The sequence below is a fragment of the Phyllobates terribilis genome, unplaced genomic scaffold, assembly GCF_046119375.1.
Source record: "Phyllobates terribilis strain yellow unplaced genomic scaffold, ASM4611937v1 Scaffold_4__5_contigs__length_816908805, whole genome shotgun sequence".
NCBI classification, from domain to species: Eukaryota; Metazoa; Chordata; class Amphibia; order Anura; family Dendrobatidae; genus Phyllobates; species Phyllobates terribilis.
The window spans coordinates 171,167,902-171,287,871 of record NW_027362764.1 but is presented as its reverse complement, the minus strand read 5'-3'; the positions used below and the strand labels follow the sequence as shown (position 1 = coordinate 171,287,871).

Below are 119,970 nucleotides of genomic sequence, written 5' to 3'. Positions count from 1 at the left end.
TCCTGGAGTACATCGAGCACCAGGTTGAGATCCCAGGGCTCTACTGAGGGTCAATAGGGAGAAATGGAATGAGCGACTCCTTGAATGAAGGTCTTGATTTGTCGATGAGAAGCAAGATTCCGTTGGAAGAGAATCGAAAGAGCAGATACTTGTCCCTTAATAGAACTAAGAGACAGTCCTGATTCCAGACCCGACTGCAAAAAGGACAAAATGAATGGTAGATGAAAAACCATTGGAGTGGTCCATTTAGAGTCGCACCAACAGAAAAAGGTTTTCCAGACACGGTGGTAAATGCTAGAAGAAGGTTTTCTTGCCTTGATCATGGTCTGAACGACCTGATGAGAAAAACCAGCAGCCTTCAGAACCGCGGCTTCAACAGCCATGCCGTTAAATTGAGCCACTGAGAATTCTGGTGGAAGAGGGGCCCCTGTGACAAAAGGTCTGGAAGATCCGGGAGTTTCCATGGAGTGTCCGCGAGGAGGTTGATTACCTCTGCGTACCGAGGTCTTCTGAGCCAGTCCGGAGCGATGAGTATGACGGGAACTCCCTCCGCTTTGATTTTTTTGACTACCCTGGGAATCAGCGGTAGTAGTGGAAACACATATGGTAGCGAGAACTGTGCCCAGGGAATTACTAGTGCATCCGACTCAATTACTAGGGGGTCGCGGGATCTGGATACAAACTGAGTAACCTTGTGGTTCAGTCTGGATGCCATGAGGTCAACGTCTGGGGTTCCCCATCTGAGACAAATCTCTTAGAAGACTGATTGGTTCAGTGACCATTCGCCGGTGGCGAGGCCTTCTCAGCTGAGAAAGTCTGCGGCCCCAATTGTCCCCTCCTGGGATGTGCACGGCTGAGATTGTTGGAACATTCTACTCGGCCCATGACAGAATCCGAGCTACTTCTAACATAACTGCTCGACTTCGGGTTCCCCCTTGGTGAATGACATATGCCACCGCTATGGCGTTGTCGGACTGGACTCGAATCGGATAACCGCAGAGGAAGTTCTGCCAGTGGAGAAGAGCCAGAAAGATTGCCCTGAGCTCCAAAATGTTGATTGGAAAGGATCACTCCTGAGCAGTCCACCGGCCCTGGACTTGAAAAACTGCTCCCCAGCCGATTAGGCTGGCATTCATTGTAACAATCTTACAACGAGTAGGAAGAAATTACCTCCCAAAATGAATTAGGGAGGAAAACTTCCACCATTCCAGGGACCTCTTTATTTGCGGGGGAACTGTGACCAGCCAATGCGGAGAGCGGATTGACCTGTCCCATCTCGTTAGGAGAAACAGTTGAAGAGGACGTGTATAGAATTAGGCAAATGGAACCGTTCCATAGAGGCGACCATCTTGCCCAGTACGCTCATGCAGAAACGGAGGGAACAAGGTGAGGAGCCTCTGTTAGAACGAATCCCTCGCACTAGAGTGAAGTACTTTTCCTCAAAGAGCAAAGCTTACGCTCGAGCGGTGTCGAATAGCATTCCTTGGAAAACAATGCATTGGAACGGGGTCAGAGACGACTTTGCGGTGTTGATGATCCAGCCCAGACAAGAGAGGGTGTGCAGGGAAATCTGTAGACTCTCGAGACAAGCTGAGGGGGACGCAGCTTTGATGAGTATGTCGTCTAGATAGGGCGTGACAAAGATGACCCTGCTGCGGAGAATGGCCATAACAGTTGCCATTATTTTCGTGAATATCCTGGGTGTGGTGGCTAACCCAAAGAAAGTGCCGTGAACTGGAAGTGAGATTCTTGGATCGCGAAGTGAAGGAATCTCTGATGTGAGGGAAAAATGGGTATGTGCAGATAGGCATCCTGAATATCCACGAAACAAAGGAATTTTTCAGGTTCCATGCAGGTTATCACTGACTGAAGGGACTCCATTCTGAAGTGATGCAGACGGACATGCTTTTCAATAATTTGTGGTCCAGCATGGGACGAACCGAGCCATCCTTCTTTGGGACAACAAACAGGTTTGAATAAAAACCTGAAAAGCGTTCTGAAGGAGAGACGGGAACGATTACGCCTGCCTTGGAGAGCGAGTCGATGGCCCTGAAAAACCCGGAAATGAGAGAAGCTTTCTTTGGTGGGCGGGACTGGAAAAAATGAGAATGAGAATGTGGAGAATTCTATTTTGTAACCGTAGGATACGACATCTCTGACCCAGGCGTCGTCGACTACTGAGAACCACTCGTCTCGGAAATGAAGAAGACGTCCTCCCACCCTGGAAGGCTCCCCGGGTGGGAGCGGCCCGTCACATTGAGGAAAATCTGTTGGAACCGGTTCTTGTAGCCCGGTGCTGGTGTGATTTGGGCAGCCAGTAAGGAGCTGGTTTGAAAGAAGGTCTTTTCTTCTGATGATGGACTAGGGACTTGTCCTGTCTGTTGCTGTTGTGGGGCTGGAACCTACGAAAGGGATGAAACTGAAAAGATTGACGTCTAGGAGGAAGACGTTTAGGTTTCTGTTGGGGAAGGGAAGTACTCTTACCCCCTGTGGCGTTTGAAATTATTTTATCTAGCTCTTTGCCGAAGAGACGAGAGCCCTGGAAAAGGAGGCCGGTAACTGACTTTTTGGATGCCGAGTCCGCGTTCCAAGCTTTGAGCCATAAAACCCTTCAGATATTGATGCTGTTGCCGGCTGCTCATGCCGAGCAGGAGGCAGCATCAAGGGAAGTTGAGAGAAGGTACTTCCCAGCATGACCAATTTGATCTGCCAGATCCGCCAATTCAGAGGAAGGAGCGTCCGAAAGGATGCCCTGACGGAGGTGTTTTGCCCAGGCAATAATCGATTTGGCCACCCATGTAGCTGCAAATGACGGGCAGAGAGATGAGCCTGTGGCTTCAAAGGTTGATTTAGCTAGAGCTTCAATCTGTCTGTCGGAAGGCTCCTTTAGGGAGGATCCGTCAGAGAGAGGAAGAATAGTGTTAGTGGAAAGACGGGAGACAGGGGGTTCAACCGAAGGAGACTCTGCCCATTTCTGAAGTAGATCTGATGCAAAAGGATACAGGATGTCCATGCGATTTTTCCTCTGGAAGCGCTTGTCTGGATGCTTCCATTCTTAGTGAAGATTTTGCTGAACTCATCGTGGTTGGAGAAGCTTGGGGGAGAATGCTTTGTCCTTCTGAAGTAGATTGTCTTCTCTGTGGGAGAGGTCTCTGCATCCTTAATGCTAAGGGTCTGGTTGATGGCCACGATCAGACTTTCCACCATTTGCCTTAGTTTGGAAAACTGTTCTGTGTCCAGATCAGAATCTGACTCGGAATGTGAGTCTGATTCCAGAGCCACTGGAACGTCTGATTGAGGAGAGAGGGAGAGAGCTGGAATCCTGGAGGACGGAGATGGTGATGGGGAGCTAAAGGATGAGCTGGTACGGGCACGCTTTTTAGAATTCCTAGCGCTTCTTTGAAGGGTACTCTTATGGATTTTGGAGACTGAGGGATCCGAAATGCATGGGGAAGTTAGCGGGGCCCCAGTGACTGTGACAGAGTTGGGTAGCCGTTCTAATACAGAGACCAAGGTGTGGGACACTTTGGTTAGGTCAGCTACTGACTGGGAGAGAGATGTAGCCCACTCAGGGGGTGAGACACTCTCACTGCGGACAGTGGGGGGCTCCTGGGGAGGGGCATATTAGATGGATCGCAGGTAGGGCAGAGGGACGAGGTCTGACCAGAGGGGAACTTTTTACTACAGGAGGAACATGGAAAGTGGAGAACAATAGGTGGGGGTTGGGAGTGAGGCTCCCTGGGGTTAGGCATAGATGCATATAGAGAAAGAGAGAAACAGAAGTGCCAAGGTGTACTGCTGCTGTGGGATAAGAGCTGTTTTCCCAGTGGCAGAGTTTACTGTAACCCTGGGTCCTGGAGCTGCAAGTCTGCTGGAGTGTGGAGACAGGAGCGAAAGGCTGCACTGCAGGGAGCGTGGCGCTGCTGCGGTGATCAGGGTCCGGAGAGGAAGGTGGTGCCGTGCGGGGTGGGAGGGTTCTGTAAAGGGCGCGCAGAGTTCCCTCTCGCTGAGGCCGACAAGGAGGCAGAGTAGTCAGGAAAAGGCGCGCAGTGTTCTCCTCGTTGTGGGAGAAAGGAGCTCTAGGAAAGGCCCAGGCCGAAGCCAGGGGCTAAATTTGTGCACTAAGTCCGCAGGGGGATGAAGGGGAGCGCGAAAGTTGTCTCAGGGCACAGAATAAAGAGGGATTTATACCCGATGGAGAGATAAACACTAATTTAACTCTCCTATGGGAGGATTAACTACCCTTACTGTTATTTTGTTATTTTATGCATTATTTTATATAAATATATATATTATAATTATATATATATATATATATATATATATATATATATATATAATTTTTTTTTAATGGAGCCCCCTTCATTGCCATGGTTACCTGTCCCGAAGATACAGAATCCCTGTTCACAGACTGACCATGGAAGACGGACATCACAAGGCCCTGGATGCTGACCTTCAAATGGCTGGTATCGGGGACATAGGCACCTGGACTGTGAGTCGCTGGCCGGTGACGGGTCCGTCTTCACTCCCTGGACGATTGGCTCTGGAAGGCGAGTGGGTCAGGGTGCAGTGGCAAGGACCAGTCCGCATATTCTTCTGTGCGGATGCCCCAAACACTCTTGATGTGTTAGGGGCATAGGGTCCTGCCTGATAGACACAAGAGGATACAGTGGTGAGCAGTCCCACACTGTGCTCCCGATCTCTAGGGGGGAGATTGGAGTGACAACCAGTCCGTCACCCAGAATCACAAGTTGTATCTGAAAAAGAAAAATCATTAATAAAAAACAACAAAACCTAAGGTAGAAACGGGGCAGAAGGCAGCCCAGTGTCCACCTCCTGCTGACACTAAGCTAAAACTGATTAGCTTTGTGCCAGTTGGTGGGTATATACTGCTGGGAGGAGCGAGTTTTTTTGCATATTGTCAACCTCCTGGTGGCAGCAGCATACACCCATGGTTTCCTGTGTCCCCCAATGAAGCGATGAGAGAAAGTAATGATGATAAAATAATCTACAAGGATATGCCATCGCTTTATGAACATTTGGGGTTGACCCCTGGTACATAATGCTGGTGTAGTGCCGTATTTTCGTCTAAATTTTCCCTACACAATGGCAATATCAGCCATTGGGTTGTACAAGACACTGCAGCTGGCCCCAATGAGTTAAATGGGGTCATGCTGAAACTTCCTGCACAGGTTGGAGGGGCAGGGGGCTGATGTGCAAGGGTAAGGGGGGGTGCAGCACTGGCATCTCCTTCATTATATGTATCGATTGGCATCCGATCGATAAAGTGATGGTATACCATAGTGATTTCCTATTACTTTGAGATGGGGAACAAATTTAATTTTAGAAAGTTCACACATTTTACATTAGTTATTCTACTCAATAAATATTCAAAATGTATGTTTAATCGGTTTTTATTAAGTTTTTGAAAATATGAACAAACCTTTATTGGACACGCAGGAATATTAGGACCTATACACAAATAAAACAAGAACATAGGTTATGTCCCAGTACAGTTACAAATCAAATAATTTATACAAAAGTCGTTGCATGTTTAAACCTACAAAATAAGAAAAGAAGGTGGGACAACAATGGAAGTTAAGAAAGGGGAAAAGAGAGGAAGAAGAAAAAAACGGGGTTGGGTGTGGAACAATAGCGCATATCAAATCTAATTTTAAGAAAAAAAAATGTGAAAATTATCAGAATCTTTAAATTCCTCCCGTGGATGTCATATCTGCCAAAATTTCTCATAATCACAAGGGGTTCTCAGCCGATAGCTTTTCCATCCCATAGATAAAAGACATTTCTTGCTGCCATTCCAACATTGAGGGAATATTAGTGTTGCACCAGTGACTAATACAGAGGGTGAATACTGGTAAATTGCTCACCTGATAAAGGTTTAGTGTGACACAACCACTATTATTGCACAATTGTCAGCTGCTGCATAATCCATGGATGTGTGAAGGATATACCATGTGGTTGTCCTGAGGGAGGAGTCAGTTTGACTTTTGAAACGCGTTGACAATAAACCACTATTCTTCAAAATCTCGTCTTTGGATCCTCTTAGAAATCAGCAGCGCATATGAAATCCGCATCTGCTGTTTTATGGTATATTTTTCTAAGCCTTAATAGAGCCTGGGAGGATGGAAAGTAGGGCAATTTTGGGAGTTTTTGGAACTTTCTGACCACTAAGAGATTCTAACCTGAAAAACCCTATTCCAAAAAGGCTGAATTCTAGTGCGGCGCCACCAATTGTGAGACCTTGCCCCTATGTCAGTTCCACAGGGCCAACACATCTCAGATACATTAGGGAAAATCATGTGTAATCTTGAGTGGCATAAATACCATCTAGTGAGTTAAATATCCAAAATTATTAAATGTCATTTATGTGTTTTTCTAAAGATAAGCAATCACATTGAATACTATATCTCTGGAAGAAAGAGGTTTGTGAATGTGTTGTATGTAATATTCATACTCATCATATACAGGTGCTTCTCACAAAATTAGACTGTCATCAAAAAGTTAATTTATTTCAGTTCTTCAATACAAAAAGTGAAACTCATATATTATATAGAGTCATTACAGAGTGATCTATTTCTAGTGTTTATTTCTGTTAATGTTGATGATTATGGCTTACAGCCAATGAAAACACAAAAGTCATTATCTCAGTAAATTAGAATACTTTATAACAACAGCTTGAAAAATTATTTGCTGGCCAATCAAGCACAGTGATACTGTTGTTTTTAAACCATGTATTGGTACTTTTGGCAGTGTGGACAGGTGCTGTTGGAGAATGAAATTTCCTTTTCCAAAAAGCTTGTCGGCAGAGGGAAGCATGAAGTGCTCTAAAATTTCCTGGTAGACGGCTGCGCTGACTTTGGTCTTGATAAAACACAGTGGACCTACACCAGCAGATGACATGGCTCCCCAAACCATCACTGATTGTGGAAACTTCACACTAGACCTCAAGCAGCTTGGATTGTGGCCTCTCCACTCTTCCTACAGATATTTAAACCAGCTCCACCTTGGAGCTGATGCCTGAGCTACTCTATCATTCAGTGTGCTCCTTGACTCTGAATGTGCCAGGTCCTGTTCTGTTTCTCCTGCCTGTCCGCCTTCCTGGAGGCTGTATTTCCAGGCCTGTCTGAACACGCTCCTAGCCTGTTCGTCCCGCCTTCTAGGGGCCGCATACCTAGATCTGTTATCTATGTTTTCTTGCCTGTCTGTCCGCCTTCCTGGAGGCTGTATTTCCAGGCCTGTCTGAACACGCTCCTAGCCTGTTCGTCCCGCCTTCTAGGGGCCGCATACCCAGACTCGCTCCTGTATCTCGCTGCAGTGTCAGTTCCTGTCTGAACGCTCAGTTCCTGTCTGAACACTCTCCTAGCCTGTTACCTGTTTTTCTCTATGTCCGTACCTTCCCTTTTTCTGCAGAGTCTGAACCTGCACCTAACTCCTACTCGTTGTCGCTGTACTTCCGTTTGTGAGTTTAGAGTCCACTCGCTACTTCATTGCAAGTATCTTGTGTGTATCTGGTTCTGCCTTTCCCTTCCAGTCTGTTCCGTGTGAACAGAGCCCTGTCCCCTCTGTTCTGCCTTGCTCACCGCTCCGGCGGTTTCTGCCCGCTCTGTCTTGCTCACCGCTCCGGCGGTTTATCTCTGCTCTGCCTTGCTCACCGCTCCGGCGGTTTCTGCCCACTCTGCCTTGCTCACCGCTCCGGCGGTTTCTGCCCGCTCTGCCTTGCTCAGCGCTCCGGCGGTTTCTGCCCGCTCTGTCTTGCTCACCGCTCCGGCGGTTCCTGCCTGCTCTGTCTTGCTCACCGCTCCGGCGGTTCCTGCCTGCTCTGTCTTGCTCACCGCTCCAGCGGTTCCTGCCTGCTCTGTCTTGCTCACCGCTCCGGCGGTTCCTGCCTGCTCTGTCTTGCTCACCGCTCCGGCGGTTCCTGCCTGCTCTGCTTGGTCACCACTCCGGTGGTTCCTCTCTGCTCTGCTTGTCTACCGCATCTGCGGTTCTGTTCCTGAATCCCAGTCTGTACTGGACCCTATCCAGCCTGTGCTCCAACCTGCTAGTACCTCTCCGTCTGCACGCCAGCCATACTTGTCAGTACCCTCCTGTCTGCATACCAGCCGTGCCTGCCAGTATCCTCCTGTCTGCACTCCAGCCGTGCCTGCCAATACCCACCTGACTGTGTGCCAGCCTAACCTGCCTGTTCCTGTATTCCCCGGTGTGGGTCAACAGCCGTGTCCGGGGTCTGGCCTGGAGTAGCACCTGGTCCCTCTGCTCGGTTCCTCCCTGGTGCACAGGCGTCGTTAGCCGTCGTGCGATCTTGGTCGGATCGGGTAGATACTTAGTTACGCCCCTCCAGGCACTCTCCAGTTCATGGCACAGTGGAATCACTAAATCACGCACACGCCAGTCAGCCCGGGCGTGTGCATAACATAATGACTCTATATAATATATGAGTTTCACTTTTTGGATTGAAGAACTGAAATAAATTAACTTTTTGATATTCTAATTTTGTGAGAAGCACCTGTAAATGTAGGCTTTTTTTGGGGGGGGCTGGGTGGTCTGGTCTGTTGTCTTACCGTAGGACCTGTACATTTTAGATACTTAATTTCTTTTACATGGTGCTTAGTACAATCCTAGTATTACTTGGTTCATAAATTATGGTGATTGCTAATAGTATAGACCAGTATCAAAGACTGTTTTCATAGAAACTACCCTGTGATCTGGGACTTTCAGACTGTAAACATGGACATGGTGTTTTATCTGTTATTATATCTGAAAAGTAACCTAAATTAGCTGATAAACTGGACCCCAAAGGACCAGATGTATCTTCTTTTTTAACATGTCTGTTTGCTGTTGGAAGCTGGAAAATCAGTCTTCACATGTGAGCGTGTGCTACATCTATCCAGTCTGGATGGTGAACCCCCCGCATTCTAGGTTCCCACATTTCAGCTAAGCTCACACATGATAGCAAATTATCAGGACAGGAGAAGGGCTTGTGCTGCTGCAGGGTTAGTGTGCTCTCCAATTCAACAACAGCCAGCGGAGATGTGGAAAATGTTGAACTAAAGGACAAGATCACTGTTTTTCATGTTGGTCTTGTTGAGATGTACTGGAGTCAGATGGTGTTGATTTATTAAGAAACAAATGCCTCTTAATAAATCTGGCACATCTGAAAAGTGGTGTGCGACTTTGGGGACTGGCGTAAGATTGGTGGTGTAAGGAATGCGGCCACTTGTCATGGATTTGGCGAGCGTGGTTGCCATAAGTAGCAAAATTTTATTGCAGCCCCTCGTAGTGTCAAAATTTGGCAACTTTATAAGCTTTTTACGCGAGAATTGTAACGTAAAACCTTTGATGAATCGGGGCCTAAGTATATTAGAAAGTTGCACATTTACAGCAGCTCAGTTCTCATACTTCCATACGTTGAATTGACTTCAGCTTCCAAGAAGAAGTTGTGCTTGTTCAGCTCCTTAGTGCTCAGAGTGCGCAAGATTAGCAGATGGTATTGAGCTTTTCATACTAAAATAATATCTGTGTGAATCAAGGATCAGTAATCTTCCAAATACAGTATCTTTAGATATTTTAGTATCTTTTTTTTCTGAATTGTGTATTAGACTGTTGGTTATTTAATAAAGCCTTACTCACATCATTCAAAACCTCTCCACACCTACATCTGGTTCTTCCATGTGGACACTGACATTTCCAAACAGCATAGGAACTCTCTTGGTTGATAATGCTGGTAGTAGACTTTAGCCGCCTGAAAGTGAACTCAGAGACATTTTTAAAGGGATTGTTCCCTACCCAAATATTGATGGTCTAGCCCAGGGGTGGGGAATCTTTTTTTTCTGCCAAGGGCCATTTGGATATTTATACCATTCCTCGTGGGCCATACAAATTCTGCGCTGATTCCGCCCACAAAGTACATCATAACGCTAACACTGGTGTCAGGGTGTAATCTTTTATTGCACGCGCCTCAGCGTTCAGTAGTGAACACTGTGTGCATGTGCTCATAGAGTGAGAAGAAATTAATCGGCTAGCAGCTGTCAAAATATAGCAGCCAGCCCAAGCACTGCGGTCCCCAGGAATCTGCCCGGGGGCTGGATAAAAGGTCATCGAGGGCAGTAAACGGCCCGCGGGCCTGAGGTTCCCCACCCCTGCTCTAGCCTACACTACACAGTATCCCTGCTCAGTACTAGGTTTACCTCTGGCCGGAGCAGCAAACTGCTGATCGGTGGCGGGTGTTGGGTGTTGGACCTCTATCCTAACCGATAAACTATTAGAATGTGTATAATAGTGTACGGTCTGTTTAGGAATAAGTTTCTAACCTAGTGGCAGCATCAATGATAAATACTAAAAAAACAAAAAAAGAATAATTTCCTGGCGTAGAGCCTTCATCTCTTATTTCTGTCAGCTATATGTCCATCGAGTCATTTGATCAGCAAATGAAGGATTAATGTGTAAATGATACAGCACATGACAGTGCATTGTACTGAAGTGTTACAATTTATTATTAAAAACCATTATAGTTACATACGGATTTATGACAATGGAAATTGGGATTTTTAGGAAACAATTTACAAAACCATACACAACGGAGTAACCAGGTTCCAGGTTTTACTAATTTACCTGATCATTATATTCTTGTTTTCATTTATCAGACATTATCTAAGAAAAAAATGTACTTTTTAACAAATAGTTGGATGATACAAGATTTCTTCTGGTAAAAAATGTAATGGACAGTGACTAAAAAAAAAGATCTAGCATTGCTTAAGCTGCATTTACATTTTCCAACCACAGCCGTTAAATGACCTCATATTGGCTATATACAAGCGAGACGCCGACCAGATCTCCTCTTACATAGGACGATGTGATGGTGAAAATGAAAACTATTTTAATGCCAGCATTAATGTTCCAATCACATGGTGAACAAACGTGATTACCTGCATGTTTACACAAATTGGTTCCTTCTCGATTATTGGCTCTTTAATGGTTCTCTCATATTGTAGAAGACAAACAATAAAACAAGGCTATGTGTCCCAGAGTTTCTCCTACTCTGACTTCAAAGGTTAGATTCCCATGAAGCTTCATTCCAGTTTAGCCAGTCTGTAGACCAAGGATCCCCAACCTGTGGCTCGGTAGCCATATGTGGCTCGCGGACCCATGATGTGAGGCTCATGGCTGTTTTCCAGCTTGGTGCATTAGCATCAGGTTTAGCAAGCGGCTATGAAGAGCGAATAGCATAACAAATCCAGCACTCAAAAGGTAAGTATGTTGAAAAAAGTTGACTTTAATAATGTGGTCCACAGAACAGTATGTATAGACCTGTGATGTTTCGGTGAAAACAAACCATTATCAACCATACACATGTGGGAAAGACCACCTGAGAAAAGGTACAGGGGAGGCTGCGCTTGGTGAGACGCGACTAGACCCGTCTCCCTAAGTGAGGCCTCTCCACGCCGAAGTCCTCTCTATCATGTGCTCATGTGGCTTGCCAGCCCCACCCGCCACTGATTAATATCTATCTCCTTCTGTATAGTCTAGGGAGAAAACTGTCAATCATGTATAGTAGGATTTTAGAAAAAAAAAAGATTGGACATGACAGAAAATGTATTTAATGCTAGGCTTACATCATGTTTTCAGTCTTTGCTTGATGAATATGTTGGGAAAACCTATAGGGTTACCTATAACAGTATACATATTTTATTGTGTATCTATGTATGTATGAAATAGCCTAGCCTACTATTCTTGCAGATCTATTGGGCGCATTGAGCCCTATGGATGCCTCTTGGCATACACACTAAGGCCACAGCCCCACTATCAGTATTTGGTCAGTATTTTGTCTCAGGAGTGGGAGCTAAAATCAGGTGAGGAACAATCAGAGAAAAGGTATAATAGAAACAAGTCACCAATTCTGCATTTATCACCTACTCCTGGTTTTGGCTCCCACTCCTGAGAAAAAATACTGACCGAATACTGACCAAATACTGATAGTGGGGCCGTGGCCTAAGGGTCCCAATTCATCACTGCATTTTCGCCAGTTTTTTGGCATGAATAGTTCTCAATTAGTGACTTTTTGATCTGCAACAAATTCCTGAATTATTTATGCCTTTTTTGCAAGTTGTCTTTTGTGGTTTAGTTTGCTTTCTGATTCTTATGTCAGTGTGGATTTTGCAGATGATTTAGACAGATACATGAAACGTGACTTTTTTTTTTTTTTTTTTTTTAAGTCACAAAATTTGGTGCAACCCTTCTCCAATATCCCCGGAGTGATTTTATGTACGCCAAGTATTTTGGCGCAATTTTTTTTACATTTTGTGAAACACATGACTTTTTCAGCTAAAGGGTTGCAGAAGAACCAGTTAAAGACAGGAAAAAAAGAAACAATTTTGGGTTTTCTGCAAAATTCATGAATCGTGTGTGCCATTTTAATTAATTTGCCATAAAATCAGTGAAAACCACAAGTTAAAAAAGAAAAGCAACTTGAAAAAAAACCTGCAAATGATGAATCGGGCCCTAAGTGCGGATCGATAACGTAATGTGAACAGGACCCAAGCAAATTGATGTCACTGTGAATTTGGAACCTATAGTAACTACATCATCAGATATCAATTACTGGGAAAGCCAGGTGATCAAACATATGATTTTTGGTACAATCATAATAATATTTCATTGATAAATCTGATCATAGACACAAATTTACAGCAATAAATAACAAACATTATTTATGTGGGAAAAATATCACAACGTCAAAAACAAGCTTCATGCAGACGATGCCCTGGTGACTGCCACCATAATAATGGGGTTCTCTAAAATAATAATTGTGGTTCAGCTCCATTTACTTGAATTGAGATGACCTGCAATACTTGACACAACCATGCACAGTCATGGTGCTATTTCTGACTGATTAGTCCGAGGAAAAAAATAGCAACATACAAGAGTTGCATGTGATTATCGGATCGCACTTGGCCACTCATGTCTGTGGGTCCGTGGAAAAAATCAGACTGCACTCAGATATCGATTTGATTTTTACGGACTGACACAATGGAGAAGTTGGAGAATTTTTTTTATGCTTCATCTCCCAGAAAATCGGATCACACTCAATGGGATCAGAGTATGATTAGCATAATCAGACCTATCTTTCTTGGATGAGAGAAAAATGATCTTGTGACCCTAGCCTAATAGAGATATAATACAGGAGGGTCAGCAAACACTGGATGTCCACTCACATTACATGGGGTAGTCTCAGAACTTTTCCTTCTCAAGGAGCAATGTAATAATGTAATAATAATGATAATGTAATAATCATACATAGAAGACAAAGCCCCTGATTAATCAAGCACAGCATCTTTCACGCCGGACTTGACAAGGGGGCGTGGTGGAGTGCAAAGCTCCTGATTCATTAAAGAGGTTGTCCACTACTTTTACATTGATGGCCTATCGTTAGGATAGGTCATCAATGCCTGAACAGCCGGGGTCCGACACCCTGCACTCCTGCCAATCAGCTGTTATCGGTGATGGTGGCCGCTGGCCGGAAGTACTCACTTGCCAAGCTGCTCCGTCTACTCGTAGAGGCTGCCGCAGGGTACTACACATCCGCCTCCTATTGATTTGAATAAGATGTGCAGTACCAAGCCTCGGCCACTACAAGTAGATGGAGCAGCTCGGCACGTGAGTACATCCGGCCACTGGCTGCTGCCACTGATAATAGCTGATCGGCAGAGATGCCGAGTGTTGGACCCCAGCCGATCAGCCATTGATGTAAAAGTAGTGGACAACCCCTTTAAGAAGCGCATGCCTTTTAATGAATACGGCAAAGCGATTAAATGGCGTGCTCGCCATAATCTTACTTCAGTCGGGGACTGAAGAATGAGTTGTGACGTAGAGAATGCTGCTGCTCATCATGAATTTGATAAGCGGGTGTCGTCATACTCCGCAGAGGAGCTGGGCAAAACTTAGCCTCAAAAATTGCTAAATTTTTTGCACAACTCCGTTTTGCACAAAAACTTTGTGACTTTTCAAACCAATTTATGGTAAAAGAATTGATGAGTCTGGCCCAAAGTGTTCACAGTGAATTCATTAACAAGGCACTCGTCTCATTGTTAACCCTCACGAACATATAATGCTCTAGAATAAGTCACATCCATATGATATACATGACATAGGCAGCGTCACAGTGATGTTGATGTCCCATTGAAATGAACTGGCGGATACATTTTCGTCCAGTCTATACAGATTTCTTGATTGTAGCTTTCAAAAAATACATAAATATTGTCTACTCTGTGCTTTATGTACATGTATAACATTTATTTTCAGGAAAGCGTCGATCTTCAGTAAGTCTTCTTGTGCTTCAGTTGTAATGAAGATGTTCTCATCTCATCTGTGGAAACTGGAGCTTCGGTGCTGAGGGAGCTAACAAGATATAAAATGTAATATTAAGACTTAAAGGGATGATATGAGAACTGCTAGACACATGTCATAGACAAGAATAGTGCTGCTTTTGCAATCTTAAAAGTTTGTACTAAAGCAAAACAATTGCCGTTTTCATTTTGTTTTAAGTGTACATCCAATTACACAGAAAAAGGATTGTATTATAGAAGTGTGCTCAATACTTGTATTTCTGAATCACTTGCATTAATCAGTGCTGATATTGACCTATTCTCTGTTATAATGAAGACAGGAGAAGCATATAACTAATCCTCTCCTGTACTGAAGCTGCTCGCTACACTTCAGGGTGAAGGAAGCAGTGGTTGCAGTCAGGAGGCAATGATGAGAGGGGGGCCGCCACTGTACGGTGACCCCCTCATAGTCAGTGTGCATGCACAGCGCCGCAGTTAGGCTTTGGGTAGTGCTCGCTCTGACCAAGAGAGCGCTGTCAGAGTCAGGGAACTGCTCGGTATGCAAAGCGAGGGACAGTAAAGTGCACTGAGGTCTTGTCCACGCCAAGGGTGCACTGAAACCTCCTAGTTTGCATATGGAATAAAGTAAGTTTTAAAAGAATTTACGCAATGATATATATAGAGCATATGATTTGTATAGGAGCTAAGCCACTATGTAACTGTTTAATTAGTTTAATTTGCATTTAGAGGGAGAACAAACTCCCATTAAGGGCTCGCTCACACCAGCGTATACATCGGATGAGGGCTATCTGAATTTTATCGGATAGCACTCGGCCCAATGTTATTCAATGGGGCAGTGCACGATGCAAAATCGCAGCATGCTACAAAGTGAAATCAGATGCCACTCACCCATTCAAGTCTATAGTGACATCTGAGTGCAGTCCGATTTCCGTGGGCTCATAGAATGGAGAAGATGGAGAAATGTTGTTCTCCATCTTCTCCTCCCAGTGTGCTATGATTTTCTCAGCCGAGATAATCTGATCACGTTAAGATGACACTTGGATCAAACTTTGATCAGAGTGTAATTTGCATAATCGGCCCAATTATCTTGAATGAGAGAGACTACGGCCATCTTACTGTAGCCTAAAACTAATAAAAAAAACAATATTTAAAAGACGCTTGGGGGACCTGGCAGGTTCCCTTTAAAATATATGGTGACCAAACTACAGCAAGGAAACATCACAATGTTGCACTATTTGTTTTGGTAAAATAATGGACATACATGTAGTCCAACTGCAGTTAGCATCTGATATATAATGAATCCGTCCTCTGCATTAATTCCAATTCTGTTCCTAGAACGCGGCTTGGAAACTGAATTCAACAATAAAGGTGTGAACAGGGTCTTATAAGGAGGGTACAATAAGCTTCAATACAGATACGAAACGCAAGACACATGAAGTTTCATTTTCACTACCACCAAACTAGAATTCAGATGTACGCTGGGTTCATAAGTAGTAAGACATGTACAATAATTAATTGCCTCTATTCTGCAATGTATATTTGCAGTGAAGGACGCACCGTAATTACATTTGCTGGGGTAAACCCTTTCAAATGGTTCATACACCTCTGGTGGTGGCAAGTCTTCCACTGAATGAAAGGTGAATTTAGATTCAAAGTCATCTGCAAAAAAGAGAAGACGAGTCACAGATTGCAGAAGATAGGATTCTCTATTAATCATTACTGACCTAACTATGACTGTAGTATTACCAGAGCAGCGCTCTTGTCTATGTGGCGGTGTCTGGTCACTGTAATATGGCTGAGCTGCAGTACCAGGCACAGATACACAGCACTATGGCGGACACTGCAGTGAATGGTCCCGTCTTTATCTTAAAGGGGTTTTCCGGCGAACAAAGTATATTTTAGTCAATGGATCTTGGGATAACAATAAGTTCCACAATTGGATGTGTTTAAATAAAATGTTCCTGTGCTGAGATAATCTTATAAATGTGCCCGCGCTGTGTACTGTGTAATGGCTGTGTCTGACCGTGCAGGAACATGGTCTGATCATACCACAGTAGGGGGAACACAAAGAGAGTATACAGACAGGACAGCAGGGGGATTGCAGCTGCTGCTTTCTGTGAGGTAAAACATTGCCTAAAAACTAGCAGAAAAATGTTTTACCTCACAGAAAGAATCAGCTGTGATCCCCTGCTGTAATGTCTGTATACTCTTTTGCTTCCTCCCTGCCCAGGAGCTGTGTTATGATCAGACCATCTTCCTATACGGTCAGACACAGCCATTACACAGCACCCAGCAGGGGCATATTTATAATATTATCTCAGCACAGGAACATTTTTTTGTAACACATCCAATTGTAGAACTTATTTTTATTCCAAGATCTATTAATTAAAATGTACTTTGTTCATGGGTAAACCCCCTTTAAGTAGTAGATCCCACTGTCAAATTCAGGAAAAGCTTCAACCTGTGGGGAACTCGCATGGCATGTTGCTCTTATACATCAGGTTCAAATCATGAAAACGAGCCAGCTCAACCATGTACGTGCCCCAATAAAACAACTCCTCACCAATAAAATTGTCTATTGGGTCTGATTGTTTTATAGTAACCTATAGCAAAAGGGTTTTGTGTCTGGCATAAATATTTTATACAATTAAAGAGTAAAGGCCTAATTTACCAAAACTGTCTAGTAGGAAAACTTGAATATGTTGCCCACAATAACCAATCAGAGCTCAGCTTTTATTTTCTAACCTGCTCTGGGAAAATGTAAGTTGCGTTTTAATTGGTTGCTATGGGCAACAAGGACACATTTTCTGCTAGTTTTGATAAATTAGGCCTTAAATGTGAAAACATTACCTAATGCGTGCACATTTCTAGGACTAGGAGGGCGATATCCCGGCTGTGCTGGGCTTCTGTTTGGAGTTTGTTGCCTGCTGGAAAGCTCTGTAGATGGTGATCGTGCAGGAGGCGGAGGTGGAGGAGCCAATCGGCTTCCATTGTTCCCTGAGTGAAAAAAAAAAGTTAATCTGCATTAAGATGCTGCTATATTTTATTTATATATATATATATATATATATATATATATATATATATATATATATATTTTTTTTAATTTTTATTATTAAAATCATTTTCATTGCTAGGATTCTTAATTGATGAAATATTTAAAGAGGTTGTCCAGGCTCGGAGTTCATAGAGACAGTGACATGGGAGACATGATGTGAACCCCATGGTTAAAGGGGTTGTCCAGGCTTGGGGCTTAAGTCTGCAGTCACTTCATGTGCTCGCTGTCAGGATTCTCTGGTGCCGGGAGTGGGCGGGTGTGTGATTGCGAGTATGTGATTTGCATACATGCAGCCACGTGCCGACTAGACAAGTGCGGCCTCGCCCAATAAAAGTGAATTGAGCAAAATGTTTTCGGAAGTACTAATAGTAATAATCTTTTTATTTATATAGCGACAACATATTCTGCAGCGCTTTACAATTCAGACAATTTTCAGACATTATCGGCACTGTCCCCATTGGGGCTCACAATATACATTCCCTATCAGTATGTCTTTGGAGTGTGGAAGGAAACCAGAGAACCCGGAGGAAACCCAACAAACACGGGGAAAACCTACAAACTCCTTGCAGGTGTTGTCCTTGGTGGGATTTGAACCCAGGACTCCAGTGCTGCAAAGCTACAGTGCTAACCACTGAGCCACCGTGCTGCCCTAATGGTCAAAAAAATAAACATCACATTTTGCAAATATAATGCAATTATAAAAGAATACATGGCACATTATATCATATGGGAGTATACACATGGCAAAGCATCATTTATATATGAGGGATATTTATAATAAAGGAATAATGACTATGATAGCCAATGTATTAAATCAACCAAAGCTTGTCATACAAATCAAATCTTACCAGCAGGTTTGTTAGGCCTTGCATGTACAGGTACTTGTGGAACCGCAGGTCGTCCAGGAGGCCCCTTTAGTGGTCGTGGTGGAACATTACTGTAGTCAGTACCAAAGACCGGTGGAGGTGGCAATGGCTCAGATAATCTTCGCTTGGTAGACATTGACATTGGATGAAGAGGAGGTGGTGGAGGTGGAGGAAGATCCCTGATATCTGGTGGTGGTGGGATGAAATCTTCTAGCCTAGATGGCATAGAGGGTAAAGGAGGGGCTGGAAGTCCTGAATGATCCCTGCCATCTAGTACTGTAGGGGAAGGGCTTCTCCTACCAGGATAGCCTGGTGGTAATGTAGGTGGAGGATAAGGAGGAAGTGGTGGTGGAGTAGATGGAAAAAAATGGGATTGAGGTCTTTGAAGTTTAGACTTGTCTTGAGAATTCACAGGCGATGGTGGACCACTTGATCCTGTTGTTGGTTTTGCAGGTCTCTCTTTAAAAGCAGAGGGAATAGGGGAAGATGGCATCAGCTGAGGTTTGCTGCTTGATGGTGGTATTGGAGGAGGCACTTGAGGTACTGGAGGAGGTACTTGTGGTATTGGAGGAGGCACTGATGATAAATGGCCAAGGATAGTTGGACGTGGTGGAGGAGGTCTAGCTGCCACTGTGTGTGGAATAGGCTTTGGTTGATCAGTTTTAGTGGGTACTTGATCTGGTAGTTTAGGAACACTTCCTTTCATTCCTGGAAGCTGTGGAGCAGTTTTGTTTCCTGAAAGTACAACAGTGTAAACATCTGAGCTATTCCAGTAAATAAGTCACACTTAGGGTCCGTTTACATAGACTGAAAGGTGATTCGATACAGCGGTTGATTGCTACATTTTTATCAAATTGGCGGTTGTATATCTTTTTACACAAGTAGACCAAATTAAACGATGAGCACCAAGCAATTTATACTAGATTTATACATAGTTCTCAACAGTGCGGTGTTTACAGAGCACAATGCACTGTTGTAGTGTAAATGCAGTTGCATTTCCCTTTTTTCATTTGCACAGAGACCTCAAAATATGCTGTCTGCAACCTGCTCCTAATTGACTTTTCTTGTCTGGATGCGTACCTCCTAATAAGATATGCTTGATGTAAGGTCTGTGTGTCATTACTGTATTGATTTTTGCTTTTATGTCCCATAAGTGAAAGGGACTTTCTTCTACTAAAAAGCAATGATGCTGAATACTGATATGTGATTCCCTCTCCCTTCTTTACCAAAGTCAAGTACTCTCCTGATAACCTGCACAGATACCCCTGCAGACTTCCTATATACACTGTGTTCCAAATTATTATGCAAATAATATTTTCTCAGATTTTCCCAAATTACCTATATGAATTGCAGTCATTGTAATTTTCCAGTCAAATAACTATTAGAGTACAATTGAAAGGTTTTTGTACAAACTGCCTATGATAACAGTATATTTTTTAAAAAATAAAAAACTCAAACTGCACTCAAAATGCATGTTCCAAATTATTATGCACAGCAGAGTTTTCAACCTTTTCATTTTAATAAAGAACAAAAAAATGGTCATTTTTTAAATTATAAGCATTAGCAGGTTATTACAAACTGAAATCAGTTTTCAACTCAAAACTTTATTCTAGGTGATGTTACATTTGCACATAGGACCCCTTGTTCGAAAGGAGCTTCTGAACTCTCTCGTCCATTGAATTTGTCAGGTTTTGGATGGTTTCTGCTACAATTGTTTTGCATGAGGACAGAATACCCTCTCAGAGCTGTTGCTTAGATGTGAACTGCCTCCAGCCATCATAGACACTCCTTTTGATGATGCTCCAGAGGTTCTCAATGGGGTTGAGGTCAGGGGAGCATGGGTGCCACACCATAAGTTTGTCCCCTCTTATGCCCATAGCAGCCAGAGATGCAGATGTGTTATGTGCAGCATGAGACTGGGCATTATCACGCATGAAAATGATCTTGCTGCGGAATGCACGGTTCTTCTTCTTGAACCATGGCAGGAAGTGCTGTTTGAGAAACTCAACATACATTATGGAGTTCATCTTTACCCCTTCAGGGATCCTAAAAGGGCCGACAATCTCTCTCCCCATGATTCCAGCCCAAAACATTACTTCACCTCCTCGTTGCTAGCGCCGTGGCCGTGTTTGCATGGGGTGTCCATCAACCAGCCATCCTCCACTCCATCCATCTGGACCATCAAGATCATTTCATGCATGATAATGCCCCGTCTCATGCTGCACATAACACATCTGCATCTCTGGCTGCTATGGGCATAAAAGGGGACAAACTTATGGTGTGGCACCCATTCTCCCCTGACCTCAACCCCATTGAGAACCTCTGGAGCATCATCAAAAGGAGTGTCTATGATGGCGGGAGGCAGTTCACATCTAAGCAACAGCTCTGGGAGGGTATTCTGTCCTCATGCAAAACAATTAAAGCAGAAACCATCCAAAACCTGACAAATTCAATGGACGAGAGAGTTCAGAAGCTCCTTTCGAACAAGGGGTCCTATGTGCAAATGTAACATCACCTAGAATAAAGTTTTGAGTTGAAAACTGTTTGATTTCAGTTTGTAATAACCTGCTAATGCTTATAATTTCAAAAATGACCATTTTTTTGTTCTTTATTAAAATGAAAAGGTTGAAAACTCTGCTGTGCATAATAATTTGGAACATGCATTTTGAGTGCAGTTTGAGTTTTTTATTTTTTTAAAAATATACTGTTATCATAGGCAGTTTGTACAAAAACCTTTCAATTGTACTCTAATAGTTATTTGACTGGAAAATTACAATGACTGCAATTCATATAGGTAATTTGGGAAAATCTGAGAAAATATTATTTGCATAATAATTTGGAACACAGTGTAGATTTCTAAAGTTCAGTTTGTGTGATCTTTTACACCTGAGGTTTTTCCATGCTTTCCCTCTCTGTTATTTACAACCTTCTTCTCCATGGTGATATCTTTAATACTAAATCTATGTCACATGTAGCAGGATAACCAGTTATGTGAAGGAGTTGTACAGAGCCTACAATAGAAAAATTGTAGGAAATTGTTAATGAAGACTACTAAGAAAGGTGCTTAAGTTTACATATAACTTAATATATAAAAAAACACAACATTTTCAGTGCAAAGATGGTCATAGCCCTTAAAGGGAACCTGTCAGCATGTTTTCCCAACATGAACTAAAAGCAGGAAGGCCGGCTATTATGGCGACAGTGAAGGCGCCAAGAACAGTCTAGCGACGCCCATTGGACTGAAATCCATCAACTGGCATACAACGCAGGAGAAATATATAATTCTTCTTTGATGTGCAGGGTTGCTGTTGGTCTGCTATATAAAAGGGATTACAGGTGGTTCTTTTAGTTTAGTGAAAAGCTGGAGACAGGTTTCCTTTAACAAAGTAAATATTTTCAAAAGAGGACAACACCTAAGTTAGGCTAATATTATATATTTGTCTGTTACCTGTTGCATCCCTTTGGTTTGAAGGCTTAAGAACTGGAAATCCTCCAGCAAAAAGACCGCCAGCAGGTGGAGCCACAGCACTCCTACTGTTTCCCGTGCCACCATTTTTCTTGGCATCTGTACAACAAAGCAATATAGAAAATACAATGAAATATTCATAACCGCACTATGTGAATTAGATTGTTCCCAAGCAGATAATATTGCTCTCATGCAGTGTTATATTATTACACCAGATCACTTGATATTGCAAAATGTAAGTTCAATAATCCGAGGACGAGTCAAAAATTATCCGTACCCTGGCTGTGGAATTTATTTTACTCAGCTTTCAGAAAAGACAAATACATAATTTTTCGACATAATCTCTATTCTTTTAAATACAATTTGTCCATCTGTCACCAAACTTTGGTATTCCCTCAGTAAAGACTAATTTAGGTTGAGCTGCGAACCACAAATGCACCGCTGTCTTCACCTCTATCAGACACGGTTGGCTGAAACTCACATTGATTTTAATCCCAAATGTCTATCTATTTAATGTAATAATCTCAACCTCTGTCCCTATCCTGAAATTAAGCTTGTGTCCCAGCTCTACTGAGCATGCGTTCGTTGTGAATTCCAAAGTATGGTCAGTACCAGCTCCTTTGTCACTGTGCGGTACAGAACCGGGCGAGCAGGAAAAGCAGAGACCAGTCCTGCCCCCGAAAGTGATGTTACTTTCAGTGGTGGGCTGCTCTCTGCTCTCCTTACAATGCTCATTACTTCTCAGCAGAGTCGGCGAGGGAGCGCACCGTCACTGTGCACTGAAAAGGATATTGCAGAGTAACAATGAAGCTTGTACTGAGCATACGTCGGAATTGATAACCAACACATGCTCAGTAGAGCAGGGGACTAGCCCAGCCCCAGAAACGGATGTCAATGATGACGCTTCATTTCAGGGTGACGACACAGGCGATGACATCTTGTCTGAGTGTCCCAGCACTCACTGTGGATTCTCAAACAAAATGTCATCATACTAGACGCTAGTGAAGAAAAAATAAATAAAGCAGTTACACAGAGTAGAGAGGGAACGGTAGGGACTTTTAATCAAGGTATATTAGAAAAGCTATTAGATTATTACATTAAATAGATAATTTAAGATGAAATCAATGTTCGTTTCAGACCACCCCTTTGACATAAGATAAAGATATTTTGCAGTTTAGTAGACCCGGTTTAAAATTTCTGAATTCTGATTTTATAAAGTATTTCCTCGTTTGGACCAGACAGAATCTCCCTGTATTGTCCTCATGCCTGTATTACTGTGATGTCTTACTCAAATAATCCATGTACTAACCACCATCATGTTTTCACTTTAATCAGCTTTTTATTCACGACTATAATAAAAGTTTTAGAGTTTTTTTCTTTCCCATCATAATAAACAAAAGTAAATATTTTACAGATCAGATGTATTTGCTCGGCCATGCTATAACAATGCTATAAACCCTGCCCTCTGTAGCTGAAATCCAGATTTTCAAGTAAAGCAGCTTTTAGCAAAGCGTATTAGCTAATTTTGGCCAGATAAGAGGCACATTGTGCTGATCTGATAGATAGGAGAGTACATTAGCGATACATAAAAACTAAAATCCTCTGCCTCTCCCATAATGGAGTGGGATGAAAGCACTCACTCTCTATTACTGGAGCACTCCGGTCATTGACTTCTGTGACTTTCTTTAAGCGCGCCCCTTTCTGAATGTCTGATAGCAATGCAGATCTCCCTCCTCCTCCTGACTCCTGTTTCAGTTTTGGAGGTGCTGATCGGCCCTGTGATAAAATCAAATCAAATCACAAAAGTAAAATATACGATTATGCTTATTTTTAGTAACAATGAAAAATTAACTTATCACATCTTGTTTTCAGTAGTTTATAACAATAAATGGGACAGAACTATCTGATATCCTCTTCTTTGATTCTGTTCTGACCCGTATTGTAACCCACCTCAATTCTCCTTGCCCCAGCTTACACAAACCGTTCAACGTTTACTAAGCAGTTCATATACATTTTTGGCATCAACAGTGCTGATAAAAGTCACAGTATTTTTCTGCACTTGACAAAACTGAAAAGTGGCAAGGTCTGTAAGACGAAGTTTTAGTCGCATTTATTAAGGAAAAAACTGAAAATGATGAAAATATATAGATGCTCAGAGCAGGTGTAAATGTGATGTTCTTACTATTAGTTCATATGGTCCACATTAGAAGGAGTGTGCGACTTTTAATAAATTTGGCAGAAGTCAGTATTTTTATTTAGATTGGCATTAGATCTGTTGGTCTTAGTATATATGTGAGTCTGCTTTCTTTGCAGTGGGAAACCATATGAAAAAGCTCTTTGTCTGAACCCTAGTAAGTTCTCAAAATGGATGGGATCAGTGAAAACTGCTTTTATCAGATTTTTAAGAAGTTTAAAGCTGGCCATACACATTAGATGGCTGTCGGGCAAACGGTGCTTCAGCCGATCATTCCGCCGCCAGCCATCTCAGCCAATTCCTCCATACACAGGAGTGTATTGGAGCAGGGGCACGACATACCTTGCCCAACAAATTCATCACATTTTATGCCATTGGTGTAAATAATGCCAAAAATAAATGACAGCCTCTTACTTAAATAACAGAGGAGAGTGGCAGATGTAACATGCGCCTAAGAGGTGTGCGCCACCTAATGAAGTCAGCGCATCTTTCTCCAGCGCTTACCACATTAACCCTCAACTGGTGATGTGGGGTTTCCTATACCCCAGTGTTTAGAAACCTCTTATTTTTACAGAAAATGTAAAGATCACGTTTGTTTTAATAGTTTTCTTATTGGCGATTGATTACACATGAGTATAACCAATTTTTGACACCCACAAATGGATGGAAGCTAGTGAGACACGTATCCTCATACCAGCATTTTTCAAAGAATGGCAGCCGAACAAAAATTTCATGGGGTGTGGCAAACCCCACCTCACCAGTTGAGGGTTAAGACTGGCAAGCACAACACCAGTCTAAATGAATTGGGCCCTGTGTGTTTACCACATGACCGCTGCAGCCAATCACTGGCCTCAGTTGTTATGGTAACATGGTCAGCACATAACCAGTGATTGGCTGCAGCAGTCACATACACATGGACATGACATCATTGCTACCATCCTGGCTAATAAAAACCTATTTCAAACAAATCCTGACAGATCCAGAAATGCCTTAGTTTGGCATTAAGTAGTTCAGTATATAATGCTGTTTCTACTTACCGCCGCTCAAGTGATTGCTTACTGGCTCTAGCAGGGACATCACATCAACCAGCCAATCACTGGGCTCAGCATTTTGTGTCGTCTATCACAGAGCCCAGTGATTGGCTGCAGTGCTGTTTCAGGTAAACAATCACCGAAGTAGATGAGGAGATACAAAGCTGGACCTCGGAGGGTGAGTACCCGCTGATTTAATTATTTTTAACACAGCCACAATGAATTAGTAAAAAGATGACTGTGGAAAACCCCTTTTAATTCTAAAATAATCTAAAAAGCACAGAAATACATAAAATAAGTAGATTGCACAGAATTCTATTTACTAAATGACTTAATTCGTCCACAAGATGGCAGTACTGAACACTATGAAAGGTGCTTCATAGATAGTACTATATGATAGGTAATCTTAAAGGGTGTCTGTCCACCCCACCCCACCTGCCCCATCAGAGTCAGGGGGATGCTCAGTATGCAAATTGACGGTAGCGTAACGGTGCACTGAGCTCGTGGCCACGCCAAGCATGCACCAAAGCCCCCTCATCTGCATATCTTATATAAAGAGTTTTCACACTAATCACAACAGCGAAATGTATACTGCTGATATGATTTTCATAGGAAATGTATATTGCTGATATGATTTCTATAGGGGCTAAGTCCCCTACATAACTGTAATTAGTTCAGTTTGCAATTCAGGGGTCACCGATTCACTTTAACTTTTTTTGTAACTGAGATCTTCACAATCTCATTACTCTGTACCTGGCCATAAAGGCTTTTTTTTTAGTTCAGGCAATATATTCCATAATTTTGATAGTAGTTTTTGCCAAGATTCGTTGTCTGCTATGTCTCCTGTCACTCAATTCACTGAAAATAGTTTTGCCTTGTGGGATGACTTGTATTTTTCAATAGCAGCATTTTGGGTCACATATGTTATTATTAGCTTTTATTAATATTTTGGGGGTGGATGGGTAGGAATGCAACAATAACTCACCATTCACCCACTGTGCCCAGAATTTTTATTATGCCATTTACTGTGTTTTCTATTTTTTTTTAAGTTTTTACTTTTACACAATTAAAACAGGTTTTATGGAACAAAAAGTAATATATCAGAGAAAAGAGCGTTGTCGGACCACTTGGCACGTGGGCACCTAGTCCTTCAGTGATAATTTCCAGATGATAAAACATTAATTGTATGGAAACAATAGCAAGTAACCTTATAAGTGACACATCGCTGAAATCAGTGTCTCAGCCCCTACCTCATGCTGTCCTCAGATTACATAGCAAAAACCTGCTGACAGACTCCCTTTAAATGAGCAACGGCTGACCAATTATATTGTCAATTGTCAGAAATTTGCAAATGTAAATGGGTCTGTGTACATCACATGAGGATGTCCTGTGGTCATACACATGGAAGCTGCCGTCCTCGCACGCGTACACGGCCGATGTTAGCAAATACAACCTGTGGCCTGAGTCTGCATACACAGTAGTGTGTGTACAGTGATTGAAATAATTATTTGATCCCTTGCTGTTTTTGTAAGTTTGCCCACTGACAATTTATCTAACTTATACAATGTTATGTTCTTGATTTTTGGGGGGGATATTCTATCTCTCAATGTTAAAATTAACCTACCCTTAAAATTATAGACTGTTCATGTCTTTGTCAGTGGGCAAACTTACAAAAACAGCAAAGGATCAAATACTTATTTCCTTCACTGTATATAGGTACCTCATACTCTGGATGTATAAAATTATAAAAACTTACTGGAAAAAAAGCTATGTGTTGTGTGGAACTACAAGAGAGTAGAAACTAGCAGTCTTACAGCAGATAACCATCTTCTCATATACTATAATATTATTATTGTTTGCTGAGAATTGCACACGTCCAGTAATGTGAGGATATGAGTACATTCCCCTTTAAGGACTGGCGGTTTTCATGGCAGCATGTATGTGTTATGAGGGACGGTGCCAGCACATTTCCGCTGACAAAGACTGGGGGCATGGCAAGGAATGTCAACTGAGAACGGTGGGAGGAAAGAGAAGAACAGTCTGATTACACAGCTCATGTTCTGCGCGGAAACAGATCCAGAAATAAATAATACATGTCACCTGCTATATCTCCTGGTATATGTGCGGCACTGTACACACAAGGAGGTGACTAATGTGCTCCGATGTAACTAACCTGCATCAGGGACCAAAGGGGAACACAGACGCCTTATGATTCAGATGGGTGGGGGGACATAATCGCTGTGCTATCAATAAGACACACACTTAAAGGAGATGTCTGGGCTTCTGTCTTTATGATCTTCTGGGCCACCGCCAATGCAGCTGCAGTTCAGCCTGTACATTGCCTCCCTCTTATATCTCTGCACATTCTGTACAGCGACACCACCTTGTCATATGTATAAGTAGTATTACTAAAACTATTACTGCTAGTTGCCAAGTGACCTCCTGCGGTACGGAGGCAGAAGAGGACTAAATACATGGGCTGAGCAGAGGTTGCATTATTTACATGGGACAGACAAAACATGTAAGGCCACGTTCACACATTCTGTGTGACGCTCGCAGCCCTGCCCTGGGAAGATGGAGGGGGGTACTCGGAGCTGGGTCAGATGTCGAGGGGATGTAGCCGTGGCCTGGACCCGTTCCGTGCCCAGGGCCGTCACATTCAAAATTATGGGCTATCGGTGTTGGTGCGGACGAGTGGTGGAATTGAGACTACGCCACCTGCGCTGTCTGCTGATGAGCCACCAGCGCTGCTAGCAGTCCTCCGAGACGGGATGTTATGGCAGCTTGAGATGTCATGACTCCCCACAGGCGGAGCAGGGCCTCAGGGCAGGGGAGCAGGAGGATGGAAGGAGTAGTTATAGGAATACCCTGGTGCTGTGTGGTGCGGTGCAGAATAAAGAGTCCGGAGGCCTTAAGGGTGGTCTTCCAGGTCTTTTACACATGTTATTGTAAGCAGCAGCAAGGCTTCTCCCTGCTCCTCACGGATTACTGCGGTCACCAGAGACGAGGGCCCAGCGCACCCAGGATATTCAGGCACTTCGATCAGGACCCTCCGAGTGTTCCTAAACTGTCCTTTCAACCTTCTCCTGTCCACGTACGTGTAAAGGCTGGGCCTCCCTCTGGACTATGCACAGATTTGGGGCACGGAGGTAATTGCTGTTCCGTCCGTCCCGCAACGGGATCCACTGTAGCCTTCCGGGCTTCTCTGGCAGAGACGTGAAGTGGCAAAGTCAGATGTCGGGGGCCGGTACCCCTCTTGCAGCAGGAATCCCTCTGGCTGGGCCAGAGTGGAGAGTACAGGTGGCGTACACCGCTCCGTCCGTACTCCCTGGGATCCTTTTGCTTGTGGAGCTGTTTCACTATAGCTCCCGACCCTCTTAAGCAAGGGAACTTGACCGGGTTAGAGACTCTGTTAATTCATACCCGCTCCTCGTGTCAAGGTCAGAGCACGAGGACCGTGAATCTACAACACGCTGCAGGCTCCAACACATGGCCGCTGCCAGCTGTGAAGATCACACTCCATCAGTAGGAACTAAGAATCGAGAACGGAACCAAGAAATTATGTGTGTACACTAAAACTGTGTTCTACCCTTCACCCACTACATGGTTCCCCCAAATTTTGGGTCCCCTCACTTGTGATCCTGCTGAGGCAGCACTATGGTGCATACTTGCCTCCCATAGGTCAGGAGTGTGTAGTGTTGAATGTAGATTAGGGTTCTGACCAGTGCACCTTCCTTACCTGGGTGAGGAGACACTACACCTGCTAACAGGCTGCAGTATCCCCCCTTGTGGCGACCGAACCCTCAGGGGCGCCACAATTCAGTATTCGGTCAGTATTTTACATCAGTATTTGTAAACCAAGACCAGGAGTGGAACAATCAGAGGAAAAGTAGAATAGAAACACGTCACCACTTCAGTATTTATCACCCACTCCTGGTTTAGGCTTACAAATACTGATGGAAAATACTGACCAAATACTGAACGTGTGAACATGGCTTAAATACATTACTCACGTAATTTAGGCTGTGGTCACTTTTTTTTTTTAAATACATCTGGTGTATACACTGAACATACCCATAGCACCCTATGCACCTGATGATTGGCCATTGACGCATAAGGCTGGGGCTACACATTACCTTTAGCCACGATACAGGTTGTTGCCATTGCTACATCGCAGCATGCTGCAAGTGAATGGGGTCACATTGGAACAAGCAAGGTGCCGCAATAAGCAAGTTGCAAAATATTGGAACATGTTGTATTTGTTGTGACTTGCTTGTTGCAGTACCCTGTGGGTCACAATGGGATACCAGTCACTTACACCATGCCGCAATATAATCTTTGGCCACACGATCTGTGTCATGGCCAAAGTTGTCATGTAACCCCAACATGTTTTTTTTATTACTTTACAGAAAATGGTAGTCTGCTTTTTTTTTATTATATACAGGAGCCTACATTATAAAATGGACCCATAAGTCCGATAAGATAAAAATAGAAAAATAAAGCAGCACTCCAATTCAAAGGTACAAAGGTGGCGCTGTCTTTATTAGCTCCTGTAGCAACGTTTCAATTCCACAGTAGAACCTTTCTGCCGTGGAACCAGAACGTTGCCACATGGCCGAGTAAAGAGTCCTCCACATTTTGCACACTTCAGTTGCTTTTCTTTCTAATATATACATATATACACTGCTCAAAAAAATAAAGGGAACACTCAAATAACACATCCTAGATCTGAATAAATGAAATATTCTCATTGAATACTTTGTTCTGTACAAAGTTGAATGTGCTGACAACAAAATCACACAAAAATATCAATGGAAATCAAATTTATTAACCAATGGAGGCCTGGATTTGGAGTCAACCCCAAAATTAAAGTCGAAAAACACACTACAGGCTGATCCAACTTTGATGTAAGGTCCTTAAAACAAGTCAAAATGAGGCTCAGTATTGTGTGTGGCCTCCTCGTGCCTGTATGACCTCCCTACAATGCCTGAGCATGCTCCTGATGAGGTTGTGGATGGTCTCCTGTGGGATCTCCTCCCAGACCTGGACTAAAGCATCCGCCAACTCCTGGACAGTCTGTGGTGCAACGTGATGTTGGTGGATGTAGCGAGACATGATGTCCCAGATGTGCTCAATCGGATTCAGGTCTGGGGAACGGGCGGGCCAGTCCATAGCTTCAATGCCTTCATCTTGCAGGAACTGCTGACACACTTCAGCCACATGAGGTCTGGCATTGTCATGCATTTGGAGGAACCCAGGGCCAACTGCACCAGCATATGGTCTCACAAGAGGTCTGAGGATCTCATCTCGGTACCTAATGGCAGTCAGGCTACCTCTGGCGAGCACATGGAGGGCTGTGCGGCCCTCTAAAGAAATTCCACCCCACACCATTACTGACCCACTGCCAAACCGGTCATGCTGAAGGATGTTGTAGGCAGCAGATCGCTCTCCACGGCGTCTCCAGACTCTGTCACGTCTGTCACATGTGCTCAGTGTGAACCTGCTTTCATCTGTGAAGAGCACAGGGCGCCAGTGGCGACTTTGCCAATCCTGGTGTTCTGTGGCAAATGCCAAGCATCCTGCACGGTGTTGGGCTGTGAGCACAACCCCCTTCTGTGGACGTCGGGCCCTCATACCACCCTCATGGAGTCAGTTTCTAACCGTTTGTGCAGACACATGCACATTTGTGGTCTGCTGGAGGTCATTTTGCAGGGCTCTGGCAGTGCTCCTCCTGTTCCTCCTTGTACAAAGGCGGAGGTAGCGGTCCTGCTGCTGGGTTGTTGCCCTCCTATGGCCCCCTCCAAGACTCCTGGTGTACTGGCCTGTCTCCTGGTAGCGCCTCCAGCCTCGGGACACTATGCTGACAGACACAGCAAACCTTCTTGCCACAGCTCGCATTGATGCGCCATCCTGGATGAGCTGCACTACCTGAACAAATTCTGTGGGTTGTAGAGTCCATCTCATGCTACCATGAGTGTGAAAGCACAACCAACATTCAAAAGTGACCAAAACATCAGCCAGAAAGCATTGGTACTGAGATGTGGTCTGTGGTCCCCACCTGCAGAACCACTTCCTTAATGAGGGTGCCTTGATAATTGCCAATAATTTCCATCTATTGTCTATTCCATTTGCACAACAGCATGTGAAATTGATTGTCAATCAGTGTTGCTTCCTAAGTGGACAGTTTGATTTCACAGAAGTTTGATTTACTTGGAGTTATTATATTCTGTTGTTTAAGTGTTCCCTTTATTTTTTTGAGCAGTGTATATATATATATATTCATACACACATTATACTGGGTGGGCCATTTATATGGATACACCTAAATTAAATGGGAATGGTTGGTGATATCAACTTCTTGTTTGTGGCACATTAGTATATGGGAGGGGGAAAACTTTTCCAGATGGGTGGAGATGCTGCACATCTCGTATCTTGATGGTATGGTGTGGTATATGGGGTACAAAGATCGTGGGGCCATTCTTCATCAATGGAAACCTCAATGCCACTGGATATCTGAAATTTCTACATGATGATGTGTTGCCCTCTTTACGCACTGAAGATGGCACATTCCCTGAGTTTTTCCAACAAGATGGTGCACCACCACATTATGGGTGTCAGATCCGAGCATTCCTGTTAGAACCCTCCTGTTTGTTTTTTCCATCTTGTGTTTTGCAGTCACGTGACCATCTGCCTTTATATTCCAGCTCCGCCCTTTTGGCTATGCTGGACTTCAGTGTTTGACTGTTTTTCTAGCCAGGTGCTTCTGTGCCTTTCTCTGTCAGTTCGTTTGGTCCTTCTGGGACCTCTAGTACTTTTTTGTCTGTTTTGTCTTTTTGTGTTCTGCAACAACTTCTCTGTTTAAGAGGTGTCCCATTTTTGTCCCAGTCCTTAGTTCTTTTAGGGACCCCTCCCTTTATGCTATAGGTCTTCGTTCAGACTAGCGGAGGACTAAGGCGGGTCTGTTCGCTAGGAACAGGCAGCCTGCTACATCATAGGGATTCAGCTTAGTTTTACTGTAGGGACAGTTTTCCCTTATCTTTCCTTAGTACATGTTGCATATCATAACATTAAGTCCAGCCCAAAAAAAAAAAAAACTAAAAGGAAAGAAATTCGGGGATCAGTATGGTTTCCGTCCAGTATTTGGCTCTACGCCTGCAGGGATTGTCACTGGAGGTGGCCGAGCTCCAGCAACACATGAGTAGCTGTTCTGAAGCGCATTTTGTGGAACCCAAGGTAGGACTGCCTGATGTTTTTTATGTTAAACAGCAAGATTTTTTTTTCTTTAAAAATGCTTGTTTGTTATATTTTCGTTTGAGACCAAGGTCCTCTGGGAATGAATCACAGCGCATTGGTTTTATTATGTCACTTTTGCGCAAAGAACCACAGGTGTGGGCCTTTTCTCTCCAACCTAATGATCCATGTTTAAGGTCTGTATAAGAATTTTTTTCTGCTATGGGGCTATTATATGACAATCCTGATCGAATCTCATCTGCTGAGGCAGAACTCAGGCGTTTGAATCAGGGGTCAGGTGATGTTGAAAATTATTGCACACACTTCAGAAGATGGGCCTCAGAAGTTAAATGGAATGATTCAGCTCTGAAATGTCTATTTCTTGCTGGTCTGAGTGAAAGGCTTAAGGATTTGCTAATTGCATTCCCAGCACCTGAGACTCTGCAGGATGCCATGCAATTAGCTGTTCGTGTGGATAGGAGACTGAGATTTAGACAGAATGAGGTAAAGACTCCTGTAATGCCAGGTCCTAGTCCCCAGAAAATCTGCTCTGACGGCGGAGAACCGATGGAGGTTGGGGCGAAGTCGCTCCCCTCTCAGGAAAGAGACCGGAGGTTCGCCGAGGGATTGTGTCTTTATTGTGGCAAAGCTGACCATTTGATTAAGTGTTGTGAGCTTCGTTTAAGTAAAGAAAAAAAAAGGTCAGTTACGCCCGTATAGCTTGTTTACGCTCTGCAGGAGTATTTCTTTCTGGGAGTACTACATTGCAGGAAAATTTGATTGAATTTCAGGTATTTGTGGATCGTGGTTCAACACTTAATGTGATTGATAAAGGGTTTTTGTAAAACCTTAAATTGAAATCCAAACCTTTGTCATCACCTATTTCTGTGATTGCAATTGATAACACTCCCTTGAAATGTATTAGGTTACTGCATTTCCCCTCACTATCAATGGAGTTCACCAAGAAATTTTGGACTTGGTTGTATTAGATAATTTACCCTCTCTGGTCGTTCTAGGATTGACTTGGTTAAAACTGCACAATCCTTTGCTGGACTGGTCTACTAATGTGATTAAGTCTTGGAGTCCGAAGTGCTATGATAAATGTTGTAATGGTCGCAGTGCGGCTGTGGAAAAAAGGGGAATTACCTGTACCTATTCAAGATTTTTGGAGGTTTTTTTCAGAGGAGGAGTCGCAAGTTTTACCTCCTCATAGGGATTATGATTGCGCCATTGAGTTTGTTCCTGGAGCTACTCTTCCCAAGAGTCGCTTATTTAATCTGACTATCCCTGAAAGAAAGGCCTTGGAGGAGTACATACAGACTAGCCTGGCTGCTGGTCACATTAGACTTTCTAAGTCGCCTGTGGCAGTTGGATTTTTCTTTGTTAAAAAAAAGGACAGGGGTTTACGTCCATGTCTGGATTTTCGTGAAATTAATAAGATTACCGTATGCAATTCCTACCCATTGCTGTTAATTCCTGACTTGTTTAACCAGTTGGTGGGGGCCAAGTGGTTCTCTAAAATTGATCTCCGGGGGGCATACAATTTGCTACGAGTGAAGGAGGGTGTTGAATGGAAAACTGCTTTTAACACTCCGGTAGGTCATTTTGAGAATCTGGTGATGCCTTTTGGTCTTACCAATGCACCTGCATTTTTTCAGAACCTTATTAATGACATCCTGAGACCTTTGATTGGTAAGAATGTGGTTGTGTATTTGGATGAGATTTTGATTTATTCACCAAATCTAGAGTCCCATTGGCAGAGTGTACGTGAAGTTTTGCAGTTATTGAGTGATAATTCACTCTTTGCTAAGCTGGAGAAATGTGAGTTCACAGTGCAGAAAATTAGTTTTTTGGGCTACATTGTCTCCAGCGAGGGCTTTGAGATGGACCCGGTGAAGGTTCAGGCTGTGCAGGAATGGCTTAGGCCTATTGGTTTGAAATCTATACAGAGATTTTTGGGTTTTGCCAATTATTACAGGAAAATCATTAAGAATTTTTCTGTAATTGTTAAGCCTCTGACCGATCTCACCAGGAAAGGTGCGAATACGGTCCAGTGGACTACTGAGGACATTGAAGAGTTTCAGTATCTCAAAGAGAGGTTCAGTTCTGCCCCTATCCTTATGCAGCCTGATGAGACCAAGCCTTTTTGGGTCGAGGTCGATACTTCATCAGTGGGGGTCAGAGCAGTTTTGTCTCAGGAGAACAGGGATGGAGTACATCCTTGTGCCTTCTTTTCGAAAATAATTTCGGAAACCGAACTCAATTATGATGTTGGAAATCGGGAGTTGCTGGTTATTAAACTCGCATTTGAACATTGGCGTCATTTTTTGGAAGGCGCTAGATTTCCTATTCAAGTTTTCACAGATCATAAGAATTTGATCTATCTGGATGCTGCCAAGCGCTTGAATGCCTGTCAAGCTAGGTGGGCACTTTTTTTTCCTCGGTTTCATTTTTCTGTTACCTATATCCCTGGTACAGAAAATGTTAAAGCAGATGCTTTATCTCGCAGCTTCTCTCCTACGGTCGGTGCCGAGGAGGAGAGCATTTTACAGAAAGGTGGCGGCATTGGACTCCGTTTTGGAGAATGGGATTCTGAAAGCTCAAGATGATGCTCCATCTAGCACTCCCCATGGGAGGTTGTTTGTGCCTAGAGCCTTTAGGAGAGATTTGTTTGTGGAGTGTCATGAGTCTCGGTTGGCAGGTCATCCAGGAATTTCGGAGACTAAGAGACTTATCAGTCGCAGTTTTTGGTGGCCTGGATGGCAGAAGGAAGTCATCAAGTGGGTGCGTCAATGTACTGTGTGTGCTAGGTCAAAGGCTTCACATACTCCTGCTGCGGGGTTGCTTTGCCCTCTGGAGGTTCCTGGTGCGCCTTGGACACATCTCACAATGGATTTTATTACTGATCTTCCTGTGTCCGAGGGTTTTACTGTCATCTGGGTGGTCGTGGACCGTTTTAGTAAGATGTGTCATTTGGTTCCATTCATTAAGTTGCCCTGCGCCAAGACACTCGCTAAGGCGCTTGTTAAGGTGATTGTCAGGCTCCATGGCGTTCCCATGGATATTGTTTCTGATAGAGGACCTCAGTTTGTGGATCGCTTTTGGCGTGCTTTTTGTGACAGGTTGGGAGTCCATTTGTCATTTTCGTCTGGGTATCATCCTGAGTCTAATGGACAGACTGAAAGAAAGAACCAGGATGTTGAACATTTTTTGTGTTGTTTTGTGGCGGACAATCAAGAGGTGTGGTCTGAGTTTCTGCCTCTAGCAGAATTTGCTCTTAACAATCATACATCCTCCTCTGCTAGGTGTTCTCCTTTTTTTTGTTGTACTGGGAGACATCCGTCTTTTGGTTCGTTCTCCAAATTGGGGTCGGCGGTGCCAGAGGAGGAGAATTTTTCTCGTGATTTGGAGAGAGTTTGGACTAATGTACGTTGCAACCTTCAAGAGGCTAACAAGAAGTCCAAGAAGTATTTTGACAGGAAACGTAAGGAGTTTTTTTTTTTACTGTGGGTGACATGGTTTCGTTGTCCTCAAAGAACCGGCGGTTGAGGATTCCCTCTAAAAAACTGGGTCCTAAGTTTGTGGGTCCATTTAAAGTGCTTCAGGTTGTTAACCCGTCGGCTGTTAGGTTGGATGTCCCTACTTCCTGGAAGATTAATCCTGTGTTTCATGTTTCCTTTTTGAAAAAGGCTGATGGATCAGATAGGGATTCCACTGTCACAGTTCCTCCTGTGGTGGAAGACGGCGAATATGAAATTTCTCGTATCTTGAATTCTAGATGGTATAGAGGGAGATTACAGTATCTTGTCTCCTGGAAGGGTTTCGATCCCGAAGACAACTCCTGGGTAAGGACGGCTGATGTCTCTGCTCCTAGGCTTGTTAAAGCTTTCCACAAGAGGTTTCCGGATAGAACTGGGCCTGGAGGATCCTCATAAAAGAGGGGGTACTGTTAGAACCCTCCTGTTTCTTTTTTCCATCTTGTGTTTTGCTGTCATGTGACCATCTGCCTTTATATTCCAGCTCCGCCCTTTTGGATGTGCTGGACTTCAGTGTTTGACTGTTTCTCTAGCCAGGTGCTTCTGTGCCTTTCTCTGTCAGTTCGTTTGGTCCTTCTGGGACCTCTAGTACTTTTTTGTCTCTTTGTCTTTTTGTGTTCTGCAGCAACTTCTCTGTTTAGGAGGTGTCCCATTTTTGTCCCAGTCCTTAGTTCTTTTAGGGACCCCTCCCTTTATGCTATATGTCTTCGTTCAGACTAGCCGAGGACTAAGGCGGGTCTGTTCACTAGGAACAGGCAGCCTGCTACATCGTAGGGATTCAGCTTAGTTTTACTGTAGGGACAGTTTTCCCTTATCTTTCCTTAGTACATGTTGCAGATCATAACAATTCCTACATGAACAGTTTCCTGGAAAGTGGATTGGTCGTCGTGGGCCAGTTGAATGGCCACCAAGGTCTCCCGATCTGACCCCCTTAGACTTTTATCTTTGGGGTCATCTGAAGGCAATGGTCTATGCTGTGAAGATACGATATTTGCAGCATCTGAAACAATGGATACTGGAAGCCTGTGCTAGCATTTCTTCTGCGGTGTTGCTATCAGTGTGTCAAGAGTGGGAGAAGAGGGTTGCATTGACAATCCAACACAATGGGCAGAACTTTGAACACATTTTATAAGTGGTCATAAACGTGTAAATAACTCATGAAAGAATAAAGTTACGTTAAAACCAAGCACACCATTGTTTTTCTTATGAAATTCTCAATAAGTGTGATGTGTCACATGACCCTCTTCCCATTGAAAAAAATAAAGTTGGATCCAAAATGGTCGACTTCAAAATGGCCACAATGGTCACCACTCATCTGGAAAAGTTTTTCCCCCTCCCATATACTAATGTGCCACAAACATGAAGTTGATATCACCAACCATTCCCATTTAATTTAGGTGTATCCATATAAATGGTTGACTCCAATCCAGGCCTCCATTGTTTAATAAATTTGATTTCCATTGATGATTTTTGTGTGATTTTGTTGTCAGCACATTCAACTTTGTGCAGAACAACATTCATTCAGATCTAGGATGTGTTATTTGAGTGTTCCCTTTATTTTTTTGAGCAGTGTATACATATATATATATACACACACACACACACTACCGTTCAAAAGTTTGGGGTCATTTACAAATGTCATTATTTTTGAAAGAAAAGCACATTTTTTTCAATGAAGCTAACATTAAATGAATCAGAAATACACTCTATACATTGTTAATGTGGTAAATGACTATTCTAGCTGCAAACGTCTTGTTTTTATTGCAATATCTACATAGGTGTATAGAGGCCCATTTCCAACAACCACCACTCCAGTGTTTTAATGGTATATTGTGCTTGCTAACTGTGTAAGAAGGCTAATGGATGTTTAGAAAACCCTAGAAAACCATTGCACAAGTATGTTAGCTGAAAATGGTTTGGCTGATTTGAGAAGCTTTAAAATTGACCTTTGTTTGAGCTAGTTGAGAATCTGGAGCATTACATTTGTTTGTTCTATAAAATTCTCAAAATGGCCAGAAAAAGAGAACTTTCATGTGAAACTCAACAGTCTATTCTTGTTCACAGAAATGAAGGCTATTCCATGAGAGAAATTGCTAAGAAACTGAAGATTTTCTACAACGGTGTGTACTACTCCCTTCAGAGGAGAGCACAAACAGGCTCTAACCAGAGTAGAAAGAGAAGTGGGAGGCCCCGCTGCACAACTGAGCAACAAGACAAGTACATTAGAGTCTCTAGTGTGAGAAATCAATGCCTCACAGCTCCTCAACTGGCAGCTTCATTAAATAGTACACGCAAAACGCCAGTGTCAACGTCTACAGTGAAGACGCGACTCCGGGATGCTGGCCTTCAGGGCAAAGTGGCATAGAAAAAGCCATATCTGAGACTGGCTAATAAAAGGAAAAGATTAATATGGGCAAAAGAACACAGACTTTGGACAGAGGAAGATTGGAAAAAAGTTTTATGGACAGACGAATCAAAGTTTGAGGTGTTTGAATCACAGAGAAGAACATTTGTGAGACGCAGAACAACTGAAAAGATGCTGGAAGAGTGCCTGACACCATCTGTCAAGCATGGTGGAGGTAATGTGTGTTAGAACCTTGCTCTTAGGTTTTTTCCTTTGCTGGTCACATGACCTTGTTGGCCTATTTAATCCTGCTCCGCCCTTCTGGCTTTGCTGGACTTCATTGTATAACTACTTTCTAGCTAGCCTGTGCTCTGTATCTAACTCTGTTAGTTTGCTTGGTCTACGGACCTCAGTGTTCTATATATTTTGTTTGTTTGTCTGTCTGCTACTATTTCTGTTAGGAGGTGTCCCATTTTCCTCCCAGTCCTTAGTACTTGTAGGGATTCCTTCCCCACATCTATAGGTCTCCGTACAGACTAGCTTAGGACTTTAGCAGGTCTGATCGCAGGTCTGATCCCCTGTTACATCGTAGGGATAAAGCTGAGTTCTATCGTAGGGACAGATCTCCTCTCTTTCCTTAGCTCTGGTAGCAGAACATAACAGTAACAGTAAGTCCAGCCTGCAAATTCTCTAAGGAAAGATTTTTCTGTTCCATCATGGTGTCGGTTCAGGATTTGGCTCATCGCCTGCAGGGACTCTCTCTGGAGGTGGCCGAGCTCCGTCAGCACGTGAGTAACTGTCCTGGAGCACATTTCTTGGAGCCTAAGGTATGTTTGCCGGATTTATTTTTTGGTGAACACCGAGAATTTTTTTCATTTAAAAATGCTTGCTTATTGTATTTTCGTTTGAGACCCAAGTCCTCTGGGGATGAATCCCAGCGCATAGGGTTCATAATGTCACTTTTGCGCAAAGAGCCTCAGGAGTGGGCCTTTTCTTTGCAACCTAGTGATACATGCTTCAGATCAGTGGATAGTTTTTTTTCTGCTTTGGGGCTATTATATGATGATCCTGACCGTGTCGCATCAGCTGAGACTGAGTTAAGACGTTTGAGACAGGGATCAGGTAATGTGGAAAAATATTGTACTCATTTCCGTCGATGGTCTACTCAAACAGGGTGGAACGATTCTGCTCTGAAAAGTCTATTTCTTGCTGGGCTCAATGAAAGGGTTAAAGACCTGCTAATTGCTTATCCTACACCTGAAGATTTGCAACAGGCTATGCAATTAGCTATACGGGTGGATAGGAGACTGCGTGCAAGGGTTAATGAGAGCAAATCCTCTGCTATGTCAGTTTCTGGTTATGAGAATGTGTGTACTAACAGTGGTGAACCGATGGAGATTGGATCGGTGGCACCTCGCTCTCAAGAAAAAGACCGTAGATTTTTTGAAGGCTTGTGTTTCTATTGCGGAAAATCTGGTCATTTGATTAAAGGCTGTGAGCTTCGTATGAAGAAAGAAAAAAAAATGGTCAGTCATGCCCGTATTGCCTGTTTAAATTCCAAGGGTGTATTTTTAGCTGCTTCCACGATTGCTCAGGAAAAATTAATGGAATTTCGGGTGTTTGTCGATTGTGGGTCTACTCTGAATGTAATTGATGGGGGATTCTTGGAAAGACTCAATTTAAAACCCGAACCTTTATCATCCCCCATTGCTGTGGTTTCTGTGGATGGTTCCCCTTTGAAGAATATTACTCTCAAGGTCTGTGAATTTCCTCTCACTATTAATGGTGTTCACCATGAGAAATTGGATTTGGTAGTTTTGAATAACTTGCCTTCTCCAGTAATATTGGGATTGCCCTGGTTAAAATTTCACAATCCTGTACTGGATTGGTCTACCAGTGAAATTAAATCCTGGAGCCATAAATGTTATGACAAGTGTTGTAACGGGCGTATTGCAGCTTTGGATAGGGGAGAATTGCCTGTTCCTATTCAGGATTTTTGGAGAGTTTTTTCTGAGAAGGAATCGCAGGTTTTGCCTCCCCATAGAGACTATGATTGTTCTATTGAATTTGTCCCTGGAGCGACTCTTCCTAAAAGTCGTTTATTTAACCTTACTATTCCTGAGAGGAAGGCTTTGGAGGAATACATACAGACAAGTTTGGCCGCCGGTCACATTAGGCCTTCTAAGTCTCCTGTGGCGGTTGGATTTTTTTTTGTAAAAAAAAAGGACGGCGGTTTACGTCCTTGTCTGGATTTTTGTGAGATTAACAAAATTACTGTACACAATCCTTACCCACTGCCATTGATTCCTGATTTATTTAACCAGTTAATGGGGGCCAAGTGGTTCTCTAAAATTGACCTTAAGGGGGCATACAATCTGTTGCGCATGAAGGAGGGTGACGAATGGAAGACTGCTTTTAACACTCCTGTGGGTCATTTTGAGAATCTGGTTATGCCTTTTGGTCTTACTAATGCTCCTGCATTTTTTCAGAATCTTATTAATGACATCCTTAGACCTTTGATCGGCAAAAATGTGGTTGTGTATTTGGATGACATTTTGATTTATTCGCCGGATCTGGAGTCTCATTGGCGGAGCGTACGTGAGGTATTACAGTTGTTAATGGACAATTCGCTTTTTGCTAAGCTGGAGAAATGTGAGTTCGCTGTACAGAGAATTAGTTTTTTGGGTTACATTATCTCCAGCGAAGGTTTTGAGATGGACCCGGTTAAAGTTCAAGCTGTACAGGAATGGCCTAGGCCTATTGGTTTGAAATCGATACAGAGGTTTTTAGGTTTCGCCAATTATTACAGAAAATTCATAAAAAATTTTTCTAGTATTGTCAAACCTCTGACCGATCTCCCCAGGAAAGGTGCTGATGCGGTTCAGTGGTCTTCTGAGGCTATTGAAGCTTTTGTGTATCTCAAGGAGAGGTTCACCTCTGCTCCCATCCTTATGCAGCCTGATGTGACTAAGCCGTTTTTGGTTGAGGTTGATGCTTCCTCTGTGGGGGTTGGCGCAGTATTGTCTCAGGATCACGGGGATGGATTACATCCCTGTGCCTTTTTTTCAAAAAATTTTTCGGAGACTGAACTGAATTACGATATTGGTAATCGGGAATTATTGGCTATTAAACTCGCATTTGAACACTGGCGCCACTTCTTGGAAGGTGCGGAATTTCCCGTTCAGGTTCTTACGGATCATAAAAATCTGATATATCTTGATGCTGCCAAGCGCCTGAATGCCCGTCAGGCTAGGTGGGCACTGTTTTTCTCGCGGTTTAATTTCTCCGTTACTTACATCCCTGGTACTAAGAATGTTAAGGCGGATGCCTTGTCTCGCAGTTTTTCTCCCATAGTCGGTGCTGAGAAAGAGGAGAACATTTTACAAGAAGGTGTTGTGATAGCTGCTTTGGACTCCGTTTTGGAAGATGAGATTCTTAAAGCACAGGAGAATGCCCCATCTAACACTCCTCATGGGAGGTTGTTTGTGTCTGGGACCTTTAGGAGAGATTTGTTTGTTGAGTGTCACGAATCTCGGTTGGCAGGTCATCCCGGAATCTCTGAGACCAAGAGACTGGTGGGTCGCAGTTTTTGGTGGCCTGGATGGCAGAAGGAAGTCATTAAGTGGGTGCGTCAATGTACTATATGTGCTAGATCTAAGTCCTCATATACTCCTGCTGCGCGGTTGCTTTGTCCTTTGGAGGTTCCCAGTGCTCCTTGGACACATTTGGCTATGGACTTTATAACTGACCTTCCCCCCTCTGAGGGTTTTACTGTCATCTGGGTGGTCGTGGACCGTTTTAGCAAGATGTGTCACTTGGTTCCCTTCGTCAAACTGCCCTGCGCTAAAACTCTCGCTAAGGCCTTTGTCAAGGAAATTGTCAGACTTCATGGCGTTCCTACTGACATTGTTTCTGATAGGGGTCCTCAGTTCGTGGCTCGTTTTTGGCGTGCCTTTTGTGACAGGTTGGGAGTTCATTTATCGTTCTCGTCCGGATATCATCCTGAATCTAATGGCCAGACAGAAAGGAAAAACCAGGATGTTGAGCAGTTCTTGCGTTGTTTTGTGGCAGACAATCAAGAGGGGTGGTCTGAGTTTCTGCCACTTGCTGAATTTGCTCTGAACAATCATACATCTTCTTCTGCTGGTTGTTCGCCTTTTTTTTTGTTGTTCTGGGAGACATCCGTCGTTTGGGTCGTTCTCCAAGTTGGGATCTGCCGTGCCTGAGGAGGAGAATTTTTCCGGTGATTTGGAGAGAGTTTGGACGGATGTGCGTGGTAATCTTCAGGAGGCCAACAGAAAATCTAAAGACTACTTTGATAGGAAACGACAGGAGGTTTTGTTCGCTGTTGGTGACATGGTTTGGTTGTCCTCTAGGAATCTGCGGTTGAGGATTCCTTCTAAGAAATTGGGTCCCAAGTTTGTAGGGCCCTTTAAGGTGCTTCAGGTTGTCAACCAATCTGCTGTTAGGTTGGAGGTTCCTACCTCCTGGAGAATTAATCCGGTATTTCATGTCTCTCTGTTAAAAAAAGCTGTTGTGTCGGATGGTGACGCCTCTGCCTCTGTTCCTCCGGTGGTGGAGGACGGGGAATATGAAATTTCTCGCATCCTTAACTGTATAGAGGTAGTTTGCAGTATCTTGTGGCCTGGAAAGGTTTCGGACCCGAGGATAACTCTTGGGTGAGGTCAGATGATGTTTCCGCGTCCAGACTTATCAGAGCGTTTCACAGGAGATTTCCTGATAAGCCTGGTCCTAGGGGATCCGGAGGATCCTCTTAGAAGGGGGGGTACTGTTAGAACCTTGCTCTTAGGTTTTTTCCTTTGCTGGTCACATGACCTTGTTGGCCTATTTAATCCTGCTCCGCCCTTCTGGCTTTGCTGGACTTCATTGTATAACTACTTTCTAGCTAGCCTGTGCTCTGTATCTAACTCTGTTAGTTTGCTTGGTCTACGGACCTCAGTGTTCTATATATTTTGTTTGTTTGTCTGTCTGCTACTATTTCTGTTAGGAGGTGTCCCATTTTCCTCCCAGTCCTTAGTACTTGTAGGGATTCCTTCCCCACATCTATAGGTCTCCGTACAGACTAGCTTAGGACTTTAGCAGGTCTGATCGCAGGATCAGGTCCCCTGTTACATCGTAGGGATAAAGCTGAGTTCTATCGTAGGGACAGATCTCCTCTCTTTCCTTAGCTCTGGTAGCAGAACATAACAATGTGATGGTCTGGGGTTGCTTTGGTGCTAGTAAAGTGGGAGATTTGTACAAGGTAAATGGGATTTTGAATAAGGAAGGCTATCACTCCATTTTGCAACGTCATGCTATACCTTGTGGACAGCGCTTGATTGGAGCCAATTTCACCCTACAACAGGACAATGACTCAAAGCAAACCTCCAAATTATGCATGAACTATTTAGGGAAGAAGCAGGCAGCTGGTATTCTATCTGTAATGGAGTGGCCAGTGCAGTCACCAGATCTCAACCCCACTGAGCTGTTGTGGGAGCAGCTTGACCGTATGGTACGCAAAAAGTGCCCATGAAGCCAATCCAACTTGTGTGAGGGGCTTCAGGAAGCATGGGGTGAAATTTCTCAAGATTACTTCAGAAAATTAACAGCGAGAATGCCAAAGGTCTGCAATGCGGTAATTGCTGCAAAGGGGGCATTCTGTGACGAAAGCAAAGTTTCAAGGAGAAAATTATTCTTTCAAATAAAAATCATTATTTCTAACCTTGTCAATGTCTGGACTATATTTTCTATTCATTTTGCAACTCATGTGATAAATAAGAGTATGAGTTTTCATGGAAAACACAAAATTGTCCGGGTGAACCCAAACTTTTGAACGGTAGTGTATATGTGTATGTATATGTATATATATATATATATATATATATATATATATATATATATATATATATATATATAGGTTTTCTTTTTAATGGGGCTCGGCATTAGGAGCACTCAGGCCTGCACGTTAAGGAATAATTAACACTGCACACTAAGGTGTGTTTTATTGTTGCAGATATGCTGACAACATGATGAGAGGGTAAACTCTGAACTGGTATTGTTATACTGTGTACAGATAAATGATATGCGGAAAATAAGCATGGAAAAAACATCAGAATTTGCCCTTTTCACACTTTGGACTTCCCCATCGTCCCTTCTTTGTGAGCATACTGCTTAGCAATAGATTCCATTATTATACTGTTAGACCGTCACTCTTCCTCTTCCCTTGCTGTTCCCGGAGAGATAAGCACTGCATGGCTATCATGGGACAAAGCCTTTGCCAGTTCTTGTTCCAAAAATAGTACTTTTGTTTTGACCGTAAAGCAAGTGCATTTCCAAATAGAAACCCAGGATAAATCAATGCTTGTTATTGATCAGTAAGTGAAAAATGATAAATGAGGTGATGTATAAAATCAGAGGCTTCTCCTGCAAAAACAGGATCACTAGACCAAAGCTTGATTTGTCAGATGCGAATCCAGTACTAGTATAATCATCAGAAAAAAACTAAAACTTTACATTCTATGATTTTACTTATCAGAACATAATTTAAAAAAATATCTGGTCCTTACAAAATCTTAAAATCAGGTAACCACAACCTCAGGTGAATAACCAGACAAATTACACCGTGTCATCATTTATTTAACAAGAAGTAGGCCAAAATGCAGAATACCGGTCTGGAACATTCAGGTGTGTGCTAACATACTGCCAAGGAGCAATGATCTTATGCAATTTTTGATCCCCATCAATCTATCAAGGGTAATAAAGCTATTTCCAAACAATTCAGAGTTCATCATTCTACTGCGAGAAAGTGAAAAACCTTTAAGAGAGTTGATCATTTTCCCAAGAGTGGACATGCCAGCAAATTCACCCCAGAGTCGAACCCTGCAATGCTCAGAGAAATTGCAAAAAACTCAAGAGGTACAGCTCAGACTCAAAAGGCCTCAATTAGCATGGCAAATGCTAAAGTTTATGGGAGTATAATTAGAAAAACTCTTAACAAGTATGGCTTGTTTGGAAAGGTTGCTAGGATAAAACCTTTTGTGTCTAAAATAAACATGGAAGCACGATTAAAGCTTGCAAAGTTTCATCTGAACAAATGACAAGACTTATGGGACAATGTCCTTTGGACAGATGAGGCCAAAGTGGAGATGTTTGGCCACAATGACATGCACCACATTTGGATGAAAACCAAATACAGCATATCAGCACAAACACCGCTCACCAACTACCCAGCATGGTGGTTGGGGGAGATGATTTGAGCTTGTTTTGCAGCCACATGACCTTGGCACCTTGCAGTTATTGAGTCGGGGATGAACTCCTCTTTATACCAAAGTACTCCAGATGCAAAAGTAATGCCATACAGCCATACACTAAAGCTTGTCTAAAAATGGGTCATGTAACTGGATAACGATTGCAAGCACACCAGCAAATCTATACCAGAATAACTAAAAAAGAGCAGAAGCAAGGTGCAACGGTTTATTCCAGACCTCAGCCCTATTAAAATGTTGTGTCGGGGAGAGCTGTGCATAGCCAAAAGCCCACAAACCTCAGTAAACTTAAGCAACATTGTAAAGACGAGTGGGAAAAAATCCTCTGGAATGACGTGAGAGACTGATAAAATCATAAAGAAAATGATTACTTCAACTTATTGCTGCTAAAGGTGGTTCTACAGGCTTTGATTCATGGGGTGTACTTAATTTTTCACTTATTTTTTCTGCATTTCGTCCCACTTTTTGATAATAAATGACGGTGTAATTTCTCATGTGTTGTTCTTCTGAGGTTGTTTTAAGTTTGCTCTTATTTTATTATATCCTGATACGTGAAACCACAGAATTCAAAGAGGGTGTACTTAGTTACTCTCATGACATCCTAGTCAATCTAAAACAAAAAGCAATAGTGAATAAAAGTCTATAAATGGGCTAAATTAAAAGCCAAGCTCCTCTAAAATGAAATCCAGCAGCGGTTCATTTTAATAACCAATGATATCCAGATGCCATAACAAGACATCCAGATAAAGGCTGCCACAATGAGACAACTCTTTACAGGAGTTAGACGGGCTGCACATCTTTAGGCCAAATTGCCACAAGACTGCTGAGGTCAGGGATTGACTGCGGCGGTCATGTATTGTATACGGGAAGTTACTACTGCAGCCCTGCCAATAAGGAACTCCATGGGAGCAGTTAGGAGGTGGCACGGACTTCCACAGATACACCATAATTAGTTTATTACTTAAAAGCATTGTCGAGTTATGGGCCAGTGTGGCCCGAAGAAGTACAGTACAGACCAAAAGTTTGGACACACCTTCTCATTTAAAGATTTTTCTGTATTTTCATGACTATGAAAATTGTACATTCACACTGAAGGCATCAAAACTATGAATTAACACATGTCGAATTATATACTTAACAAAAAAGTGTGAAACAACTGAAAATATGTCTTATATTCTAGGTTCTTCAAAGTAGCCACCTTTTGCTTTGATGACTGCTTTGCACACTCTTGGCATTCTCTTGATGAGCTTCAAAGGTAGTCACCGGGAATGGTTTTCACTTCACAGGTGTGCCCTGTCAGGTTTAATAAGTGGGATTTCTTGCCTTATAAATGGGGTTGGGACCATCAGTCGTGTTGTGCAGAAGTCAGGTGGATACACAGCTGATAATCCTACTGACTAGACTGTTAGAATTTGTATTATGGCAAGAAAAAAGCAGTTAAGTAAAGAAAAACAAGTGGCCATCATTACTTTACGAAATTAAGGTCAGTCAGTCAGAAAAATTGGGAAAACTTTGAAAGTGCAAGTGCAGTTGCAAAAACCATCAAGCGCTACAAAGAAACTGGCTCACATAAGGACCGCCCCAGGAAAGGAAGACCAAGAGTCACCTCTGCTTCTGAGGATAAGTTTATCCGAGTCACCAGCCTCAGAAATCGCAGGTTAACAGCAGCTCAGATTAGAGACCAGGTCAATGCCACACAGAGTTCTAGCAGCAGACACATCTCTTCAACAACTGTTAAGAGGAGACTTTGTGCAGCAGGCCTTCATGGTAAAATAGCTGCTAGGAAACCACTGCTAATTACAGGCAACAAGCAGAAGAGACTTGTTTGGGCTAAAGAACACAAGGAATAGACATTAGACCAGTGGAAATCTGTGCTTTGGCCTGATGAGTCCAAATTTGAGATCTTTGGTTCCAAATACCGTGTCTTTGTGCGACGCAGAAAAGGTGAACGGATGGACTCTACATGCCTGGTTCCCACAGTGAAGCATGGAGGAAGAGGTGTGATGGTGTGGGGGTGCTTTGCTGGTGACACTGTTGTGGATTTATTCAAAATTGAAGGCATACTGAACCAGCATGCCTACCACAGCATCTTGCAGCGGCATGCTATTCCATCCGGTCCAATCCTTCAAGATTGTTGGAAGACCATTTCCGGTGACTACCTTTGAAGCTCATCAAGAGAATGCCAAGAGTGTTCAAAGCAGTCATCAAAGCAAAAGGTGGCTACTTTGAAGAACCTAGAATATAAGACATATTTTCAGTTGTTTCACACTTTTTTGTTAAGTATATAATTCCACATGTGTTAATTCATAGTTTTGATGCCTTCAGTGTGAATGTACAATTTTCATAGTCATGAAAATACAGAAAAATCTTTAAATGAGAAGGTGTGTCCAAACTTTTGGTCTGTACTGTACAACCAACCCGCTTTTCTTCTATCTGAGCACTGGAACCAATCACTAGCTGCAGTGGTGATGCCAGAATGTAGGACATGTGATTGCTGTCATTACTGTAGTAATGCACAGATACTGGCAGAGGACCACAGGACGGTATGCACTGAAGCATCTGTAGATATTAAAAGTGCTTATTTGTTACTGTATTTTATGCAATAAGCAGGTGAAAGAAATACAAAACTTGGTAAATATTTTATAACTAGTAAACTATTTTTCTGGTCTAAGAAAAGTTTTATAGTTCCAGTTTGATGGTGTTTTAATAAGACATATTCAGAGTTCTCTTACGTAAAATGCAAATGTAGATAAATTCTAAATCTCAATTTCGTTATTTTTGCCTGGAGTGTAACGTAAAAGCCTTGTAATAACCATATCATAAACTAAAACACATAATGATGCTACAGATGGACACTGACCCACACTAGATTGGTACTGAGCTGAAGGGAACATTAACAAGACTTTACAAAGGATTTTACATCAGATCAACTAAGCAGGAACTTTCTATTGGTTCAGTTTTCTTTTTTCTTGTATATTTTCTAAGATGGACCCAAATAGAGGCCTAAAATGACACTATTATTAGTGAACTGAAAGTGCCACCAAATTTCACTCTCCTTTACAATACATTAGATCTAAATGCCATAAGGAGCCTTTTGGTCTAAATTAGTCTTCCATATGGTCTTGTGGACAGCTGTGCATTGTATGTACCAATACTACAGCAAGAAGTAGTAAATCTGCTCTGGGGCCATAACAGCACAAGACAACTGGAGCAGGAACAACCGTAACCAGCTGTCACATTCCTCTGTTACACGAGAAGACGCCCTGTGCTAAAGTCATTGTTTTTACTAACTGCAGCAACGGCCTCTGATGGAAAAGTAATTTCCAAGATCATGAAAGGTCATACATTATTTTGCAGTGTTATTTCAAAAAGTTGATCCCTTTCAATTAAATTTTTCATTTTGAACTGGACACACGATATAATAGTGGATGTATAGTGGAATAAAAAGGGTTTTTTTGGGGGGAGGAGAGGTTTTTTCGCCTCTGTTGCAGAATTATTAGCAATCAAAGTATTTGGCACCTAATGAGTTAACTTTTATTAAGCCCAATTAGGAGTTATCAGACAGTTTTCACTGGGTACATGTACTTCTTCTCCTTGAATGACACTTACCTATCATAAGCAGGCAGCAACACAGAGTAGAAAAAGAGCATGCTCCCACAATAGGTTACAGCAGGTTTCTCAGTGTGTGAGGCGTAATCACATTTATATCTGTTGTGCTCAAGCAACTTGTAGTTGCTCTGCAGAGATTGGAGCTGTCACTACATCTCACACAGGAACATCCTGTCTGTACTGGGATACTTCTGTGTGAGATGCAATGACAGCCCTGCTCTGATCTCACTGCAGAGCGATAATTGCCCTGAGTACAACATTAATGTGATGACTGGGGGAGGAAGGATCGGCCAGCTGCACTTTCGATTCCGATCCTTTTATTTTCAGGATAAGATAAGCTCTGGCAGTGGCTTTTTCCTCCCCACTGAAAACACATGAACATTCAATCAAGTGTTTATGTCTGGAGGAGTTGGGAAAGATACTGCCATGGCTCGGTTTGGGGATTCGATCCGGGGACCTGTTACTGCGTGGTCGGTTCCTCTGTCTACTGAGCTACTGCCATTTCTTCCCTGTCCAAATGCTGATGGTTTCTATTGTCTTTGTTTTCCTTTCTTGATTTGATCCTCTCCAGGTGTTTCTCATTTTCGTGTTTTTGGTTTGCCTTATCACATTCTAGTTGGGGTTTTATATGTTCACCCTTCACTGCACTTCCTTGCTGGTTATACCTCTTGGTGGATGTGTGTTCAGGAATTGCAGTCCTTCAGCTAAGGAGTTTACCTTGCTTGGTAGACTCCAGTTGTAATCTTGCAGTGAGTCTATTTGGGTTTCTGGGAGGTTATACTTGTTCCTTTTATTTTTGGTTCCCCTTAACTTTCCCTCTCTACCATATATGAATGTGTCTTAGTTTCGCACCCTGGGTTTTCGTATCTTTCTTCACACTTTCCTTTCCCCTTATTGGCAGTGTGTCACAGCCTCCCCTCTGGTTCCTCAGGAGGTATAAGAAACCCCTTAATGGCCTTTTAGAGAGTTAGGTCCGAATTAGTGTTTTTAATTGTGTGGCTCGGGCCTTTCTAGTATGTAGAGGTGCGTCATTTCCCATGTGTAAGTGTGTACATGTTCATAACAGATAGCAGGCTGCCAACAGCCATTTCATGTGTATGGTCAGCTTGACAAGTCATTTGCACAATCATGTAATAACATTTGCATAAGAAAGATATCCACATATCCACTTAAGAGTACAATCTTGCAGAGACACCAGAGCTTGTGAACATCATAGAAAGGGCTATCCCTCCATTAGACATTATAACAAACCTCTCTCATCTTGGAGGACCAGCCACAAATACATTATAGCAGGATAAATTACAACTTCACAAACATCATATAGCCAGAGGTTATAGTTCAGCATCAGGAAGCTGGCAAATAAAATGTAGAACCAAGTATTGTCCACTGGTATCTATCACAGCCATCTAATCCATAAACCATTGCTAGTGTGATTCTCTACTACTTTGGACAGTAAACTGGCCAATAAAAAATAGATTAGGCCCTAATATCATACATTTTTAGAACTATGCAATATTGCCTGTATTCTACATTTATACATTGGTAATGATTTTGAAGATGTTGTCCCACAAAGAACATTCATCACCTATCCATTGATCACTACAACGGGGGTCCAAGCCCTAGAAAGAGCTTTAATGGGCCTGTGTTCACCCATGCGTCCCCCTGTTCCAATCAATGTTTATGAGGCTGACAGAAACTGACTTAGTGGAAAACCCCTCTAATGAGAACACAGAAATGTGAATAAAGTCTATATTTAATGGAAAAGCAATACCTGGGAGGAAGCAAGTGGTGGAGGGGGCGCAGGTGGTGGCGGAGCCGGAGGTGGTGGAGGGACTGGCATGGTTCAGGATACTGCTTGTCACTCCTAGAAGATAACATAAGAGCATATATCATTACAGAATTTAATGTTAGTATTTGGTGTTTTTTTGCTTACAGTATGTAGTGTTTATACATCATGTATGTCTTCTATGGGGCAGTGACTGAGGAAACTGCGTATGTGATATGCTATGGGATTAATGGCGATTCACATAACGTTAGTCACCTGGTTGTGGCAGCCAATCACAGGCTTCAGTGGTCAGGTGACCAAAGAATGGAATGTTATCACTTTATGTCCCTACTTAGAGCCCCTAGAGCGGCCTGCACCTCAGCGATGGGGGTGAGAGTTGGTGTATATACCTTGCTTTAATATTCCCTGCCTTTTGAAAAAAATATTTGTGTAACATGTAAAACCATACTAAAGGGGTTTGTCAGCACAAAATGACTGTTCAAATCAAGCATAGGCGCTCGGTGCACCCTTGGCTTGACCGAGCAGTTCTGTGCACCTTGTCCTCTACTCGTTATGCATCTATTTCTTCCTTGACTGACAGCTCTGGCTTTACAGGAGGCCGTGAAGGATCAAGACTGACAGAAAACAAGTAGGTGGGAAGGTGTATAAAACTGTTTAGCCAAGGGTGCGTCGTTTTGTGCTGGCAGACTCCCTTTATTGCCAGAAGCAAAAACAGTGGTGCTACGCTACCCAAGTCAATCAGTAACAGGCTTGTGTTTTCTGAAGGCCTCCTGTGCTCACTCCCAATGCAATGCAATCTTCAGTCTTCCCAGTATTTGAGCACATCATCTCTCAGATAGTAGTGCTACCTTCCCCCTGACGTGTTGTGCGCACCCACCTGTCTCATGACCGGCTACTTCCCGCTGCCAATGGACTGTGAAATGTATGCATTAGATAAGTCTCCATTGCAGCGCGTCTGTTGTTTCAAAGGCCAAGTAACACAATAAAGTATAGACAATACGCCATAGACATATTAGACAGAATTTGCCATGGTGCCACTGGTCTGGGGAAAGGAACTAAAAACACTCTTTACAATGTACAAACCATAAAAATGTCCAGTGCTGCTTTATTTATACGACTACATCTATACATTCACCAAGGGAATTTCAAGGTCATGCCATTTGCAGGGACAGTCTGTCCACTAGTCCACGTGGTGTAAAAAATGAAGCAGTCTAACAGTGCCAGTGGTTTTAACTGTCTCATCAGTTAACGGATATAGGAGTCGACCACTTTATCAACAGCTATATAATAAGCTGCTCATATAGAAGAAACATTACTACTTACCTCCACCAGGGGCAAACATTGTGTTTCCTACCAAAGCACTGTATTGGGTCCCTGCTCTGTCCATCAAGGGAGAAGGGGGCCTGGATTGGCTGTTGCCAGGACCCTCACAGCTCCCTGGTGAACAACAAGATGCAGTGATCAGAGAAGGTCCTCAACTCCGATCACTGCTAAAACTAATGTGCGCAGCTCCGATACAGGTTGGGGGGCAGGGCCCTCCAGGGGATCTACCGATTCCCCACTAGGCCAGTCCGAACCTGACTGTATGTAAATAACCTCTCCAGCTTTTACTATAAAATATATATCTTAAACATTTACCTTTCTTAGTGAAAATACCTACGCCATTGCTTAGCATAAAAACATTGTCCTACGATTGGCACAAAAATATGGCAAAATGATACACTTTGGCATGTTTCACCCATAGAACAAAGCAGGATACTCTTCATTCAATATACATTTGAACATGATTAATAGGAAAAAAAAACAACTTGTAGTGTGCAGACAGCCTACTGTATATCAGTGTACAATGGTCATGTTCACACAGGGTTGATAAGCTGTGGATTTTCCATCCACATTTTCCAAATGGAAAATCAACAGTGTGTTACAACACCAGCAAAGACAAAATCCAAACAGAATCTGCATGGAAAGTGATCTGCGCTGCGGATTAAATCCAAATATGTTGATTTATGTTGCAGATCAGTTGTGAATTGGTTGTTTCTCCCCTTTTCTCCTGATGTGGTGGGGTGAACCCACTGGGGACCTGCCTCGGACTAGTCAGCTCAGTCACATAGTCCCTGTCCCTATCCGGCTTTTCAAACTTGTCCCTGTCCAGCTTTTATGTTTTCTCTTAAAGAAGCAACACATACACACTTGCATTAGCTCTGCCAGTCTCTGATTCATGCTGCCTGTGGTTCCCTTTAATGAGCACTCACAATCTGCAATATACCCTATCGGTTATGAATTTTACTGCAGATTACCTGCATGTACACAGCAAAATCTGCAACTGCAGGAAAAGAACCCACAAAGTTTAAAATGAAAAAATAAAATAAAAAACCTACATACTCACCACACCTGGCATTTCCGTGGCTCCTTTGTCTGGTCCTCTGGGGATGTCTCACCCCAGTTACATACTGCCATGGTCACATGGGACAAGTCATCATCATCGGGGGCCAGGTTGTAGGAGATATGAATTTACTGTTTTATTGTAATCCTACCTCGTACAAAGCAGCAAATTCGCAGTCAAATCATCTCCAAAATCTGCACAATTTGTTATGAATTTGCTAAGGTGCCTGGATTTTCTAGCGAAATTGCTGCTAAAATTTTACCCAATATTTCCGATTTCCAACAAATACGTGTACTCTCGATGTACCGTATATCTCGCACTATGTGTATATTTCAGATCAGATAAAGCAAATGTATCACTTATAAATGAGCACTTTATACTAATCATTGTGATATCTTTTCATTTTATTGAACATAGGTTTATGGTAAATATTCGTCGACACTAATTACATATTAAAACATATGAACCTACATGTGAGCGGCAGGCAATGTCAGGGCGTGTTTAGTATAAATTACAGTGCAGTTTGCAGTAATTAAGATAAATTATATGTTGCCTACGATTGCTATCATTTGCACATTGTGAAAACCATTTTTATGTCGTTCATTAAAGGCTAAATGATTTATTTATATGCAGGGTTCACATTACAGATTTCGGCATAGTATGACGCAAACTATTAAGATTGTGGCTACAGTGATAATCTCACCTATCTGATTCCAATGGCCCTTTACCATGATTGCACATGCCTGCTTGGTCAAGGGACAATGTCATCGGCGCAATGCAATATTAGACCTCACATACAAACCTGTTTTATATTTGGGGGTAAATGTCCGCATGTGATATAATAAATCAAGCTTACCTGAGAAAATGAACTAGATACCAAATAATCACTTTGCCAGGTGTTCCTTTGTCTGTGAAGTGTCCTGAGCTATCGGCTGCAAAGCTACCAACCCCATGTGCCCCGCGATTCCTCTGGCACTATCTGATGTCCTTTTCAGGCGATATCAAGTTCATGAACTGCTGTGATTTGTACATTCATGTGAAGGGGCTAATACTTAGCAACAGTACAGGCTATACATATTAAGTATTATGACCTCTTCTGCTGAAGGCTGGACAGACACTGAAGTCACATTTGCCCAATCACATCAAGCATATGGCCGCTTAAAGGGGTTGTTCCATTTTGGCACGTTATCTACAGGATTGGTGATAACACTGGGGTTCCAACTCCTGGGACCCCCACTAATCTCAGGAACAGGCCACTGAAACGCCTCTTAAAAATGAAGTGGTGTCAGCACATTTATTACACCGCTCCATGCACTGTGTATAGAGCTGTTGGAGTTAGACAGTGTCATAGACAATAAATAATGGACACCCGTGCAGTGATTTTTCTTGAACAGCATAAAAATATGTTGGTGTAGAATAGATTACCTATGTAAAATTGATGATTGGTGGTCACCAAGGGGTTAAACGTTTTAGACTTTTCTGTGCAAAAACAGATCTACTGGGCAACATGCAAATTCTTGCAGTTGGCTGCAGAGTTACATTGACAGCTGTTGTTTGTGTCCTGTCATATGGAGCAGCTGAATATACAGAAAAGCAGTGTAATAACGCACCTGTCATTGGCAGCCGCAGAGACTTCAGGGTGGAAACCAAATCACTGCTGCCAGGTCAATGGAGTTTGTGCATGAAAATAGTTTTAATGCAGATATTTAGGTAGATTCCAAATACAATGTGCATCCTAGCATCAATCAATCAGGCTTGTATTTTCCAGGCATCGAATATGAAAATGAATCTTTATGGGAAGAGAGAAGTATATATATATATATATATATATATGTGTATATATATATATATATATATATATATATATATATATATATATATATATATACATATATATATATATATATATATATACATATATATATATTACACAATGATGTTTTACAATTTGAGCCCCTGTATTTTAATATCCATCATTTTGCTATTTACAATGATAATGAACATGTGTACTCTGTTCAATTGTTCACATTACTTATTAAAGGGAATCTGTCACGCCTTTGGAGTTATCAGACCTCTAATATGGGCATACAGGGTATAGAAATGTGAATCTATACTTAACCTGTATGGCCCATATTACAGGTCTAATTGCAAAGAAATCTCTTTTTATTTAATCCTTTTTTCTAAGCTTGGCGACCGGGGGACACCAAGAAATGCCCACCTATATGCTTAATTTAAATATTCCTCCCCTCCCCTGTGAAGTGAAGTCTAGAGCTGCACATCCTGCGCATGCGCTATGCGCCTATAGCTGAAAGCGTTTTTTTCTTTTCTCTCTGCGTTATTTTACTTGTCTGCTCCAGTGCGCAGGCGCCGGGGAGTCCCTGTGACTTCCGATCCAGTGACCTCCGGCGTGCGCAACATTGAGGTTTGGCTCCCACTTCCTGCCGGATAGCAGGATGCCGGGAGGAAATGGGGACCAAAAAAAAGCGCCTTCAGCTATAGGCGCATTGCGCATGCGCGGGATCTTCAGCTCTAGACTGCTAGACTGCACGTCACAGGGCCCTGTGACGTGCGGGGGGGTATTTAAATTAAGCATATAGGCGGGCATTTCTTGCGTCCCCCGGTCGCCAAGCCTAGAAAAACGTATTGAATAAAAAGGTTTCTCTGCAATCAGACCGGTAATATGAGACATACAGGTATGTATAGATTTACTTTTCTATACTCTGTATGCCCATATTAGAGGTCTGATAACTCCAAAGGGGTGACAGATTCCCTTTAAGCTTCTATAAGGCTAAGTGCCCACGATGCAGAAATGCTGCGGAGCGTTTCTGCATCTCCCTGGCAGGAAAAACGCATGCGGATTGTACATGCGGATTGTACATGCGTTTTTTCTGCCAGGTAGAAGCGTTTGTGAAGCGTTTTGAACATGCGATTTCACACGCGGGTTGTTAATCTCTTTTCCAATGGATTTTAGCATTACTTGGAAAAGTGCTTGACAACTTGGTCACACTATATATAAATCCATGCAACCAACATGGATTTATGTTGTGTGACCAAGTTACGATGCTGGAAATGCAGCATCAATAGTAAAAAAAAAAAAAAGAATAAAAATGTTAAAAAATAAAAAAAACCATTATACTCACCTTCCAATGGCCCCTGGTGTCTTTGGCGGCTCTCGGTGGTGTAAAAGGACCTTCCATGACGTCATTTAGTCATCCGCGCATTGAATCGCATAATATCCGCATGTGTATATGTAGTCATGCGGATGTTATGCGGTCCAATGCAAGTCAATGGCGGCGATTTTGCCGCGATTCCGCAAAATTAATGGACATGCTGCATATTTTTCCGCAATGATAATCCGCAGTGGAAATTTACACAGCATGTGCACAGCACATGCGGATTATCATTGGGAAACAAGGCAGACAACTTAACAAGCGTTTTTAATGCGTTTTCGCGGCGGAAATGGCGCCGCGAAAACGCATTAAATCTGCATAGTGAGCACGCAGCTTAATTATTGCTTTGTATATTTTAGTTATTTTTCTGTCCCAGCATTCATGTTGATCATACAGAAGTGTAATCTAATAAATGCTGGACATTACATCATTTTGGCAAGGATCTCCCTACAGAGGAATGTTGAGAGGACACGCAGCACACCCTCCTTCTATCCCATGTGGAAGTTGGGACACCCCTGAGTTCATCACAATATCAGGGATTCGGGACATTTCCTTCCTGCATGTGACTTCCCTTATTAAACATACTGGTAACTTTGTTGTTTTAGCCAATTGTAATTTGGACACAATATTTAAAGGGGTAATCCACCTTTGGGGACAATTTTTTTTTTTCTTAAATGCATGCAATTGGGGCTAAAAATGATTTTTCAAATTGGATTTCATTAAACATTTTGCACAGTTTGTTTCGTATAGCCTGTGTAATACATTGTCTATCGTTGGCTGCAGAATGAGTTAATGGGGTTGGCCATATTAACTTTATTTCAACAGATGTGTTGGGGACATGATTTTGTGGCACTATTACATGTATGATAGGTTCTCCTCCTGCTCTTGTTAGTGCAGCTTTCCTCACAGACTGAACAGCTCTCTGGTCCATACACTGTCCGCTGGTAGTTCAGACTGAGTAAGCATGCGTGACAATTTTTGGGGTGCCCAGATAAATGACTGGAGAGGCCCACACATCAATGGCCACCCCTCCATTCCTGCCAGCATTTAACAAGACCCCGTTCCTGAGATAGATGCGGTTCCCAGCAGTGGTTATGCTGTGTCAATATCCTGTCATTATGTCATAAGTGTCCCAGATGAAGAAACCCCTTTAAGGGGAGGAGTACTGTAGTATTTTTGTGCAGGGTTTTATTTTGTTTACTGTTACTTTAAAAGAATAAAGACATTGGCACTAAACTTCTGTCAAGGTAACAAGTAAATAACGATCCCCATGGCAAAATGTGGGCTACCGCCAATAAACAGCATTTGAATTTTTATCCAGACTTTCTCCTTTACATTTTAATTGCTGTCATTATTAAACATAGAATAAATAAGATATGTACTAGTGCAAAATAGTGCACAAAACTGTAATAACAACTTTCCATTTCCATTGTTATCCTATGTTATTAGTATTTAATTATGTATTATAATTGGCTGTTTCCATGTGAGTCTAAGGGCAGCTGCAGACGGCCGTAGATTCTCTCATCCAAGAGAATCAGGTCAATTATGCAAATGACACTCAGATCAGACTCTGGCCAAATTTGATCAGCGTGTCATCATAGTGTGATCCGATTCTCTCAGATGAGGAGAAGATGGAGATAAACATGTCTCCATCTTCTCCATTCTGTGAGTGCGTGGAAATCGGATTGCACTCAGATGTCATCTGAGTGCAGTCCGATGTTTCCCACACACTCATTTACTTGCATTACTGAGCGCGATCAGAATATTGAATCAAACTTGAGAATGCAGCAATTTTTTTCCTCGGAGAGTCTCTGTCCGAGGAAAAAAACAGACATGTGCACAGCCCCATAGACTGACATCATCCGAGTGCGATCCAATGTTTTGTCGGATTACACTCGGACAGCAAATACGCTTGTGTGCCCCTAGCCTTATGCTTTTCTGTTAGGCCAATAAACTGAAAAATCTGTCTACAGTTAAGTTCACGTGATCATATAAAAAAATCCAGAAAAAAGGACGATTTATTATCTGCATCATCATCTGTATGGCACGTATGTGGAATTAATTTTTATACATCAGCTGCAAAATTGACAAGACCAAATACTGTTTCCCATGTTAAGAATTTCAATGTATCTGTAAAAATCAGATGCTATACGGTTGATCAGTGTGGGATACAATTTTTTAGCGCACCCACAGACTTGAATAGTGGAGTCTCATTTGAAATATGGAGAAGACTAGCGCATACGGCGTTTTTTTTACATGGACATCCAGTCATCTGTACAACCATATTGAACAACATTGGTCCGAGTGTTACGATGAGCGTACGAAAAATTGCCATTCAGAAAACTTTGACAATTTTTATTTATATTGTCATCTGTATTTCAACCATATTTCTACCATGTGTCCATTTTTACATCCATATCACATCCGTTTTTTACATTTATCAACAGTTTAAATTGTGCATGATCAAATACAGTTTTCTATGTTAATAATGGCAATGTAGCCATATATATCGGATGCTGTATGGTTAATCCATATGAGATCCATTTTATTTGGCACCTATAGATTTCAATAGGCGAGTGTCATCCAAAATACAGAAGAGAATGGTGCATGCTGCCATTTTTTCACATGGACACTTGGTTCATGTTAAAAAACTGTCATCTGAAAACCCCTATTGAATAACATTGGTCAGTGGGCTATCCGATATAACTGGGGACAGCACACAGTATATGATCATCCGAAGGAAATCGTTACTCTATATGTATAAGGCCACGGCCCCACTATCAGTATTTGGTCAGTATTCGGTCAGTATTTTTTCTCAGGAGTTGGAGCCAAAACTAGGTAAGGAACAATCAGAGAAAAGGTATAATAGAAACAAGTCACCAATTCTGCATTTATCACCCACTCCTGGATTTGTCTCCCAGTCCTGAGAAAAAATACTGACCGAATACTGATAGTGGGGCCGTGGCCTAACTTTGATATTTAGGATTCAGAAAGCGTGAGTGACAACCAATGCTAGAGCTGTAATGTGAGCCATATCTCTTGTCAACCTGCTTTAATTAAAGAAATTCTCCGGAACCTTTAGGCTAAGCTCCCACGGGAGAAATATGCAAAGGATTTTCCGATGCCAGTTTGGAAGCTGAAAATCTGCTTTGTATTACAGTAGCAGCATTGTGAATTAGATTTCACAAAATCCCATTTTCACGCTGCAGAGAGAATCTACAGTGTAAATTGGCCGGCGCTGAGGATTTAGACTTTATGCCATGGGCGGACATATCATTGGTGCAACCTGTGCAGGCTCACAGGGACCCATTTCTACCTCCAAAGCAGGTGCAATTTTGCATTTTTAGGAGCTCTTGGGCTGCAAAAGGTCCACATAGTGTTTTTGCACAGAGGCCCTTTTCTGTCTGTGTCCACCAGTGCTTTATGCAGTGATCGTCACTGTGGATTTCAACCATTACAATGCATATAGATAATGTTTAGACAACGTCACCATGTGTAAAGCCTGCAGCCAGGGGTGACGACTGTCCAGGTGAAGTCACAGCATGACTACACCTTTGCTGGTTTCTCTATAAACATCCTTAGTGATTGTGACCTGTATGATCTAGCACAGCCTATACACTCCATGATGAGGTCCTGTAAGGCTTCACGTAATGATAACTGTGGAGATGCTGACAGCTTTAACAGACATTTTTTAAACATAATCTCAGACCCTCCAAGTGCAATGTTTGGAGTCTTCTTTTCCACTTTATTGGGTTTAGCCAAATACCTAAGCTAACGCTGTTCTTACATATGCTTTAGATAAAACATGTTAGTGCATGATAAACGGCACATGTAATTACCATACAGTATGTGTCTGCATGAGAAGCAGCAGACTCTTGTATTCCCACTCTGCGCCTTCTGTAACTAAGTGCACAGGGGAAGGCATTGCTACACGTGTCTGGTGCCTACATGGAACCCTGGAGCTAGAAATGCAAATTTCCATTGACTCCAAAGAAGATAAAAGATATTCCATCTAACCAGAAAATATATTGTTAATGGATCCTATATGGTAACACACATTTGGCAGATTATCAAGAATTATGATGCATTTACGTATGTTGGTACATATAGTGCATTGTGAAAGTATTTGGCCCCCTTGAACTTTTCTACCTTTTGCCACATTTCTGGCTTCAAATATAAAGATATAAAATTCTAATTTTTGGGGGAAGAATCAACAACAAGTGGGACACAATTGTGAAGTGGAACGAAATTTATTGGATATTTTAAACTTTAAAAAAAATAATAAAAATGATTGTGTCCCACTTGTTGTTGATTCTTCCCCAAAAAAATAGAATTTTATATCTTTATGTTTGAAGCCAGAAATGTGGCAAAAGGTAGAAAAGTTCAAGGGGGCCAAATACTTTTACAATGCACTGTAGTTGGGGAATAAGCGTTCCCAATTATTCGCCCATGTAAAAATGTCATCGAGCACCCAACACACAAACAAAACTCTTGTCGTTGTCGTTTTTGCTGTGCAAAAATCAGCATATCGCACAGGATATGTACTGCCAATAACGTGATGCAGTATCATTGTTCATCATCGTGTATAAACCGGCCAGTAAACGAGAGCAGGACGACTTCTTATATGGTTGATCGACGCTCATTGAGGGGCAGAAATTGGCATGTCAAAATGCACCATAAGGGCTCTTTCACACGTCAGTATCTCCGGTATGAGTGGTGACAGTTTCCACATTTACCGGAGACACTGACACACGCGGACCCATTAAAATCAATGGGTCTGTGCACATCTCAGTGTGTTTTCATGAACCGTGTGTCTGTGTGCTCCACACGGAGACAAGTCCGTTTTTTTATGGATACACAGTCCGCAAAACGTACCACACGGATGACATCTGTGTCATACGTGTGACACGTACCAGCGCCTGGGAATCAGCGCTACAGTTAGCGCTGTTCCCAAGCGCCGGGTGCTGAACATTGGTGCTGTGATCAGCACCAGCAGGGACAATGATGAGGGTAGTGGTAGTCTGCAGTGTCCCCACATTTAAAAATAAGAATAAAATAATAAAATCCATATACTCACCTCTTCTAGGTGTCCCCCTCGCTGTAATCCATTCGACCGCTGCTGCCGCTCTGGAGCTCCTCTGTGATTGACAGGACACCGCTCCTGAGCTCAGCTCCGGAGCCGCTCACTGGAGCAGATCATTCTCCCCGATCGCATGGACTACAGCAGGGGACATTTTCGTGAGTATAAGGATTTTACTATTTTATTCTTATTTTCACACAGGTACACTGGGGGAGCAGACTACCACTACCTTCATCACAGCGCCGGCAGAGAACCATGATGAGTGCAGTGTTCAGAACTCGGAGCTTGGGAACAGCACTAACTGTAGCTCTGATTCCTAGGCACTGGTACGTGTGATCCTGATGCGGCACACGGATGCAACACGTAAAACACACACAGACACATGGGACACGGATATCTTCGGTACCGGTTTTTCCGGTACCGGAAATATCTGGACGTGTGAAACTGGCCTAAAGATGACAGGGCTGTTGGAAATCTTGCACATGTGCAACGTCTTCCTTGTGGGCGATCTGTCCATGACTGGGAGGAAGGACAAGTTTAAGATGAGCAACGCCCCACCAGACTAGTCCAAACTTATTGCCAAATGCCAAGCTGCAGATTAAAAATTCTATTTACTGTGGCACACATATGATTCATTAGAATGCAGCAATTAGCATATATAACACAATACTGGTGGTGTCCGATGATTAGGGGAACTGTCAAGTTGTGAAGGTGGAAATAGTATAGGTAGGTAATAGCCTCAATTTAAACAAGCCCTCGCATTATTTATTTTCTCTGAACTTGTGTATATGTGCATGTACTGTCGTATAAGTGTTTTAATATATTCACCACCATCTTCTCCAGGATCCAATGGTGTTCGGCTCCTCTTCTACATAACGTCACCACTCTTCAGACTCTCCGGGTCACGCTGCGCTCTGTGTGACCCAGAAGTGGCTTTTACAAATGTAAGGCTATGTGCCCACGATGCAGAAATGCTCTGGATTTTTTCCTGAGCATTTCTGCATCTCCCTGGCAGAAAAAACGCATGCGGACTGTGTTTTCCTGCCAGGGACATGCGGATGTGAAGCGTTCTTCACATGCATTTCCGCATGCGGGTTGTCAAGCGCTTTCCAAGCGATTTTAGCATCACTTGGAAAGTGCTTGTCAACTTGGTCACACTATATAAATCCATGCAACCTGGATTTATGGTAAAGAATGGTAAAGTTCAGAGAAGAGCGACCAGAATGGTGACTGGTCTGCAAACCATGTCCTATGAGGAACTGTTGCAGGATTTGGGAATGTTTAGCTTGCAAAAAAGAAGACTGAGAGGAGACTTAATAGCTGTCTACAAATATGTCAAGGGCTGTCACATTGTAGAAGGATCATCTTTATTCTCATTTGCACAAGGAAAGACTAGAAGCAATGGGATGAAACTAAATGGGAGGAGACACAGATTAGATATTAGAAAAAACTTTTTGACAGTTAGGGTGATCAATGAGTGGAACAGGCTGCCACGAGAGGTGGTGAGTTCCCCTTCAATGGACGTCTTCAAACAGAGGCTGGACAGACATCTGTCTGAGATGATCTAGTGAATCCTGCTTTGAGCAGGGGGTTGGACCTGATGACCCAGGAGGTCCCTTCCAACTCTACCATTCTATGATTCTATGAGTCTATGAAAAAATAAAAAATATATACTTACCTTCTGATGGCCCCCGGTGTCCTTGTCTTGGTTTGCCGTCAGCTCGCGGTGAAATAAAGGACCTGCCGACGTCAGCGGTCGTGTGACCCGTCACATGACTAAATGATGTCATGGCAGGTCCTTTTCAGACCATCGCGAGCTGCCGGCAAGCCAGGACGCATCGCTATGGAGACCGGAGGTCATCAGAAGGTAAGTATAAGGTATATATTTTTTTTTATTTTTTTTTTACAGGTACTATGGTACCCGGGTACCATCCGCACATTGAAACGCATGGAATCCGCATCGGCAGATGCAGTGATGCGTAATCCATGTGTTCTAATGCAAGTCAATGGCGGCGAAAACGCTGCGCTTCCGCAAAATAATTGGTAATGCTGCATATTTTTCCGCAGTGGAAATTTCCGCAGCATGTGCACAGCACATGCGGATTATCATTGGGCAACATGGCAGACCTTCTACCAAGCGTTTTTTAAGCGTTTCTGCAGCGGAATTGCCACTGTGAAAACGCTTAAAAAATGCATAGTGGGCACAAAGCCTAAGACGATGGAGCATCAGGACGAGGCTCCTTACTTTGTAAAAGAGACTTCCGGCTGATGCATAGAGCGTAGAGTGATCCGGAGAGACTGAAGTGCGGTGATGTCACTGAGAAGAGGAGCAGAACGGCAATGGATATCAGAGAAGTCAGCGGTAGGTGTGTATATTGACACACTGACACTACAGTACATACACATATACACAGGTTTAGAGAAAAAAAGTTCACAGGAGGACTTCTTTAAATGGCCCTTGATGCAATCCAATTTCTGCACTACATAGAAAAGTATCATAGATGAGCAGCTACCTGTCATTTGTATGTAGTCGCCGCCAGTCTCATAGAGAATGAACGGAGAGGAGGCGTGAATGCTCAATCTCTGTCCTATTCGGTGGGGGGTCCCAGGAGCGATCCCCCACACAATCAATATCCTCTATCCTATCCCCTGCCTTCTCTTCGCTCCCTATTGAGAACACATGCACATTCTGTGAAACTGTGCATGAAGGTGTTTGGGGGGTTGGGAGGAATACCTAGCTAAAGCTATTTTTACATGAGAATTGGTGGCTTTGTGACAGACAGGCCCAATTATAGTCAAAGAGTCTCATCGAGCAGCGCTGGTTTATGTCTTTTCTGTTAGTTTCATTATTCTCCTGAGATGTTGCTAAAGAATGGAATTACCAAACGCTGATGTGAGCGGAGCCTGGAGTATCGGCCTGGATTTAGAAGTGTGTGTGATAAGTACAATCTATAAGAAAGCAGCATGGGGGAGGGGTGGACCAACTCACTATTACAATGTATCAGAACATAACGGAGCTTGATATACAGTAACTTACTACACCAGTGAAATGATTCCATCACGAGCAATGGCTGAAGGCACAGCGGTCTATAATACTTACTCATTGCATTATGTTACAGTGTCTCATACACTCTAATATGTCATAATCATCCGGATAATTACACAACTGCTGTTACATTGTATTATTTCTCTGATTGGCACATTTGCCTTTGAGAGATCAATGCACTCGGCTGGCACAAGTATTGTACATATCACTATGCGCTGCCAAAGCTAATAATTCTCAACCTAATGTATGCAAATTAGCGCGGAAAGATATAATTATCACTGGTCTATTAGATCATTTCCTTGAGCAATTGTTATGATTGATCGTCACTTTATTACAATAACTGCCCAGTGCCCAAATTTTACCATTTGTATAATGATAAATACACTGTAAATAGAATAGTCTGCTACTTTATTGAATGCCTATGGGCTGCAGAGCATTGCACTTCTATCAGTCCCATAGACAATGAATACACGCTTGTATTGGGGGAGGGGGCTCTAAAGGTAGGACTAAGGATAAGTGATACATACACACGTGGTCAAAATTGTTGGTATCCCTCGTTTAATGAAAGAAAAACTCACAATGGTCACAGAAATAACTTGAATCTGACAAAAGTAAATCTATGAAAATGAACAAATGAAAGTCAGTCATTGCTTTTCAACCCGGCTTCCACGGAATTTAAAAAAAAATGAAACTCATGAAATAGGCCTGGACAGAAATGATGGGAGCCCTGAAAATAATGTGACAAAAGGAACATGTTAAATCAAGTTGTGTCCACTAATTAGCATCACAGGTGTCTACAATCTTGTAATCAGTCAGTGGGCCTGTATATAGGGCTACAGATACTCACTGTGCTGTTTGGTGACATGGTGTGTACTACACTCAACATGGACCAGAGGAAGCAAAGGAAAGAGTTGTCTCAGGAGATTAGAAAGAAAATTATAGACAAGTGTAGCACCCCGAGGACTCGGCTGCTACAGGGGTATTGCACCTCAAACCAGAGGTGTGGTATTCCACTCCCGGGTAAGGATGGAGTGTGGGACTGAGCTCAGTAGGCTGCATGCACTACATACATCCCATTTCCGGGGGACAGAACTACGGTACTCCCACCAGTTAAATGTGCAGGTACGACAGCGTCTGTCCCTGGCTGGAGTGGGAGGGGGGGTGGAACATCCCAGTAGTGTAGGGGCAGATAGGGGGAGTACTCTGGGTAAAGCTAGGAGCCCATTGGGTGCTGGTCACCTGGGCTCACACATAGAGGGAGTATATAAGGTGGGCACCATCTAGAGACAGGGTCTTTTTAGTCAAGTTCAGCCTGAGGAGAAGCAGAGCAGAGGAGCTCAGCCAGGAGGGCTGACAGGGAGCTGTGGCTCCGGCTGGGCCCAGCTCCAGGGCCAAGCATGAAGAAAGAGGAGGAAGAAGGACCCAGGGAGGCAGAGCCAGAGGGAACCCTAAGATCCCAGAATCAGACCAAAAAGGGTGAAGGGTTGGCAGAAAAGGGCACCGGATCCCAAGCTGGCGGAGGCAAAAGTAACCCTTAGCCAGGAACCGGAGGTCGTGGGCAAGCTTTGCCACGACCCTCACCACATCCACCAGGAAGGTACACCAAGAGTAGGGTCAGGAAAGCCAGAGAAGGTTTTGCCATCAGAAGGCCCAAGGGAACCGGACAAAGGTGGATCCCTGGTGGGGACGGCCAGCAGAAAGAGAGAGAGAGGGGAGCTCAGGACCCCGCTCCGGAACTGCCTGGGGGTTAGCCGAGCCCCGCACCTGGTGGACGCAGCACGGCTCGGGTGGTCACTCAAGGCCAGAGTGACTAAAGCAACATCAGTGAGTAAAAACCCTGAAACTGCATCCCACGTCTCTGTGCCTCCTTACCGCACCATCACAACCTCCATCATCTACTCCTGCTGCCCTGAGGCCATACCCCTCCCGTTGGGGGTTATACCATCCCTGCTGCACCCATACCACCGGCCTCAGCGGACTGTTTTGCAGCGGCGGCCTTGTGACCGCAAATCAACGGGTGGCGTAGTCGACACACTTAAACAACATCTACAAAGACTGCCACACACTTAGTTTGACCACCCTGGGCACGGACCGGGTCCCCGCCACTCGGAGACTACTACCCCCATCGGATCCGGCTCCGGGTATTCCCCCGCGCACACGTGCGCCGCACTACAGCACTGGCCCAGGGGGCGCGTCACAAGCATGTTAAAGGTAAAGGTTATAAGACCATCTCCAAGCAGCTTGATGTTCCTGTGACTACAGTTGCACATTTTATTCATAAATTTAAGATCCATGGGACTGTAGCCAACCTCCCTGGACGTGGCCGCAGGAGGAAAATTGCTGACAAATCAAAGAGATAGATAATACGAATGGTAAAGCCCCCGTCTCACATAGCGAGATCGCTAGTGAGATCGCTGCTGAGTCACGGTTTTGGTGACGCAACAGCGACCTCACCAGCGATGTCGCTATGTGTGACACTTTGCAGCGATCAGGCCCCTGCTGTGAGGTTGCTGATCACTGCAAAATGTCCTGGACCATTTTTTGGTCTTTGCCCTCCCGCTGGTCAGCACACATCGCTGTGTGTGACCAGCGGGACCAGCGATCAGGCTGGTAACCATGATAAACAGCGGGTTACTAGGGGCACACGCGCACTTAGTAACCCGCTGTTTATCATGGTTACCACTCTGCTATGGTGAGGGGTAACCTCCCGCTCACCGTAGCAGAGTGGTAACCATGATAAACAGCGGGTTACTAGGTGCACGTGTGCCCCTAGTAACCCGCTGTTTATCATGGTTACCAGCCTGCTCCTGCTTCAGCAGGCTGGTAACCAGGAGCAGGACATCGTGGAAAGATTCTTTCCACGATGTCGCTGCTCCCCTGATCGCTGGTGAGCCTGCCTGTTTGAAAGCTCACCAGCGATCACATAGCGACGCAGCAACGATCCCTGACAGGTCGTATCGTTGTGGGGATCGCTGTAGCGTCGCTAAGTGTGACGGGGCCTTAACAAAAGAGCCCAGGAAAACTTCTTAAGAGATTAAAGGTGAACTTCAAGCTCAAGGAACTTCAGTGTCAGATCGCACCATCCATCGTTGTTTGATCCAAAGTGGACTTCATGGGAGACAACCAAGAAGAATACCATTGTTAAAAAAAAAATCATAAAAAAGCCAGACTGGAATTTGCCAAACTACATGTTGACAAGCCACAAAGCTTCTGGGAGAATGTCCTATGGACAGATGGACAGGTGAACAGATGAGACAAAAATGGAAGTTTTTGGCAAGGCACATCAGCTCTATGTTCACAGAAGGAATAATGAAGCATATCAAGAAAAGAACACTGTCCCTACTGTGAAACATGGAGGAGACTCTGTTATGTTCTGGGACTGCTTTGCTGCATCTGGCACAGGGTGTCTTGAAGCTGTGCAGGGTACAATGAAATCTCAAGACTATCAAGGGATTCCAGAGAGAAATGTGCTGCCCAGTGTCAGAAAGCTTGGTCTCAGTAGCAGGTCATGGGTCTTGCAACAGGATAATGACCCAAAATACACAGCTAAAAACACCCAAGAATGGCTAAGAGGAAAACATTGGACTATTCTGAAGTGGCCTTCTATGAGCCCTGACCTAAATCCTATTGAGCATCTTTGGAAAGAGCTGAAACATGCCGTCTGGAAAAGGCAACCTTCAGACACGAGAATACTGGAGCAGTTTGCTCATGAGGAGTGGGCCAAAATATCTGTCGAGAGGTGCAGAAGTTTCCTTGACAGTTACAGGAATTGTTTGATTGCAGTGATTGCCTCAACAGGTTGTTCAGCAAAATATTAAGTTAAGAGTACCATCATTTCTGTCCAGACCTATTTCATGAGTTTAATTTTTTTAAAAATTCTGTGGAAGCAGGGCTGAAAAGCAATGACTGACTTTCATTTGTTCATTTTCAAAAAAAATGTAATTTATTATTACTTTTATCAGATTCAAGTTATTTCTGTGACCATTGTGGGTTTTTCTTTCATTAAACGAGGGGTACCAACAATTTTGACCACGTCTGTATCTATTGTGGCATGACCCCTATTAAAGAGTTTCACCATAAACTTGTAAAAATCCTAATATATGCTTTTGCTTCTACAACCCCTGGCAAAAATTATGGAATCACCGAGCTCAGAGAATGTTCATTCAGTTGTTTAATGTTGTTGAAAAAAACAGATCACAGACATGGCACAAAACTAAAGTCATTTCAAATGGCAACTTTAGGGCTTTAAGAAACACTAAAACAAATCAAGATTAAAAATGTGGTACTCAGTAAGGGTAATTTTTTTCAGACCAAGCAGAGGGGAAAAAAATATGGAATCACTCAATTCTGTGGAAAAAATTATGGAATCACCCTGTAAATTTTAATTTCCAAAACTAACACCTGCATCAAATTAGATCTGCTCGTTAGTCTGCATCTAAAAAGGAGTGATCACACCTTGGAGAGCTGTTGCACCAAGTTGACTGACATGAATCATGGCTCCAACATGAGAGATGTCAATTGAAATAAAGGAGAGGATTATCAAACTCTTAAAAGAAGATAAATCATCACGCAATGTTGCAAAAGATGTTGGTTGTTCACAGTCAGCTGTGTCTAAAATCTGGACCAAATACAAACAACATGGGAAGGTTGTTAAAGGCAAACATACTGGTAGACCAAGGAAGACATCAAAGCATCAAGACTGGAAACTTAAAGCAATATATCTCCAAAACAGGAAATGCACAACTAAACAAATGAGGAAGGAATGGGAGGAAACTGGAGTCAATGTCTGTGACCGAACTGTAAGAAACCGCCTAAAGAAAATGGGATTTACATACAGAAAATCTAAACATAAGCCATCATTAACACCTAAACAGAAAAAAACAAGGTTACAATGGCCTAAGGAAAAGCAATCGTGGACTGTGGATGACTGGAGGAAAGTCATATTCAGTGATGAATCGTGAATCTGCATTGGGCAAGGTGATGATGCTGGAACTTTTGTTTGGTGCAGTTCCAATGAGATTTATAAAGATGACTGCATGAAGAGAACATGCAAATTTCCACAGTCATTGATGATATGGGGCTGCATGTCAGGTAGAGGCAGTGGGGAGATGGCTGTCATTACATCTCCAATAAATGCCCAAGTTTACATTGATATTTTGGACAGTTTTCTTATCCCATCAATTGACAGGATGTTTGGGGATGATATCATTTTTCAAGATGATAATGCATCCTGCCATAGAGCAAAAACTGTGAAAACATTCCTTGAAAGAAGACACATAAGGTCAATGTCATGGCCTGCAAATAGTCCGGATCTCAATCCAATTGAAAATCTTTGGTGGAAGTTGAAGAAAATGGTCCATGACCAGGCTCCAACCTGCAAAGCTGATCTGGCAACAGCAATCAGAGAAAGTTGGAGCCAGATTGATGAAGAGTACTGTTTGTCACTCATTAAGTCCATGCCTCAGAGACTGCAAGTTGTTATTAAAGCCAGAGGTGGTGCAACAAAATACTAGTGATGTATTGGAGAGTTCTTTTGTGTGTTTTTTTTTCATGATTCCAGAATTTTTTACTCAGAATTGAGTGATTCCATAATTTTTTCCCTCTGCTTGGTCTGAAAAAAATTACCCTTACTGAGTACCACATTTTTAATCTTGATTTCTTTTAGTCTTTCTTAAAGCCCTAAAATGACTTTAGTTTTGTGCCATGTCTGTGATCTGCTTTTTTTCAACAAACATTAAACAACTGAATGAACATTCTCCGAGCCCGGTGATTCCATAATTTTTGCCAGGGGTTGCACTTGTGGCAAAACTGGGCAAGTGCTAAGATGACTGCATAATGCTCAGCAGACTACGTGTCCGAGAGGTTCACTATCTGCACAGCAAGTTCCCAAGCTCTCCCTGTAACTATGGAATATGATGACCCAGATTGAAATGGTGTAGAACTGGGCCAGCATTTCTGCCAATGACAATATTCAGCCTTTCCTATGAGCTCCAGCCAAGTCTAGGAAACGGGTCATCTGTTGTAAAGTGTGTTCACAACAGGTACAGAAGAATATCAGGAGGAAACCCCCCAGAACATAAACTCCTTATAGATGTTGTCTTTGATACGATTTGAATCCAGGCCCCCAGGGCTACAGTGCTAATCACTGGGCTACCACTGGGCCCAATTCTGACATACAGATAACAGTCAGGATTGGACTGGCCCACCAGAGAACCAGAGAATCCTTCCGTGGGCCCTGGCTTCTCCTTCAGGAGAGTTTATAGTGCAAACCTTGCAGCTGCCATGGGGTTCTTGAGTGGGGGAGAATCTGGCTCCTCCATCTGGATCTCAACAGTATCTGAAAAATCATGTGATAACCGATCGAATCAGGAAGCAGAGCCGAATCCTAAGGCCACGGCCCCACGATCAGTATTTGGTCAGTATTCGATCAGTATTTTTTCTCAGGAGTGGGAGTCAAAACCCCACTCCTGAGAAAAAATACTGACTGAATACTGACCAAATACTGATAGTGGGGCCGTAGCCTAACATTGTGTATCTTATGGCTATACCACTTGATACAGTGCCTTATAAGAAGTAGTATAGGTCTGAAAAACCACTTTAATGATAATGAATTGATTTTGTATACATGAAAGGTGGGCCCTCAGAATCAAGTCCTCTGGTGGACCCAATGTTCTTCAATCTGACACTGGATGCAGTTAAACTGAATAGGATCTGAGCATGGGAATGGCCACTAAATAATGAGCAGCTTCATATACTCTTTACTATGGGGGTACTGGTTTCGGTCCCCTTTAGTTTGATATTGATGACCTTACCTAAGGACCAGTCATCAATATAGGAAGTCTGGAAACCCCCATTTAAGCTTACAATATCTGCACCAACCACTAATAAACAATCTGATCAGACAATCTATAACTACAATACAGGAATAATGTAATCTTTGGAACAGCAGAATGGACAACAGCGTAAGGCACAAAGTACATCAGTGATCCTTCTATATCACCCTGAATGACGACTTAGATGTTGACTCAAATGTCATAAATGAGCGACAGCATGGATAAACACTGTATGTGCTATGCACTCAAAAAACATACTGATAGGGAATGTAGATTGTGAGCCCCAATGGGGACAGTGCCGATAATGTCTGTAAAGCGCTGTGGAATTAATGGTGCTATATAAGTGAGTAAAATAAATAAAATAGATGTACAGTATTCTGGTTCTACAGAGTCTGGAAATCAATATAAGTATTATTAGTCTGGGCCCATGACATATTTGACCAGGCATCATGTATAGTAATATAGATGTGTCACATAAATAACCATCACCGGTGCTGCTAATATGAATCTATATAAATCAGTCTAAAATCGAGCAGGGCGTTCCCTACACAAACTTTTGTAATCTACATACACTATGTTCTCTGTGACTATTATTTGTTTCTTTTTGGATGGAGAGAGTATAAGGAGCCAAAAACATTGCAGCCAGGTATATAGTAAAATATGACAATGGGGTCAGTGGCATTTTTATCAAAACTGTGTATGCTCTGCGTGTGGCATGAGCTTCTATATCAAACTTTGAGAATGTTATTAATAATTCATGGTGTTTTTAAACTTGAGTTCTGAAACCCTGGAAAAAAGTAACAATGAGAGATCATTTGCTCCTGAGTTACATCTTGTATTATAGCCGAGAGATACACTCACAAGTCTGTATACCTCAGAGCTGAAATCTCCAGGAATTATTTTTCCATGTTTTACTGCACAGAGCTAGTTGTGACAATTTATACTCTGCACTTTACACCAGGAAACTAAAACTCATTTAGACGGGCGATGATTTAATACAAGCAGACAAAATATAAATTGTCACTTTTTATGGTCTTTACCAAGGGGGTGTTGCTCAAAGATGTAGTTATGCATAGTAGCCCCCCAGAGAATCCTGTGAGCCACGCCCCCTTGGTAAAGACCATAAATATTAGCGGTAAATAAAAGGCCCGGATCTCTGGTATAGAATGGCGGATTTAAAAAAAAAATGGATGACTCAGGGGAGCAGCGGGGATGAAATAAGACACAAAACTGGCTTCTTTATCTGATCTTGTATTGCAATAGCTAAGCTAACCTGTAAGAGATAACACATTTTTGGCACTATTTGCTTTAACAACCAGCAGAATTGTGCAAACAGCTCTGCTATATAACATAGGTGGCATCTCAGGATCAGTACAGTATAAACCACCCTAAACGTTTTAGTAGCTTCTTCTAACACCATTAACCAACACCGATCGGCTATAGGCAAGCAGCTCTGTGGTGGTCTAATAGCCCGATAGACTGGCTGACCACACTGTCAATAACATGGGCCAACTAGCATCTTCCTCGTGGGATTTTTACCTTCCTCTAGATCAGCATGTCAGGTTATAGGTTGTACTCGATGGACTCTGTCTACCTGCAACCTTAAAACTGTGAGAAATTTTTGTGTACATAACGATGATTAATTTGATCGCTCTGTGCCCATAGAATGGCATGTTATCGGCAGTACATCGCCTTGTTTACAAGTGATGGTAAACCTGCTTAAAAATAATTGCACCCGACAATGGAGATATTTGCTTGTACGTCGGATCTTTGCAGGTCTGTTTAGACGAGCCGATAGGTCTGGAGAAAGAGCTTCTTATTAACGTTCATTTCCCATTATCGGCATTTATTAATGTCTTAATACAAACTGTACTAAGGTGCTCAATTGTGAACACAAAGCAGTTTACAATATGACAACCTAAATATTTCCCAGTTGTGACTATTTTCACTATTAGGCCACGGCCCTACTATCAGTATTTGGTCAGTATTTTTTCTCAGGAGCGGGAGCCAAAACCAGGTGAGGAACAATCAGAGAAAAGGTATAATAGAAACATGTCACCAATTCTGCATTTATCACCCACTCCTGGTTTTGGCTCCCACTCCTGAGAAAAAATACTGACCAAATACTGATAGTGGGGCCGTGGCCTAAAGCTTCTACCATACAATCTAGCAGGAGCAGGTCAGATGCCCAGCTGTCAGGGAGAGACAGAAGTAGGGCGACATATCATTGGTGCAAACTGCAGCTGCACAGGGGTCCACAAGGTAATGGGGCCCATTTCCACTTCACTTACATGTAGAATTGTGTATTGTGATGAGCTACTGAACTACAAAGGGCCCATATACTGTTCTTGCACAGGGGCCTCTATGTGCCCACCACCAGCGGACAGAAGAGAGGCAGATCACATCGCTGCGGTCTCCTCTGTCCTACATAGGGCTGTGATGGGCACAGTATATTATGATTGCCGGGCGCCCTCCTGGCACAGCAGAGTTGATTGGTTTTAGCAAACCCAGCTCATCATTCACAGCGACTAATGTTCAGCAGGTCACAGGTCACTGAAAAATAATAAAGTGTGCGTGTCCTTCACCTCTCGGGGACATGCCACGTAGCAGAACTATACGCAACTATACGTAAAAAGAGAAAATAATAACACATGGCCATTTAGGAGGTGAAGGAATGAGCTGGTTTAGTGTATAAGCCTGGAGCCCCCAATGCTGTGAATGGCGCAGATCTCGTGCAGTCTGTGCCCCTGACGTTACCAGTGTAACCAGCCATAAACATTGTGGTCAGGTGTCAGCTGTGCCTCCTCCCTGCATCATGTGCGCGGCCAGGAGGGCTTGTCATGGGGAATTCGTGCCATGTCCTCCCCTTACTAGTTATCAGCACAGCATGAGGTGCGGTGCCGGCTCCAGGGACAGGACGTGCCCGGTAATACGTGCAGCTCACCCGCAGCCCAGAACTCACCGGCCACTCTGCGGCTCCTCTCCGGCACGGTCCGGCTGTCCCGCTCTCTGTGCCCGGTCACCTGCAGGACGAGCTCCCGGGCGGCGCTGGCCGAGCTCCGGGACAGGGCGGGGACAACTCCTCTCTCCGGGGAGGGACAGACTCAGGACACCTGCTGTATGGAGGCACGGTCACTCCCTGCTACAGCACAGGGCAGCAGAGAGTGACACAACAGCTGCACCTTCCCTCCTCCGAGATAATCACACTGGCCAGGAGTGACATAACGCACACAGGATCTTACCTCATGTGCCCACAGCACATACAGTCACCAGTAAGAGTGCCCACATTACATACAGAGTCAGTCACCAGTAAGAGTGCCCACATTACATACAGTCACCAGTAAGAGTGCCCACATTACATACAGTCACCAGTAAGAGTGCCCACAGCACATACAGTCACCAATAAGAGTGCCCACAGCACATACAGTCACCAGTAAGAGTGCCCACATTACATACAGAGTCAGTCACCAGTAAGAGTGCCCACATTACATACAGTCACCAGTAAGAGTGCCCACATTACATACAGTCACCAGTAAGAGTGCCCACATTACATACAGAGTCAGTCACCAGTAAGAGTGCCCACATTACATACAGTCACCAGTAAGAGTGCCCACATTACATACAGTCACCAGTAAGAGTGCCCACATTACATACAGAGTCAGTCACCAGTAAGAGTGCCCACAGCACATACAGTCACCAGTAAGAGTGCCCACATTACATACAGTCACCAGTAAGAGTGCCCACATTACATACAGAGTCAGTCACCAGTAAGAGTGCCCACATTACATACAGTCACCAGTAAGAGTGCCCACATTACATACAGAGTCAGTCACCAGTAAGAGTGCCCACATTACATACAGTCACCAGTAAGAGTGCCCACAGCACATACAGTCACCAGTAAGAGTGCCCACATTACATACAGTCACCAGTAAGAGTGCCCACATTACATACAGAGTCAGTCACCAGTAAGAGTGCCCACAGCACATACAGTCACCAGTAAGAGTGCCCACATCACATACAGTCACCAGTAAGAGTGCCCACATTACATACAGTCACCAGTAAGAGTGCCCACATCACATACAGTCACCAGTAAGAGTGCCCACATTACATACAGAGTCAGTCACCAGTAAGAGTGCCCACATTACATACAGTCACCAGTAAGAGTGCCTACAGCACATACAGTCACCAGTAAGAGTGCCCACAGCACATACAGTCACCAGTAAGAGTGCCCACAGCACATACAGTCACCAGTAAGAGTGCCCACATCACATACAGTCACCAGTAAGAGTGCCCACATCACATACAGTCACCAGTAACAGTGCCCACAGGACATACAGTCACCAGTAAGAGTGCCCACATCACATACAGTCACCAGTAAGAGTGCCCACATCACATACAGTCACCAGTAAGAGTGCCCACATTACATACAGAGTCAGTCACCAGTAAGAGTGCCCACATTACATACAGTCACCAGTAAGAGTGCCTACAGCACATACAGTCACCAGTAAGAGTGCCCACAGCACATACAGTCACCAGTAAGAGTGCCCACAGCACATACAGTCACCAGTAAGAGTGCCCACAGCACATACAGTCACCAGTAAGAGTGCCCACATCACATACAGTCACCAGTAACAGTGCCCACAGGACATACAGTCACCAGTAAGAGTGCCCACATCACATACAGTCACCAGTAAGAGTGCCCACATCACATACAGTCACCAGTAAGAGTGCCCACATCACATACAGTCACCAGTAAGAGTGCCCACATTACATACAGAGTCAGTCACCAGTAAGAGTGCCCACATTACATACAGTCACCAGTAAGAGCGCCCACAGCACATACAGTCACCAGTAAGAGTGCCCACATCACATACAGTCACCAGTAAGAGTGCCCACATTACATACAGAGTCAGTCACCAGTAAGAGTGCCCACATTACATACAGTCACCAGTAAGAGTGCCCACAGCACATACAGTCACCAGTAAGAGTGCCCACAGCACATACAGTCACCAGTAAGAGTGCCCACATTACATACAGTCACCAGTAAAAGTGCCCACATCACATACAGTCACCAGTAAGAGTGCCCACAGCACATACAGTCACCAGTAAGAGTGCCCACATCACATACAGTCACCAGTAACAGTGCCCACAGCACATACAGTCACCAGTAACAGTGCACACATTACATGCAATCACCAGTAAGAGTGCCCACATTACATACAGTCACCAGTAAGAGTGCCCACATTACATGCAATCACCAGTAAGAGTGCCCACATTACATACAGTCACCAGTAAGAGTGCCCACATTACATACAATCACCAGTAAGAGTGCCCACATTACATACAATCACCAGTAAGAGTGCCCACATTACATGCAGTCACCAGTAAGAGTGCCCACATTACATAAAGTCACCAGTAAGAGTGCCCACATCACATACAGTCACCAGTAAGAGTGCCCACAGCACATACAGTCACCAGTAAGAGTGCCCACATCACATACAGAGTCAGTCACCAGTAAGAGTGCCCACATTACATACAGTCACCAGTAAGAGCGCCCACAGCACATACAGTCACCAGTAAGAGTGCCCACATCACATACAGTCACCAGTAAGAGTGCCCACATTACATACAGAGTCAGTCACCAGTAAGAGTGCCCACATTACATACAGTCACCAGTAAGAGTGCCCACAGCACATACAGTCACCAGTAAGAGTGCCCACAGCACATACAGTCACCAGTAAGAGTGCCCACATTACATACAGTCACCAGTAAAAGTGCCCACATCACATACAGTCACCAGTAAGAGTGCCCACAGCACATACAGTCACCAGTAAGAGTGCCCACATTACATGCAATCACCAGTAAGAGTGCCCACAGCACATACAGTCACCAGTAAGAGTGCCCACATCACATACAGTCACCAGTAACAGTGCCCACAGCACATACAGTCACCAGTAACAGTGCACACATTACATGCAATCACCAGTAAGAGTGCCCACATTACATACAGTCACCAGTAAGAGTGCCCACATTACATGCAATCACCAGTAAGAGTGCCCACATTACATACAGTCACCAGTAAGAGTGCCCACATTACATACAATCACCAGTAAGAGTGCCCACATTACATACAATCACCAGTAAGAGTGCCCACATTACATACAATCACCAGTAAGAGTGCCCACATTACATACAATCACCAGTAAGAGTGCCCACATTACATGCAGTCACCAGTAAGAGTGCCCACATTACATAAAGTCACCAGTAAGAGTGCCCACATCACATACAGTCACCAGTAAGAGTGCCCACATTACATGCAATCACCAGTAAGAGTGCCCACATTACATACAGTCACCAGTAAGAGTGCCCACATCACATACAGTCAGTCACCAGTAAGAGTGCCCACATCACATACAGTCACCAGTAACAGTGCCCACAGCACATACAGTCACCAGTAACAGTGCACACATTACATGCAATCACCAGTAAGAGTGCCCACATTACATACAGTCACCAGTAAGAGTGCCCACATTACATGCAATCACCAGTAAGAGTGCCCACATTACATACAGTCACCAGTAAGAGTGCCCACATTACATACAATCACCAGTAAGAGTGCCCACATTACATACAATCACCAGTAAGAGTGCCCACATTACATACAATCACCAGTAAGAGTGCCCACATTACATACAATCACCAGTAAGAGTGCCCACATTACATGCAGTCACCAGTAAGAGTGCCCACATTACATAAAGTCACCAGTAAGAGTGCCCACATCACATACAGTCACCAGTAAGAGTGCCCACATTACATGCAATCACCAGTAAGAGTGCCCACATTACATACAGTCACCAGTAAGAGTGCCCACATCACATACAGTCAGTCACCAGTAAGAGTGCCCACATCACATACAGTCACCAGTAAGAGTGCCCACATTACATGCAATCACCAGTAAGAGTGCCCACATTACATACAGTCACCAGTAAGAGTGCCCACATCACATACAGTCACCAGTAAGAGTGCCCACAGCACATACAGTCACCAGTAAGAGTGCCCACATCACATACAGTCACCAGTAAGAGTGCCCACATTACATGCAATCACCAGTAAGAGTGCCCACATTACATACAGTCACCAGTAAGAGTGCCCACATCACATACAGTCAGTCACCAGTAAGAGTGCCCACATCACATACAGTCACCAGTAAGAGTGCCCACATTACATGCAATCACCAGTAAGAGTGCCCACATTACATACAGTCACCAGTAAGAGTGCCCACATTACATACAATCACCAGTAAGAGTGCCCACATTACATACAATCACCAGTAAGAGTGCCCACATTACATGCAGTCACCAGTAAGAGTGCCCACATTACATAAAGTCACCAGTAAGAGTGCCCACATCACATACAGTCACCAGTAAGAGTGCCCACATTACATACAGTCACCAGTAAGAGTGCCCACATTACATGCAATCACCAGTAAGAGTGCCCACATTACATACAGTCACCAGTAAGAGTGCCCACATTACATACAATCACCAGTAAGAGTGCCCACATTACATACAATCACCAGTAAGAGTGCCCACATTACATACAATCACCAGTAAGAGTGCCCACATTACATGCAGTCACCAGTAAGAGTGCCCACATTACATAAAGTCACCAGTAAGAGTGCCCACATCACATACAGTCACCAGTAAGAGTGCCCACATTACATACAGTCACCAGTAAGAGTGCCCACATTACATGCAATCACCAGTAAGAGTGCCCACATTACATACAGTCACCAGTAAGAGTGCCCACATTACATACAATCACCAGTAAGAGTGCCCACATTACATACAGTCACCAGTAAGAGTGCCCACATTACATACAATCACCAGTAAGAGTGCCCACATTACATACAATCACCAGTAAGAGTGCCCACATTACATACAATCACCAGTAAGAGTGCCCACATTACATGCAGTCACCAGTAAGAGTGCCCACATTACATAAAGTCACCAGTAAGAGTGCCCACATCACATACAGTCACCAGTAAGAGTGCCCACATTACATACAGTCACCAGTAAGAGTGCCCACATTACATGCAATCACCAGTAAGAGTGCCCACATTACATACAGTCACCAGTAAGAGTGCCCACATTACATACAATCACCAGTAAGAGTGCCCACATTACATACAATCACCAGTAAGAGTGCCCACATTACATACAATCACCAGTAAGAGTGCCCACATTACATACAATCACCAGTAAGAGTGCCCACATTACATGCAGTCACCAGTAAGAGTGCCCACATTACATAAAGTCACCAGTAAGAGTGCCCACATCACATACAGTCACCAGTAAGAGTGCCCACATTACATGCAATCACCAGTAAGAGTGCCCACATTACATACAGTCACCAGTAAGAGTGCCCACATCACATACAGTCAGTCACCAGTAAGAGTGCCCACATCACATACAGTCACCAGTAAGAGTGCCCACATTACATGCAATCACCAGTAAGAGTGCCCACATTACATACAGTCACCAGTAAGAGTGCCCACATCACATACAGTCACCAGTAAGAGTGCCCACAGCACATACAGTCACCAGTAAGAGTGCCCACATCACATACAGTCACCAGTAAGAGTGCCCACATTACATGCAATCACCAGTAAGAGTGCCCACATTACATACAGTCACCAGTAAGAGTGCCCACATCACATACAGTCAGTCACCAGTAAGAGTGCCCACATCACATACAGTCACCAGTAAGAGTGCCCACATTACATGCAATCACCAGTAAGAGTGCCCACATTACATACAGTCACCAGTAAGAGTGCCCACATTACATACAATCACCAGTAAGAGTGCCCACATTACATACAATCACCAGTAAGAGTGCCCACATTACATGCAGTCACCAGTAAGAGTGCCCACATTACATAAAGTCACCAGTAAGAGTGCCCACATCACATACAGTCACCAGTAAGAGTGCCCACATTACATACAATCACCAGTAAGAGTGCCCACATTACATACAATCACCAGTAAGAGTGCCCACATTACATACAATCACCAGTAAGAGTGCCCACATTACATGCAGTCACCAGTAAGAGTGCCCACATTACATAAAGTCACCAGTAAGAGTGCCCACATCACATACAGTCACCAGTAAGAGTGCCCACATTACATACAGTCACCAGTAAGAGTGCCCACATTACATGCAATCACCAGTAAGAGTGCCCACATTACATACAGTCACCAGTAAGAGTGCCCACATTACATACAATCACCAGTAAGAGTGCCCACATTACATACAATCACCAGTAAGAGTGCCCACATTACATACAATCACCAGTAAGAGTGCCCACATTACATACAATCACCAGTAAGAGTGCCCACATTACATGCAGTCACCAGTAAGAGTGCCCACATTACATAAAGTCACCAGTAAGAGTGCCCACATCACATACAGTCACCAGTAAGAGTGCCCACATTACATGCAATCACCAGTAAGAGTGCCCACATTACATACAGTCACCAGTAAGAGTGCCCACATCACATACAGTCAGTCACCAGTAAGAGTGCCCACATCACATACAGTCACCAGTAAGAGTGCCCACATTACATGCAATCACCAGTAAGAGTGCCCACATTACATACAGTCACCAGTAAGAGTGCCCACATCACATACAGTCACCAGTAAGAGTGCCCACAGCACATACAGTCACCAGTAAGAGTGCCCACATCACATACAGTCACCAGTAAGAGTGCCCACATTACATGCAATCACCAGTAAGAGTGCCCACATTACATACAGTCACCAGTAAGAGTGCCCACATCACATACAGTCAGTCACCAGTAAGAGTGCCCACATCACATACAGTCACCAGTAAGAGTGCCCACATTACATGCAATCACCAGTAAGAGTGCCCACATTACATACAGTCACCAGTAAGAGTGCCCACATTACATACAATCACCAGTAAGAGTGCCCACATTACATACAATCACCAGTAAGAGTGCCCACATTACATGCAGTCACCAGTAAGAGTGCCCACATTACATAAAGTCACCAGTAAGAGTGCCCACATCACATACAGTCACCAGTAAGAGTGCCCACAGCACATACAGTCACCAGTAAGAGTGCCCACATCACATACAGTCACCAGTAAGAGTGCCCACAGCACATACAGTCACCAGTAAGAGTGCCCACATTACATACAGTGCCCCAGCTAAGCGAAACAGTTACCAGTAAGAGTGCCCACATTACATACAGTGCCCCAGCTAAGCGAGACAGTCACCAGTAAGTGTGCCCACATGACATACAGTGCCACAACTAAGCGAGACAGTCACAAGTAAGTGTCCACATTACATACAGTGCCCCAGCTAAACGAGAAAGTAACCAGTAAGAGTGCCCACATTACAGTGCCCCAGCTAAACGAGACAGTCACAAGTAATAGTGCCCACATTACATACAGTGCCCCAGCTAAACGAGACAGTCACAAGTAAGAGTGCCCACATTACATACAATGCCCCAGCTAAGCAAGACAGTCACCAGGAAGAGTGCCCACATAGCAGTGCGCCAGCTAAATGAGACAGTCACCAGTAACAGAGTGCCCGGAGGTCAGTCAGAGAGGCTAACAACTGCTAACATGACGACCAGACAGTGACCTCATAGTGGCAGCTGTAAACTGTGCCAGAAAAAAGTGCCCACATTGAGTGTGCTACATTAGTGTCTTGATAAATAGTGACTGCCCAAGTAATCAGTGACAGGTAGAAGAGAGTGCCCACATAAACAGCCACAGGAAGAAGAGAGTGCCCATATAAACATAAACAGCTAGAGGAAGAAAAGAGTGCCCACATAAACAGTGACAAGAAGAAGAGAGTGCCCATATAAACAGCTAGAGGAAGAAAAGAGTGCCCACATAAACAGTGACAAGAAGAAGAGAGTGACCACATAAACAGTAACTAGAAGAAGAGAGTGCCCACATAAATAATGGCAAGAAGAAAAGAGTGCCCGCATGAACAGCGACAAGAGGAAGAGAGAGACCACATAAACCGTGACAGGAAGAGGCGAGTACCCACATAATCAATGACAGAAGAAGAGTGCCCACATAAACAGCCTCCGGAAGAAGAGAGTGCCCACATAAACAGCGACAGGAAGAAGAGAGTGCCCACATAATTGGTGACAGGAATAAGAGATGACAGAATCAATGACAGAAGAAGAGTACCAACATAAATAGCCACAGGAAGAAGAGAGTGACCAAATAAGCAGCAACATGAAGGAATGAGTGCCCACATAAACAGCGACAGGAAAAAGAGAGTGACCATGACCACATAAACATTGACAGGAAGAAGAGAGTGCCCATATAAAGAGCCACTGAAAGAAGAGAGTGCCCACATAATCATTGACAAGAAGAAGAGAGTGCCCACATAATCACTGACAGGAAGAAGAGAGTGTCCACATAAATATTGACAGGAAGAAGAGAGTTCCCACATAAAGAGCAACAGGAAGAAGAGAGTGCCCATATAAACAGTGACAGGAAGAAGAGAGTGCCCACATAATCACTGACAGGAAAAAGAGAGTGCATACATAATCAGCAACAGGAAGAAGAGAGTGCCCACATAATCAGCAACAGGAAGAAGAGAGTGCCCACATAATCAGCGACAGGAAGAAGAGAGTAACTGTTATGTTCTGCTACCAAAGCTAAGGAAAGAGAGGAGATCTGTCCCTACTATAGGACTCAGCTGAATCCCTACGATGTAACAGGGAACCTGATCCTGCGATCAGACCTGCTAAAGTCCTAATCTAGTCTGTACGGAGACCTATAGATGTGGGGAGGGAATCCCTACAAGTACTAAGGACTGGGAGGAATATGGGACACCTCCTAACAGAAATAGTAGCAGACAGACGAACAAACAAAATAGATAGAACATAGAGGTCCGTAGACCAAGCAAACTAACAGAGTTAGATACAGAGCACAGGCTAGCTAGAAAGTAGATATACAATGAAGTCCAGCAAAGCCAGAAGGGCGGAGCAGGATTAAATAGGCCAACAAGGTCATGTGACCAGCAAAGGAAAAAAGACCTAAGAGCAAGGTTCTAACAGTACCCCCCCTTCTAAGAGGATCCTCCGGATCCCCTAGGACCAGGCTTATCAGGAAATCTCCTGTGAAACGCTCTGATAAGTCTGGACGCGGAAACATCATCTGACCTCACCCAAGAGTTATCCTCGGGTCCGAAACCTTTCCAGGCCACAAGATACTGCAAACTACCTCTATACCGTCTAGAGTCAAGGATGCGAGAAATTTCATATTCCCCGTCCTCCACCACCGGAGGAACAGAGGCAGAGGCGTCACCATCCGACACAACAGCTTTTTTTAACAGAGAGACATGAAAGACCGGATTAATTCTCCAGGAGGTAGGAACCTCCAACCTAACAGCAGATTGGTTGACAACCTGAAGCACCTTAAAGGGCCCTACAAACTTGGGACCCAATTTCTTAGAAGGAATCCTCAACCGCAGATTCCTAGAGGACAACCAAACCATGTCACCAACAGCGAACAAAACCTCCTGTCGTTTCCTATCAAAGTAGTCTTTAGATTTTCTGTTGGCCTCCTGAAGATTACCACGCACATCCGTCCAAACTCTTTCCAAATCACCGGAAAAATTCTCCTCCTCAGGCACGGCAGATCCCAACTTGGAGAACGACACAAACGACGGATGTCTCCCAGAACAACAAAAAAAAGGCGAACAACCAGCAGAAGAAGATGTATGATTGTTCAGAGCAAATTCGGCAAGTGGCAGAAACTCAGACCACCCCTCTTGATTGTCTGCCACAAAACAACGCAAGAACTGCTCAACATCCTGGTTTTTCCTTTCTGTCTGGCCATTAGATTCAGGATGATATCCGGACGAAAACGACAAATGAATTCCCAACCTGTCACAAAAGGCACGCCAAAAACGAGCCACGAACTGAGGACCCCTATCAGAAACAATGTCAGTAGGAACGCCATGAAGTCTGACAATTTCCTTGACAAAGGCCTTAGCGAGAGTTTTAGCGCAGGGCAGTTTGACGAAGGGAACCAAGTGACACATCTTGCTAAAACGGTCCACGACCACCCAGATGACAGTAAAACCCTCAGAGGGGGGAAGGTCAGTTATAAAGTCCATAGCCAAATGTGTCCAAGGAGCACTGGGAACCTCCAAAGGACAAAGCAACCCCGCAGCAGGAGTATGTGAGGACTTAGATCTAGCACATATAGTACATTGGCGCACCCACTTAATGACTTCCTTCTGCCATCCAGGCCACCAAAAACTGCGACCCACCAGTCTCTTGGTCTCAGAGATTCCGGGATGACCTGCCAACCGAGATTCGTGACACTCAACAAACAAATCTCTCCTAAAGGTCCCAGGCACAAACAACCTCCCATGAGGAGTGTTAGATGGGGCATTCTCCTGAGCTTTAAGAATCTCATCTTCCAAAACGGAGTCTAAAGCAGCTATCACAACACCTTCTTGTAAAATGTTTTCCTCTTTCTCAGCACCGACTATGGGAGAAAAACTGCGAGACAAGGCATCCGCCTTAACATTCTTAGTACCAGGGATGTAAGTAACGGAGAAATTAAACCGCGAGAAAAACAGTGCCCACCTAGCCTGACGGGCATTCAGGCGCTTGGCAGCATCAAGATATATCAGATTTTTATGATCCGTAAGAACCTGAACGGGAAATTCCGCACCTTCCAAGAAGTGGCGCCAGTGTTCAAATGCGAGTTTAATAGCCAATAATTCCCGATTACCAATATCGTAATTCAGTTCAGTCTCCGAAAAAATTTTTGAAAAAAAGGCACAGGGATGTAATCCATCCCCGTTATCCTGAGACAATACTGCGCCAACCCCCACAGAGGAAGCATCAACCTCAACCAAAAACGGCCTAGTAACATCAGGCTGCATAAGGATGGGAGCAGAGGTGAACCTCTCCTTGAGATACACAAAAGCTTCAATGGCCTCAGAAGACCACTGAACCGCATCAGCACCTTTCCTGGTGAGATCAGTCAGAGGTTTGACAATACTAGAAAAATTTTTTATGAATTTTCTATAGTAATTGGCGAAACCCAAAAACCTCTGTATCGATTTCAAACCAATAGGCCTAGGCCATTCCTGCACAGCCTGAACCTTAACCGGATCCATCTCAAAACCTTTGCTGGAGATAATGTAGCCCAAAAAACTAATTCTCTGTACAGCGAACTCACATTTCTCCAGCTTAGCAAAAAGCGAATTGTCCATTAATAACTGTAATACCTCACGCACGCTCCGCCAATGAGACTCCAGATCTGGCGAATAAATCAAAATGTCATCCAAATACACAACCACATTTTTACCGATCAAAGGTCTAAGGATGTCATTAATCAGATTCTGAAAAAATGCAGGAGCATTAGTAAGACCAAAAGGCATAACCAGATTCTCAAAATGACCCACAGGAGTGTTAAAAGCAGTCTTCCATTCATCACCCGCCTTCATGCGCAACAGATTGTATGCCCCCTTAAGGTCAATTTTAGAGAACCACTTGGCCCCCAATAACTGGTTAAACAGATCAGGAATCAATGGCAGTGGGTAAGGATTGCGTACCGTAATTTTGTTAATCTCACGAAAATCCAGACAAGGACGTAAACCGCCGTCCTTTTTTTTTACAAAAAAAAATCCAACCGCCACAGGAGACTTAGAGGGCCTAATGTGACCGGCGGCCAAACTTGTCTGTATGTATTCCTCCAAAGCCTTCCTCTCAGGAATAGTAAGGTTAAATAAACGACTTTTAGGAAGAGTCGCTCCAGGGACAAATTCAATAGAACAATCATAGTCTCTATGGGGAGGCAAAACCTGCGATTCCTTCTCAGAAAAAACTCTCCAAAAATCCTGAATAGGAACAGGCAATTCTCCCCTATCCAAAGCTGCAATACGCCCGTTACAACACTTGTCATAACATTTATGGCTCCAGGATTTAATTTCACTGGTAGACCAATCCAGTACAGGATTGTGAAATTTTAACCAGGGCAAACCCAATATTACTGGAGAAGGCAAGTTATTCAACACTACCAAATCCAATTTCTCATGGTGAACACCATTAATAGTGAGAGGAAATTCACAGACCTTAAGAGTAATATTCTTCAAAGGGGAGCCATCCACAGAAACCACAGAAATGGGGGATGATAAAGGTTCAGGTTTTAAATTGAGTTTTTCCACGAATCCCCCATCAATTACATTCAGTGTAGACCCGCAATCAACAAACACCCGAAATTCCATTAATTTTTCCTGAGCAATCGTGGAAGCAGCTAAAAATATACCCTTGGAATTTAAACAGGCAATACGGGCATGACTGACCATTTTTTTTTCTTTCTTCATACGAAGCTCACAGCCTTTAATCAAATGACCAGATTTTCCGCAATAGAAACACAAGCCTTCCGAAAAACGACGGTCTTTTTCTTGAGAGCGAGGTGCCACCGATCCAATCTCCATCGGTTCACCACTGTTAGTACACACATTCTCATAACCAGAAACTGACATAGCAGAGGATTTGCTCTCATTAACCCTAGCACGCAGTCTTCTATCCACCCGTATAGCTAATTGCATAGCCTGTTGCAAATCCTCAGGTGTAGGATAAACAATTAGCAGGTCTTTAACCCTTTCACTGAGCCCAGCAAGAAATAGACTTTTCAGAGCAGAATCGTTCCACCCTGTTTGAGTGGACCAACGACGAAAATGAGTACAATATTTTTCCACATTACCTGATCCTTGTTTTAAACGTCTCAACTCAGTCTCAGCTGATGCCACACGGTCAGGATCATCATATAATAGTCCTAAAGCAGAAAAAAAACTATCCACTGATCTGAAGCATGTATCACTAGGTTGCAAAGAAAAGGCCCACTCCTGAGGCTCTTTGCGCAAAAGTGACATTATGAACCCTACGCGCTGGGATTCATCCCCAGAGGACTTGGGTCTCAAACGAAAATACAATAAGCAAGCATTTTTAAATGAAAAAAATTCTCGATGTTCACCAAAAAATAAATCCGGCAAACATACCTTAGGCTCCAAGAAATATGCTCCAGGACAGTTACTCACGTGCTGACGGAGCTCGGCCACTTCCAGAGAGAGTCCCTGCAGGTGTTTAGCCAAATCCTGAACCGACACCATGATGGAACAAAAAAAATCTTTCCTTAGAGAATTTGCAGGCTGGACTTACTGTTATGTTCTGCTACCAAAGCTAAGGAAAGAGAGGAGATCTGTCCCTACTATAGGACTCAGCTGAATCCCTACGATGTAACAGGGAACCTGATCCTGCGATCAGACCTGCTAAAGTCCTAATCTAGTCTGTACGGAGACCTATAGATGTGGGGAGGGAATCCCTACAAGTACTAAGGACTGGGAGGAATATGGGACACCTCCTAACAGAAATAGTAGCAGACAGACGAACAAACAAAATAGATAGAACATAGAGGTCCGTAGACCAAGCAAACTAACAGAGTTAGATACAGAGCACAGGCTAGCTAGAAAGTAGATATACAATGAAGTCCAGCAAAGCCAGAAGGGCGGAGCAGGATTAAATAGGCCAACAAGGTCATGTGACCAGCAAAGGAAAAAAGACCTAAGAGCAAGGTTCTAACAGTAACCACATAAAGGGCCACTGAAAGAAGAGAGTGTCCACATAATCATTGACAGGAAGAAGAGAGTGCCCACATAGTCACTGACAGGAAGAAGAGAGTGACCACATAAATATTGACATCAAGAAGAGAGTTCTCACATAAACAGCGACAGGAAGAAGAGAGTGCCCTCATAAACAGCAGCAGGAAGAAGAGAGTGCCCACATAAACAGCAGCAGGAAGAAGAGAGTCCCCACATAAACATTGACAGGAACAAAATAGTGTCCACATGAGTGTTCCTGATAAGAACTGATGATATAAAAAAATGCTAATCTGATATCTGCCAATGACCAGAAACTGAGTGCTCACAATGAGAGTTAACACAACCAGTGACAGCCATGAATAGTGTCAGCTCTAAGGCTACGTCCCCATGATCAGGAACCGGCAGTGCTTTGGACGCAGCATATTTTCGTTGCATCCAAAACGCTGCGTTCTAATGCCGCACTTGTTTGTCAGTACATGCGGATCCACCACATGTAATGACATTTTCATTGGTCAAAATCTGCAGCGGAGACTCAGCGTCTCTGTTACAAAAATTGATATGCTGCGGTTCGTTAACCCGTGCCTCGGGTGAGTTTACTCAGCATCAAAAACAAGCACAGTGGGCATGGGATTTCTATACATCCCATCCACTGTGCTTGTACAGTAGAACAAAGCGTTTTGGACGCAGCGCAAGTGAGCTGCATGCAAAACGCTGCTATTCCTGACCATGAGCACATACCCTTATGTGCTCCCAAAAACAGTTCAAAAGAGTCCACCCATAACAATGTCCGAGGTAGGAACTATCCCTGTAAACAAAGTTAGTGAGAGCCTCACCAGTAACAGCGATCAAGAGAGGGCACAAACAGAAGTGGCCCCTGTGCAAGAACAGTATATGGCTGCTCTTTGTGTCTGTGATAAAAGCTGGTTGCTACTCAGGAGGTGGTAGTGGCCCCATTACCTTTTGGGCCCCTGTGTGGCTGCAGATGTTGTACCAATGATATGTCTGCCACTGGACAGTGTGCCCCATTACCAATGTGAGGTATAGAGAGTTAACAAAACAAGTACCAACCAATGAATAGTTACAGCTAGAATGTGTTCCCATAAACAAGAATGCACCTCTATAAAAAGTGTCGAGTGGCAAGTGCTACCATAGACAATGGCAGCCAGAAAGTGCTCCACAAACAGCACTCATTGGTATCTTGTTACCTTCTGGTTGAGGAGAGCCCTCGGCATACAGGAGTCTCATACTTGATCAATATCTTTGTTGTTAACTTTTTAGAAAATTCTGGACAATTTGTAAAAATATGGCAGTGTGAAGTTCTGAGGTTGTGGGTTGTAAATAATCACCTAGGCAGGTTAACGATGCAACAATATTTTGCTCCTCACATCCATGGTAATACAACAACTCCAGGTAAATGGCCAAAATACAGTTCTCTCGGTCCTCAAGTTCCCAACCTGGGATCAGTAGTTCCACTGACTTTGTATCAAGTGATATTCACTGTCTCGCAACTTTTGGTAGGCCCACAGATTTCATATCTCCAGCCAGTATAGCCTGTAGCCACAGTCCACAATCCTCCAGACGACAGATAAAACAATGGAAGCGCAGGTATCCAGTAGCAACAGTCCTTTAAGAAAGTTTAATTCCAACGACATATCCCACAACTGTAGCACGTTCATCCAGCCCAGTCATGTCTGATCTCCAAGACTCCATATGCCATCGATCCATCCATGTTCCAGGTCCTCAGAGTAGATCCTATCCCTTCGACATCATTCCAACAATTCCTCACTAAACATGTGGTTTCTTTTCTCCTTCACTGGGATCAGCCCCCTGAATGGACAGAACTGTTCTCACGCTCCTCACAAAGCTAAGTGTGCATTAGTGGAGGTATTTTTCTCAGGTCGAACCCATCACCTGGGTCTGCATGTGAGACTCCTTGTGGTGACGGCACCGTCAGATCTACTTTTAACACTCATACAATGTGCCTAGTCGCTGTTTGAAAAATGGCTTAAGGCTCCTGAGATACTGATGAGATTACTGGAATGCTGGACACTTTACAAGTAAAATTAGTGTACATAAACTGACAAGCAAGCAAAACATTAATAAAACACAGCAAGCAAATCTCTAATAAAACACAATAATAATATTGATGGAACGGAGCTCCATGCTGGAAAAGTCTCATAGTCTTTAGTAAGTGGGCAGGTCCTAACAGACAGTACTTTTCTCTGTCAGTAAAAAAAAAGTTGCAGGAGTTTACATACAGTCCTGCTCATAGTTATTGGCACCCATGACGTTTAAGTACATAATGTGGAATATCTCTTGAAAAAAATAATCAAGTGAAACAGTTTTTCTGTATAGAGCACTCATGTTAAATACAAAATAGTAAATGATAAACAATAATTTAAAACAAAAAACAATGGGAGGGAAACAGAGAAAAACCTAAAGCTTGCTGTGTCACTGGTATTGGCACCCTTTATATTAATTTAGTATGGAAACACTGGATGACTCGCCTGTGGTAAATCACAAAAGAGATTCACCTGTGATTAATTGTTGGTGCCAATGTGACATTAATTAGCCAATGCATGAAGACTTCAGTGTTTTAAAAAGCCACATGGTTGGCCCTGTTCCTTTGTCACAATGGTGAAGACAAAGAAGCTATCTGAGGACATCAGAACTGCTATTATTAGCAAACACAAGTCTTCCAAAAGGTATAAAGTCATCTCCAAAGACCTTGGTATCCCAGTTTCAACAGTGCGCAATGTTATTAAGAAGTTTGCCAAGCATGGAACCGTCAAAAACCTCCCTTGACATGGGTGAAAGAGAAAAATTGACTAGACATGTCTTCGAAGGTTGGTGCGAATGGTGAAAAAACATCACATCAAACATCCAAAGACCTAAAGGCCAACATGGAACTGTCTGGGGTCATGGTTTCAACAAGTACCATATGCCACACACTAAACTAAGCAAAGCTTTATGGGTGAAGGCCAAGAAAAAAAACATTGCTGAAGAAAAGACATAAAAAGGAACTACTGATCTTTGCCAAAGAGTACCTTGACAAATCACTATCCTTCTGGGAAAATGTTCTGTGAACAGATGAAAAAAAATAAAGCTTTTTGGCAATGCAAAGCAACAGTTTGTTTACAGACGGCGCAATGAAGCTGATAAGGAAAAGTGCCCCTTACCAAAAGTTAAGCATAGTGGAGGATCCATAATGCTGTGAGATTGCTTTGCTGCGTCTGGTTCTGGAGGTCTTGACCGTATCGCAGGAATCATGAAATCAGAGAATTATCAAGAGATTTTAGATCAAAATGTCCTACCCAGTGTAAGAAAACTTGGTTTGAGTCGAAGATCATGGGTCCTCCAGCAAGGCAATGACCCAAAGCACACATCCAAAAGTACACAGGAATGGTAGTAAAAGAAAAATGGACAGTTTTAAAATGTCCAGCAAGTCCTGACTAGAGATGAGCGTTGTTCTACTCGAACTGTTCGCCAATCTCAAATTCGAGCTGTTTTGGGCGGTGTTCGAGCCGGTCGGCGAACACGAACAATTTGAGAAAAATTCGGCTGTTCGAGGTTATGTTCGATAACTGTTCGTGCACCAAAATCATAACTGGATTTTTTCTCAGTAATGATGAAAATTAATGTTAATACGCAGTTTGAGTGTACAGCGGGGCGGGGGGAGGGGCAGGGGATGGATCTCTGCAGGAACAATGAAGATCTCCATTTTTTTTTCTCTTTCCCGCATTTGCAGTGGGGAGGTGCAATCTGTCAGCCTATCAGCAGCGCACACACGGAGCGAAGTGCTTTTTTTCACACAAGCAAGGGCATGTGTGATTGGCAGTGTATGTCACATGTCCTTGCCCTATAAGACCAAGCCATTTTCCCCGTCGCCACCATTTTCTCACTGCTGCAGCTGCGTGTTAGACGGCACCGCTGTTGCTGTGTGCGCTATACCTTGTTAATTTCAAGCCAATTTTCGCACAAATATACAGATAGCTTGGGAGTAGGGAATAGTTGTGATTGCAGTCCTTTTAAGGACTAGGTTACAGCATTTCCTACGACTTTTATCAGGCAGGTCTGTGCTCTTAAATAGATAGATTGTGGGAGTAAAGACTAATTGTAATTGGAGTCCTTTTCAGGACTAGGTTACATCAGTTCCTATCAGTTTTTGCCAGGCAGGTCTGTGCCAGTGCTGTGCAAGTTTTTTTCACAGCATTTGGCTGAATCTAGCAAAGCTAATCCTTTTTGGCCTATTGCAGAGTGTGTTAGTCAGTGGAGTAGCCTATCTGTGTTGCAAGATATACCACCTGTGTATAGAATACCAATTTTTTTACTGCACCTAGTGAAGTAAAATCTTTTGGGCATAGCATCATTCTATTAGTTCATCTATACTGACCTCCATCAGGTTGCAAACTGAATATAATTTTTTTCTGCATCTAGCTCTGAAAAAATATTTGGGCTTCTAGCAGTGTGTGGGACTTGGTCTATTAGTCCATCTATACTGACCTCCATCAGGTTGCAAATTAAAAATAATTTTTTTCTTCATTTAGCTCTGAAAAAATATTTGGGCTTCTAGCAGTGTGTGGGACTTGTTCTATTAGTCCTTCTATACTGACCTCCAGCAGGTTGCAAATTGAATATAATTTTTTTCTGCATCTAGCTCTGAAAAAATATTTGGGCTTCTAGCGGTGTGTGGGACTTGGTCTATTAGTCCATCTATACTGACCTCCATCAGGTTGCAAATTAAAAATAATTTTTTTCTGCATCTAGCTCTGAAAAAATATTTGGGCTTCTAGCAGTGTGTGGGACTTGGTCTATTAGTCCATCTATACTGACCTCCATCAGGTTGCAAATTAAAAATAATTTTTTTCTTCATTTATCTCTGAAAAAATATTTGGGCTTCTAGCAGCGTGTGGGACTTGTTCTATTAGTCCATCTATACTGACCTCCATCAGGTTGCAAATTAAAAATAATTTTTTTCTGCATCTAGCTCTGAAAAAATATTTGGGCTTCTAGCAGTGTGTGGGACTTGGTCTATTAGTCCATCTATACTGACCTCCATCAGGTTGCAAATTAAAAATAATTTTTTTCTGCATCTAGCTCTGAAAAAATATTTGGGCTTCTAGCAGTGTGTGGGACTTGGTCTATTAGTCCATCTATACTGACCTCCATCAGGTTGCAAATTGAATAAAAAAAATTTCTGCATCTAGCTCTGAAAAAATATTTGGGCTTCTAGCGGTGTGTGGGACTTGGTCTATTAGTTCATCTATACTGACCTCCATCAGGTTGCAAACTGAATATAATTTTTTTCTGCATCTAGCTCTGAAAAAATATTTGGGCTTCTAGCAGTGTGTGGGACTTGGTCTATTAGTCCATCTATACTGACCTCCATCAGGTTGCAAATTAAAAATAATTTTTTTCTTCATTTAGCTCTGAAAAAATATTTGGGCTTCTAGCAGTGTGTGGGACTTGTTCTATTAGTCCTTCTATACTGACCTCCAGCAGGTTGCAAATTGAATATAATTTTTTTCTGCATCTAGCTCTGAAAAAATATTTGGGCTTCTAGCGGTGTGTGGGACTTGGTCTATTAGTCCATCTATACTGACCTCCATCAGGTTGCAAATTAAAAATAATTTTTTTCTGCATCTAGCTCTGAAAAAATATTTGGGCTTCTAGCAGTGTGTGGGACTTGGTCTATTAGTCCATCTATACTGACCTCCATCAGGTTGCAAATTAAAAATAATTTTTTTCTTCATTTATCTCTGAAAAAATATTTGGGCTTCTAGCAGCGTGTGGGACTTGTTCTATTAGTCCATCTATACTGACCTCCATCAGGTTGCAAATTAAAAATAATTTTTTTCTGCATCTAGCTCTGAAAAAATATTTGGGCTTCTAGCAGTGTGTGGGACTTGGTCTATTAGTCCATCTATACTGACCTCCATCAGGTTGCAAATTAAAAATAATTTTTTTCTGCATCTAGCTCTGAAAAAATATTTGGGCTTCTAGCAGTGTGTGGGACTTGGTCTATTAGTCCATCTATACTGACCTCCATCAGGTTGCAAATTGAATAAAAAAAATTTCTGCATCTAGCTCTGAAAAAATATTTGGGCTTCTAGCGGTGTGTGGGACTTGGTCTATTAGTCCATCTATACTGACCTCCATCAGGTTGCAAATTAAAAATAATTTTTTTCTGCATCTAACCCAGCCAATAGTTTTGGCCTAATACCACAGTTTGGCCACTCAGCTCTGCTCGGTTACCATCCATTGTTTTTTTGTGCAAACAACTCCAGAGTTGTGAATTAGTTAACCACCAAAATGAGTGGAAAAAGGCCTGCTGCTGGTGGAAAGGGGAATAGGCGTGTTGGGAAGGGGAAAAAAGGTTGTGTCCGTGGGGTAGGTGCAGAAGAAAGACCATCTTCCAGCCAAACTAAAATGTCTACTTCTTTTAGCGGACAATGTGATAAGATCCCTTTCTTACGGCCACGCCAATCGCTACAAATTCCAGATGAGGCACAAAAACAGCAGGTGCTTCAACGGATATCAAGTGCTCCTTTAAGTGGGCTCTCCTCCACATCAACTTCAACATCACAAATACTCCAGTCCTCAAAGGTGTCACCCAAATCGCACTTGCTTCCTCACAGCTCCCAAATCTCCAGCTGCCCGTCTGAGTATGAGGTAGAACAGATGGTTGAGTCTGCAGAGCTGTTTACTCATACTATAGCCTGGGAATCAGAGGTCGACTCCAGCGCTTCTGTGAATCCAGACGAGGAAATGATCTGCACTGATGCCCAGAATCTTTATGAGTTGGATCCAGGACCAGACGCAGAAGGTTCTGACCATAATGTAGACCCTCATTCCCAAACTATAACTCCTGTTGGTGGAGACAATGAGGAAGACGATGATAAGACTCAAATACCTGATTGGAGCGACAACTTTAGTTTTTTGTCAGGGCAGGAACAGGTTGGCTCTGAGGACGACGGGTGTGATAACGCACAGGGTGATGATGATGAGGTCGGAGATCCCACTTACTGTCAACCCACAGTCAGCCAAGAGATGAGGTCAGCAGAGGAGGTGGAGGAAGATGCTAGTGACGACGAGGTCAGGTTGCGCCTTCCTGGACAGAGACGTAGTACTGGAAGCACGTCAACAACTGCATCCTCAAACACAACTCTGCCTCTCACCACAAGTCGTGGTGGCTCTTCAGGTCGCATGGGTGCTAAGCCTTGCATAGCCTGGGCATTTTTTCAGATCGATAAAGATGACCCAACTCGTGTTATCTGTAACATTTGTCAGCAAAAGCTAAGTAGAGGCCAAAAAATACATAGTTTGAGTACTTCATGCATGAACCGGCACATGGACATGAAGCATAAGTTGCAGTGGGAAGCTCAGTGTGCTACAATGCGGTCTAGCCGGCCGGGCCAACCACCGTCTGCCATATCTTGTGCATCCGCGGCCTCTTCATCCTCTGTGACTGGGGGGACAGCAGTCACACCTGTTTTGGGGCGCAGACCTGCCACCTCTTTACCCGCAACAGCCAGCGTGATTGGCAGGTCATCATTTTCTTTGGAGGTGGTAACACCAGCTGGTCTTGAGCGCTGTCCGACATCGATAGCACCACCTTTGGATCAAGGCAACCTAACATGTCCGCCTGCATCTTCCTCACAGACCGGCAGTTTGCCGGGGACACCCTTATCAACCCCGTCTAAGCACAATAGCCAGCCCTCGGTCCCTCAGATGTGGACAAGTAAAAGACCATTTCCTCCTAGCCATGAGAAAGCTAAGAGGTTGAATTTCACCATCTGCAAGCTCTTGGCTACAGAAATGCTGCCTTTCCGCCTGGTGGACACAGAGGATTTTCGAGACCTTATGTCCGTCGCAGTGCCCCAGTACCAGATGCCCAGTCGGCACTACTTCTCAAAGAAAGGTGTGCCTGCGCTCCACCAGCATGTCGCACACAACATCACCGCTTCTTTGAGAAACTCTGTGTGTGACAGGGTGCATTTCACCACAGACACTTGGACGAGTAGGCATGGACAGGGGCGTTACATGTCGCTGACTGGGCACTGGGTAACTATGGTGACAGCAGGACAAGGGGCTGCTGTCCAACTCTTGCCGTCCCCACGAGTTGTGCGTCAATCCTCTTTATGTCATTTTTCCTCCACTGCTTCTGCCTCCTCAACCTCCTCTCGGTCTTCCACCTGCACCCAAAGCCTGTCTGGTCATGCCACAAGCTTTCTAACTGCGCAGAAGGGATCCTGCACACCTCCTTACTATGCTGGCAGTAGGGCTCAACGTCATCAGGCGGTTTTTACATTGAAATGTCTGGGAAATGTGAGTCACACAGCTGAGGAGTTGTGGTCAGCTCTGGAGAACCAATTTCATGAATGGTTGTCTCCACTGGACCTGAAACCAGGGAAGGCCGTGTGCGACAATGCTGCAAACCTGGGTGCGGCCCTTCGCCGGGGCAATGTCACACACGTGCCTTGTATGGCTCACGTGTTGAACCTGGTTGTCCAGCAATTTTTAGCCCACTATCCCAGACTAGATGGCCTTCTGCAGAGGGCACGGTCGCTGTGTGCTCACTTCCGCCGTTCGCATCCCGCAGCTCAGCGACTTACATCTCTACAGAAGTCGTTGGGCCTGCCACTTCACCGGCTAAAATGCGATGTGCCTACCCGGTGGAATTCAACTCTGCACATGTTGCAGCGACTGTGGCAGCACCGACAAGCCCTGGTGCAATACGTTCTGACGTATAGCCTGGGCCAACGAGATTCAGAGGTGGGGCAAATCACGCTGGAGGAGTGGTCTCAGATCAGGGACCTATGCACCCTTCTGCACAGTTTTGAAATGGCGACGAAGATGTTTAGTGCTGACGATGCCATTATCAGCATGACTATTCCGGTGATTTACATGCTGGAGCACATGTTAAACAGAATTCGGAGTCAGGTGGTGGCACAAGAGGAGGTGGAGGAAGTAGAGGAGGAGGAGTTGTATGCGGAAGGGCTAACATCTGCAAGGTCCAGACGGTCGGCAGCACCAGGGCGGCAGGCATGTGAGGGTGGGGGAGATGATTTTACCAGGGCGCATGGTAGCAGCCAAACTAGTGAGGAAGGTGCAGGAGCCCAGGAAGAAGTGGAGGACGAACTGATGGAAGACTCATCAGATGAGGGAGACCTTGATCACATTTCTGTTGTGCGAGGTTGGGGGGAGAGGACAGAGGAAGGAAGCATGATTGTTACCTCGCCACCAACACAACAGGGACTTGGTGCTCCTGGATGCGCAACACACATGAGTGCCTTCTTGCTGCACTACCTGCAACATGACCCTCGAATTGTGAGAATTAGAAATAATCCTGACTACTGGGTTGCCACACTGTTAGATCCCCGGTACAAAAGTAAATTTGCAGAAATTATTCCTGCCATAGAAAGGGATGCACGCATGCAGGAGTATCAGCAGAGACTGTTGCAGAATCTTACATGTGCTTTTCCACAAAATACCAGTGGTGCACGTAGTGAATCTCACAGTTCCAACTTGCCAACCGTGGTCTGTATGGAATTGTTCAATAAAGGGCCCAAAATTAAGATAACATAGATGGGAGAGGTCTCTATGAATAGGAATTCCTAAGTATTTGATACCCTGTGAGGGCCAGGCAAAGGGAAAGTTGGACTGGATGGAATCCTATATGGATTTGGGGAGGGAGACATCGAGGGCCTCAGACTTCGCTGCATTGATTTTAAAATTTTACCATGTAACAAAGTGATCTATTTCAGCCATAACAGCAGGGATGGATATATGTGATTGAGTGATATATACTAGGACATCATCAGCAAATAGAGAGCACTTGTACTCGGTGCCTCCCACCTCAATCCACCTAATATTGGGGTTATGGCGAATTGATGAGAGCAGGTGCTCCGTCACTAGGATGTATAAGAGAGGGGACAGAGGACATCCCTGCCTTGTCCCATTGGTGATTGTGAAAGGTGATGAAAATGTTCTGACGCACCCCCTGGGCCTTGGGACACCCGGAGCCGGACCCTTTTTGGTGGATGCTGGTGGTTGTAGTCTTCGTGGCGGCGATCCGGTTCCGTGGCTCAGGGCGGTCAAACCAGTGGCGGAACTATTTATGTGGTTTTGATGTTTAAATGTCCGACTACGCCACCCGTGGATTGCGGTCAGAGTGAACCGCCGCTACAGGGCAGACCGCTAAGGCTGGTGTTGTGGGTGCAGCAGAGCGTAGCATAACTCCCCACGGGAGGAGTATAGCCTCAGGGCAGTGTATGCGGAGGATGGGGGTGATGGTGCAGGGCAGCAGCAGTAACGACACGGAGTCAGTGATGCAGTTCAGGGCCTTTACTCACAGTTCTTATTATCCAGACCACGTCTGCTGGTAACGGCTGCCCTTGTCGTACTGTGCTCACCAGGTGAGGGGCTCAGACAACTCCCAGATAACTTTGGAGCGCTTCACAGGACCCCCTTTGTGTGTCCTTTGTCTGGCCTTTCTTACCAACACTTCTGTCCGGCTGCCTCGGGCCTCCTCTTGGTAAACTTGGCGCCAGTTTCCCTGACCCTATGTGGTGCCTTCCTAGCGGGTGGAGCAAGGGGCTGCGCCACATAAAATGTCAGAGCCTCCGGTTTCTAGCTGAGGGTCGTTTCCTGCCTCCACTAGTTCGGGGACCGGTCTCCCCCTTTGGCCTGACCCCTCCACGCAGGTGGATTCGGGCGTGCGGTGGCGACTCGCCCGTCCGCACCCCTGGGATCCCTTCATTCCTCGTTCCTGGAGCCTTCTCCGCTCCTCTTCCTTCCTTCTCCCTCTTGCAGGCCTGGGCCTCTGTTACTAGGCCCGCCTCCGGAGCAGAGCTCATGCAGAGCCCCTGCTCCCTGCCACTTCTGCTCAGACTTCTCTGCACTGAACTAAGATGGTGCCCACCTTTTATACTCCCTTCTCAATGCACCCAGGAACTGCTTCCTCCCTGCTCCTGCACTGCAGGGTTCCCCTTCCTCAGTGTTCCCTCCCCCCACTCCAGCCAGGGACAGGGACTGTCGTGCCCATCTCAGGGGCATATTGGTCGCCCTGCCCCACGGCAATGTGGTGTAATGCATGCAGGTGTCGGGTCCTGATCCACACTCCATCCTTATCTGAGAGTGAGATATCACACCTCTGGGTGAGGTGCAATACGTCTGTAGCAACCGAGCCCTCGGTGCTACAGTTCCATTTATCTTCAGCCTAGGTGACGTATTGTGATACAGGGCCGTGATTTTGGCTATAAAAGGGTCCCCTAGACCCCTACCCCAAGCTTTTTAAGAGAATCATATATGGCGTGCCAGGAGACTCTATGGAATGCTTTCTCAGCATCCAACGAGAGTATCTACTTACAAATTTTTAACTGCATCTAGCCCAGGAAATACTTTGTGCCTAGTAGCAGTGTCTGCTAGTCAGCGGATTATCCCGGCTGTTAAGCAAGCTACACCACCTGTAGTTTGGACACTTAATTTTTTCAAAGGAAATGCTTCGGGACCACGGGATACTTAGTGAAGAGCATCAGGAGGCACCCCAAGGCATAGGGGCTGGGACTGGCACTAGGATGCCTTGCGGTGGACAGCCGAGCTCGATCCTTATAAAAGCTTTTTAACTGCAGCAGCTTTAGTGGACGCTACTGGAGCTGGAATTACGCGGCTGCTGGCATGAGACTTGCCCTCCAATAGATCCTTGTAAATGGATTTAAAGTGTATTCATTCAAATTAGAGGGACAATTTAAATTAAAAAGCTTAGAGCTGCCTCCACCACAGGGGGGCTCTCTCGACCCACCAGCGGACAGGCACCAGTATTGGGAGAGGGGGGCTGGCCGTCAGGGTTCACCGCGGCTCTGGCACAAACCCGGCGACACGGAGGTGGCACGGGCAGGAGCGGACTGGCCGTCTCGGCTTCTCACTTTTTGGATTTTAGAAGGGCATGACATGCCTATATCTGTGTCTCCCCCTCCTTTTACTCCTCCACCTCTTTTCTTTTCGCATGACTATATGTACTTGTCACTTTTCCATGTGTTAGTTGTGTCTTCTGAGCAGTTTGTCAGCTTTTGGACACCTTTGAAGGTGTTTTCTATGTGTTTCTATGTGTTTTTGTTTGCCTGCCATTGGTTTTAACGGTGTTCGAAGGTGTTCGACGAACAGTTCGACAAACAGTTCGGCGAACACACGGGTGTTCGACGAACCGAACCGAACTCGAACACTACGGGGGTGGCTCAACACTAGTCCTGACCTCAATCCCATTGAAAATCTTTGGGGTGAGCTGAAATCTGCCATTGGGAAAAAGAACCCTGCAAACATTCAAGAGCTTGAACAAACTGCAAAGAAAGAGTGGGAGAAAATTCCAGCTGAGAAGTGCAAGAAGCTTATAGATGACTACAAGAAAGGTTTGGAGGCTGTCAGCAATGCCAAAGGGTGAGCAACCAAGTATTAATTAGGGGTGCCTTTATTACTGCACATGCTGTTTATTCTGTGTTTTCTTTAAAATTGCAACATGGAAGTTGAATAACAATGTTTTATTGTTGTATTACTTTAGACCACTAATTAAAAAATCCTGAGGATTGTACATTTCCATTTATTTCTGAAGACAGTGAGCAGCACTGTAGATTGTGTAATTTTTACCATTTTATAGTTCACATTGCTGCTGATGTCATCATATCAGTATTCTAAACTGCAGACATATATCATTTATAGCCTTAAAGGGGCTGTTCAACATTCTAAAAAATTCAAATTGTAGGGATGTTTGTGAAATAATAAATTGAGGAGGTTTACTCACCCGCCCTCACCTCCATGGATCCAGTGCAGGCTGCTCCAGTGTTCTGAGCAAGGAATGGGAGCGATGATGTACTGTTCTTCAGTCACCTCACCCTTAGGCCTGAGATTCGCTGCAGATGTCCGGTGAATGGCGCGACATCAGGGACACATCCTATAATGCGCCATTCAAGCTACCTAACCGCTGCAGCTATTCACTATTCAGTCAAGTGACTGAAGAATGGGCACCATAGTTTTGGCCTCAGCATGCCTCAGTTTTTAAAACATCTTTGTTATTTTCACATGTTTTTAACATCAGACAATCTCTTTAAAGATTTTTCATGGTTCATGAAATGCAGGAACTAGCTTCAAACATTCCCAAAAATCTCTACGGAAAAAACTGTGCCAGCAAGGCCACCTCACAACCATAGTCTGTGCCATAATTGACAACTTTTTGAGTTGGACGCTCAGGATGATGTTCAGTGTTGTGCACATCACATGGTTAAAGGGTTTGTACTCTTTTAAAAAATCCCAGGCCCTTGGCTGCAGTTTCTTATAAAAAAAAAAACCTGCGCTTTATTCACCGTCCCTGGGTCCAGCGCTCCAGAGTCTGACATCACATCGGCAGCCAATCAGTGAGCTCAGTGGCTCTGACCGGGGCGTTCTGTCTACTTCAGGGATATCAAACTCAAACACACAGAGGGCCGAAATGAAAAACTTGGGCAAAGTTGCGGGCCAATCACTATAGAGAATAATGGGCCCCACAAAGTCCATCATACAGAATAATGGCCCCACATAGTCCTCCATACAGAATAATGGGCCCCACATAGTCCTCCATACAGAATAATGGGCCCCACACAGTCCTCCATACAGAATAATGGGCCCCTCATAGTCCTCCATACAGAATAACGGGCCTCACATAGTCCTCCATACAGAATAATGGGCTCCACATAGTCCTCCATAGAGAATAATGACCCTACATTGTCCTCCATACAGAAAAATGGGCCATACATAGTCCTCCATACAGAATAATGGGCCCCACATAGTCCTCCATACAGAAGAATGGGCCCCATATAGTCCTCCATACAGAAGAATGGGCCCCACATAGTCCTCCACACAGAATAATGACCCCACACAGTCCTCCGTACAGAATAATGGGCCGCACATAGTCCTCCATACAGAATAATGGCCCCACATAGTCATCCATACAGAATAATGGCCCCACATAGTACTCCATGCAGAATAATGGCCCCAAATAGTTCTCCATGCAGAATAATGGGCCGCACATAGTTCTCCATACAGAATAATGGCTCCACATAGTCCTCCATGCAGAATAATGGGCCCCACATAGTCCTCCATACAGAATAATGGACCCACATAGTCCTTCATACAGAATAATGGGCCCCACATAGTTCTCCATGCAGAATAATGGGCCCCACATAGTTCTCCATACAGAATAATGGCCCCACATAGTTCTCCATGCAGAATAATGGGCTCCACATAGTCCTCCATACAGAATAATGGCCCCTCATGGGGTGGTGGTTCTGGTGTCGCGGGCCAAATATAACCACCATGCGGGCTAGATTTGGCCCTTGGGCCTGAGTTTGACATGTATGGTCTACATCAGGGGACTCAAACAAGCGGCCCGCGGGCCGCATGCGGCCCACAGGCACCATAGACCCCGATCGCGGCCCGGTCCAGGAGCTGCCGGCAGCTGCGCTTCAGTTCAGTGTATTGCCGCGCAGAGACCGGCTCTCTGCACAGCAATACCAGTGGCAGCCGCCGGCCTATCAGAGGCCAGCAGCTGACATCTGCGTCCCAGCGCAGCAGCGTATGACGTCACTGACACGCGCAGATGTCAGCTGCTAGCCTCTGATAGGCCGGCGGCTGCCACTGGTATTGCTGTGCAGAGAGCCGGTCTCTGCGCGGCAATACACTGAACTGAAGCGCAGCTGCCGGCAGCTCCTGGACCGGGCCACGATCGAGGTCTATGGTGCCTGTGGGCCACAAGTGCAGAAAGGATGCTGAGGGAACGGAGGACAGGTGAGAAGAATCTTTTTTTTTTCTCTTGAATGTGTAGAACAGCACAAGGGACAGTCCTCCAAGATGGGGACCAGGCTGGGAACAGTCCTAAAAGATGGGAACCAGGCTGGGGACAGTCCTAAAAGATGGGGACCAGGCTGGGGACAGTCCTAAAACATGGGGACCAGGCTGGGGACAGTCCTAAAACATGGGGACTAGGCTGGGAACAGTCCTAAAACATGGGGACCAGGCTGGGGACATTACTACAAGAGGGGGACCAGGATGGGGACATTCCTAGAAGATGGGGACATTACAACAAGATGGGGACCAGGATGGGGCATTACTACAAGATGAGGACATATCTACAATATGGGGACCGGTATGTGACATTACGACAATATGGGGCCCAGTATGGAATATTACGACAAGATGGGGACACAGATGGGGGATATTACAAGATGCAGACCAGGGTGGGGCACATTACTACAAGATTTTGGCAGAAAAACTTCAAAATAAAGCATGAAAAACTATTTTGCCACTAAAAATGCTGCTTTATATCTAAACTAAAGTAAACAAAAAAAGTGCATGTTTTATTATCGCCACATCCGTAACGACCCAAGATCTAAAAAATAAAACAGCAAAAATGTTCAAAAGGTGTATAGAAAAAAAAATAGTATCACTAAAAATGTCACTTTGTCCTGCAAAGAATGCGGTCCCCCAAATGAAAAATTTTTCCGTGTGCGGCCCATATACCCAGCCGAGTTTGAGACCCCTGGTCTACATGGACAGAGTTGTGAGATAATTGATTGAATGCTGCACTGTCGGCAAGACAGGACTGCAGCCAACAACAGAGACTGGGTTCATCAAAGGAGACTCAGTGTTCAACGCAAGGACGGTGAGTGAAGCGCAGTTTGTTTATTTTTATAACAAACTGCAACCGGGGACCAAGATTTTCTGAAAGTGGACAACCCCTTTAACTTTGCATAACCATGTCCCTTTAGGAAGCCATGTTCTTCCCTGCTCCTTTCACAACTCTCTGTCGCTCCCACATCCTCACCGTTTTCCTTGCGCATGTTTAATGGGTAACGCTGCCACTGTGAAAACGGAGTACAGCGAAAAAGCATTTATAGCGTAAACTATAAAGGTTTAAGGTGAAAATACCGCTTTAGGTGGGGCCTTTTATTATAACACTGTTATTTGTCGCACAGACAATTATTATACACACAAAAAGCACTTTGTGCTGCTAAGAAACTCTCCAGATGATAATGAAACCACATAGAACAGACACAACAACGCTCCACATCAGCCTGTTCTGTCCTTGGTATAGTTAACTTTGTTTTTATGATTCAGTGATGCCCATTTCTTTTTTTATATACCATAGTTTGCATGTCGGTATGCTTGCTTCATAAAACAATCTTCTTCACACAGTTTCTTTTAATTTGACACATGTTGGAAACACGATACTGTATGATTGCACACGGGTCAGGCCAACCACTTGTCTGTGGAGAATAATAGTACAGCTTCCAAGTTCTGCACTTTCCTGTAAACAATCAAAATGTGATAGAAATATAAACAAAACACAATGTAATTAAATGATGGGGACAACATGTTATTGTAAGTGGATACAATATTTTATATCACATTCTTATTTTAAAATCAAAACTGCATGCACAGATTGTGCTGGGAACATGTTGTACCTGATTTGAGGACCTGTCTATTTATTTATCAGTATTTTATCAGTTTATTTCTGTCCCTTACAGATGTTAATCTATTGGCTATTCATATAGGAGTATAAAAACATCTGTGTGTATTTTAAAAAAGCAAGCAAGCATTACTTTTATCTGTTTGCAGATGGAAAATACTCATTTAAGTTTATGAAGAATATTTTAAATACAGTTGTATCTGTACCTCTTCTGACAAGCCTACAACCCAGGGCCGGTGTCAGCACCCGGCGCACCCGGGCAAGTGCCAGGGCCTTGAGCAGGCGGGGGGGCCCACTCGCCTTCGGGCACTCCGCCGTGCTATGGGACCCATGAGCGGAGGAGAGCGGTGTCAGAGCCCGCTCCCCCCGCTTGCTCAGGGCCCCGGCATCCGGCACAATACTTACCTCTCCCCGTGCCTCCGCAGCAGCTCCTCCGGTGTCTTCCGCGTCCTCTGACTGTGACGTCTCAGGTCAGAGGGCGCGGTGACGTCTTTCCACCGCGCTCTCTCCTGAGCCATCACAGCGCAGAGCGGGAAGACGCAGGCGATGCTGAAGTCCGGAGCAGCGGCAGCAGGTGAGGAGTGAGGTGAGTATTTGATTTTTTTTTTTATGTACGGGGCATTATATGGGAAGGGGGGGTGATGACATCCTGCATCGAGCATTATATGGGAAGGGGGGGGTGACATTCTGCATGGGGCATTATAAGGGAGGGGGGAGTGTGACATCCTGCATGGGGCATTATAAGGGAGGGGGGTGTGTGTGACATCCTGCATGGGCATTATAAGTGGGGGGAAGTGACATCCTGCATGTGGCATTATAAGGGGGGGTGACATCCTGCATGAGGCATTATAAGGGAGGGGGGCTGTGACATCCTGCATGGGGCATTATATGGGGGTGACATCCTGCATGAGGCATTATATGGAGGTGTGTGTGACATCCTGCATGGGGCATTATAAGGGGGGTGATATCCTGCATGTGGCATTATAAGGGGGTGACATCCTGCATGGGGCATTATAAGGGAGGGGGTGTGTGTGACATCCTGCATGGGGCATTATAAGGGAGGGGGGCTGTGACATCCTGCATGGGGCATTATATGGGGGTGACATCCTGCATGAGGCATTATATGGAGGTGTGTGTGACATCCTGCATGGGGCATTATAAGGGGGGTGACATCCTGCATGTGGCATTATAAGGGGGTGACATCCTGCATGGGGCATTATAAGGGAGGGGGTGTGTGACATCCTGCATGGGGCATTAAAAGGGGGGGAGTGACATCCTGCGTTGGGCATTATAAGGGGGGTGACATCCTGCATGAGGCATTATAAGGGAGGGGGGGTGACATCCTGCATGGGGCATTAAAAGGAGGGGAAGTGACATCCTCCATGGGGCATTATAAGGGGGGGTGACATCCTCCATGGGGCATTATAAGGGGGGGGGATGTGACATCCTTCATGGTGCATTATAAGGGGGGTGATATCCTGCATGGGGCATTATAATGGGGGTGACATCCTGCATGGGGCATTATAAGGGGGATTACATAAGGCATGGGGCATTATAAGGGGGGTGACATCCTGCATGGGGCATTATAAGGGAGGGGGTGTGTGACATCCTGAATGGGGCATTAAAAGGAGGGGAAGTGACATCCTCCATGGGGCATTATAAGGGGGGGGAGATGTGACATCCTCCATGGGGCATTATAGGGGGGATGTGACATCCTGCATGGGGCATTATAAGGGGAGTGACATCCTGCATGGGGCATTATATGGGGGGTGACATCCTGCATGGGGCATTATACGGGTGGTGACATCCTGCATGGGGCATTATATGGGGGTGACATCCTGCATGAGGCATTATGTGGTGGCACAGCCTGCATAGAGCTTTATATGGGGGCCAGTATAATGTGTGGAGCGTTATATGGGGGCCAGTATCCTGTATGGAGCATTATAAGGGGGCCAGTATCCTGTATGAAGCGTTATATGGGGGCCAGTATTCTGTATGGAGCATTTTATGGGGACCAGTATCCTGTACGGAGCGTTTTATAGGGGCCAGTATTCTGTATGGAGCGTTATATGGGGGCCAGTATTCCGTATGGAGTGTTATATGGGGGCCAGTATACTGTGTTGAGCGATTCGCCGGTTTCTGAGCTATTGTAGAATTTACAATAGATATCACTCATGTAATGTAAGAAGTGAAATCTTTGGCATTGTACTATACAGTTAGGTCCATATATATTTGGACAGAGACAACATTTTTCTAATTTTGGTTCTAGACATTACCACAATGAATTTTAAACAAAACAATTGAGATGCAGTTGAAGTTCAGACTTTCAGCTTTCATTTGAGGGTATCCACATTAAAATTGGATGAAGGGTTTAGGAGTTTCAGCTCCTTATCATGTGCCACCCTGTTTTTAAAGGGACCAAAAGTAATTGGACAATTGACTCCAAGGCTATTTCATGGACAGGTGTGGGCAATCCCTTCGTTATGTCATTCTCAATTAAGCAGATAAAAGGCCTGGAGTTGATTTGAGGTGTGGTGCTTGCATTTGGAAGGTTTTGCTGTGAAGTAAACATGTGGTCAAAGGAGCTCTCAATGCAGATGAAACAAGCCATCCTTAAGCTGCAAAAACAGAAAAAAAGCATCCGAGAAATTGCTACAATATTAGGAGTGGCAAAATCTACAGTTTGGTGCATCCCGAGAAAGAAAGAAAGCACTGGTGAACTCATCAATGTAAAAAGACCTGGGCGCCCACGGAAGCCAACAGTGGTGGATGATCGCAGAATAATCTCCATGGTGAAGAGAAACCCCTTCACAACAGCCAACCAAGTGAACAACACTCTCCAGGAGGTAGGCGTATCAATATCCAAATCTACCATAAAGAGAAGACTGCATGAAAGTAAATACAGAGGGTTCACTGCATGGTGCAAGCCACTCATAAGCATCAAGAATAAAAAGGCTAGACTGGACTAAAAAAGCCAGCACAGTTCTGGAAGAACATTCTTTGGACAGATGAAACCAAGATCAACCTCTACCAGAATGATGGAAAGAGAAAAGTATGGCGAAGGCGTGGTACAGCTCATGATCCAAAGCATACCACATCATCTGTAAAACACGGCGGAGGCAGTGTGATGGTTTGGGCATGCATGGATGCCAGTGGCACTGGGTCACTAGTGTTTATTGATGATGTGATACAGGACAGAAGCAGCCGAATGAATTCTGATGTATTCAGAGCCATACTGTGTGCTCAGATCCAGCCAAATGCAGCCAAACTGATTGGTCGTCGTTTCATACTACAGATGGACAATGACCCAAAACATAAAGCCAAAGGAACCCAGGAGTTTATTAAAGCAAAGAAGTGGAATATTCTTGAATGGCCAAGTCAGTCACCTGATCTCAACCCAATTGAGCATGCATTTCACTTGTTAAAGACTAAACTTCAGACAGAAAGGCCCACAAACAAACAGCAACTGAAAACCACCGCAGTAAAGGCCTGGCAGAGCATCAAAAAGGAGGAAACACAGCGTCTGGTGATGTCCATGAGTTCAAGACTTCAGGCAGTCATTGCCAACAAAGGGTTTTCAACCAAGTACAAGAAATGAACATTTTATTTACATTTATTTAATCTGTCCAATTACTTTTGGTCCCTTTAAAAACAGGGTGGCACATGTTAAGGAGCTGAAACTCCTAAACCTTTCATCCAATTTTAATGTGGATACCCTCAAATGAAAGCTAAAAGTCTGAACTTCAACTGCATCTGAATTGTTTTGTTTAAAATTCATTGTGGTAATGTCTAGAACCAAAATTAGAAAAATGTTGTCTCTGTCCAAATATATATGGACCTAACTGTATATATATTTCTCTGTGATATCTGTGCATCATGAATCGTGGTATGTGTTAAAGGGGCCCACTGAGAGTCTTTTGCCCAGGGCCCACAAAAACCTGGAGCCGGCCCTGCTACAACCTGCAGTAACCCTCGCTCCACCATACCGCTGCACAACCAGCTCTATCCTCACCTACTGTATCCTCACCCATCCCTTGTAGACTGTGAGTCCTCCTGTACCAGTCGGTAACTTGTATTGTTCATGATTATTGTACTTGTGTTTTATTATGTGCACACCCCTTTTCACATGTAAAGCGCCATGGAATAAATGGCGCTATAATAAATAATAATAATAGTAATAATAATAGTACATTATCCATATGCCATCTGTATTGCATCAGTATGTCATCAATATTGGCACTATAATCAATTATTTAGTAACCCCTTCACAACATGCGCCTTATATGTACGACGCTGCGGGAGGTCGTTCCCGAAAACCGCCGTACATATACTGCATGATGATCGTGCAGGCTTACGCCTCGCACCTCCGCGATCAAATTCAGGTGTCAGCCCTATACGAGAGCTGACTCCCTTCAGCAACGTCCACGATCGGAGCAAGCGCCAATTGTGGGCGTTTAAACCCTCTGAGGCCGCTGTCAATAGTGACAGTGACATCGATCGGCATCGCAGAGAGAGGGTCTATATATGGCCTACTGTATATGTCTCATTTTGACATTCAGATGTTAACGCTGTAAAAAACACCTCCCAATTCAGTTTCCTGTGTCATTATTTCAGTGGAAAATCAGATGCCATGCCGTGTCAATCTGATTTAATTTTTTTTTTTTTTTGGTGGAGGGGGGCATCCATTGATTTTAATGAGCGAGTCTCATCTACAGACTGGGCCGCCATCAGGGCATTACTACTCTTAATGGCGTTTGGGGCATCACTGGACCCCATGGACAGGATTCGGCTGTTCGCTCAATAACTGAACGTGCGTCCTCGTACGCACCTTCATTTCAAATCTATTGCCATGCAGAACCCACTTCGTGCATTGCAATAGGAGCCGCCAGCCAATCTTGGGCCGGTGGCTGACTTCAGTGCACTCGTTGCCGGCGTCTGACGTCACTGTCACGCGCCGGCGCGTCTGCGCCCAAGTGGTTGAGGAAGAGGATGTCGCTGGACCTCAGCCAGGTAAGGAGAAACTTTTTTTTACTGAAATCCTCAATATGGGGAGATATATGGGGGGGGCAAGATGGAGACATATGGGGGCAGGATGGAGACATATGGGGGTCAGGATGGAGACATATGGGGGCAGGATGGAGACATATGGGGGTCAGGATGAGAGGACATATATGGGGCAGAATGGAGATATATGGGGATCAGGATGGAGACATATGGGGGGGCAAGATGGAGACATATGAGGGGGAAGGATGTAGACATATGTGGGGGCAGGATGTAGACATATGTGGGGGCAGGATGGAGATATATGGGGGCAGGATGGAGACATATTGGGACAGGGTTGAGACATATTGGGACAGGGTGGAGACATATGGGAGTCAGGATGGAGACATATCGGGCCAGGATGAGAGGACATATATGGGGGCAGGATGGAGACATGGGGGGTCAGGATGGGGACATATGTGGGGGCAGGATGGAGACATATTGGGGCAGGATGGAGACATATGGGAGTCAGGATGGAGACATATCGGGCCAGGATGAAAGGACATATATGGGGGCAGGATGGAGACATATGGGGGAAGGATGGAGATATATGGGGGCAGGATGGAGACATATGGGGGCAAGATGGAGACATATGGGGAAGGATGGAGACATATGGGGACAGGATGGAGACATATGGGGGCAGGATGAGAGGACATATGGGAGGGCAGGATGGGAGGACATATGGAGGGCAGGATGGATATATATGGGGGGCAGGATTGGAGGACATATGGGGAGCAGGATGGAGACATGGGGGCAGGATGGAGACATAGGGGGGCAAGATGGAGACATATGGAGGAGCAGGATGGAGACATTTGGGGGAGGGCAGGATGGAGACATATGGGGCCAGGATGGAGGCATATGGGGGCAGGATGGAGGCATATAGGGGAGCAGAATGGAGGCATATAGGGGAGCAGGATGGAGACATATGGGGGCAGGATGGGAGGACATATGAGGGCAGGATGGAGAAATGGGGAAGATGGAAACATATGGTGGAGGGCAGGATGGAGATATATGGGGGGCAGGATGGAGACATGGGGGAAGATGGAGACATATGGGGGGGCAGGATGCAGACATATGGGGGGCAAGATGAAGACATATGAGGCCAGGATGGGAAGGCATATGGGAGGGCAGGATAGAGATATATGGGGGGGGCAGGATGAAGACATATGTAGGGGAAGGATGGAGACATATGGGGGAGCAGGATGGAGACACATGGGGGAGGGCAGGATGGAGACATATGGGGAGGCAGGATGGAGACATACGGGGCCAGGATGGAGGCATATGGGGGCAGGATGGAGACATATGGGGGAGGGAAGGGTGGAGATATATGGGGGCAGGATGGAGACATGGGGGAAGATGGAAACATGGGGGGCAGGATGGAGACATATGGGGGCAGGATGGACACATATGGGGGGGCAGAATGGAGACATATGGGGGGCAGGATGAAGACATATGAGGCCAGGATGGAGACATATGGGGGCAGGATGGAGACATATGGGGGGGGCAGGATGGAGACATATAGGGGAGGGAAGGATGGAGATATATGGGGGGCAGGATGGATATATATGGGGGGCAGGATGGAGACATGGGGGAAGACAGAGACATGTGGGGGCAGGGTGGAGACATATGGGGGGCAGGATGGAGACATATGGGGGGGCTGGATGGAGACATATGGGGGTCAGGATGGGAGTACATATGGGGCCAGGATGGGAGGACATATGGGACCATGATGGGAGGACATATGGAGGCAGGATGGAGAGATATGGGGCCAGAATGGGAGGACATATATGGGCCAGGATGGGAGGACACATGGGGTCAGGTTGGGAGGACATTTGACATCAGGATGGAGACACATGGGGGCCAGAATGGGGGACGTTATTACAGGAAGGTGCCAGGATGTAGGACATTAGACATTATTACTGTAGGGGATAATTAAGGGATATTATTACTGCTGTGATATATTTTATTTTTGACAATACTGTTTTCAGTGGGGTGAGCGTTCAGTTACTGTGCAGGGCGATACTGCTGCTTTTTTACATAATCTGGTGTAGTGTAAATATAGGGGAAAAATTGGAGAATGTGCTCTGGAAGCGGTGCTCTAGATAACTGTGTTATTTTCTGCGGAGACGAGTCCTGGCTGGAAGAAGTGATGGCGGTCTGCACTGTATGAAGCAGCAAAGCGAAGATGAATATCTTCAACTAGAGACGTCACTGGTAAATCAGTGTGTTACCTGTACACTTACACTTTACACTATACAGTATACTATATACAGAGCTCCTGTGTATAGTATCACCGGTGATCCCTGTATAACCTGTACATGGACACTATATACAAAGTTCCTGTGTATATTGTCACTGGTGAGTCACTATTACCTGTACACTCATACTATACACTGTATACTATGTATAGAGCTCCTGTGTATTATGGCACTTATGGTAATGTGGCGCCCCTGAGGGTTCAGTCGCCACAGAGGTACTGCACTTCACCACGAGGTGTGGTGTTTCCCTTCTCTCAGGTAGGCAGGAGTTCTGCACTGAACCCCAAACACCTGCATCCAACACTACACTACTCCAGGCCGGCTGGAGGGTCAACATGCAGAGCGCAGCTGCTGAGCCCTGACCCTGGCTAGAGTGGGGGGAACCCAAAGGTAAGGGGAACCAGTAGTGGGTGTGGGTGGAGGAAGTAGTTAGAGGGAGCACTTTAGTAGGAGAATAAATAGGGAAGCCATCTTAGGGTGGCAGATCAGAGTTAGGGAGCAGTTCAGAAGAACAGCTTGGGACAGTTCAGAAGAACAGTCCGGGAGCAGAGTCTCATTAGGAGATCTGTTCCACAAGTAGGGCCAAGTCAGGAAGCCCAGGTGGAGAGCAGGGAGTAGGCTCCGTTCTACAGAAAGGATCCTAGGGGGTACGGTGCGTGCAGGACGGCACCCGTACGCCCCGCATCTGTCAGAAGACAGAGGGATCGCTGCAGCATTCTAATCCCCAGGAGGGTCAAGTAGGTCCCGGATCCGACGTACAGGAAGGACTTCAGAGCACCCGAGCGGGATTGAAAGTGGGCAGCGCAGAGCAGGAGGGAGAAAGACCAGAGTGGAGATGGTCAAAATAGGAACACGAGAAAGTGGGGTTCTGCCAGGTATTCCTAAGTTGCCTGAGGAAGGATTGAACCCCTGCCCGGTGAACGCAGCGCGACGCGGGAGGCCTTTACTTGTATAGTGCACCTGTGAAGCGTCTTAACAACTGTGAGTAAAATCTTGGATGACTGCACGGCACTGCCTCCGCCCATTCTTCATCGGCGCTATCGTTCCCCCTGCACTACAACGCCCAGCGCGACCCACTCTCTACTACTACACTGCCCTGAGGCCTGCTGCACCTGTTGGAGCAGTCCCATCACAAGCTGCCCTAACATCTGCCTCAGAGGACTGTTGCAGCGCTGGTGATCCTCACCAAGTACCACAGGTGGCGTCACGAACTTTCCCAAATTCCCAATATATACATATTCCCCTTTTGAGTGACCGCCCTGGGCCACGGACCGGGCCAGCCACCCTGATATCCCCTATACCAGCAACCAGAGGCCCGGCTGCCGAGTACCCCACGGCCCTGGGGGCGCGTCAGTAATATTAGTATTGTGGGTTTTTTTATTAATGATCAGTATGGTAGTATTCAGTCACTATGTGGTGGGAATATGAGGTTTGGTCATGGTGTGGTAGTATTTGTCCCTTGAATATGGTATTATTCAGTCACTATGTGGTAGTAATATGTAGTCTGGTCATGGTGAGCTGGTATTTGTTCCCTGTATGTGGTATTATTCAGTCACTATGTGGTGGTAATATGTGGTCGGGTCATGGTGTGGTGGTATTTGTTCCTTGTATGTGGTATTATTCAGTAGCTATGGCTTTAATATGTGCTCTGGTCATGGTGTGACAGTATTTGTTCCTTGTATGTGGTATTATTCGATCACTGTGGTGGTAATATGTGGTCTGGTCACAGTGTGACGGTATTTGTTCCTTGCATGTGGTATTATTTGGTCACTGTGTGGTGGTAATATGTGGTCTGGTCACAGTGTGGTAGTATTTGTCCTTGTTTGTGGTATTACCCGGTCACTATGTGGTGTTAATATGTGGTCTGGTCACAGCGTGACGGTATTTGTTCCTTATATGTGGTATTATTCAGTCACTATGTGGTGGAAATATGTGGTCTGACCATGGTGTGACAGTATTTGTTCCCTGTGTGTGGTATTATTCGGTCACTATGTGGTAGTAATATGTGGTCTGGTCATGGTGTGACGGTATTTTTTCCTTGTATGTGGTATTATTCGGTCACTATGTACTGGTAATATGTGGTCTGGTTGTTCCTCTAGATCAGGGTCCCCAATCCCTGAGTCATGAGCCATATGGTGCTCACAGGCCCTGATGTATAGTTGGTGGTGTCACAGTGTGGTAGTATTTGTCCTTGTTTGTGGTATTACCCGGTCACTATGTGGTGTTAATATGTGGTATGGTCATGGTGTGGTAGTATTTGTCCTGTATGTGGTATTATCCAGTCACTATGTGGTGGTAATATGTGGTCTGGTCACAGTGTGACAGTATTTGTTCCTTGTGTGTGGTATTATTCGGTCACTATGTGGTAGTAATATGTGGTCTGGTCATGGTGTGACGGTATTTTTTCCTTGTATGTGGTATTATTCGGTCACTATGTACTGGTAATATGTGGTCTGGTTGTTCCTCTAGATCAGGGTCCCCAATCCCTGAGTCATGAGCCATATGGTGCTCACAGGCCCTGATGTATAGTTGGTGGTGTTATGGTAGCTCTGCGCATTACGGCCAGCTGCGGGGAGGATGAAGTGGAGGATGACAAGGAACGATGAAAGGCTATAGCGCAGTGTCATTGTCTCCTCCTTGCTGGTGACGACATTCCCCTCAGCATGCAGCTGCGTCAACCTTCTATCTTGCTTCCATTTCGTTCTTCCTCAGTACTGCGTGGCCACTTTACAGCTGCCTGCCCCTAACTACATACTCCTCTACTCCTCAGTATGAATATGCCCAGTTCACACACATGGCTTTCCATCTCTCCCCCACACTGGCCCTCTTCTACATTCTTCTCCACTGAGAGGTTTTTAGGAAGAGGATGGCAGGTCATAAGCATGGCCATTTTACATATTCATGTGTTAAAATATTCTGGCCTTGCTTACTTCTGTACCATGTCTACACATATCTCCTGGGATTCCTGCCTGATCGGTATCTGTAGATGTAACGTCACTGGGGCCACTTGTCTCCCGATACAAAAGTGAGTAGAGCTATAAAAATCTTTCAAACCTTTACTGACATTGGACATAATAGTTCGCCCAACGTCGGCTTTGACACAATCTCAGGAGCTGAGGATACATCTTTCCCTGCAGATGATGGCTGTGTTATTCATCCATCATCTGCCTCTAACAGCTGTGGGTGGAGCCGAGCGTAGCCTTTGGCTGTGAGCCTGTTAAATGCCGCTGTCAATCTGTGACAGCGGCATTTACAGCATGTAGCTTGGGCAGCATGCCATTCTACATGCTCATTGTCCCCCTTCGCTAGCGCTCATGCAATTACGCTGTGCCGATGGGTTACTATGATGGCCATGATATTTCTCTGTTGAAGTCCCCAGCTATTGAAGTCCAGTTTGTGGCTGGGCCTTCATTGGAGACAGTGATTTTTGCAATAAACAGCAATACAATCGATCGTAGGTTCAAGTCCCCTGAGGGGACTAATATATCAAGTAAAAATGAAAGTAAACATGTTTTATTGGCAGGTATTGTGCACCTTTCCTATTCGCTGGAATAGAACAGGTGCATGATACCTGCAAATCATTTACATTTACAGTGCTCCAAATTTACAGAGCTCAAAAAAAACTACTATACTTTCCAAAATGCAAATCAGCAAAAGAAATTGCCAGTAATATATATGCATATGCAAGGAATCCTGCGAGATTTGAATGTTAAGCCTGTAATGATTAATTTTATCTATCTATCTATCTATCTATCTATCTATCTATCTATCTATCTATCTATCTATCTATCTATCTGTCTATCTATCTATCTGTCTATCTATCTGTCTGTCTGTCTGTCTGTCTGTCTGTCTGTTTGTCTGTCTGTCTATCTATCGAACTAGCTATCAGGTTTAAACTCAAATAACACATTAAAGGGGTTGTCCACAACTAGAACAACCCTTTCTCATTCCCCATGTTTGGCCCCGTTAAAATAAAAAACATAGGCTGTGTGCCCATGATGCGTTTTTTAAGCATTTCCTCAGCGGCAAAAACACTGCAGAAACGCTTAAAAAACGCACGGTAGAAGGCCTGCCATGTCCCCCAATGATACTCCACATGTCCTGTGCACATGCTGCGGAAATCTCCGCTGCGGATTATCATTGCGGAAAAAAAACGCAGCACTACCAATTATTTTGCGGAAGTGCTGTGTTTTCGCCGCCATTGACTTGCGTTAGAACGCGCCAATTCCGCAAGACTGCACCTGTACTTGCGTAATTGGCGCGTTCTAATGTGCGGATGGTACCCGGGTGTGGAGGAGAGGAGAGTCTCATCCACACCCAGGTACCATTAAAAAAGCTGTAAAAAAAGAATAAAATAAATATATACTTACCTTCTGGCGGCCCGCGGTGCGGTCCTCCTTTCTTCTCGGCACTTCGCGATGGAATGAAGGACCTGCGGTGACGTCAGAGTCATGTGACGGGTCACGCGACGCTGACGTCGGCAGGTCGTTCACTCTACCTCTGCCGGCAGCCGGGACCGAGCGAAGCAAGACAGCGCGGGCCATCGGAGGGTAAGTAAATATTTATTTTTTTATTTTTTTTCATTATCTCGGTCACACTATATAAATCCATGTCTTTTGCACGCACAACACAGTCCATGTGTTAGCAGGGGTCCGCCTGCTCAGAGTTTAGCAACTGCACATGGTTCAGGTCAGCTGAGAACACACATCTCCTGTTTGGAGTATGACTCTCAAGATACACTGAACGCCTAATGCCTCAGCAGGCCGTTTATTTAAACCCCAGACCACACCCTCAGGTAGAGATATGGTGAATGACCTCCCACCCTTCACAATGGTCATTCATAAAAACCATTCCCTTTTAAAATGTCTGATTAACCCTCTCTGCACCTACTATGCAGGAGCAAACTTCATGGTTTCAATTCACGGAAGCTAATAGCTTCCATGAAACATATCTTCCCTCTATCACTTTACCAGTGACTTTGTCACACCCTGTAAAAGATTAATAGCTGCTGAGTAAAAAAACTGAGTAAAAAACGGATTGCATATGGACAGCACATGGATGACAAGCGAGAAAAAAATTGTCCCAATCTCCTGGATGAGAATGGGACCGATTTTTTATACACTAGTGTGAGCAAACCCTTAAATTCAAAATCTAATCTGAGGATAGGAAATAATAGAAAATTTGAAACATCAATGGAATATAACTAAAAGCTATAGCAGAGTTGGAAACCACAAAGTAATTTTTCAAAGAACACATGTAAGCAAGAGATTCTATTAGAAAAGCTCCGCTTTAAAGAAAACACCCAGAACAACCACAGGGAACAATGATCTTGTTATGTGTCAACTGATACCTAAAGCAAGATCTTCTCAAATGAAATAAGATAAACAGACACTCAGTATAGCGTAATACATTATTTTAATTTATGAAAAGTAAATACACTGTAAGAAACGTGTGAAGATTAAATGTAAGATAATATACTTTACTGTGCAAAAGTTTTAGGCAGGTGTGGAAAAATTTCTGCAAACTGAAAATGCTTTGAAAAATAGAAGTTTTCATATTTTTTTTTTTTATTTACAAAATGCAAAGTGAGTGAACATATGAGAAATCTAAATCAAATCAGTATTTAGTGTGACAATTCTTTACCTTCAAAACAGCATCAAAGCATCAATTCTTCTCCACTTGTACACAGTCTTTGAAGGAACTTAGAAGGGAGGTTGTTCCAAACATCTAGGAGAACTAACCACAGATTTTCGCTAATTCTTTTGTCTCTTCTCTTCTGGCTGTTTTCTTAATATTCTCTTGTATTCATTCACTTTGCATTTGGTTAATTGATAAAAATAAACTATTAACACTTCTATTTTTCAAAGCATTTTTACTTTGCAGTATTTTTCACACCAGCCTAAAACATTTGCACAAATGTATATACCCATACCCCATTCATTAAGTGAAGTGTAAAATGGGTTTCATAAAATTGGGTATGATACAAATTGTCAGGTTAGATTTCACAATGATATAGGGTTATTGTTGAGAGATACAGTTGTGGGTAATAGTGGATATTACAGCATTCAGATATAAATAATCATAGTCACAAGTGTAACAAGTAATTGTGAGCCTCCTTAGCAAAATGTCAAGTCAGCCCCCACTCCACCATGACCAGATGAAGCTTAAAATTATTTTGTTTCCCTAATGTGTGGGTATAATGCACATAGTAATGTAAAAATAAGGTAATATTGTGCAAAATGAAGTTACAGACCAGGAATCATACTCACAGAATACCTCCCAATTTTGAAAGTAATAGAATCATAAATATCATAGAATCATAGAAAGGTAGAGTTGGAAGGTTCAAGATCTGCCATCTCACCAAAAGGCAATTGCAGAACACAAAATCAGCCTCCAGTCCTAAGGAGTGGAAACGCAGCACAATTATCAAGGTGAATAATAGCAGCCACTAGTGGTCAATTCACAGAAGGACAACAGAATCCTGACATTACTCCTCCCCTGTTCAATAACAGTCTTTTCACGATACTTTACTTGGTTTATCTTGGTATCTTTGGTGAAACTAAGCATTGGGGAGCATTGATATTTTCTACAGGTTCCCAGGAATTATCTTCAGTGCAGTACCCTTGTGATTTTGTTAAGTACTGCCACCTGTTTCTGAATATTCTGAATATTCTGGAGTCCATGACCTTTTCAACCGTGTAATGTTTTTGTCCAATCACTTCAATAAGATCAGGAGGAGGTAGAGGACACCCTGGAAAATGATTTAGAACAAAAGGCATTTTAGTAAGGAGACATGGAACTCTGGATGTATCTTCATTGTCCTGGGAAGTTGGAGATGAAAAGCTACTGAGCTAATCTGTCCAATTGTCTTGAAAGAACCAATATATTTTTGGCCCAGTTTTAGTGAAGGTATGTAGAGTTTCAAATTCTTGGTGGAAAGCCATACTTCATCTCTCACTTGGAAGCTTGGAAGATATTTATCCGCTGCTTCCTTATATTTTCCCTTCACCCATGACGGCACACCTGAGAGAGGCATCCGCCCCACCAAGGACACGAAACCTTCTGAAATAAAAGGGCGGAACATCTCCCCCATATAAGTTGGTTTCCTGTCTTTGATGGAACCTTGCATGAAATACAGCGGAAGAAGTAGATAGAAGAAAGAAAATTCCATATTTACCCAGGCCTGTCCCGGTGTGCAGAAGAACAGGCTGCAGCCTGGACACTGGCCTTCAGGTGCTGGAAGCGCCATCCACGAGTCTCCTGGGGGTTCCGTGCACGAGTGGGCGCAGGCGTTAAAGATGGTCCCGAGCTGTCTGCAGACAGCTGCGCCGCCCTCCGCCTGTCATACTCCCCACGTCGGCTCTCACTGAGGTGTCCAGCGGGGAATCGATGCCGGAGTCGCACACAACTAACGTCACGGGCACAAAGCATGCTGGGAGTGGGTGTGCCCAAGTGATGTCAGGAGGTGTGCCGGAAGCAAAATGGCAGCGCCTTTCGCGTCGCCGGCCCGAATATGGACAATGCCCGGTCGACCTTCGCGAGGAGGGGGGAGGTCGAGGTTGAAACCGGAAGGGGTCGGACCAGAAGAGGACTCTGGCCTCTGGCACCCATATAAGTATGGGTTAAACGCTGCAGATACTGCTCATGCTCCAGCCTACTGTGTCTGGTCAGAAAGGAGGACAAATACAGCCAGAAGCAGCAGCAACAGAAACGACGGAGACAGCCAGCTCGTCATCAGGGAGGCAGCCGCTCGAGTAATAGAAGCAGCACCTGTCCCAGCCACAAGAGCAAAGTATCAGAAGACTCCTCGTGTCCAGATGGGATCCATCTTGAATCCCGCCACAGCCTCTGAATCCGGTATCTTTCAGTGACAACGGGGTGAGTGATCTTCGTGAATGTCACCAGTTATTAATAGGGTCCTTATTGTGTGTTTTAACCATCAGGAGGGACCTAGGAAAGCTAGTGTGACGCCCCTGCGGGTTCAGTCGCCACAGAGGTACTGCATCTCACCCAGAGGTGTGGTATTCCACTCTCAGGTAAGGAGGGAGTACTACCCGGGACCCACACACCCACATCCAATACACTCCACTTTAGTAGGGAAGGGCGAGATTGCTCCTAAGGGAGAGCACAGTCCCTGGTCCCTAGCTGGAGGGTGGAACTAGGTAGAGGAGGTGGGTGGAGGAAGAAGATCAGTGAAGCACAGAGGGTAGGAGTATAAAAGAGAGGGTGGAAGCTTCTGGA

General features: G+C 44.2%; 1 protein-coding gene across 1 annotated transcript; it reads right to left on the bottom strand.

Moving 5' to 3' along the window:
* Positions 1–11,273: 11,273 nt before the first annotated feature.
* WIPF3 (WAS/WASL interacting protein family member 3) lies at positions 11,274–74,429 on the bottom strand. The gene is made up of 8 exons (XM_073677925.1): positions 74,223–74,429; positions 50,734–50,826; positions 23,394–23,529; positions 21,736–21,852; positions 18,270–19,022; positions 17,214–17,360; positions 15,921–16,022; positions 11,274–14,415 (listed from the first exon to the last, which is right to left on the bottom strand). Exons 2-8 carry the CDS (start codon positions 50,800–50,802, stop codon positions 14,375–14,377), a joined length of 1,365 nt encoding a protein of 454 aa, XP_073534026.1. The 5' UTR covers positions 50,803–50,826; positions 74,223–74,429; the 3' UTR covers positions 11,274–14,374.
* Positions 74,430–119,970: the final 45,541 nt, after the last annotated feature.

Excerpts from the sequence above, each read along its gene's own strand:
- WIPF3 (XM_073677925.1), bottom strand. The coding sequence starts at position 50,802 with ATGCCAGTCCCTCCACCACCTCCGGCTCCGCCACCACCTGCGCCCCCT. Across the intron at positions 19,023-21,735 it reads AAACCAAAGGGATGCAACAG|GAAACAAAACTGCTCCACAG; the intron begins GTAACAGACAAA and ends TTGTACTTTCAG. Across the intron at positions 14,416-15,920 it reads CCCCAGCAAATGTAATTACG|CTCCCTCAGCACCGAAGCTC; the intron begins GTGCGTCCTTCA and ends ATATCTTGTTAG.